The sequence below is a fragment of the Bufo gargarizans genome, chromosome 6, assembly GCF_014858855.1.
Source record: "Bufo gargarizans isolate SCDJY-AF-19 chromosome 6, ASM1485885v1, whole genome shotgun sequence".
In the NCBI taxonomy this organism is placed as follows: domain Eukaryota; kingdom Metazoa; phylum Chordata; class Amphibia; order Anura; family Bufonidae; genus Bufo; species Bufo gargarizans.
In genome coordinates, this window is record NC_058085.1 from 233,603,901 (window position 1) to 233,724,018 (window position 120,118).

At 43.4% G+C, this 120,118-nt stretch overlaps 3 protein-coding genes across 6 annotated transcripts; 2 read left to right on the forward strand and 1 right to left on the reverse strand.

Moving 5' to 3' along the window:
- Positions 1-7,717: 7,717 nt before the first annotated feature.
- On the reverse strand, positions 7,718-15,876 carry LOC122941633 (zinc finger protein 3-like). Its single transcript, XM_044299029.1, has 5 exons — positions 15,794-15,876; positions 14,337-14,452; positions 13,300-13,458; positions 13,095-13,218; positions 7,718-8,829 (listed from the first exon to the last, which is right to left on the reverse strand). The coding sequence occupies exons 2-5, from the start codon at positions 14,412-14,414 to the stop codon at positions 8,015-8,017; spliced, it is 1,176 nt and encodes a 391-aa protein (XP_044154964.1). The 5' UTR covers positions 14,415-14,452; positions 15,794-15,876; the 3' UTR covers positions 7,718-8,014.
- Positions 15,877-30,494: 14,618 nt separating this feature from the next.
- Positions 30,495-56,585, forward strand: LOC122940900 (oocyte zinc finger protein XlCOF7.1-like). Of its 3 annotated transcripts, XM_044297798.1 has the most exons (6): positions 30,495-30,553; positions 31,815-31,941; positions 33,428-33,535; positions 50,349-50,540; positions 50,625-50,748; positions 54,934-56,584. In XM_044297798.1, exons 3-6 carry the CDS (start codon positions 33,458-33,460, stop codon positions 56,352-56,354), a joined length of 1,815 nt encoding a protein of 604 aa, XP_044153733.1. In that variant the 5' UTR covers positions 30,495-30,553; positions 31,815-31,941; positions 33,428-33,457; the 3' UTR covers positions 56,355-56,584. The 3 variants fall into 3 exon arrangements, with proteins under 3 accessions (XP_044153733.1, XP_044153732.1, XP_044153734.1); XM_044297797.1 differs by lacking the exon at positions 30,495-30,553 and having other exon boundaries at positions 31,288-31,941; positions 54,934-56,585; XM_044297799.1 differs by lacking the exons at positions 30,495-30,553; positions 31,815-31,941 and adding an exon at positions 32,389-32,438.
- Positions 56,586-70,180: 13,595 nt separating this feature from the next.
- LOC122941101 (zinc finger protein OZF-like) lies at positions 70,181-109,784 on the forward strand. Of its 2 annotated transcripts, XR_006390415.1 has the most exons (4): positions 70,181-70,307; positions 86,961-87,283; positions 88,657-88,717; positions 109,507-109,784. XR_006390415.1 is itself a non-coding variant. In XM_044298103.1 (2 exons), exon 2 carries the CDS (start codon positions 87,112-87,114, stop codon positions 88,336-88,338), a length of 1,227 nt encoding a protein of 408 aa, XP_044154038.1. In that variant the 5' UTR covers positions 70,181-70,307; positions 86,961-87,111; the 3' UTR covers positions 88,339-88,552. The 2 variants fall into 2 exon arrangements, 1 of the variants encoding a protein (XP_044154038.1); XM_044298103.1 differs by lacking the exons at positions 88,657-88,717; positions 109,507-109,784 and having other exon boundaries at positions 86,961-88,552.
- Positions 109,785-120,118: the final 10,334 nt, after the last annotated feature.

The window sequence follows — 120,118 nt, forward strand, 5'->3', positions numbered from 1 at the left end:
TATGGCGTTCACTGTGCGGGGAAAGTAACATGACCATTTTATAGATCAGGTCGTTACGGACGCGGCGATACCTAATATGTGTAGTGTATTTTATTTTTTTAATTTTTATTCAGTGATAAATGTTTTTTTTTTTTATCTTAACTTTTTTCACTTTTTATTTGATTTTTTTGACCCAGACCCACTTGGTTCTTGAAGATCCAGTGGGTCTGATGTCTGTAAAATACAGAACAGAACCTATATAGGGTTCTGCACTGTATTTTACTTACACTGAACAGATCTATGCTTTCAGCACAGATCTGTTCAGCACCATGGACAGCAGGACGCCTGAGCAGGCGTCCTGTTGCCATGGGAACCTTCCCCGTCTGCTCAGTTATGGTCAGAACTGCGCAGACGGGGAAGGGTAAGGACAGGGTTCTGGGGGGGCTGTCTGGGGGCTCTCTCCTTCTCCCATCGGGGGGCTGCAAAGGCACAGCAGCCCCCCGATCGGAGAGGGAGGGAGCTCCCTCTTACTGTTAACCTTTTCCATACAGCGGTCCGTACGGACCGCTGTATGGAAAGGGTTAAACGGCTGACATCGCATCAACGATGTCAGCCGTTTATACCAGGGTGCCAGCAATGTGCTGGCACCCTGGTATACCCACTGTACACCAACGATTATGCAATGGGAGGCGGGCGGGGGATCGCGATCCCGCCTGCCGCACCGCCCGCCTCCCGCAACGCCCCCACTGCATGCGACACCCCCCCTGCACCTCCCGCCGCCATCAAATCATACAGGGGTGCAGGGGGGGGTTAACAATATTGATTTCGGGCACTCTGAAGTTTCTGATCCCCGCGGTCAGGGACCGCGGGGATCAGAAACGGCAAAAAGCGCAGCAAACCGCAGGTCTGAATTGACCTGCGGTTTTCTGCGATCGCCGATACGGGGGGGTCAAATGACCCCCCCCTGCGTTGTTACGGGATGCCGGCTGAATGATTTCAGCCGAAATCCCGTTCCGATTAACCCCCGCGGCGCCGGAGTTACGGTTTTAAGTCAGGACGTACCGGTACGTCCTCGGTCCTTAAGGACTCGGGAAATAGGGCGTACCGGTACGTCCTCGGTCCTTAAGGGGTTAAGGGGTTAAATAGCCGCGGCCTTTTCACTGTTTACCGCTGGCCGAGTGACGTCACGACTTGTATCAACTGGCCTGGGTGGGGCTAAGCTCCATTCAACGGAACAGAGCTTAGCCGCGTCTAGGCCAGTGATACTAGTCGTGACGTCACTGGGCCAGCAGTAAACGGTTAGAAGGCCGCGGCGCTGCCTTCTCAAACAGCTGATCGGCGGGGGTCCCGGGTGTCGGATCCCCGCCGATCAGAAGCTGATGATCTATCCAGAGGATAGATGTCACGGAAGGTGTATAGAAAACTAGAAGACACAAAATGAAGATCCGACTGACTGGATCCAAAACTAAGGAACAAAAGGGAGAGCCCTGCAACAGACCTGGCTCTCTCCCTAACTGCTCAGCCTATGCAAAAATCTCAATGGTAGATGATCGCATATCCTCGTACTTTGACTGTATAACACCTGAACACCCTATAATTGTGAGGGGACACGACCACCGGCTCCCTACACTTGATACGGAGGGAGTCAGTTTCACCTGGGATCCAGCAAACAGGAAAACACAAATGAATAAACAAAACTTATCTGTAGAAGACTCAGTAGTAGCATCCAGCATGCATACACTCCAGGAAGTTGTATAAACCGCAAAGTGATGCAGTATGGGAAGGGATTTAAAGGGATGCAATCAGTGCAACTACATGACAGCTGAGAAAGGCTAACGAGATGAGAAAATGAAAGCAAAACAAAAGGAACCTCAAGGAGGAGGTTCTGAAGGACGTCTGTCAGAGCTTCTCAGATGTCTGGTGGTGACAATAGATCATCAGTTTAACCCCTTAAGGACCAGGCTCATTTTCACCTTAAGGACCAGGCCATTTTTTGCAAATCTGACCAGTGTCACTTTAAGTGCTGATAACTTTAAAACGCTTTTACTTATACAGGCCATTCTGAGATTGTTTTTTCGTCACATATTGTACTTCATGACACTGGTAAAATAAAGTCAAAAAAAATAATTTTTTTACATAATAAAATACCTAATTTACCAAAAATTTGGAAAAATTTGCAAATTTCAAAGTTTCAGTTTCTCTACTTCTGTAATACATAGTAATACCCCCAAAAATTGTGATGACTTAACATTCCCCATATGTCTACTTCATGTTTGAATTATTTTGGGAATGATATTTTATTTTTTGGGGATGTTACAAGGCTTAGAAGTTTAGAAGCAAATCTTGACATTTTTCAGAAATTTACAAAAACCCAATTTTTAGGGACCACTACAGCTCTGAAGTCACTTTGCGAGGCTTACATAATAGAAACCGCCCAAAAATGACCCCATTCTATAAACTACACCCCTCAAGGTATTCAAAACTGATTTTACAAACTCCGTTAACCCTTTAGGTGTTGCACAAGAGTTATTGGCAAATGGGGATGAAATTTGAGAATTTCATTTTTTTTGCCTAATTTTCCATTTTAACCCATTTTTTCCACTAACAAAGCAAGGGTTAACAGCCAAACAAGACTGTATCTTTATTGCCCTGACTCTGCCGTTTACAGAAACACCCCATATGTGGCCGTAAACTACTGTACGGCCACACAGCGGGGCGTAGAGTGAAAGGTGCGCCGTATGGTTTTTGGAAGCCAGATTTTGCTGGACAGTTTTTTTGACACCATGTCCCATTTGAAGCCCCCTGATGCACCCCTAGAGTAGAAACTCCATAAAAGTGACCCCATCTAAGAAACTACACCCCTCAAGGTATTCAAAACTGATTTTACAAACTTCGTTAACCCTTTAGGTGTTGCACAAGAGTTATTGGCAAATGGGGATGAAATTTGAGAATTTCATTTTTTTGCCTAATTTTCCATTTTAACCCATTTTTTCCACTAACAAAGCAAGGGTTAACAGCCAAACAAGACTGTATCTTTATTGCCCTGACTCTGCCGTTTACAGAAACACCCCATATGTGGCCGTAAACTACTGTACGGCCACACAGCGGGGAGTAGAGTGAAAGGTGCGCCGTATGGTTTTTGGAAGCCAGATTTTGCTGGACAGTTTTTTTGACACCATGTCCCATTTGAAGCCCCCTGATGCACCCCTAGAGTAGAAACTCCATAAAAGTGACCCCATCTAAGAAACTACACCCCTCAAGGTATTCAAAACTGATTTTACAAACTTTGTTAACCCTTTAGGTGTTGCACAAGATTTAATGGAAAATAGAGATACAATTTCAAAATTTCACTTTTTTGGCAGATTTTCCATTTTAATATTTTTTTTCCAGTTACAAAGCAAGGGTTAACAGCCAAACAAAACTCATTATTTATGGCCCTGATTCTGTAGTTTACAGAAACACCCCATATGTGGTCGTAAACCACTGTACGGGCACACGGCAGGGCGCAGAAGGAAAGGAATGCCATACGGTTTTTGGAAGGCAGATTTTGCTGGACTGGTTTTTTGACACCATGTCCCATTTGAAGCCCCCCTGATGTACCCCTAGAGTAGAAACTCCCAAAAATTGACCCCATTTTAGAAAGTAAGGAATAGGGTGGCAGTATTGTTGGTACTAGTTCAGGGTAGATATGATTTTTGGTTGCTCTATATTACACTTTTTGTGCGGCAAGGTAACAAGAAATAGCTTTTTTGGCACGTTTTTTTTTTGTTATTTACAACATTCATCTGACAGGTTAGATCACAAGGTAATTTTATAGAGCAGGTTGTCACGGACGCAGCGATACCTAATATGTATACATATTTATGTAAGTTTTATACAATAACTTCATTTTTAAAACCAAAAAATTGTTTAGTGTCTCCATAGTCTGAGAGCCATAGTTTTTTCAGTTTTTGGGCGATTATCTTGAGTAGGGTCTCATTTTTTGCGGGATGAGATGACGGTTTGATTGGTACTATTTTGGCGTACATGCAACTTTTTTGATCACTTTTATTACCTTTTTTGGGAAGTAAGGTGGGCAAAATTTTAATTTTCTCATAGTTTTTATTTTTTTATTTTAATGGCGTTCACTGTGCGGGGAAAGTAACATGGCCGTTTTATAGATCAGGTCGTTACGGACGCGGCGATACCCAATATGTGTAGTTTATTTTATTTTTTTAATTTTTATTCAGTGATAAATGTTTTTTTTTTATCTTAACTTTTTTCACTTATTCTTTTTATTTTTTGACCCAGACCCACTTGGTTCTTGAAGATCCAGTGGGTCTGATGTCTGTAAAATACAGTACAGAACCTATATAGGTTTCTGTACTGTATTTTACTTACACTGAACAGATCTATGCTTTCAGCACAGATCTGTTCAGCACCATGGACAGCAGGACGCCTGAGCAGGCGTCCTGTTGCCATGGGAACCTTCCCCGTCTGCTCAGTTATGGTCAGAACTTCGCAGACGGGGAAGGGTGAGGACGGGGCTTCGGGGGGCTCTCTCCCTCTCCATCGGGGGGCTGCAAAGGCACAGCAGCCCCCCGATCGGAGAGGGAGGGAGCTCCCTCTTACTGTTAACCTTTTCCATACAGCGGTCCGTACGGACCGCTGTATGGAAAGGGTTAAACGGCTGACATCGCATCAACGATGTCAGCCGTTTATACCAGGGTGCCAGCAATGTGCTGGCACCCTGGTATACCCACTGTACACCAACGATTACGCAATAGGAGGCGGGCGGGGGATCGCGATCCTGCCTGCCGCACCGCCCGCCTCCCGCAACGCCCCCACCGCCTGCGACACCCCCCCTGCACCACCCGCCGCCATAAAATCATGCAGGGGTGCAGGGGGGGGTGTACTATATTGATTTTAGGCACTCTAAAGTTTCTGATCCCCGCGGTCAGAGACCGCGGGAATCAGAAACTGCAAAAAGCGCAGCAAACCGCAGGTCTGAATTGACCTGCGGTTTTCTGCGATCGTCGATGCGGGGGGGTCAAATGACCCCCCCTGCATTGTTACAGGATGCCGGCTGAATGATTTCAGCCGGCATCCCGTTCCGATTAACCCCCGCGGCGCCGGCATCGCTATTTAAAGCCATGACGTACCGGTACGTCATGTGTCCTTAAGGACTCGGGAAACATGCCGTACCGGTACGTCATGTGTCCTTAAGGGGGTTAAACAAAGTGCAGAACCCCTTTAAAGCTTTACATATTAGCAGGTGAAAATGTATGTGCATGCAGACGGTATGACAAAGATTCATGGGTGCAGTGGGAGGCATTCAGGGTTTATAATGCTGGAGGCGTTGCTCTCTGGGTTAAGTACTGGGAGATATGCACTGGATCATTCCCATTTATGTTATCATCAAAGGAGAGGCACCTTCATTCCTGAGACAACATACAGACATGAATGGACTTGCAACGGCATGCTGGAATTTCTCCCCACTGAATATTGCACTGGAATACAATAGCCTTGCATCAAGCCTTTGCAATAGCATTGTCACTGTTATGATATCATTAACCCACTGGCACCATTATTTCAGGAGCTGGAGGCATTCTCCACTCAATTAGAACTCTGAGACACTAACCTCCCACCAGGCTGTTGTGATCACATCATCACTATTATTACATTGTTGACTGAGTGATGCCATCACTGCTGACATGGAATCCTGGAGGATGGTACATGAGTATGCTGGAGGAATTCCCTACTGGATGTAGTCCTGGGAAGCACTATCCCAGCACCTGACCTTTGTCATGGTATTATCACCTTTATGGTATGATCGACCAAGTGGCACCATTATTGCAGGAGCTCTGTCCGGTTCCTCCTGACAAAATGCTGGAAGTGAGCTCCAGAGGATTTATGGGGAGATTCATCAAAACTGATGCCAAGGAATAATGTCTCTTTGTTGCCCACAACAACCAATCAGATTGATCCTTTTGTGTTCCAAAGTAGCAAAGAAAAATGAAAGTTGGAATGATTGGTTGCTATGGGAAACCAAGTCAGTTTTGCTAGACCCTAACACTGAGCTGTATGAAGCATGAAGGACAGATACAACTACTCCTCTTTATGAATCTACTCCCGGTTTTGGCTTCCAGAAAACTGATCACGTGGAAGAAGCCGTTCCAAAGCAAAAAAAGGATTCCGTGAAGTATCCTTTTTAAAGGCAGCAAGGTGAACTTCACATAGAATACTACTGAGCCAGAAAGAGTTAGATTTTGAAGAGCTACTGTACTAACAGGAGTGTGATATTTTGCCCACTAGCTTTTGCTAGGTGGCTGTCACTTGCTGAACAAAGGCTATCAATATCAGAATGATGGCGGTCAACTCTTGGCACCTCTACCAATCAGCAACATGAAGAGCTCACGGTACTACTGTGAGTACTATCAATAACCCGTATATATTATAGCTGCACAGGAGGCAGATTCTAAAAAATCAAGAAGGTGGCAGCATCAGCGGTGGTACCCCTCAAGGACAGGTATATATCTCCCTTAATAAAATCGCAAGAAAGGTCCTCTTTAAGGTTTGTAGGAAAACAGTCACTCTCCTATCACTTCAATGGGAACATGTCCCAGCAGCAACAAAGGGTTGGGGAGCTCCAAATGCAGAGCTGTACAAGTCCAGATATGTTAACATTTTTGGCAAATTCAAGATGTTTCTGATCAAGAAAGTAGCTTTGGTAGACCATTATCTTTCAGTTTTTGCTCTACTTCATCTTATCTATGTGATTACTAGACTGTGAGATACAAGGTAACAACTATATAAGCTAAAGTCAAGTTGGGTAGACCTAACCTATCATGCTTCAACAGTGCAATAATAAACCCAAATCCACTGAACTACAAAAACTTCCAACTGGTATTGAGTCCCTGATTGTGTGGAAACAGTGCTGCCCTAAAACCCTGGGGGGCATTTATCAAGACTGCCTTTCCCATACGCCAGTTTTGGGATCCTGTGTGTTTGAGTAAGATTATTATTATTAAGATAAATAATACATTAGGCGCACCTCTGGCCCTAGACTTGAGCTATAACTTAGGCCAGTGATTGGTGGTGTGCGCCGGCAGGAACTACTGCTGCTCCCTGCCTCCACCAATCAGCTTACTCCCTCGCATTGCCGTACCATGAGCGCCGCTGTTACAGAGCTCCGCAGCTCCTGCTGTGAGAGAGAAAGCAACAGAGTTTTACTGGCACTCTGTCACCTTGTGCTACTCCTGGGCCTGTCACCTAAAGTCTCGGATGAGTGACAGTTCAGGGGCTGGTCTAAAAATGAAATGTGTGTTAAATATGACTATAACTCCCCTCATCTATAGGAATGCACCAATGTACTGCAGTACATTCCTATGGATGAGGGAGGTTATCATCAGATTTAAAATAAACACAGGCCAATAATGGTACAGTCCCTGGATATTTAATGTGACTATAATCCCCCTCATCCTTAACACCACATCAATGTACTGCAGTACATGGGTGAATTATTTAGGATGATGGGGGGTTATAGTCACATAACAGTGCATCATCCACAGATTCCCCCATAACAGTACATCATTCACAGATGCCCCATAACAGTGTGTCATCCACAGATCCCCCATAACAGTGTGTCATCCACACCCCCCCCCCATAACAGTGCATCGTCTACAGACCCCCATTAGTTCAAAACCCACCAAAAGCACACCATTTGGTTCAAACTATTTTTTTTTATTATCCTTCTCCTCAAAAACCTAGGTGCGTTTTATTATCAGGTGAGTCTTATAAAGTGAACAAATACAGTAAGTATCTATCAACTTCAACATTCCTTGCTTCACAGCATGAAGCCTTTCTCTTTAAAGACTTCAATGATGGACTAGGGTGCGGGGTTATAGAAAATGTCTTTGACAATCCCGGTATTGTAGAACAACGTATAAATTATAAGGCAGTCAAATTAGAGACTGGAAGAAAATGGTCCAGATTCAGAAAAAGGAAACAGTACCGTCACTGGTTCTTGTCCTGTATTCCATAAGCATGAAGTATCCTATTGCCTGTGAATCCTTTGATGTCTAAAAAGGTTTGTTTTGTATATGAAGCATTTACCGCATACTTGACATGACAAAGACCTCTCATTACGGTGACCCCTCTGATGGTCAAGAAGGCTACTTTTATACCCAAAACTTCTACCACACTCTGAACATGTGTATGGTCTCTCTCCAGTGTGGCTCCTCAGGTGTATGATCATGCTAGAATTCACTGAAAAACATTTACCACATTCAGGACAAGAATACGGTTTCTCCCCAGTATGAATCCGCAAATGATTAGTAAGAGCTGTTGGCTGCTTAAAAGATTTGCCACACTCTGGACAAATGAAGGGCTTCTCATCTGTATGAATCCTTCGATGCATCAAAAGACCAGAGCGTCGAGCAAAACATTTACCACACTCTGGGCACTGGAATGGTTTCTCCCCTGTGTGTGTTCTCTGGTGGACACAAAGTCTGTATTGGTTACTAAAGACCTTTCCACAATAAGAACAAATTACTGGTGGCCTTTCTTGGACCACCTGATTTTCCACTTGTTCTCCAAAGCCATTTTCCATGGGCAAGTGTGGATTTCCATTAAGAAGACTTAGCTGAGCAGCAACATCTAAAGAGTGAGAAGGAAACATGAAGAGGTCTTCAGGAATTCCATGTTCATCTAAAATGGATTCCTCTTTGATATGGTACTCAGGCATGCCCCAAGATTCTCCGATTTTGTTCATACTGACACACATTTCAATAGTATCACAAGGGACACTAATATCTTTTGAGTCGAAGCAGCTAGATAGCTCACTGGCATGCAGTTCATTAGGTGATCCACCTGCTCAGAGAAAATAATCCTTAGTTAAAGTGACAAGATGTAGAGGCATAGCAAATATGTTTCATAGCACATGTGCACCTTATAGAGGAGTTTTATTAGAGGAGGCAACTGCTGGAGGATGCAGCTCAACCACTTTTTACATGGTCATCCACTCATTTGTACATCAGCCAAGCAATACCACAATAATAACCAGTATAACACCAGTAAACTCGCACTGCTGTTGCCTACAGGCCCGTTTACAAGGCATCATTTGACAGCAGATTCTGGTTGGGGGCTGTGTGGAATTCACCTCCCACTTTTTTAAATTGAAGGACGTGTTACCATTCCCATGCCCACGATTTATAGCTGTGACTGCGAGTATTACTTCCTTCATCTGTTGGTTAGTTGTATGTTATCCAAAAGAGGAGGTCCCATACAGTGACCATCACCCCAAAGTATGAATAATATTGAACTTTACTGGTTCTGTGTGACATCATATTCTTTCCACATTCCTACAATTGGAAGTCCTGCAGAAATTTGCAGTAAGGTGGTAAATCCCTAAAACTATAGGACAACACCAGGCTAGCCTTTAGTGTCCAGGATTGACTACTAGTCAGTAGCCTGGCTATGAGCTGTGCGCTGCGATTGGCCAGCAGTGCAGCAAGGGACACGCCTCCTACAAGAAATCAGTCAGAGGGAGCGCAGACACCGGAGCCTATACCGGGCGAACGGAGCGGCGCCCAGGCATACTAGTAAGTGCAGGGGGACTCCTGGGCGCCGCTCTGCCCACTGATCTAGTTAGTTTTTAGTTTATACAGTAGTGAAAGGTCCTCTTTAAATACTGCTGGGGGCTGAAATGAATCTACTGGGGGCTGATATGAGGCATGGGGCTCTTATCTGAGTTCTAAATGGGGGTCATTCATATTGGGGTCTGAGCTGAGGTCTGATTGGGGGTCCTATCTGAGGTCTTATTAACATTTGGGGTCTTATTGGGGCTGTCAGCTGAGGTCTGATTAACATTAGGGGTCTGACCTGAAGTGTAATGAAATATATATTTTTTATTATTGTTCCCCTCTAAAACCTAGTTGCGTCTTATGGGTCAGTGTGTCCTATAGGGCGAAAAAATATCGTATTTATGGGTTCGATGTTTTTGGGTTCATGAAGCCAACTGTGATTTAGATCAGGTTTAGGGTTATATCATATCAATCTGATGCTGGCAGAATTAGGCCACATTCACTCATACTTGATAATGAGACAGTGAAAACAGAATGTTAGAAAAAAAACTATTGCAATGACATAAGTATTCAGACCGTTTACTCAGTAGTTAGTTGAAGCACCTTTGGCGGTGATTACATCCATTCAGTCTTCTTTGCTATGATGCCACAAGGTTTGTACACCTGGATTTGGGTGGTTTTCTGCCATTCTTATCCGCAGATCCTCTCAATCTCTGTAACAATTGGGTTCAAGTTTGTGCTGTGGCTGGACAACTCAAGTACATATACAGAGTTGTGAGTCACTGTGCTATCATGGCTGTGTACTCAGGGTCATGTCTTGCTGGATGGTGAACCTTCAGCCCAGTCTGAGGTCCAGGGCGCTCAAGATGAGGTTTTCATTAAGAATATCTCTGTACTTTGCTCCATTCAGCTTTCCTTCATCTCTGATCAGTCTTACTGTTCCAGCTGCTGGTAAAAACCTCACGGAAAGATGATGCCACCATCATGCTTTACTGTGGGGATGCTATTGGGCAGGTGATGAGCAATGTCTGTTTCTTCCAGACATGACACTCAGAATTGAGGCCAGAAAGTTAAATTATTATCTTGGTTTCATCAGACCAATGAATCTTAAGTCTCACAGTCTGAGAGTCCTTTAGTTGCTTTTTTGCTAACTTTCATGTGTCTTTTACTGAGGTTTCTTTTTGGTCATAAAGCTAAGGCCTCTTTCACACGGGCGTCATGTTTTTTTGCCCGGATAAGAGGCGGGTGCGTTGCGGGAAAATGCGCGATTTTTCCGCGCGAGTGCAAAACATTGTCATGCGTTTTGCACTCGCGTGAGAAAAATCGCGCATGTTTGGTACCCAGACCCGAACTTCTTCACAGAAGTTCGGGCTTGGGATTGATGTTCTGAAGATTGTATTATTTTCCCTTATAACATGGTTATAAGGGAAAATAATAGCATTCTGAATACAGAATGCTTAGTATAATAGTGCTGGAGGGGTTAAAAATAATAAAAAAGTTAACTCACCTTCTCCTCTTGTTCGCGTAGATGCCGGTCTGTTCTTTATCTGTGGGCTGAATGACCTGTGGTGATGTCAGATCACATGCTCCAATCACATGGTCCATCACCATGGTGATGGAGCATGTGATCTGACATCACCACAGGTCCTTTAGCCCACAGCTAGCAAAGAACAGACTGGGAACTACGCGATCAAGAATATAAGGTGAGTTAACTTTTTTATTATTTTTAACCCTTCCAGCGCTATTATACTAAGCATTCTGTATTCAGAATGCTATTATTTTCCCTTATAACCATGTTATAAGGGAAAATAATACAGTGAATAGACTGTCACCTAGAACCCATGCGTGAAAATCGCACCGCATCCGCACTTGCTTGCGGATGCATGCGATTTTCACGCAACCCCATTCATTTCTATAGGGCCTGCGTTACGTGAAAAACGCACAAAGAGGAGCATGCTGCGATTTTCACGCAACGCACAAGTGATGCGTGAAAATCACCGCTCGTGTGCACAGTCCCATATAAATGAACGGGTCAGGATTCAGTGCGGGTGCAGTGCGTTCACCGCACGCATTGCACCCGCACGGAAAACTCGCCCGTGTGAAAGTTGTGAAAGGGGCCTAAGGCTACTTTCACACGTGCGTTTAGGTGTGGATCTGTCTGGTATCTGCACGGTCGGATCCGCACCTTTAATGCAAACGCTTAGATCCGTTCAGAACGGATCCGTTTGCATTACCATGAACAAAAAAAAAAAAAAAAACATGTTTTTGTTCATAATAGTGCAAACGGATCCATTTTGACTTTACATTGAAAGTCAATGGGGGACGGATCCGTTTAAAAATTGAGCCATAGTGAGTCAACTTCAAACGGCTCCGTCCCCATTGACTTACATTGTAAGTCTGGACGGATCCGTTTGCCTCCGCACGGCCAGGCGGATACCAAAACGCTGCAAGCAGCATTCGGGTGTCCGCCTGCTGAGCGGAGTGGAGGACAAACGGTGCCAGACTGATGCATTCTGAGCGGATCCGTCCAGCCCCAATGCATTCTGAGTGGATGCGGATCCGCTCAGAATGCATCAGTCTGGCACCGTTTGTCTTCCGCTCCGCTCAGCAGGCAGACACCCGAATGCTGCTTGCAGCGTTTTGGTATCCGCCTGGCCGTGCGGAGGCAAACGGATCCGTCCAGACTTACAATGTAAGTCAATGGGGACGGATCCGTTTGAAGTTGACACACTATGGCTCAATTTTCAAACGGATCCATCCCCCGCTTGTGAGAGCCTTCAAACGGAACTCACAAGCGGAGCCCCGAACGCAAGTGTGAAAGTAGCCTAAGCTTGGTGGATGACTGCAATGATAACTGACCTGGAAGTTTCTCCCATCTGCACCAGGCTCTTTGGAGCTCAGCGAGAGTGACCATTGGGTCATCTCTTTTACCAAGCCCTTTCTTCCCGATTACTTCGTTTGGTGAAGCAGCCAGCTCTAGGAAAAGTCCAGGTTGTTCCAAAGTTCTTCTATTTCAGAATTATATAGGTCACTGGTAACTTTCAGTGCAGCAGAAATTTTTTGTACTCCTCTGCAGATCTGTGCCTCCTCCACCCAATACTATCTCTGAGTTCTACAAGCAGTTCTTTACTCCTCGTGGCTTTGTTTTTCTCTGATATGCATTGCCAGCTGTGAGACCTTATATAGACAGGGCTGTATCTTTCCAAATCATGTCCAATCATCTGAATTACCACAGGCAGACTCTAATCAAGTGTCATAGAAAAGGGTGTGAATACTTATGTCCATGAGAAATATCTTCTTAATAAACTTTCAAAAAAAAAATTATTCAGTTTTTAAAGTTGTCATTATTGGGTATTGAGTACAGATTGATGGGGAAAACTAGATTTTTTTCATTTTATGACAAGGCCGCATCATAAAAATTTTTTGAAAAAAGTGAAAGGGTCTAAAGACACTGTATGCACTGTACTTATGTTTTCAAGATAGCTTTGAAGATTAGCTCTAGGCTTAAAGAAAAGAATAAGGTAAAAAAAGAGTAATAAAAGGGCAACTTACTTTGTGAGCTCATGATCTGATGATCCTCCATCAAGACGTGTTTGTATAGATCCTTGTACTTTTCTACATACCCCCACTCCTCCATGGAGAAACAGACAATAACATCCTCGTATCTTATAGGAACCTGACAATACAATGATACATCATCATTCAGACACCTGCCTTGCGTTACTGTCCAGACTCCCAGCATTCCCACCGCCCTCACCTCTCCGGTCAGCAGCTCAATGATTTTGTTGGTGAGGTCTAGGATCTTCTCATCATTCTTTCTCTCATACACCACTGATGGAGGATCCATGATAGGACTCTGATTTCTTCTCATGCCAGGCTGGACTATCTCCTTGGATTTCTTAACCATAATATACTCCTGCATAATGAGTTCATTTGACCCTATTACGTTCTTGGCTTAGTACTACAATATACAAAATGAGGGCTCAAAACGTAAAGTATTTCTAGTCATATGAAAATTTAGAGATCTGACAACAGTAAAAAAAAATGGTCACATTCTAATTTCCCCTTGGTTGGAAAGACATTATTGCATTACAGCAAGAGTAAGCTGCACCACAAGAGCCTCCCAGGGAATACAACAGCATCCGTCCTGTATAGCAGTCCTTGGATGGACATTGGATCATCTCAGGATCCTGTCACAGATCTTAGGATCTGCAAACCAAAATGGAACGTCTACAGCTATTATCAGGGTGCTGTACATTACATATTACCAATTTTGGTGTACATATTTACAATAAATTTAAAGGTTTTTTCAACTGATGACCTATCCACCGCAGCCTTCTCACAGCTTTTCCTAGGCCACGTGGCATCACATTCATCAGTCACATGGCCTAGGCGCAGCTCAGCCCCCTGAAGTGAATAGGGCTAGACTGTGACACCAAGCACAGCCGCTATACAATGTATTGTGCTTGGTAAGCACGGAGAAGGCCATGGCCCTACTGCGACTGCCAGTACCTTCACAAACAGCTGATTAGCAGGGGTCTCAGGTGTCGGACCCCTACCGATCAGATACTGATGACCTATGCAGAGGAAAGGTCATCAGTTAAAAATCCTGGAAAACCATTTAACCTAGGAATCAGAACATGACTTGTACCCTGTATGATGTGGTGGAACCTCTCCAGGCATATGTCTGATTACTACAGATATAAGTCAAGAGACTAACATGTCAGACCCCCTCACCTCTCCATCAACGTTCATGCACTAGTAATATAGATATATATTCCCAGAGTCCCTCACCTCTCCAGTCAGGAGATCGATAATTTCCAAGGTGAACTGCAATATACTGGCATGTACGTGGCTCTTTTCATTGTCCATGCTCTAATTCTGCCAGATCTTAGTTCAGATCAGTACACCTGTAATGAAATATAGGGTACAGAATATATATATATATATATATATATATATATATATATATACACACATATACACACACACAGATCATGGGAGAATATATTAGTAAAGAGGGTATAGATTACATAGTGGTGAAGATGATGGGAGTACATATTATGTATTGTGGGGATGAAAGGAACATATATTATGTATGGTTGAGATGATAGGAGTATATACTAGTAATGAGGGTATAGATTATATAGTATTGGAGATGATGGGAGTACATATTAGTAATCAGGGTATAAATAGATATAGTGGCAGATATGAGGAAAACATATTAGGCATAGGGCATAGATTATATCATGTGGAACATGGTGAGCTGATATTATGCATATACACACATATATATAGATAGATATATATTCCACAGAGCAAGGAATGTTGTATAATATGGTAGGGATGAACTATCATTATATAAAGTGTAGCATATATTAGGGATGGGGAAACAGTTTTTACATTGTGAAATATAGTACAGACTGTACATTATAGGAGGATATATTAGTGATGAGGTATAGATATATTATAAATTATTAGGGATGAGGAAGAAGGTTATATAGTGAAGCATATTAGTGAATATATATATATATATATATATATATATATGATGATGATGATGATGATGATGATGTACACTGTATATTAGGCATAGAGTACCTAGGTTATACAGGGATTAGAAATCTGAGATAGTGTATATGGGAGTATATATTTGGGATGGGTTATATATTATTTATTGAGGATGATGGAAGTATAGAAATACATTGTACAGTGAAAGGTAATGTAAATTAGAATATATAGTAGGAGAGATAATGGGATTATATAATAGGGATGAAGTACAGATTATGTAGCAGAATAAATGATGAAGTATCATACTGACAATGGAGTATATATTAGTGACGGGATATATTATACAGCAGTAGAGATGAAGGGAGTATATTTTAGGCAAGGGTGATAGATAGATAGATAGATAGATAGATAGATAGATAGATAGATAGATAGATAGATAGATAGATCTATCCTAGGTCTGTCTATCGATCTATCTCTCACATCATTTATCTATCTATCTGAGATAGATAGATAGACAGACAGATAAAATGATGTGATAGACAGATAAATAATAGGCATGGGGTATAGAGTATATAGTGAGGCGTGGCTAGAATTAGGTGTGGGATGATTTGGGCATTCTAGTTCAGGCACTAAAATCTTAGCAAGACATGCTGGGTTCAGTAGTTCTACAGCAGGATGAGAAACGATGGATGGGAGAGCGCAGTCTTCTATAGAGACACGGAGAAGAGAGGGGCACTCACATCCGGTCAGCTATCCCTCGAGTCCCCGCAAATAGTCCCGCGACGCCCTGTACCCCACAAATACCGAGTTTTCCCTAAAAGCGATGGAAAGAATTAGCAGTAGTGTGCGCATGCGCCGACCGGAAGTCTGGGAGGGCCTCACGGGAGTTGTAGTTCTGGTGCTTCCCTGAGCGGTGTGGAGGCTGTTCGGGTAGTCACCGACTCTGTGTGGGATAGTACCGCAGTGTAACTGTTGTCTTGTCTTCGGGATTGTAAGAAAACTGTTTATAAACTTTTTTCTTCTAGAAATAGATCACTGAAGAAATACATATCCGATCACTATGCTGATCTGTGGATGGCACTCTTATGGGGGGGGGGGGGGGGGGGGATCTCTGGTTGGCCCTGTTATGGGGGAGATCTGTGGATGACACATATAGCATAAGATGCTATATAGTGTCATCCATAGATCCCCCCCATAGCATGGTCATTCACAGGTCCCCCTCCCCATCACAGTGTCATCCAAAGATCCCCCTCCCCATAACAGTGCCATCCACAGATCCCCCACATAACAGTGTGCCATCCGCAGATCCCCTATAACAGTGTGTCATCCACAGATTCCCCCATAACAGTGTGTCATCCACAAATCCCCCATAACAGTGTGTCATCCACAGATCCCCCATAACAGTGTGTCATCCACAGATCCCCCATAACAGTGTGTCATCCACAGGTCCCCATAATACTGTGTCATCCACAGATTCCCCCATAACAGGCCGTCATCCACAGATCCCCATAACAGTGTGTCATCCACAGATCCCCATAACAGTGTGTCATCCACAGATCCCCCATAACAGTGTGTCATCCACAGATCCCCATAACAGTGTGTCATCCACAGATCTCCCATAACAGTGTGTCATCCACAGATCTCCCATAACAGTGTGTCATCCACAGATCCCCCATAACAGTGTGTCATCCACAGATCCCCCATAACAGTGTGTCATCCACAGATCCCCCATAACAGTGTGTCATCCACAGAGCCCCCATAACAGTGTGTCATCCACAGAGCCCCCATAACAGGCCGTCATCCACAGATCCCCATAACAGTGTGTCATCCACAGATCCCCCATAACAGTGTGTCATCCACAGGTCCCCATAATACTGTGTCATCCACAGATTCCCCCATAACAGGCCGTCATCCACAGATCCCCATAACAGTGTGTCATCCACAGATCCCCCATAACAGTGTGTCATCCACAGATCCCCCATAACAGTGTGTCATCCACAGATCCCCCATAACAGTGTGTCATCCACAGATCCCCCATAACAGTGTGTCATCCACAGGTCCCCATAATACTGTGTCATCCACAGATTCCCCCATAACAGGCCGTCATCCACAGATCCCCATAACAGTGTGTCATCCACAGATCCCCATAACAGTGTGTCATCCACAGATCCCCCATAACAGTGTGTCATCCACAGATCCCCATAACAGTGTGTCATCCACAGATCTCCCATAACAGTGTGTCATCCACAGATCCCCCATAACAGTGTGTCATCCACAGATCCCCCATAACAGTGTGTCATCCACAGATCCCCCATAACAGTGTGTCATCCACAGAGCCCCCATAACAGTGTGTCATCCACAGAGCCCCCATAACAGTGTGTCATCCACAGAGCCCCCATAACAGGCCGTCATCCACAGATCCCCATAACAGTGTGTCATCCACAGATCCCCCATAACAGTGTGTCATCCACAGGTCCCCATAATACTGTGTCATCCACAGATTCCCCCATAACAGGCCGTCATCCACAGATCCCCATAACAGTGTGTCATCCACAGATCCCCCATAACAGTGTGTCATCCACAGATCCCCCATAACAGTGTGTCATCCACAGGTCCCCCATAATACTGTGTCATCCACAGATTCCCCCATAACAGGCCGTCATCCACAGATCCCCATAACAGTGTGTCATCCACAGATCCCCCATAACAGTGTGTCATCCACAGATCCCCCATAACAGTGTGTCATCCACAAATCCCCCATAACAGTGTGTCATCCACAAATCCCCCATAATACTGTGTCATCCACAGATTCCCCCATAACAGGCCGTCATCCACAGATCCCCATAACAGGCCGTCATCCACAGATCCCCCATAACAGTGTGTCATCCACAGATCCCCCATAACAGTGTGTCATCCACAGATCCCCCATAACAGTGTGTCATCCACAGATCCCCCATAACAGTGTGTCATCCACAGATTCCCCATAAGGCTGTCATCCACAATTTGTTTTAATATGGCCTTTGAACATACATTTTCAAATAAAATCATATAAACCCCTTTTTTTTGTCATTTTGGTGTTTTTTCCCGATTAATAGATGAAATTATCGACAACGAATCGATTATTCAAATAATAGCTGCAGCCCTAGTATATTGTTCTGCACTGTGGCATCTGGTTCTGCTGGGGCAGTATATTGTTCTGCACTGTGGCATCTGGTTCTGCTGGGGCAGTATATTGTTCTGCACTGTGGCATCTGGTTCAGCTGGGGCAGTATATTGTTCTGCACTGTGGCATCTGGTTCTGCTGGGGCAGTATATTGTGCTGCACTGTGGCATCTGGTTCAGCTGGGGCAGTATATTGTTCTGCACTGTGGCATCTGGTTCAGCTGGGGCAGTATATTGTTCTGCACTGTGGCATCTGGTTCAGCTGGGGCAGTATATTGTTCTGCACTGTGGTATCTGTTTCAGCTGGGGCAGTATATTGTTCTACACTGTGGCATCTGGTTCAGCTGGGGCAGTATATTGTTCTACACTGTGGCATCTGGTTCAGCTGGGGCAGTATATTGTGCTGCACTGTGGCATCTGGTTCTGCTGGGGCAGTATATTGTTCTGCACTGTGGCATCTGGTTCAGCTGGGGCAGTATATTGTGCTGCACTGTGGCATCTGGTTCTGCTGGGGCAGTATATTGTTCTGCACTGTGGCATCTGGTTCTGCTGGGGCAGTATATTGAACGCCCATAGAAATAATTGGGGAACAGATGCGCGATGCACTCCCCTTCATTTTGTGGATCCCGTTCTACCGATTGGTGCAGGTCCCAAAGGTGGGATTACACTATACGACTTTGGTGGCATATCCTAGCAATATGCCACCAATGTGTAAGATAGACCAACCCCTTTAAGGGTGCGGATTTGCTAATAAAAATGCGGCAGATTTCAATAGTGTGACTTAGCAGAGAAGAGATGTGGCTTAAGTTGCGACACTGTAATTTTACGCCAATTCCGGCACAAAGTAAAGCGGATTAAGACGGGCCGACTGAGCAGCCTTTTATCGGAAGGGAAGACCACGCGATCCGCTGCCCAGAAAATATGATCAGTGGTGCCTGCATGAACAACAGGATCAGCATGCATAAAAATCAGCGCTTGCCGGCGGAAGATTGTGCTGTCTAACAGCGAACTGCCGCCGGCAAACCACTAGACAGTATGGGGACGAGCAATAGTGATCGCTGCTCCCCATGCATGTAATAGCAGCGGTCTCCTTTGCTAGCTAGCAAGCGATTGTCGGGAGGGAATTCTTCAGTCGGCCTATGTAATAAGGCTTTAGGCTTTCTAGTCTACCGCTACACTGTGTAACTAGAAGACAGTATTAAGCCGGGTTCACATCTGCACTTGGGAACTCGGACATTGAATCAGTCCGTGGGGCACATTTACTAAAGTGCGCCTGTAAAGTCTCATTTACCAACTGATTTTGAGCCTGTTTTGGGGGCATTTTCACCTATTGCACATATTTTGAGTTTTTAAGACTAATTCAGAAGTTATTAAACTTTTGCGCTTATTTGCCAACCTTTTTTTTGGGCCTGATTTACTCGTCTCATTTCTACTCCACCCCAGGGCTGGCATACTTTTATGCCTCCGTTTTGAGTAGCGAGTTGCGTCACATTTTGCCTACTTTCTTTGAGCTGTGTGCCTAATTTCAGCTCACTTGCACCACATTTAATGCACATCCTAATTAAACCAGTCTTAGTGAATATGAACCTGTCTTACAAGAAAACTACCACTAGAGGTCAGACTTAAAAAAATAAAAACCTGATTTATTACTCACTAAACACAGGAGTTACCAATGCGTTGAACTCCCCCCCCAGCCAAAAAAAGGTGAACTTGATAAATGCTCCTCGCTGTTTGCGGCGTACATACCAGCTTTCAGCAGGACAAAAAATACCACACAAACCATTTGTCTGGCCATCAGCCGGCATATATGCTGTAAAGCGGACGGACCCCGATACAGTAAACTCTGACAGTCTGTTCCTCCGCCAGTACTAATGTGAATCCAGCCATAATTTGCTCCCTGTGTTCATACACCTTCAGTACCTCTTGGCAAACAGCTATTCCTAGTGTGCGTATGCTGTCAATGGGATGAAGTTACTAAGGCGCTGCCAGGAACCTCTAGCAGTGGATTGCCTCTCTTGAGAAGTCATCATCAGGTGTGGAGATTTACACAGTCCCTCCTTCCCCTGACGTCATTATTCGAGGCGAAGCTGACTGTTTTCCTATATGTATAGGGGCCCCAAGAAGATTATGGCAACAGCCATATGTCATCTACTAGAAACTGCGGGCATTTATGCTGGAACAGGTCACCAGGACAGAAACTAGCGTAGCCAAGAAGAGGATGCAGGGTCATTCAACACTGTGGAGATCAGTAGTTGCCATCTGATGCTTGCCTGCTAAGAAGAAACAGCACTGACGTGATAGATGATCCAGGTACTAATTAGCACATTTTCTTCTTAAGTGGCAGTCCATCACATGGAGCAGAACACTCCGAGGCCTTGAAAAGATCTGAGATGAAGGTTTCCATAAATCCATGCCATAGTATATATAGCAGTCGTGAATCAAAATCAATTGGACTTTTTAGCAATCCTCAAGATGTTCCACTCATCCAGGTGGCATCCTCAGTTCATTGGAGTGGAAGGAATATGGACAAATGGCTCCCTCAATTACATCACGGTGGAGTCAATTGTTCACCGAGAGCACAGTGCTCCCAGTAATTAACCACTCATGGCATCTGAGAGGTTAAAAAACAATGCCAATTACACACCCTGCCAATGGTTGTCTGCTGTGTAAACCAGCAGGCACTTGGTGACTATGGGGCCTGCTAAGCTCCTGATGGGGCGTCATCTTTAAAGACATCTTCTGTACAAGTACATCCGTATGTGTTTTGCGGATCTGCAATACACGGATGCCGGCAACGTGCGTTCCGCATTTTGCGGACCGCACATTGCCGGCACTATAATAGAAAATGCCTAATCTTGTTCGCAATTGCGGACAAGAATAGGACATGTTCTATTTTTTCGGGAACAGAATTGTGGACCCGGAAGTGCGGGTCCGCAATTCCGGATCCGGACAGCATATAGCATGCCTCCATAGAAATGAATGGGTCTGCAATTCTGTTCCGCAAAATGCGGAACAGAATTGTGGACGTGTGAATGGAGCCTTAAAGGGATTTTCCGAGATTTTTATACTGATGACCTATCCTCTGGATAGGTCATCAGTATCTGATCTGTGGGGGTCCGACACCCGGGACCTCCGCCGATCAGCTGTTTGAGAAGACAGCGAAACTGCTGTGAATGTGGCTGCTTTCTCCCAGCTTCTCCCAGTGATGACACGTTCATTGATCACGTGGCCTAGGAGCAGCTCAGACCCATAGAAGTGAATGGGGCTGAGCACAATACCAAGCGCAGCCGCTATACAATGCCAGTGCCTTCTGAAACAGCTCATCAGTGGGGGTCCCAGACCCCCACAAATCATATAAAAAGCTCGGAAAACACTTTTAAGGGGGAAAGCTTTTCCTCTGTCCCGTTTAGAAGAGGTAAGTTGAGAACCATTGTTTGTATGTGGTGAAGTCTTGATTGGAGTGCGTTTTCTTCCATTGTGCAACTCTGCAAGCTTGTCTCCGTTTTTTGTCTGGTTAGTGTGCCAAGGTTGTCTGCTAACATGACGACTTCTGCCCTGTATGAGAGGGGCGAGTAGGTACAAGCTGTAACTGTGATGCTATAGGAAACAGTGGCCGCATCTGCTTCATGAAGGGAAGGACGGTCAGCAGTACATAGCTGTTGGCTGAATGATCGTTTAGGCTACTTTCACACTCGCGTTTGGTGCGGATCCGTCATGGATCTGCACAGACGGATCGGCTTAGATAATACAACCGTCTGCATCCGTTCAGAATGGATCCGTTTGTATTATCTATAACACAGCCAAGACGGATCCATCTTGAACACCACTGAAAGTCAATGGAGGACAGATCCGTTTTCTATTGTGTCAGTGAAAACTGCTCTGTCCTCATTGACTTACATTGTGTGTCAGAACAGATGTGTTTGGCTTAGTTTCGTCAGACGGACACCAAAATGCTACAAGCAGCGTTTTGGTGTCCGCCTCCAAAGCAGAATGGAGGCAAACTGATGCGTTCTGAGCGGATCCTTTTCCATTTAGAATGCAAACTGATCCGTTTTGGACCGCCTGTGAAAGCCCTGAATGGATCTCGCAAACGCAAAGCCAAAACGGCAGTATGAAAGTAGACTAAGCCAACAGCTATCTATTCTGACTCCCCCATACACGTTTGGTATATTCATTCGAGGAGAGAGGAGAAAACCGCTGCCACACGTGTCTTGTGACAGCTTATCTCCCAGGAGAACAAAGGGATTCGGTAAAAAATATTAATTCGCTGATATTTCGCTCCCCTATATCCTCTGTCATAGGAGAGTCAGGAGCTCCCCACACACATTAGACTGTTGGCGGAACCTGCTGTTCTCTGTGGGTTTGGGGGGTCTTAAGAGAGAGTCGGAGAGTGGGAGAAAGGAAAGATATTTGTGGTCCCTACAAGGATGTCGTGTCTTATGGACTGGATGGGTAGTTGAAGAGAGAATGGTGGAGAATGTAAATAGATTGTGGTCAGAGAAGAGTTTGAGAGATTAGTTAGAGAGCAGAGGTGGATGGAGAAAACATCTAGTGTGTGTCCAACTCTGCAGGTGGCTGTGGAGGACCTTTGTGAAAGGCCAGAGGAGGAAGTGAGAGACGCCGAATGTCGTATGTCAACAGGAATGTTGAAGCCCCCAGTAAGGGGCGTCGCTAACGGCTCATTGGCCCTGGTGCAAGAGTTCAGCTTGGGGCCCCCCTTCCCTCAGTGCGTTGTGTGTCTTCTTATGTGGCACAAGGGTCTTTGGGCCCCCTCAGGCTCCTGGGCCCGGTAGCGACTGCTACCTCTGCACCCCCTATAGCTACGCCCATGCCCCCAGTGATGATGGCAGGGAGGCCAGTTTTGAGGAAGTGCAGGAGCCAGATATTGAAGTGGTCAAAAAGGCTTTAGCATGGCCTGGTGTATGGTAGATGATTGCAACTTGAAAGTTGGAGGAAGAGAAGATTCTAAGGGCTCATGCAAACGGCAGTAGCCATTTTTGTGGTCCACAAATTGCGGATCTGCAAAACGCGGATATCGCCCATGTGCATGCCGCATTTTGCAGAATGGCATGCCCCTAATAGAACTGTCCTATTCTTGTCTGTATAATTTGAGTGCTGTCCACATCTTTTGCGGCCCCATTGAAGTAATTGGGTCCGCATCCGACCAGCAAAATGGGTGGCTCGGATGCGGACCCAAATCATGGTCGTGTGCATGACCCCTAACAGAGTTAACTTTAAAAGAAGGGAGGTTAAAGAAGGGTGGGGATTAGTTGAAGGAGCTGTTACCTTGTAGGAGGAGGCCAACACCTACACCAGGGATCAGCAACCTTCGGCACTCCAGCTGTGGTGAAACTACAACTCCCAGCATGCACACCTCCTTGGCTGTTCTCGGGACTCCCAGAGAAGTGAATGGAGCATGCTGGGAGTCGTAGTTTGACAACAGCTGGAGTGCCGGAGATTGCTGATCCCTGACCTACACCATATCTCTCTGGACAGGGAGTGCGGGTAAGTTGGTGTTTTCCACAGGAAAGTGCAGCAGGGGAGGCTGTGTTAGAGAATGCCAGCCATGTTTCTGGTATGTTTGTGGTAAATGAAGAGGTCATGGATGAAGGAATGCTTATTGCAAACAGAACATGAGTTCCCTAGTGCTCCAGATAGAGTAACTGCGGGAGCAGGAGGCAAGGTATTATGTATGGTATACATAAGATAAATGTATGATGCACGGCCGCCGCATCTTTGTCGCGCAGATCAACACCCACGTCACTTCTGATGGCCTCTGCTGCATCTCCTCGTCGCACGGATCAAAACATCTGGTGAGAGGGGGGTTTGGGTCAGCCAATAGCAGGCCAAGATGGGGACAAGGCTTCCAATCATCACCTACGATGCTAGGGAGGCTCATTCCCGTCGTGGCTTGCTATTGGCTGCCCCCCCTCGGGCATCGGAAGCAACGTGGGTGCCGGGGAGCAAGGTAAGTACAGCCTGTGTGAGGGGCCTGGGCATTAGAGGGGGCATTATAGGGGATTACTATTGGATAACCCCTTTAATGCTTAGAAGGAAGTCAGCGTAGGTAGCCAGATAAGAGGATAGCATCTTCTGACCCCCAGAAAAAACTTGGGCTTGAAACATACATCAGGGTCTCTAGTGCTCCATTTTGGTCAGTATAGTTTGTCTTTTATTATCTATGTTGCATGCTGTTACCTATTTGTTGCTGGCCTCAAGATTAGTCCAGTGACCTTATTCAGGGTGCAACATGTGCTAAATTACTATGTATTACCTTTGTGCCACCTTGTTATCATAGGTATGTCCTTCTTATATGTTGTTTTCAGTGTATTTTTATCAATTTATCTAATAACGTAATCATTTTAGTAATTGGTAGTCTAGTGCATTATTTGTGGGTTTTCTGTTAATAGACGCAGCACTAGGGGGGTCATTTATTAACCAGATATATTAGGCGTATTTCTGTCGCAGATTACGGCACGAAAATCCTTTGTGCCGCAATCTGCAACTTCACCCTGCTCACAGCAGGGAAAGGGTCTCATTTACTATTTTCTACGCCTGGTTTACATTTAGAAGCGGTGGTGGATCCGCAGAAGTTATGAAGAGGCCGGAGCCTCTTCATAACTTCAGTAGATCCACCGCCAGCACACGGCCTTGTTAAGACCGGCATCTAAAATCCCGTCTAGGACGCCCCCTCACTACCCATGATGGGGGCACAATCATGGCCGCATTTGCGGCCATTCAGTCTCATAGGCTTCAGGCTGCTAGGGAGGGCTCAAGAGGTCGCGAATATGTTATCATGAGCGACCTGGTACAGGTTGTCCACATGACATCCCCATTCCTGTGCCGGGTCGCGTGTGATGACATGATCGCGACCTCTCAAGCCACTCTACACCCTCATAGGCTTCAGGCGGCTAGGCTGAACGGCCGCTACGAGCCCATGATTGTGCCCCCCATCATGGGTAGCGAGGGGGCATCCTAGGTGTGCTACCTACAGAGGTACCAGCTGGTACTGAAGCTGACTTCGGATTCCTGTTTTTAAAGTTGTAGAATCGAAGGCAGAAGTTATTCTCCAAAGTCTCACGCTTTGGACGAATTTTGCCTCCGCAAAGCACATACATTTTAATATTGTATTGTATGGAGGTCTGCGTACAGCATTAAAACAAAGTTGGGGAATGAGTCCGACGCTTGATTCGCTCACCTCTAGTTGTAATCATACTGACCCGGAGAATTAAAGTAACTGGTCGGTATTACTGCATAGGAAATGCTGTAAAAACAAAACTCATAAAACTGTGGTGAAATTGTGTTTTTGTTTTGTTTTGTTTTTATAATTCCACCTCATTTAAAAAAAAATTCCCACTACATTGTATGCAACCGGAAATGGTGCCATTAGAAAATACAACTCTTCCCACGAAAAACAAACCCTTATACACCTATGTGAATGGAAAAATAAAAAAGTTATGGCTAAACAATAGAACAGCAGCCCACCTATGCAACTGCATGGTCTTGGATTGATGGGACAGCCAATGAAGAAGCTAAAGGGAGTACACGTGCATTAGCAAAGTGTGGCAGGTTACATGTTGTGTAGCAGGTAGGAGGGTACTAGGAGGAACATCACCATTACCTGTGGTTATGTGGAGGGCAGACACAGGGATACCAGAGTATTTTTCAGGTCGGGACTAGTATGCTATATAGTAGGGGTATTTTTTAAATAATAATTTCAGAATATAAGTTACATTTTAGATTTCGGATCCGTTTCTTCTGTGGTGTGTATAAATTGTTCTACATTTTTACAAGGAGGCTTACTTAACCTTCTTTTCCTACAACATGGATCCCTTGTTACTTTCTATAGCTTATAGTCGTACCAGGCTGTTGCACAAGGGATGGCTTTTGAGGAGGACTCAAATGAAGACATCTGACCAATGGCACCCGTTGTCCAAACAGCCATCCACCAACTGGAGGACACAGCTTTATGGGTAGCTGCCAGTAGATTAGGAGGTTTCAGCAGAAACGCAAACAATTGCTAGTAAAACTGTACAATAATGTCCTTGTAGTAGTGACTCCAGCCTTGTATATTAGGGAATCCCAGGTAATGGGCGAGAGCAGCATCAAGGAATTAATCCTGCTCTCCTGTGTCATCAGCACTTGTGTAAGGACTACGATCCACCTTTCCCCTAGGAACTGAATATAAATTCTTGACAACAACAATTGTTGTAACATGTAACCTTTTATTAAAAGTGTTGTTCCACAAAACATATTCTACAGTTTTCAAACCAGCCCCTGGATCTGAATACTTTTGTAACTGCCTGTAATTAAACATTTAGAATAGCCACTGAGTTATTCAATGAAATGTATCTGTATAGCGCCACCTGCTGTTTGTTCTTTTTCTAAATTTTCTGACCACCTCACTGAGGCGGATGCACATGTTCTGTTCCATCCTTCAACTGCCACCAGCTGCAGAAGAAAGGGCATGCCCACTGAGCTCCCAGCTCGACATAAATCTTGCAGAGCAATGAATGGGGAGATCTCTGGATCCATGTGAAGTACAGGTTCTAGCTTTGTTAGAAAGAGGTTGTCATGTAATATATGAGTTTCATGTGTTATATTAATCAAGTGATACCCCCTTTAAGGTAAAACTGACTTGTCATGACACCAAACATCTGTGAAGCCTTCTAGGAAGCTAGTGGACCTTCTTCTGAGCTTAGTCACTGCCCAGAGTAGCCATGCTAGTCACTGATCCTGGAAAGGGAACAACAAAAGTCGTCTTCTTTGCGGCCATCACAATTGCATCTATCCACTACTTTTCACAGAAAGATACCAAGTTGGACTCATGACGCAGAGGACAACCACATCCATCAATGTTCTGACTGGTACATATCCAGCCTTCTGCATTCTATTCTACAGCACAGTCCAGGAGTCTATTCTGTAACATAGAAGGCCAGATACAGTATGTACTAGTTCACACTTCAGTGATTTCCATCCGTGATTTTTAGCCAAAACCAGGTGCAGCTAAAAACACAGAACAGGTGCAGATCTGTCCCTTATACCTTATCTCTGTGTATTTTCTACTCCTGGTTTTGACTCTCAATCACTGATGGAAATTACTATCCAAAAACACTGAAGTGTGAACTATGCCTAAATGAGCTATCCCTTGAAACATAATGTTTATAGTCAAAAGGGTTTTCCGAGATTTTAATACTGATGACCTGTCCTCTGGATACCCCTGTCAATGGGCTTTTTGAGAAGGCACTGGTGCTCCTGTGAGCGCTGCGGTCTTCTCAGTGCTCACCAAGAAGAGCGCCGTACGTGTATAGCAGTTGTGCTTGGTATTGCACTCAGCCTCATTCACTTCTATGGGGCTGAGCTGCTCTTAGGCCATGTGACTGATTCACGTGTTGTCAGTGGCCTAGAGAAAGCTATGAGAAGGCCGTGGCACTCGCAGGAGCACCAGTACCTCCTCAAACAGCTGATCAGCGGGGGTCTTGGGGGTCGGACCCTCATCTATTAGATACAGATGACCAATCCAGAGGCTAGGTCATTAGTTTTAAAATCTCGGAAAACCCCTTTAATCCAGCCAATAATTATAATTTTTTGTGCTCACACTTATTAATTAATGCTTGTATCCCCAGAGATTCCAGAGCCTCATGCTGTTCCTATTGCACAGGTCTTCACTCCCAGATGAATATACCAAGGTGGACACATATGATCAGCTTTTCTTCTCTCACTGTTCTTTTAGCTATGATGTAGCATTTGAGTAGTTGTGACGGTTGAAGCCTGTGACTGGCCACAGGAATCATGGGACCAAGCTGGTTTCTGGTCCTGCAAGGACCAGAAGTGGCCAGGAACAGAGCAGCAGCATTACTGTGGACAGGTTCTTTATGTTCAGAAGCATATGTAAGGAACCCAACGTTGTCAGCATCAAGGCAAGAAAACCCCTTTAAGCTTTTCCAAACCTCCATCATACATGTATGGCGGAGGTCTGGTCTTTAAATATTTTACGCAGCAGAGGCCTGGGGCTAATGTCTGCGATTGGCAGTAATGCCAGTCGCAGACATCTAACTCCTCATGCCGTGGTCAAATGTGGGAGCACAAAAACCGGGAGCCGCTCGCTTGCTGAGATTGTGGAAGATGGCCGTACTAGTATAAGGCCTCAGTCTGTACAAGGCTTACAGGCCGATTTCTAGTAAGTTTTAAAAATATTAAAAAATTAAACAAATATAAAAATTCAAACAAATTACGCTGAGAAGCTATGTTTATTATGCTGAGAATCAGTTAGATAAAAGCATAGTATTGAGGATGTGCGATCCAGTTCTTTTTCTTGTATATACATAAAAATGCAAACCACAACACTATTCTTAGAAACAAAATATGGTGTTTGGAGGGAAGATTTTGCTGGAATGATTTTTGGGCACAATGTCACATTTGAAGGGACACTAAGGTAACCCATACAATATAAACTCCTTATAAGTGACCCCATTTTGGAAACTACACCCCTCAAAGAATTTATTAAGGGTTGTACTGACCTCTTTGACCCCACAGGCATTTCATTGAATTTAGAAAAACCTGGCTGTGAAATTTGAAGATTTAATTTCTTCCAAAGAAATGTTGCATAAGCTCTGCATTTTTCATTTTCACAAGGGGAAACAGGAGAAAAAGCAAAAAAAAAAACGAATTTTCTCCTGAACATGTGTGGTTGTAAACTGCTGTTCGGGCACATGGCAGGGATCATAAGGGAAGGAGCGCCATATGGTTTTTGGAGGGTAGATTTTGGTGGAATGGTTTTCGGGGGCGGTGTCACATTCAAAGAGACCCTGAGACACCTATAGAATGGACCCTACAGGTGTTTTGAAAAAATGTATTCACAGCAGATGGTGCAAAGTAAAAATGTCAATTTTTCCACAGATATGGCATTGTATAAACATCCTACTTGTGGCCCTAATCTTTTCCCTGGACATACATCATGGGCATTTGAGGGCTGCTGCGGTAATATGTCAAGATGACAACTGTAGAGGCTCCCCCGAGAAGTTACCCCATTTTGTAAACTACACCTCTCAAGGTATTTAGTCTGGGATATAGTGAGCATTGTGATGCCCCAGATATTTTGCAGAAATTAATGTGCAGCAGATGGTGCAAAGTAAAAATGTCAATTTTTTCACAGATGGCATTTCAGTGCCCAATATGCCATCTAAGACTCACCCACACCCTTTAATTGTTAGGTGGGTACTGCTGGGCATTGAAATGCCCTAAATGTGATTGTAAACTGCTGTCTGGGTCTGCTGCAGGGTTCAGAAGGGAAAGACCACCTTTTGGGTTTTGCACCCCCCAATTTTGGACTACAGACGCCATGTTGCTATTGAACGGCCTCTGGAGTACCAGTACAGCCATTTTCTGAGAACCATTAGTTTTTGGTTTCTTTCTCTCGATGGAGCTGTGTGAGGACTTGTTTTGTGAGATGAGTTGCCATCATCATGGGTTCTATTTTGCCATATATACTTTCGATCACTTATTTAGCTTTTTGTTATTGTGGTGTGGGGGAAATGATGTTATCTTTATTCTGCTGGTTAGAATGATTACAGATATATGATTCCTTTTTCTGGCAATCGCCTTGTGTGTGGGCTCGTTTTTTGCATTCACTTCTATGGGACGGCTCTGTAGTATACACTTGAATAGGAACGAGCCGTCCCATTGAAGTGAATGGGGCACATTGTTGACGGCGAGCAGGTAAACAAACAAGGGAAGGCTGCGCTCTCTTCAACCAGCTGATTGGTGGTTGTGCTGTATGCCAGACCCCCAACAATCAGTTATTGATTACATATCCTGAGGATAGGTCATCAATATTAAAATCCCAGCAATCCCCTTTAACGTCTCCTATACATCTATGGGTGCTGCACCTGGGAGTTTGGGTACAATCCCTTACTGCCTCTGGGTGCTTCATGGCTCTATGGGGGCCCCTGCCTAGCCTACAGGCCATCATAGAGCAAATGTGTGGCTATAAGAGGAATTCTGGCAGGCCTCTGTTGATATGGGGCGCACTAGCTGTCGCTCTCTGAGTGGGAAACCATGTTGTTTGGCTAGGCCTGACTATGGGGCACCTATCCGTGCCTGTGGAGTGATGGGCATTATATTGACACTGAGATGCCACATTAGACCTGTATGATGGAGGCATGCTCTGTACAGTCCGGAGGATACTGCAGGCGTTATCACTGCATCTGTCCTTACAGCAGCCCACTGACAAACTACCGAGAAACTACAGCCCCCAGAATGCAGTTCGTGGTGTCCTTCCGGGCAGTGACGTAGCGGGGAGGCGGAGCCTGTAGCTGAGCCGCAGCAGCAGGAGAACGGTGAGGAGAGCGGCTTGCGATGCTGCTGGTCATTGGCATGTGTGATATGTGTCATGTGTGATGCTGTGCTCTCTACGTCACCTTCTATGGCTGCCTGCCTGCCTTCCACCACAGAGTGTGCGGGATACTCCCTACTGCTGCCGGATCCCCACCCCAGGGGTCTCCCCAATTATTGTACTCCCCAATGTAGCCCCCACATCACTTCCTGTGCCTATTGGTTATTAAAGGGTGTTCTAGGGCGTTTAAAACAATGTAGCTGGGGCTGGAAGCAGACCCTGTTCTCCAGCTAGGCCTATCTAGACTAGGAATTTCTGGACCGTCCGAAAAAATAGGCCACTATTTTCCCGTGTCCATGAAAAGAAATAGACGGTTCTGTGATATATTTTTTTAGGCTGATGGTACTTGATTAGATTAATTTGGTGGTAATTCTCATCATTTTACAGCTCACCGTTTATCGGTATATTGAGCTACAGACATGTCTCATACTCATCATTTATTATGGTTTTCCTATTTGTCCTAGTTTAAGATGATTCATCCAAAGTGGCTTCCTTCAAAGCTTAGGAATAATATTGTACAGAGATTCGCCTCCGTACTGTATTAGAATGTATGGGCTCCGAGTAGCCGAAGTTGGTTATTCATGAAGTCACGCTTTACTTCGTAGAATAAATTCGGTAGTTGGTTTTAAAAGTGGAAAACCCCTTTAAAACTTGAAACCGAACTCAGCTTCGCCCCCCCCCAGGTACTAGTCGGAACTGAAGCCGAGTTTGGTTTCAAGTTTTAAAGGGGTTTTCCATTTTAAAAGTCAACTAGCAAAGTTATTCAATGAAGCCCTGAGCCACTGTGTCATCGCTGGTCACCAAGCTTCCTCTTATAGTGGGCTCCCCAGTGTATTGGTCCAGAAGATGCTGTGTACTTATTGTGGTTTCCCCAATCATGGGGCGAGGTCTGGCTGTTGGGAGCTCATCAGTATTTTGCACCCTCCTTTGTTTTTATCGGGCACCGTAAACCCTTTCTAGATGTGGTTTTCAATCTGGAGCCTTCACATTGCGCCTATTGTCTCCGACTACTCAGCACCGATAACCTAGTCCTAGAGCATTTCTATTTCCTTGACCCGGCCGGACCTCATCTCAGTAGGCTTGCAGTCTCTGTCGGGCCAGGCTGTGTACTCTGAAGCTCTCGTGAACATTGGGTTGGCAGCTAAAACTCCCAGGTCAGACTGGTGGTGAAGCATGTTTGCTAATATACTGTTTTGTGTATACAGCTCCTATGCAGACTTCTGCAGTTGCTGGTCCATTATTACAGACTACAGCCATAACATTGCAAGTAGTAGATCCTGCGGATGTGTAACCTACATCAGGACGCTGGAGAATTGCGCGTGGTCACAACAGGTCAGTATTATTCACACACTGGGCCAGATTTATTAATGAAGGCTCTGGCGCATGTGCTGTGTGCTGCATTTATGCCTCACTCAACAAGTAGGCACGGCTTAGAGGGAAAGGGTGCGACACTTGGCACTCCAGTATCCTGAAGCAAAGGAAGCCAATGCGCCAAATGTATTCAGCCCCTGTGCTATATCTGGCGCATCTTTAGACCGTCTGGTCTGTTTACTCTTTCTAAATCTTAGCATTAAAAAATCCACTCCATCATTGTTCTTAAAGTATAACTGTCATCTTTTTTGAAGTATTGGATTGTGGTGATTAAACTTGGTGGCCCTATTTCAACTTTACACTGTGTATTCAATTACCCCTTAATTCCACAGTTTTGTTCCCTGTACTGCCTACTTTTACCTCTGCTTAAAATCAGGTTGCTAGGCATGGTCCGTCTATGTGTTGGAGGACGCAGAAGCTCGCAGCGTGCAGGGTCACATTACTGACAGCCAGGGACTGTAAGTAAATGATTAAAGCCAGGTCCTCCCCAGCAGCTGATAACAGTGCCTGGGCTGTGTGCACTTCTCCCTGTCCCTGCGCTTGGCAGACGCTCCCTCACTCAGCAGAGCTGGAGAATGCAGTGTTGGAGCAGCGCAGACCAGGGAAGGGAGATCTGCCATCCACTCAGTATATAGCAACATGTGGTAAGAGGACCCCTTTGTGCTGCAGGAGATTAACCCTTTAGGGGGAGGGCTCTGGTTACTGACACTTTTGGAAGGCTATTGTTACTGGCTAGTGAGGGCAGGTGGGATTAGCCTCAGGGTGAGGGCAGTGGCGGCCTTCTTAACTGAATAGTGAAATTGCAGTTTTATGCAGACTGGTTGCTAAGGGCTGAATCTTATTAAATATGGGGTAAGTCAGTCTAATAGTAACTGATTCTAGAATATCATGTTATTAGTAACTACATATATGAAAATTGAAGTTAGGGTCTAAGTGTGACAGTTATCCTTTAAAGGGGTTTTCCAGTACTTAGATGGTGATTATCCTTAGAATAGATATTCAGATCGGTGAGGGGCCTGACACCCCGCACCCCAACTGACGAGCTGTTTTGGACAGGCACCAGGAATGATACAGTGGACAGAAGGCTTTTCTCCGCTGGCTCCCAATCCCTTGTATTAGAGCTGAACTGCAGTACCCTGGAGCGACCACCACGCAGTGGACAGAACCGTGGCTGCCTGAAACGGTTGACTGGTGAGGGTGCGGGTGTCAGATTCCCAACCATGTGATATAAAATCCCCCTTAATTCCTGCAGAAATATGTAAGGTGCATGTTCTCACAGACCATGTCAGTGTGAGAGAGGGGCAGCTTACTAAGCCCTGAACCACCAGGCATTTGATTGATGTTATGCTTCAGGCTCTGGAGACCATATGGTGGACCCCCACTAATGGCTGGTATGGTGTAAAGTGGTCTCGTGTAGAGGAAATCATTATTCTTTAAACTGTTTCAGTCACAAGGAAGAAATGCTAAGTCTCTGAATATGGACAAGGAACGGAGTTACATGACTGAGCGAATACTGAACCTCACCTTGGAGATCATCTACCTGCTGACTGGAGAGGTACATTTTTGGGGGAATTCCTACTCAAATCCTAAACTTATTTAAGAATAAAAGAAGGGCTATGTTGTAACTGTATAGTGTGACAAGACAGACACTGCTGATATTACACCATGGATGCAAGCTGCATGCTCAACACAAACTTGTCTAATACAAAAAAGAATAAATGCAATGAAAGGGCGCACACCAGAAAAGATCAAGAATAAGATATGGCTTTATTGGACAAAAGACCTTAAAAGCACATATAAAGAATAAAGGGTCTCAATAAACTAAATGTACCCAAGAACCTTCTGCCATAGCACTGCCCCCAGTAAGGCAAAATAATACAATATACAGTACAGAACAAAAATTTGGACACACCTCATTCAAAGAGTTTTCTTTATTTTCATGACTATGAAAATTGTAGATTCACACTGAAGGCATCAAAACTATGAATTAACACATGTGGAATTATATACATAACAAAAAAGTGTGAAACAACTGAAAATATGTCATATTCTAGGTTCTTCAAAGTAGCCACCTTTTGCTTTGATTACTGCTTTGCACACTCTTGGCATTCTCTTGATGAGCTTCAAGAGGTAGTCACCTGAAATGGTTTTCACTTCACAGGTGTGCCCTGTCATGTTTAATAAGTGTGATTTCTTGCCTTATAAATGGGGTTGGGACCATCAGTTGCGTTGTGGAGAAGTCAGGTGGATACACAGCTGATAGTCCTACTGAATAGACTGTTAGAATTTGTATTATGGCAAGAAAAAAGCAGCTAAGTTAAGAAAAACGAGTGGCCATTATTACTTTAAGAAATTAAGGTCAGTCCGAAAAATTGGGAAAACTTTGAAAGTATCCCCAAGTGCAGTCACAAAAACTATCAAGCGCTACAAAGAAACTGGCTCACATGCGGACCGCCCCAGGAAAGGAAGACCAAGAGTCACCTCTGCTGCGGAGGATAAGTTCATCCGAGTCACCAGCCTTAGAAATCGCAGGTTAACAGCAGCTCAGATTAGAGACCAGGTCAATGCCACACAGAGTTCTAGCAGCAGACAAATCTCTAGAACAACTGTTAAGAGGAGACTGTGTGAATCAGGCCTTCGTGGTAGAATATCTGCTAGGAAACCACTGCTAAGGACAGGCAACAAGCAGAAGAGACTTGTTTGGGCTAAAGAACACAAGGAATGGACATTAGACCAGTGGAAATCTGTGCTTTGGTCCAAATTTGAGATCTTTGGTTCCAACCACCGTGTCTTTGTGCGACGCAGAAAAGGTGAACGGATGGACTCTACGTGACTGGTTCCCACCGTGAAGCATGGAGGAGGAGGTGTGATGGTGTGGGGGTGCTTTGCTGGTGACACTGTTGGGGATTTATTCAAAATTGAAGGCATACTGAACCAGCATAGGCTACCACAGCATCTTGCAGCGGCATGCTATTCCATCCGGTTTGCGTTTAGTTGGACCATCATTTATTTTTCAACAGGACAATGACCCCAAACACACCTCCAGGCTGTGTAAGGGCTAATTGACCATGAAGGAGAGTGATGGGGTGCTGCGCCAGATGACCTGGCCTCCAGTCACCAGACCTGAACCCAATCAAAATGGTTTGGGGTGAGCTGGACTGCAGAGTGAAGGCAAAAGGGCCAACAAGTGCTAAGCATCTCTGGGAACTCCTTCAAGACTGTTGGAAGACCATTTCAGATGACTACCTCTTGAAGCTCATCAAGAGAATGCCAAGAGTGTGCAAAGCAGTAATCAAAGCAAAAGGTGGCTACTTTGAAGAACCTAGAATATGACATATTTTCAGTTGTTTCGCACTTTTTTGTTATGTATATAATTCCACATGTGTTAATTCATAGTTTTGATGCCTTCAGTGTGAATCTACAATTTTCATAGTCATGAAAATAAAGAAAACTCTTTGAATGAGAAGGTGTGTCCAAACTTTTGGTCTGTACTGTGTGTGTGTGTGTGTATATATTTGTGACCGTGGCCACGGTCTGTGAAGTGGTGGGAAGGGGCCCTAACAGTGGCTGGTGTGTGCCTGGAGCCACGGGACGTGGGGCGGCCTAAAAGAGGGCCAAAAAGACACTGAGTAGGGAAAACAATGTCGTTTAATATACATTACAAAGCCAAGGAACGGAACACTTCACGGGTTTCAGATTGCGGATCCGGAATGTATCGGGAAAAACAGGCAGATCTCCACCTACCCATGTGACGTATGACGTGCGGAGGTGTCCCGTGTTTGGAAGCTGCCGAAGCCGCTCCGATGCGGAAGGAATGTCCAGTTATTTTTGCGACCAGGGACCTGATGTGGGAAATTAACTGCAGCGTGGCTAGGGGTTTCCCTTGGAATGGAAGCAAAGGAGATTCAGGGTCTGGAGATGGTGTGGTGTTTAAGAGACGTCGGAGCACAAGAACCGGACACCAGGCGTTTTTGGATTCAAAGAAGCGAATCTGTATAGGAGGACCGGTTTGGGACGTCTTGGTGGAAGGAAGGCTTAACACAAGGTGATCCTGGCTCCAGGATAGTTGTTTCCTCTTCAGGAAGGTCGCCCTTTGGGAAGAAACGGAGAACTCTCCTGGGCGTAGGAAGCCGTAGAAGCTCAAATACATTGCGGCCTTGATAACCAGACTAAAGGAAGGGCCAAAAGGGTTTCCATCTAGGGTTGCTGACAGCTGCCTAAAAAGTTCGCTGGAGACCGGCCGTCGGGAAGGAGTTGTGTCCTTACTGCTCTTCTCAATGCCCCTGAGAGTGGCCTTGACGGCTTGAGATGTGAACACCGAGCGATGTTCTGGATTCTGCAGAACTAAGAAATGTTGCGCCCCGGCGAGGTACAAGCGGATGGTGTTGGGTGCCAGCTTGAGGTTGACATGGCAATGGGCCATGAAAGCCATAATATAGGATATGAAAGCTGTATCCCGTTGGGGATGATCTATGGTAAATTTTAAAAACAGATTCCATCCGGTGCGGTAATTGCGGGCCGTGTTGATGGAGAGGGATCGGTGCATGAAGTCCTTGGCGGTTGCCAGTAGTGACCTTAATCCAACATTAGGTTGCTGAATCCGGGAATCCGTGCCCCGGTCTGGTCCGCTTCTGGACATGCCTGAAAAAACGTGTGAAAGTTGAATCGGGATAGTGCATCGGCCGCCGTGTTACTAACACCTGGAATATGGGAACATGAAAGATGGTAGTTGTTAATCATGGACAGCCAGACCAGTTTGCGCAGAAGGGACATGATTTTGGCAGACTTGGCATGGCCCTTGGTAATGATATCCACCAAGTCTTGACTGTCTGAAATGAACATGACACTGGAATTGGCCCAGAGGTGACCCCAGACCGTGGCAGCTGCCACGATGGGATAAAATTCCAGAAATGGAGACGAACTGAGGGTCAGAACTGACCTGAGGCGGCCATGGACCAGCTAACCAGTAGGACCCGAAGATAGCAGCAAACCCCCGGGAAGCCGCGGCATCGGAAAACACCCTAGAAGAGGATTGGGTCCAGGATGGGACGAACAGGCTAACCCCGTTCCATGCAGAAAGAAAGTTGTCCCACATGCGTAAATCCGCCATGGCTGCCCTGTCTAGGTGGACAACGCTGTTGGGTTCTGGGGCTGCAGGGAGCAGCGAGAGCAGATGTGAAATGAAGGCCCTACCCTGGGGCATCACCCTTAAAGCGAAGTTTAACCTACCCAGAATGGACTGTAACTCGATAGCCCCTGAGACGACTTCTCGGATTTGGGACAACTTGACTACCGGAAGCCTGGCTTCCATTCTGTCGGAATCCAGGACAATGCCCAGGAAGGTGATGGAGGTGGCCAGACCAGAGGTCTTGCCCTGCGATATTGGAAGGCGTAGGGAGGAAAAGAGCTCCAGGAGGGAGTGAAGCCCTGACTGGTGGCATAGTGGTGGTTCTATGAGGAGAAAGTCGTCCAGGTAGTGGATGACGGCTGGAGTGCTGCCGTGTTGGATCAGAATCCAGTGTAGAGCCTGAGCCAGTTGGTCGAACAACCAAGGGCTGCTTTTAGAAGCGAATGTCAACCGGTTGGCAAAATAGAACCTGCTCTCCCATTGTATGCCATAGAATTGCCATAGATGTGGGGCGATTGGAAGTAGCTTGAACGTGTCTGCTATGTCAGTTTTGGACAACCAGGCGCCTTTCCCAGCCCTAAGCATGAGAGCAATGGCCTCGTCAATGGACGCATATCTCATGGCAAACTCTTCAGAAGGAATTAAAGAATTGATGCTGGGGATGACGGAATCATGAGGGGCTAAGAGGTCATAGATCAAGCGTTTTTTATTGGAATCCTTTTTTGACACAACTCCTATGGGGCTGATCCGCCAACGAGAGAATGGAATCAGGTTGAAAGGGCCCAGGAGGAACCCCTTCTCAACCTCCGAGTTCAGGAGCTCCTGAACAGCAGCAGGATCCAACCTGGCTGACTGAAGATTGTCGCACCCCCAGTTAGAGTGGGAGAGTGCCACCATCGCAGTGTCAAAGCCAAAGCAGAGGCCGGAAATCAAGGAATCCACAAATCCCGGAACCGGATGTTCCCGTAACAAGAAGGCCAGGAGAGCAATGTTACAATCGGCTAGTCATGGTTGCTTGGAAAACCTCTTTGGACACGTGGACCTGGGGTGAGCCCTGAAGCAGATTGTGCAGATAAGGAGCCCTGCAGCCACTGAAGAGACAAGTGCCAAAGTTAAAGTTATTACAGACTTGGCTGTTGCCAAGATAGACGATGGGTCTGCCTAACTTGTCTGTGGAGGAGGGGCTGCGGGAAACCCCGGAGGGGCCTGGGGTGACCCTGTCTGGTTGAGCCGTGGCCGCTTGAGGACACCACTCTGTCGAATGGAAGATCGACTGACAAGTCGAACAGGAGGGGGCCCGGAGACCGGCGAAATGCCGGCAGAATAACTCCATATCCAGAGTGGCCCAGTTAACGGAGAACTGAAACTGAGTCAGCGCGGCGGCGGCCTTGGCTGAGAAGGAGCGGTGGTAATCATAAAAGGCCGTACCGCCGTACTTGTGCCCAAGATCAGTGACTCTGTATAGATACGTATCCAGCTCCTCCCTGCGAGATGGGTAGGTGGAGCAGATTACGTCTCTATACAGGCTAAAGGCCAAAACGAACTCTGGGACGGAGAGCTTGCGGTTGAGACGGGCATCCTTGGCCCGAAGGACCACCGAGATTTCCCCGTAGTCGAAGGTCTTGTTGTCGGCGGCATCATGGGATGCTATCAGAATGGAAGCGAGATTCACATCCTTTCCTGCCAAGATGTCTTTCCTGATGTTGTCCGGCACGAAGTGTGCTGGTGCCACCACGGGAGCTGCTGGAGCCGTACCTGGAGCCGGGAGCTGATACAGAGAGGGGTCAGTGAGTGGGACCACCGCCTGGGATGACGACGGTGTTCCAAGTCCACCACCCTGGCCCTGATGTCGGCCACGGAAGAGGCGAGAGAATCCATGGTGGCCTGCAACTGCACCAGAGACTGCTGAATGGATGGGGATGGATCTTCCCCTTCTGGAGGACCGGGTTCCGACATCAACAGCCTGTATAGTTCGGCTTTCCTTGCTGACGCTGGGTGCCTGATGCCCCTTCTGTTTAATTCCGCGACGAGCCTTGGTACGGTCCATCTCCTGAGGGATTCTGGGCCCCCTTGGCCAGAGACCGAAGTACCCGGGAGGGACAATGCGTCGTCGACGTCCGATACTTGTGACATGGCTCCGAGGACTTGAAGAGATCTTACGTAAGACCTGGAATTAAAGACAAAATATGGCAGCTGGAGAGGTCACGAGGACCGTGTTCCGTATTTACTAAGCCCTTGAGTAATCGTAATTGAGAACGTACCTGTGAGAGCGAATTCAATGCCCTTGTCTTACCGCTTGAGGATTGACGGAAGCGACCCAACTGGCCCTGAGGACTGGAAAAGTTAGGAGCGACGCGAGTGAGTTGCGGGGCAAGATCTAAAAACCAATGGTGATGAGGATGGACGCACCGCTGTGCTGGTTGACAAGGGAAACAGGGTGACGTGGATGAGTAGGAAACAAAGGAACGGAGGGGTAGCTAGAGTGCCAGAAGGAGGAGTCATGGGCTGCGGCGAGAAGGAGGCCTGGACGTTCCAGGCCGAGTAGCGAGGAGTGACATGAACGCTTCAGGTTGGGGATGTGAGTAGAGTTACCTGAACGCTTCAGGCTAAGGACAGGGAAGACACCTGAACGTTTCAGGCTAAAGATAGCAATATCGGCTGAACGCTGCGGGCTAAGGAGGACAGGGACGAGACCTGAATGTTTCAGGCAAAGGTAGACAGGGAAGACGCTGAACGCTTCAGGCTAAGGTGGACAGGGAAGACACCTGAACGCTTCAGGCTGAGATGGACAAGGAAGACCCTGAACGCTTCAGGTTAAGGTGGACAGGGAAGACACCTGAACGCTTCAGGCTAAGATGGACAGAGAAGACACCTGAATGCTTCAGGCTAAGATGGACAGAGAAGACACCTGAATGCTTCAGGCTAAGATGGACAGAGAAGACACCTGAATGCTTCAGGCTAAGATGGACAGAGAAGACACCTGAATGCTTCAGGCTAAGATGGACAGAGAAGACACCTGAATGCTTCAGGCTAAGATGGACAGAGAAGACACCTGAACGCTTCAGGCTAAGATGGACAGAGAAGACACCTGAACGCTTCAGGCTAAGATGGACAGAGAAGACACCTGAACGCTTCAGGCTAAGATGGACAGAGAAGACACCTGAACGCTTCAGGCTAAGACGGACAGAGAGGACACCTGAACGCTTCAGGCTAAGACGGACAGAGAGGACACATGAACGCTTCAGGCTAAGATGGACAGAGAAGACCCTGAACGCTTCAGGCTAAGATGGACAGAAACATCACCTGAACGCCCCAGGTGAGGTAGTACAGAATGCTGGCGAGTGGAACTGCGGGGTGCAGCACTGAAATACCTACCTGAAAAACCCTCAAGCCTAAAAATTCCCTCGGGTGGCTGGCAGGGACCTTCAGAAGAGCCTGTGGAAATGTATTTTATTTATTTTTTTTATTATTAGAAAAGAATGTATGAACCCAGCCCAATACCTAAACCTGACGTCAGGAGGTCAAGAACACGGTACGGCGGAGACCACGAACGCTACGGGAACCTGAGAAAAGGAAACAAATGTAAGGATTTGACTTGAGTGAGACCAGGGGCTAGCTGGGTTCGGAGAAATGTGGAGCCCTGCAGCCAGGTATGGGCGCTGGGGACCAGCCGGAGGGTGTGAGGGGTGGAAGCAGCATGGGCCGGAACCACCCGCGATGGCCAGGATTGACAGAGCGCAGGACTGCGTCATGGTGTGCGACTGGCAGGAGCATAAACGGGCCCCAGGACCCGCTGGTCAGAACCTGAGTGGGAGCAGAGCCGTGGATGCCTGCGCCAAGGACATGAGGGCCTGTCAACATGCTGGGTGGCACTCGTGATGTGGGGTGGCTGCAGTATGTGCTGACAGTGTGGACAAATGACCTGGAGACCAGGGAGTCAGTGCTGCCCCACACTCAGACACAGAGTGGGGCATGGAGATGCGATGCCGGGGAAGGAACAGTATGGACGGAGCAGCGGATGCTATACTTTATTTTTGATATTTTCTGGTGTGCACCCTTTCATGGCATGTATTCTTTTTTTGTATTAGGCATGCGCTATGTTGTAAGGCGTGGAGAGAGAGGAGACCCCTATAGGATATACAAGTGCATCTCGATAAATTAGAATATCATTGGAAAATGTATTTCAGTAATTCAACAAGTGGGACTCCTATATTCTATAGATTCATTACACACAGAATGGTCTATTTCAAGCTTTTATTTCTTTTAATGTTGATGGTTACGGCTTACAGCTAATAAAAACTCACAGTATCTCTAGAATATAATATAAGACCATGGAGGCGATCAGCCTGTGCCACTGCTGAGGTGTTATGGAAGCCCAGGTTGTTTTGATAGCGGCCTTCAGCTAGTCCTCATTTTTATGTCTGGTGTCTTATATCTTCCTCTTCATAATATCTCATAGATTCTCTATGGGGCTTAGGTCAGATGAGTTTGCTAGCCAGCCAAGCACGAGATATTGTGGTTATTAAACCAGGTACTGGTATCTTTGGCAGTGTGGACAGGTGCCAAGTCCTGCTGGAAAATGAAATCGGCATCTCCATAAAGCTTGTTACTAGATGGAAGCATGAAGTGCTTGAAAATTTCCTGGTAGACGGCTGCGCTGACTTTGGCCTTGTTATAACAGTGGACTGACCCAAGCAGATGACAGGGCTCCCCAAACCATCACTGACTTTGGAAACTTCACACTGGACCTCAAGTAACTTAGATTGTGTGCCTCTCCACTCTTCCTCCAGACTCCGGGAGCTTGATTTCCAAATGAAATGCAAAGTTTACTTTTATCTGGAAACAAGACTTTGGACCACTGAGTCTAGTCATTGTTCTCCATATCCCAGGTAAGACGCTTCTGAGTGGCTTGACACAAGGAATGCGTACAGTAGTAGCCCATGTTCTGGACACATCTGTGTGTAGTGGCTGTTGAAGCACTGATTCCAGCCGCAGTCCACTCCTTGTGAAGCGCCGCAAGATGTGATGGCTTCTGTAGAAGTGTACAAGTGCTGCTCATAATTGGCAGACCACCGGATGTACACAGCGCTCCACAAACATCGCGAGTCGTGGTGTGCTCTGAGAAGACACATCACTTCTCACAATGTAAAGCTCTTCCCTGAGTCTGGCGCCAAAACCCTGAAGTAACGGACAAGTGCAGAGCTGAAAGTGACTGATCTGTCAGCATCTTGTCACCTGCTGTGAAAGGGAGCGAGAAAGGGAGAGTTGAAGCTGGGGGAATCTTTCAGAGTTTATCTTGGCAGCTATGAATTGCCAAAAAACAGATAATTATATATAAATATATATATATATATATATATATATATATATATACTGCAGGCGCTATTTTGTGCTAAACTCATTTTTTTTTTTGGGGTACTTATAATCCCTATACTGAGATATAGCTATACATTATGTTATTAATCATTTTCGTTCTGTAGATAAGGCAAAAAACGTACTTTTATAATATGCTAATTACCTGTCTACCAGCAAGTAGGGCGCCGATGACGTCTTCTCTTTCGGTGACGTCATCGGCGCAGGTGCACTGAGGGAGTGCTGAGGAGGCGAGCCTCCTTCTCTCAGAGTGCCTGTGCCGAATCAAGACAGGCGCACGATTTTTGAAATGCAGACAGGGCCAGCCGGAGGAGGAGATCGCGGCTGGCCCTGTCAATCAACAGGAGGAGGGGGTGTTTTTTTTTTTTTGCGGCTGCTACCACAGATAATTAGCATATTATAAAAGTACGTTTTTTGCCTTATCTACAGAACGAAAATTATTAATAACATAATGTATAGATATATCGCAGTATAGGGATTATAAGTACCCAAAAAATATATTAAACCAGTCAATGCCAAACCAGTTTATTTTTAAAAGTGTTTTTTATCCTGCAAGTAGCCAGCATCACACATTTATTCTCTGGAGTGTAAAAGCGCATTAACCCACTGTTGAGGCATTCCTGTTATCCCTGACAATATAGCGCTCGTTTTATTTTTTATTTTTATTAAGGCGCAATTTCTTTTAGCACAGAACCATTTTGTTTTAATAAACATATAAAAGCGCATTTTGTCCTGCAAGTAATAGCATCACTTTTAAGGGAAATATTAATTATTGAAATTTAGGGTAATCTCAATAGTTAATATTCATAAATAGGCGTAAGTCGTCTAGAGTTGAGTCCGCCTATTTATACCTAAAATAGAAACTAACTCTATATGTTAGCTAGCTAATTGTCTAGCTAACTACCTCTCTGTTGCCTATACACTCCACTGAACTAAACTATGTGCGATTTACTATCACTATACTACGGCAGCTACAACAAACACTATACACGGTATTATGAACAATAACGAATATTTATTACACAATACAATTATACAAGTCTAATAATACGCTATATCTATATATAGATATATAGATCAATGGTTATAAATATATATACATATAAACACAATACAAACCTAACTACACTACACAATACACAATTCCACCCCACACACTATACATTACACTCACACACATATAAAAACCAACCCACTCGCCTGGCTACTCACTGTCCCTACGGGGTACAAAGGGTAAATGGTGGCACTGCAGGCCAGGGATGTAGCCATAGGTACAGATTCAGGGAATACAGGGTTAATACAGCCCAGCAATGCAAGGGTTAAAGCGGGGCTGTAAACCACACAATCACTGCAATGTAGGGGTAATTACAGTGCAGGGGATGAACGACATAAAGGGGTTAACCCAGGGTTGGACATCAGGGGTATTGGGGCTATTGCAGGGGACCAGGATATCAAGGATTAATACAGCCCAGCAAGGGTATGCTGGGGCTACAAACAGGGAATGCAGGAGAACTGGGGTGCAGGGATTGCAGGGGTTAATGCTCTGCATGGCAGGGAATGCTCTGCAGGGACAGGGAACTGAGCAGTGGTAATCAGTGAAAGGGTTAACAATGCAAGGGTTTCTGTATGGAGCAGCAGTGAAGGGGTTAACACACTGCTGTAGGGGTACAAGGCAGCAGCAGTGAAGGGGTTACTGCTATAGGGGTAAATACAGACCAGCAAGGCTTCAGGGGTTAATGCTGGGCTGAATGCAGGGGTTCAAGGCAGACTCTGCTGGGCAGGATCAGTCCAGCAAGGGGTTAAATATCAGATGGGACACAGGGGGTTGCAGAGCAGGGGTTTTACCAATATTATTTAGGAATTTCAAAGTTATTGGCATCTAACCTTGCCGATAACAAATCGCAAACATGGATCTTGCTGCTGAGTGTTCCCTCAGCAGCACAGGGGAGAAGGAAGCAGTGTCTCCCTCCCCCCTGTGCCACTGCTGCCGCTGCCACCAATGAGAGGAGAGAGGAGGGGCTGTGGCCACTGCGCCACCAATGATGTTAACTCATTCGTTCAAATTCAACAGGGGGCGGGAGCTGGCTGCAGAATCATATGGCTGCACCTGAGGGGTTAACTGCCGCGGATCGCAGCTACCACTCATAGAGGTCGGGTGTGGCTATATGATTCTGAAGCCAGCTCCCGCCTCCTGTATTTGAATTAATGGGCGAGTTATCTTCATTAGTGGCGCAGTGCCCCCAACCCCAGTATTAAAAACATTGGTGGCGCAGTGCACCCCCCCCCACCCAAGCCCCCAGTATTGGTCATTGGTGGCAGTGACCACAGGGTATCCTCTCCCCTCCTCATTGGTGCAGTGGCAGCTTCTGATCGGAGCCCCAGCAGTGTAATGGCGGGGCTCCGATTGGTTACCATGGCAGCGAGGATGCTTCTGAAGCCCTGGCTGCCATAGTCAGCTCCCTGCTGCTGTGTGTACAAAGCACAGGGCAGCAGGGAGAGTGTGAAGTCCTATTCACCCTATTAGAGCTCTATTAGGGTCAATAGGACAAGGGTTCTAGCCCCTAAAGGGGGCTAATAGTAAAAAAAAAATACCACAAACACCAAAGTATAAATGAAAAAGAAAGATTTACAAAAAAAAGCTAAACGTTAACAATAAACAAGTTCATTTTCGGCAGATTTGTGTAGGAAAAAAAAATGAAAATGCACAGATAATATAAATTATCAGCCTGAAAGTTCAGATTATCGGTATCGGCTCTAAAAAATCAATATTGGTCGACCCCTAGTTTCTATCTTTACAAATGCAAGTGTAAAATATAGCTACTAATCCAACAATCCTAAAATGCAAAGAAAAGAAAAGTTGATTCAGAGTGTCGCTCTTACCAAGAGAAATGGACAAATGATTATTTTTTTGTTGAAGTTAAAGGCAAACCTGTGTGTCTAGTTCGCGGTGAATCGTTAGCAATAATTATAAAAGCCCATCCGGATCATCATTACAGCACAAAACATGCTGAACTCAATGAATTGGGAGGCCAAATGTGTTGCGATAAAATAAATGCTTTACAGCGGAGATTGGAATGACAACAAGCCGCTTTTACTAGGCCTCGATGTGACAGATAACGTTATTCAGACAAGTTATGTAGTGAGCGAGCTAATCGCAAAGAAGTGCATGGTGGCACCTGACAAAGTAAAATTATTTCAGTATGTTAGTTGTAGAACCGTCTCAGATCGGCTTACTGACTTAGCATAAGATATTGAAAAAATACTGAAGAATTCTGCAGGAGATTTTTTATTTTTTTCTCTTGCTTGTGATGAGACATAAGAAATACTGCCCAACTGCAGAGTTTAACACACGTGAGGAACTATTGTCACTGGAGGCCATGCATGGCACTACAAGAGGTGAAGGCTTGTTTGAGAGACTTGTTTTATCAATGACAAAATTTGTGCTCACATTTGAAAAATTAAGTGGCCTTACTACAGATGGAGCTCCAGCCATGGTTGGCTCCAAAAAAGGATTACTTGCATTTGTCAAGAAAGAACTGATTAGTCTCGGTCTTGATCCAAGTGATTTAATTATATGCCACTGCATCATACACCAAGAAAGTCTCTGTGCACAGTCGTTGCACCTCAACAATGTGATGTCAACGGTAGTGTCGTGCATGACATTTATCAAAAGCAGAGGGTTTAACAACCGCCAGTTTAAGGAGTTACTGAAGGATCTTGACTCCGAGTACGGTGATCTTGTTTATTACTGTGAAGTGAGATGGTTGAGTCGCTGGAACAAGCTCATGAGGAAGCAGTTCATGGACATGTCAGAGAGCTCAGTGATAGCAAGTGGCTGTGTGATTTAGCGATCATGGTGGACATTACCAAGTACCTCTCAGAGCTGAACGTCAAGCTGCAGGGTCTCAGCCAGCTTCCCAGCTCATTGCTTTCAAACGTGAAATCATTTGAAGCTAAATTAAGGCTGTGGAAAGTGCACCTTGAAAAGAATAACCTGGTGCATTTCCCTACTCTGGAGGAACAAAAACCTTCTACGACGCTTAAAGGGAACCTGTCACCCAAAAATCGCCTATTAAGCTGTTTACAGTACCTTATAGTGCTGTATACTCGGTTCTTGATGCACTTTTTGTTCGTTTTCCCGCATGTCTGCTCATTCAGAAATCGTAGTTATATTCAGCTGCTGCCCCGTGCTGCAAGTCAGGCTTGAAGTCACGGGGGCAGCGGCCTCGGCGTCTTACATGGCCCTCTCCCCGCCCCCTGCCTCTGTTACTGACAGCCGAACTCCGAATCCGGGACCGCGCTCAACGGCCGCATGCGCAGTAAAGGGCGGCAGGAGCGCGGTCCCGGCTGCCGCGCGTACTACGCGCCGTCTTACTTTCGCCGCACTGCGCATGCGCCCGACATCCTGTATCAAACGCGCCCGCGCCCGGCATCTGGGCGCGGGCGCGTTTGATACAGGATGTCGGGCGCATGCGCAGTGCGGCGAAAGTAAGACGGCGCGTAGTACGCGCGGCAGCCGGGACCGCGCTCCTGCCGCCCTTTACTGCGCATGCGGCCGTTGAGCGCGGTCCCGGATTCGGAGTTCGGCTGTCAGTAACAGAGGCAGGGGGCGGGGAGAGGGCCATGTAAGACGCCGAGGCCGCTGCCCCCGTGACTTCAAGCCTGACTTGCAGCACGGGGCAGCAGCTGAATATAACTACGATTTCTGAATGAGCAGACATGCGGGAAAACGAACAAAAAGTGCATCAAGAACCGAGTATACAGCACTATAAGGTACTGTAAACAGCTTAATAGGCGATTTTTGGGTGACAGGTTCCCTTTAAGTATGCTGGTGAATGATGCATTTGTGAAAGATTCAAGGATGTCAAAAGTAAACAAATGGAACTGAACATCTTTGCTACACCTTTCAATGTAGAACCATTAGATGTGATAACCTACAACATGAAATAATTGAGCTGCAAAGCAATGATGAGCTGGAAGCCAGGTACAGCATCCTTCCACTTCTTCAGTTCTATAATTGCATAAGTAATGATGAATTTCCCACTTTGAGGAGACATGCACTGAAATATGCATCTTTGTTTGTCACAACTTACTACGCTACTACTACAATATTGAACCTTTTCACAGTATACTAGTTTTCTGAGATCCTGACTTTTGGGTTTTCATTAGCTGTAAGCCATAATCATCATGAAAAGAAATAAACAATTGAAGTAGATCACTCTGTGTGTAAGTGTTTGAGTTTCACTTTTTGAATAGAATTACTGAAATAACTTTTCGATGATATTCTAATTTATTGAGATGCAGCTGTAAAAGGGGGATGGAGCAAGTATTATCTAGGTATTATGCTAGGCTTTTGTGATCAATGGGGACCCAGACAGAGGGTAGATGGTTGGAACCATGGATGAAAACAATAGTTGGTTAGCAGAGTGAAGTGTGTGGCTAGGCATATAAGGAGCAAATGGAAAAAGGTCAGATAGGTACAGCATTACTGATCTCCTTGATAGAGTAATTTGTGTTGATATCTGCATTATTTTCAGTTTTCTGTTCCTATATAGGAGCATAAAACTGTAAATTATGGCGCTCAGGATATGAAAAACACCAGTGGTGCTTAACTGACTCCATTAACTTATAATGAGGTCTATTGAGTTGCGCCTTGGTGTCCATCATTTTACCAGAATCTGCAAGACTGATTATTGTAATGCATTATAAAAGTGATCATAAAATTACAAGTACAAACAAATTTTAAAAAAATGGGGTGGAATTTATAAACAGCTTGTAAAAAAAGTTAGCAAATTATCTGTCCAAAGTATCCCAAACACTACATATTTTTGCCCCATATACCTGTTTTCATTTCAGCACTTTCCTTCCCCTGTTCTTGGCATCACTGCATGCTGGCAGGCTGTTTACATGGCTTACTTCCTGTTTTATCAGCTTTCTCTTGGATTTGCTAACCAAACCCAGCATGCTTTGCTCTGTAATGTTTTACAGGGCTTGCTCCACCTAGATAACATGGAAAGAGAAGGTGTAGGGGGTGTGACTACTGCAGGTGGAGGAAGAAACATTACAGCGCAAGCTTGGTTCATTTGGAAAGTGCAGGCCTGAAGAAAAGTAATATGGGGTACAATACACAGTGTTTGGGGTATTCTGGGCAGATAATAAAATTCATTATGGGACCGGAGAACCCCTTTTAAGTAATTTTTAACCCTTTCAAGCCATTAAAAAAATCTCTCCCTGAGAAAACTCCTTTATGGGGTAAAAGAGGACCTGTCACCATAGAATGCAGTGCAAACTACAGGCAGCATTTTACAGAGCAGGAGGAGCTGAGCAGATGGATATATAGTTTTGTGGGGAAATGCTTAGCATTCATGGTAGGGAGCAGTGGACCCTGAGCTACCCGTCCCACTGTGCCTACCTACGTACTTGCATGATACACTTAGGCAGTGTCCCACAACTGATCGACAGTCAGTCCCTTCCTAGATAAGTGAGGGGGCCTGTAAGGAAGAAAGAACCTAGAAACAGATAGATGCCCAAGCCCCACACTAAGATACAAGTGGAACAAACTAGCTGTGTCAAACCAGGAGAGACCAGTATAAGGCTGCTTTCACACCTGCGTTTAGGTGCGGATCCGTCTGGTATCTGCACAGACGGATCCGTTTGCATTACCATGAACAATCGGATCCGTTTTGACTTACATTGAAAGTCAATGAGAGGCGGATCCGTTTTCAATTGCACCATATTGTGTCAGTAAAAACGGATCCGTCCCCATTGACTTACATTGTAAGTCAGGACGGATCCGTTTGGCTCAGTTTCGTCAGACGGACATCAAAACGCTGCAAGCAGCGTTTTGGTGTCCGCCTCCAGAGCGGAATGGAGGCCAAACGGAGGCAAACTGATGCATTCTGAACTGATCCTTACCCATTCAGAATGCATTGGGGCTGAACTGATCCTTTTTTAAGCTGCTTGTGAGAGCCCTGAAACGGATCTCACAGGCGGACCCAGAAACGTCAGTGTGAAAGTAGCCTAAACCAAATCAGAACCAATAAGACAAACCAGAAGAGCAATCAGAGCAAAAAAAAAAACGATACCAAGCCAGAAGTCATAAGTAGGGTCCAAATCGTCAGCCAAGTATCTGAGGTCAAGGTCCAAGCAGGGTCAGAATACTGGGAGAGTCAAGATAAGTTGAAGAACGCTAGTGCGGAATCCCAGGAGAAGACACTAATCACAGGCAACCTGTGGCCAGCACTAATAGGTTGCACTTCTTGGTAATCTGACATGTCTGGGATCACATGACTACTGATGTCAGTGCCACCTCAGATTGGCTGGCGCTCCTGCACCAGGAAGCCTGGCCCCTTCGTCCTGGCAACCGGACACCAGCGGCGCTGCCTGCTGGGGAGCATCCCTGCAAGCCAGACACCACAACTTAATTATACACAGACTTCAGTTGTACACGGGGGATGGGTTATCACTAATTGATAGCATTCTGTGTAGAACTGTGTATACAGAGATAACTGTCAGTCTCTGATAGTTCTACACAGAGGCAGTCTTACGTTCAGAAAGAGCAGAGGTTTAAATGTTTTTTATATTGATGATCCATCCAAAGGAAAGGTGACAAATGTAAGAGAAAGTTTGAGAACTCTTGTAAGAAGTTAGTCTTTTCTAAGACTGTACTGGGACAGATGAGTAGGATGTCAGACTAGGAGAGGCAGATAACAAACTTCCTTCTTGCTCTTCAAGGCAAAAAAAACGTATATAGGTAGAGATGAGAGGGTCTAGAAGAAGCAAGTGAGATGCTTTGTCAAATTTTGCATGAACATCAGAAAGTAATGCTTGAGGAAATTAATTTAGTTTGGAATATTCCATTATTTAGGATTACGCTCCTGTAAGAAAGACTTGTAATGATGTCAAGGACAGCCTTCAGCCCTGTATTCTAGGGAAGTTAAGCAAAACCAAGAGCACCATCAATGAGCTTCCTAATCCCTCTCTTATAAGGGATGAGTTAAAGAATGATGAGAAGATCCTAGATCTCACCAACAAGATCATTGAGCTGCTGACTGGAGAGGTGAGGGTGGTGGGAAATTTTGGGACTATATACAGTAATATTAACAGGGGGTCTGGATAATGACTGTATCATTGTATTTGTCAGGTTCCTATAAGATATGAAGATATCACTGTCTGTTTCACTATTGATGAGTGGGAGTATGTAGAAAGACACGCAGGATGCTATAAGGACATTTTAAAAGAGAATCAAGAGCCGTTGGTACCAGCAGGTAAGTGATTATAGGTGATAGGAGTGCCGCTCTTTCCATTTACTTCTATGGGAGTTCTGAAAATATAACTGTTCAACTATATTCAGAAGTCTCATAGAAGGGAATGCAGAGAGCCCACGTGTGCAGCGGAGCGAGATGGAGCCTGTTCTAGAGATAGGGAAGTGGGATATGTGGATATGCCATAAATGTCCAGATGGGAATACCACTTTGACCCCTTTGGCCACCATAATGTACCTGTACATCATAGTGGTTAAAGGATTGTATGAAGTGGGCTGTTGTGCTGAGCCCGCTCCATTCATGGCAAGTGCCAGCTGTATAATACTGCAGGCACCAAGCTGCAATGATGCTGGACCTGGTCATTTAACCTGTCATTTGCCACGGTATTGATCATGTCATCTGTGAAGTCAGGCAGAGGGAGGGGGGTCAGTGAAATTTCAGGTCTCTGATCTGTTCCAGGACAGGCTGAAGGTTGCTGAAGTATGTGGCCAAGTGATGCCAGGTTCTAGCCTCATAAGGTGGCTAAAAATTCTTATGTTAAAAGTAAAATTAAAATAAAATAAAAAAAAGATAAAAATAAATACAAATATTAAACATTCAAATTTCCCCCTTTCCCAATTTTACATGTGAAAATAAATGAGCAATACAAAAAAAACATAACAGGTATTGCCGCATCCTTTTGAGCTATTAAAATACAAAAATATTTTTCCAGTGGGGTGAACGGGAAAAAAATTATAAAAACATGCCATTCGCCATTTTTTGGTCACCTTGTCTTCCCCCCAAAAAATGAATAACCGTAATGAAAAAGCCGTATTTACCCCCCAAAATGGTACCAATAAAAACGAAATTTTGCACAAAAAAAAATCCCTTATACAGCTCTATGGATGGAAATATTAAAAAGTTTAGATTCATTTTCCAATGGAGCTGTGAAAAATGAAAGGTGGAATCTGATTGGTTGCCATGGGCAAGTCAGTCAGTTCTACTTTACACCAGTTTGATAAATCTCCCTCATAATCTTTTGTTTGAGAAACCTACATGTAAGAACCTTGATGTTAGTCTCGTAAGAATTAATATGGAAACGAACTGCCTCCCTAAGTTTATTCAGCTTTCTAATAGTTGGGCCACATATGAAAACTACTGGTGTTGCCCATAGTAACACCTCAGTTTATTTTTCACCCAAGGTTTCATATATGAGGCTCATGGTGTTTCATTTCATCTTCCTTTCCAAGATCACTTTTGTTTCACAAGTCCATTGTGAACAGATCTTGTTAACATATCTGTTGTAGTTATTACAATTTATCATTGCAGGTAAGAGCTAGGCCCAGGCGATATGGCCTAAAATTATAGTCACATTTATTTTCTTCTCAGTTTATGGACTATTCTTGATTTTAATCTCGATTTCCTAAGATTCCCATAGAGAATGTAGGAGTGGTAGGGCACATGCTCAACCCATGTTTACTGGATCGGTGGGTGGTTTTGTGCCATCCATTGTTACTTTTATTCTATGGGTCAGTACAATTATAACAATAACCAAATACGTATATTTTTTATTTGCACTGTCTTTGTTTACTTGCAGAACAAATTTTATTTTTAGAGACACCATTTTGGGTACATATAATGTATTTATTAACCTAAATTTTTTTGGGGGTAGCAGTGGAAAAAACAAAAACAAATTCCTCATACTTTAAATTTAAGGCATTCACCATATGGCTTCACTAGCATGTTACTTTTATTTTTTCAGTCAGTACATTTTCGGAACAAGATATAATTTTGATTTGTACCATTTTTGGGGAACTTGAGACTTGAATTAAAATACATTTTTTTGGGGGGAAGAATGTGAAACAAAACAAATACATTGTTGTTTTTGTTACATTGATCACTGGGCGATTTAAATAGCATGTTAAGGTTATTATACATTTGGTGACGAACGTGGCAGTACCATAAATGTGTGCCGTGGGATCACGTTGGCACTATGAGGGGTTATGGGAGCCCTCCCCTCTTCAGTCTGGAGGGGGTCAGCTGACACCTGCAAGCATGGCCACCGCTACTGGTTTACAGGGTGGTTTCAGGTATCGAAATTTCGATACTCAATCGATACCTTTGTCCCGGTATCGATACAATACCGGCATTTTCATTTTTTCGATACTGGGCTGCGCTGCTGCACAATTTAGTATCTCTGAACATGAGCGCGTTGCTGTCAGCTCGCTCATGTTCTCTCAGCAGCACAGAGGAGAAGGAAGTTGTCCTCCCTCCCCCTGTGCTGCCGCTGCCACCAATGAACGGAAAGAGGGGCGGGCGCACTGCGCCACCAATGATACGACTTTTCCTACACAGAGCGGCGCCCGCCTCCTGTATTAAGGGGTAATTATAATTGGTGGCACAGTGTGCCCTCCTCCCCCCCTCATCCCACCACCCCATTAAAATCATTGGTGGCACAGTGCTCTGGTCCTCTCAACCCGCCCAGTATGGCAGCCTCTGATCGGAGCCCAAGCTGTGTAATGCTGGGGCTACGATTGGTTACCATGGCAGCCAGGATTCTGCTGAAGCCCTGGCTGCCATGGTAACATCCCTGATGCTGTGTGCACAAAGCACAGAGCAGCAGGGACAATGTGAAGTCCTATTCACCCTGATAGAGCTCTATCAGGGTGAATAGGACAAGGGATGAAAAAAATCCCAGGTTCTAGCCCCTAAGGGGGGAAATAGTTATTAAATAAAAAGTGTAAAAAAAAAAAACCACCAAAATATTAAGTATGAATCACCCCCTTTCCCAATTTCACATATAAAATGTATAAATAATAAATATATTACATATCGCCACATCAGAAAAGTCCAAACTATTAAAAAAATCTATGCGGTGAACGCCGGAACAGAAAAAATAAATAAAAACTGCGTGATTCGCCATTTTTTTAAATGCGGAATGCACGTGGCTTTTTTGGTTTATTTTTTTCGAATGGTATCGAGTATCGCAATACTTTTTCATGGTATCGAAACCGAATCAAAAATTTGGTATCGCAACAACTCTAGTTGTAACCATTAAAACGAGCAGTGTATAATGTGATGAAAAATGAGTCTAGTCAGTAAGCAATATGGACAATCAAAGTACATTAGTAAGTGCCTTCTATTAACTTTCTCTAGATTATAAATGTCATTTGCTGGAGTGAGACAACCAAGAGGACCTGTCACCACTCCTGACATGTCTGTTGTCGTAACTACTTGCATTCCCTGTGTAATAACAATTCTGGAGCATCTATTCCTATGGCTCTGTTCTTCTACTAGAAGTTATGGATGAACTGCCAGCAGCTTGCAGTAAAGGTACAGATGGGCGGACTGCTGGCAATTTGTAATCTTCTAACAGGAATTATACAGGAATGGCACAACATAGAGTCATAAGAATAGATGCTCCACAATTTGTATTACAAGTAGTTACTAAAACTGACATGTCAGGAGAGGTGACAGGTCCTCTTTAAGGCTAAATGCAATTTAAAGTGGTTGTCCAACCATTAATATTGATGACCTATCTTCAGAATAGGTCATCAGTATCTGATTGGCAGGGGTCCAACTCATGGCACCCCTGCCAATCAGCTGTTTGAAGAAGAGAAAGCACTTCTTGTCAGCGCCGCTTCCTCCTCATTACACTGCACTTCGTCTCAGAAGTGCAGTGTAATACAAGTACCCGCTCCATTCAAGCTTCTCCTCATCAAACAGACGATATTGATGACCTATCCTGACTTAACGGCTGGACAACCCCTTTAAGCCTGCTAATGTGTTTTCCCTTGCCTTTTTTACTATTGGCCTGTACTTTGCAGTACAGCATCTAAAGAAAGAAATCCACTCACCTGCTCCCCACCACTCAGTTCCAGCTCATTCTCCTCTCAGCAATGCTTCCGGCCCCAGGCATGAACATGTATGAACAGGGTCACAGGCATGTGGTCAATCTCTGGCCTCAGCAGTGACATGTCCCCGAGTGGCACAATGCCAGTGATTGTCTGCAGCAGCACACACCACCTACAGACTTCAGAAAAAGCCTCAGCTCTTGAACGGAGCGGGTGAGTGGATTTATTTCTTTAGGTTCAGTGCATTACTGGCCAAAGTTGTCAAAAGCTGGAATAACCCTCTAAGGCTTTTTTCATGTTTTGAATACTGGAAGACCCCTTTAACTCACTGTGATATATCTGTTTTGTATTACAGATAATTATAGCGATGGTGATCGTAATGAAAAAAATAATGGCAAATGTGATGGACAAAATCAAAGTATCAAGCCAAACACATACAAGCCTGTTGCAAGCCTGGCATTGGACTTCTCATCTCACATTAAAGGGACTACAGTCGATCCTGTGTCTGAAACTAGCCCTCAACAGACAAAATGTGAATCTAGTCATATAGAGGAGGAAACAACCATAGATGACCCGAGACATCTGGAGTCAGAAACGTATGCATCTTCTCAACCTACGGTGTCGGAATGTTCTCAGATGGGAGAAGAGTCCATTTTTAATGAAGATGTTAATTATCAAGTCTCTTGTTTTTTCACTACAGCAGAACAGAAGGCTTGTGAATATTTATATATAACGGAAGATGGAAACACGCATGTCAGCAGCAATAAACTGGCTATAATGACTTGTAGTGATTGTAGTGACCGTTTTACTGTTGAGTCAGATGATGCACGTTTTCCGAGACTACACCCCTACAGGTGTCGTAAATGTTCCAAATGTATTTCAGGGACCGATGCAAGGGAAGTGCCAAAAGTGGCTATCGCAGAGCTACCAAGAACATCTAACCTTGTGTATGAAGACTACGTGAAAAGAAACCTTGATCATAAGAAATGCTTTGCTAGCAGAAAACATTTTGACAATAAAAAGATTAATAGGAAAAAGAAAGCCTGTTCTTACTCCAAATGGGGAGGTTATTCTGAAGATACTGCATCCCTCGAGTCCTATAATCTACTTCCAGAAGAAGAAAAAATGTTTATCTGCTCTCATTGTGGGAAATGCTTTAACCATGGAGCAAGTTTGGAGCTCCATCTGAAGACTCACACGGTGGAGAAAGCGTCCTTCATGTCTCAGAGTGGCAAGTATCTCCGAAACAAAGCTCTTAAGGTACACCAGGCACACCAACTAATTCACACAGGTGGTAAACAGTATAATTGTTCTGAATGTGGTAAAAGTTTTAAACGTAGTCTAAGCCTGGTGGAACACATGCAGTTACACACTGGAGAAAAAACATTTACGTGCCTTGATTGTGGACAGAGTTTTACCCAACGGTCAGCCTATGTCACCCATTATAAGGTCCACCAAGCTGGCAAACTTCACTTTTGCTTTGAATGTGGAAAAAGCTTCCGAACAAAGGCCGATCTCACCACCCATCAACGTATTCACATGGGAGAGACACCTTTTCCTTGTCCAGAATGTGGGGAGAATTTCACAAGACGTGCAAACCTAGTGAGACACCAGCGGATTCATACAGGAGAAAAGCCATTTTCATGCCCAGACTGTGGAAAATGCTTCACACGAAAGTTAGGTCTCATGAAACATCAAAAGATCCATTCAGGAGAAAAAGTATATAAAAAGGGATATAGGAAAAATGCCTTCTCCATGTATCGTGTGGTTGTGTAACTCCCTCCACTAGATGGAAATTTACACCTTAACCTCTTAAGGACACAGGGCGTACTCCCTGATGTCCTGGTACGAGCAGTGATCGGAACTGGGTGCCTGCTGAAATCAATCAGCAGACACTCTGGGTCAATGCCGGGCAGTGCTACGGGGGTGGGCAGTCGCGGGATCATACGCCCGCCCCCTCTCTCAGGATGGCTGAGTGGTTTAGCACATTGCTGACACTCTGCTTGAAACGGCTGACATCTGTGCTGGCACAGATGTCAGCCGTTTAACCCCTTCCATGCCGCGGTCAGTAGGGACCGCTGTATGGAAGAGGTTAACGGGGAGGGAGCTCCCTCCCTCTCCCATCGGGGGCTGCTGTGCCTTTTTAGCCCCCGATTTTTGACGGGATCACAGAGGGAGGGGGCCCCCCTCCCTCCCCATCACCCGCTGCTCTGTTGTGGCAGCGAGCGATGGTTACCATGGCAACCGGACGCCTTCACTGGCTTCCAGCTGTCCACGGTGCTGATCAGACTTCTGCTAAAGGCAGAAGTTTGATCAGACTTTGTAAAGTGAAAATACAGTACAGTACACTATATAGAGTACTGTACTGTATTATACAGACGTCAGACACTGGATCTTCAAGAACCAAGTGGGTCTTGGTATAAAAAATAAAACACATTTACCACTGATTTAAAAAAAAAAAAAATTCCCTACACATGTTTGATATCACCACATCCATAACGACCTGATCTATACAACGGTCATGTTACTTTCCCTGCATGGTAAACGCCCTAAAAAAACTATTATGAAATAGAAATTTTGACCACCTTCTCAAAAAAGGTAATAAAAGTGATCAAAAAAGTCATATGTATGCCAAAATAGTACCAATCAAACAGTCACCTCACCCCGCAAAAAATTAGCCCCTACATGAGACAATGGCCCAAAAAAAAAATATATGACTCAGACTAAAACATGATTTTTCTTTGTTTCAAAAATGCTTTATTATATTAAACGTAAAGAAAAAGTAGACATATTAGGTATCGCCGCGTCCGTAAGAACCTGCTCTATAAAAATTACCACATTACCTAAACCCTGAGGTGAACACCGTAAAAAATAAAAACAGTTTAAAAAAAGCCATTTTTTTGTCACCTTACATCACAAAAAGTGTAATGGCAAGCGATCAAAAATCGTATGCCCCCCCAAAATAGTGCCAATCTAACCGTGATCTCATCCCACAAAAATGATACCCTACCAGACAATCGCCCGAAAACTGAAAAAACTATGACTCTCAGACTATGGAGACATTAAAACATTTTTTTTTGTTTCAAAAATGATATTATTGTGTAAAACTTAAAAAAATAAAAGAAAGTATACATATTAGGTATCGCCATGTCCATAGCGACCGGCTCTATAAAAAATATCATATCACATAACCCCTCAGGTGACCACTGTCAAAAAAATTTCAATAAAAACTGCTAAAAAAAAACCATTTGTTTGTCACCTTACGTCACTAAAAGTGCAACACCAAGCGATCAAAAAGGCGTATGCCCCCCACAATGGTGCCAATCTAACAGTCACCTCATCCCGCAAAAAGTGATACCCTACATAAATCGCCCAAAAAATAAAAAACCTATGGCTCTCAGACTATGGAGACACTAAAACATTATTATTTTTTGTTTCAAAAATGATATTATTGTGTAAAACCTAAATAAAATAAAAAAAAGGTATACATATTAGGTATTGCCACGTCCATAAGAACCTGCTCTATAAAAATTCTTACCTTACATCACAAAAAATGTAATAGAAAGCGATCAAAAAGTCATATGCACCCCAAAATAGTGCCAATCTAACCGTCATCTCATTCCAAAAAAATGATACCCAACCTGAGACAATCGCCTAAAAACTGAAAAAACTATGGCTGTCAGACTATGGAGACACTAAAACATGATTTTTTTTTATTTCAAAAATGATATTATTGTGCAAAACCTAAATAAAAAAATTAAAAGTTATACATATTAGGTATCGCCGCTTCCGTAAGAACCTGCTCTATAAAAATAGCACATAATCTAACCTGTCAGATGAACGTTGTAAATAATAAAAAAATAAAAGCAGTGCCAAAACAGCTATTTTTTTGGCAAATTTTCAATTTTAATAATTTTTTTCCCGTAACAAAGCAAGGGTTAACAGCCAAACAAAACTCAATATTTATTGCCCTGATTCTATAGTTTACAGAAATGCCCCATATGTGGTCGTAAACTGCTGTATGGCCACACGGCAGGGCGCAGAAGGAAAGGAACACCATATGGCAGGCAAGTCCAAACTGTGGCCCTCCAGCTGCTGCAAAAACTACAACTCCCAGCATGCCCTAATAGCTGTAAGCTATACAGGCATGCTGGGAGTTGTAGTTTTGCTGCAGCTGGAGGGCCGCAGTTTGGACATGCCTGCCATATGGTTTTTGGAAGGCAGTTTTTGCTGGACTGTTTTTTTTGACACCATGTCCCATTTGAAGCCCCCCCTGATTTTCCCCTAGAGTAGAAACTCTAAAAAGTGACCCCATTTAAGAAACTACACCCCTTACGGTATTTAAAACTGATTTTACAAACTTTGTTAACCCTTTAAGTGTTCCACAAGAGTTAATCGCAAATGGAGATGAAATTTCAGAATTTCTATTTTTTGTTACTTTGCCTCACAAAAAGTGTAATATAGAGCAACCAAAAATCATATGTACCCTAAAATATTACCAATATGCCACGTTATCCCGTAGTTTCAAAAATGACGTCACTTTTTGGGAGTTTCTACTATGGTGGTGCATCAGGGGTTCTTCGAATGGGACATTGTGTCAAAAAAAAAAAAAAGGCCATCAAAATCTGCCTTCCAGAAACCATATGGCGTTCATTTCCTTGTGCGCCCTGCCGTTTGGTCATACAGCAGTTTACGACCACATATGGGGCATTTCTGTAAACTACAGAATCAGGGCAATAAATATAGAGTTTTGTTTGGCTTGGCTGTTAACCCTTGCTTTGTAACTGGAAAAAAATTATTAAAATGGAAAAATCTGCCCATTAATTCTTGTGGAACATCTAAAGAGTTAACAAAGTTTGTAAAATCCGTTTTGAATACCTTGAGAGGTGTAGTTTCTTAGATGGGGTCACTTTTATGGAGTTTCTACTCTTGGGGTGCAACAGGGGGGCTTCAAATGGGACATGGTGTAAATAAACCAGTGCAGCAAAATCTGCCTTCCAAAAACCACACGGCGCTCCTTTCGCTCTACGCCCTACTGTGTGCCCGTACAGTAATTTACGAGCACAAATGGAGTGTTTCTGCAAACTACAGAATCAGGGCAATAAATATTGAGTTTTGTTTGGCTGTTAACCCTTGCTTTGTTGTTTGTTCTGGAAAAAAAATGGATAAAATATTTGCCAAAAAAACGAAATTCTGAAATTTTGTCTCCATTTGCCATTAACTCTTGTGGAACACCTAAAGGATTACCAATGTTTGTAAAAATCAGTTTTGAATACCTTCAGGGGTGTAGTTTCTAGAATGGGGTCATTTTTGGGTGGTTTCTATTATGCAAGCCTCACAAAGTGACTTCAGACCTGAACTGGTCCTTAAAATGTGGGTTTCTGAAAATTTCTGAAAAATTTCAAGATTTGCTTCTAAACTTCTAAGCCTTGTAATGTCCCGAAAAAATTAAATGTCATTCCCAAAATGATCCAAACATGAAGTAGACATATGGGGAATGTAAAGTAATAACTATTTTTGTAGGCATTGCTATGTATTATAGAAGTAGAGAAATTGAAATTTGGAAATTTTTCCAAATTTTGGGTAAATTTTGTATTTTTTTATAAATAAAAATAATATTTGTTTTTTACTCCATTTTACCAGTGTCATGAAGTACAATATGTGACGAAAAAACTGTCTCAGAATGGCCTGGATAAGGCAAAGCGTTTTAAAGTTATCACCACATAAATTGACACTGGTCAGATTTGCAAAAAATTGCCTGGTCCTTAAGGTGTAAATGAGCCCGGTCCTTAAGGGTTTAATGGTGTTTGCTAATAATAAAGAAGAAGCAACTTGCAGGTTGGGTTGAGCTTCCCACAAGAACACCTTTTATTGGACATTCAGGAATTTTATGCATGTTTGACACTTTTTTTTTTTATGTTGTCTTCGGTGAAGGACTCTGGCACACTTGTAAATAATTGTAATATTTATAATTTGTTGTGCTGTGTCACAACTTTGGCCTTTATTTTATTAAAATAATTTTTTAAAATTTTCTTGGCCATTGTATTATTTTTAGATTATTATACCATGTTTAGTAGCATAAACTTATGAAACATTGATAACTTGCAACAAAGACCTTTTTTTTTTCAGCATATGCACCTACAAGGACATAAACATGCTCATGCTCTCTTAAAGTAAACCTCAAGTTTTCAGCCCCTAAACCACTCGCCTAGCATTTTACAGATACTATACAACTGTCACAGAATAGCAAACCTCTCTCACCCCACCCTGACCCAACCCTATGACCTTCTTTTAGAGGTCCACACCGAATAGGGGGACACCAACCTCAAGCTACTCCTGTTAAGGTTCTGATAAAGCCCTACCAAGATAAAGGAGATGGGGATATATATATATATATATATATATATATATATATATATATGTATGCCAGTTGCGTCACACAGTTGAACCCTAGGGTAGTTCACATCTCTTCACTATTCATGCATCCGATATTACCGGTGCTGGCTTGTAATGCCGCACACCAGGAGCATAGGACTGGATTACTCCTTTAGAACATACTCTTACATACTCTTCACGAATAGCACACATTAATTTATCAGTTCCAGTGATCTTAAAGTGAGGATCATCAATATTGGAACACCGGACCACCCCTATAAATGGAGATGAGCTACAACATCCTTTACCACCAATGGACAAATGTGCTGCTGTTTTTCAAATAAAGCAACAAAGTCATTCTAATATTGTATTCAGTACAAATCCTTTAACCAGTTAAAAAGTGGGCCGAATACTCCCCTGCCTGACTATACCCGTTTTTCTTTTTTTTTTTTTTTAGTTCGTGTGTCTTCAAATGCCATAGCTTTTTTCAATTTGGTTATTTAAGTAATTTGTCTGTACGGATACCTGGGCCTTTAGTTTTATGCCACTTTTTAGTTTTCTGTTTTCTTATACTGGGGAAAGGTTTTTTAAAAAAAAATTAATAGTACAAAGTGCAACTAAAATACATTGTTAAATTGTCTACCCTTTCCGTTACGGTCGTTTTGATATAGGGGATATACAGATCATAGTCACCAGGGGTGGGGTAGATGGAGTCTGCTGGCACTCACAACCAGCTCCCACAACTGAATGATAATTATGCAGATGCTAATGCTGCAAGGAGGTTCAATGGGTACTATCCCTAACAGGCTACCCTATGAATTCCTGCAAGGGTCCTGCTGATGCCCCTTTTTTCATGTCAGGCTACTTAGTGCTTCCCCCACTAAAGTCTGCTTAGTATTTCCCCTTGTTTCACTCTGCAGGCTGTTCCATAAATGGTGGGCGCTAGCTATGTTATACAGTTGACACCTGCCTACAGCGTCTTAATGCTACTCCAGAACAGCCATTTTTTTGGGTCTCCTTGCACCCAATTTTTTTTTCAAGAGATCAGGAAATCTTATGTATCCCAAAAAAACAAGCCCCCACACAAGACCATTCCCAGAAAAAATAAAAACAAATATTTCTCTAAGAAAATGGCAACACAAAAACATGTTATTATTTTTATTTTCAAAATGCTTTCATTGTGTAAAAGTAGTAAAACTTAAACTTCACTGTACAGTCGTGGCCAAAAGTTTTGAGATTTACATAAATATTGGAAAAGTTGCTGCTTAAGTTTTTATAATAGCAATTTGCATATACTCCAGAATGTTATGAAGAGTGATCAGATGAATTGCATAGTCCTTCTTTGCCATGAAAATTAACTTAATCCCCAAAAAACCTTTCCACTGCATTTCATTGCTGTCATTAAAGGACCTGCTGAGATCATTTCAGTAATCGTCTTGTTAACTCAGGTGAGAATGTTGACGAGCACAAGGCTGGAGATCATTATGTCAGGCTGATTGGGTTAAAATGGCAGACTTGACCTTTTAAAAGGAGGGTGATGCTTGAAATCATTGCTCTTCCATTGTTAACAATGGTGACCTGCAAAGAAACGCGTGCAGCCATCATTGCGTTGCATAAAAATGGCTTCACAGGCAAGGATATTGTGGCTACTAAGATTGCACCTCAATCAACAATTTATAGGATCATCAAGAACTTCAAGGAAAGAGGTTCAATTCTTGTTAAGAAGGCTTCAGGGCGTCCAAGAAAGTCCAGCAAGCGCCAGGATCATCTCCTAAAGAGCATTCAGCTGCGGGATCGGAGTGCCACCAGTGCAGAGCTTGCTCAGGAATGGCGGCAGGCAGGTGTGAGAGCATCTGCACGCACAGTGAGGCGAAGACTTTTGGAAGATGGCCTGGTGTCAAGAAGGGCAGCAAAGAAGCCACTTCTCCAAAAAAAGCATCAGAGACAGATTGATCTTCTGCAGAAAATATGGTGAATGGACTGCTGAGGACTGGGGCAAAGTCATATTCTCCGATGAAGCCTCTTTCCGATTCGTTGGGGCATCAGGAAAAAGGCTTGTCCGGAGAAGAAAAGGTGAGCGCTACCATCAGTCCTGTGTCATGCCAACAGTAAAGCATCCTGAGACCATTCATGTGTGGGGTTGCTTCTCATCCAAGGGAGTGGGCTCACTCACAATTTTGCCCAAAAACACAGCCATGAATAAAGAATGGTACCAAAACACCCTCCAACAGCAACTTCTTGCAACAATCCAACAACAGTTTGGTGAAGAACAATGCATTTTCCAGCACGATGGAGCACCGTGCCATAAGGCAAAAGTGATAACTAAGTGGCTCAGGGACCAAAACGTTGAAATTTCGGGTCCATGGCATGGAAACTCCCCAGATCTTAATCCCATTGAGAACTTGTTGTCAATCCTCAAGAGGCGGGTGGACAAACAAAAACCTACTAATTCTGCCAAACTATCAGTCAGGAATTGGCCCAGAAGTTGATTGAGAGCATGCCTAGTCGAATTGCAGAGGTCCTGAAAAAGAAGGGCCAACACTGCAAATACTGACTCTTTGCATAAATGTCATGTAATTGTCGATAAAAGCCTTTGAAACGTATGAAGTGCATGTAATTATATTTCACTACATCACAGAAACAACTGAAACAAAGATCTAAAAGCAGTTTAGCAGCAAACTTTGTGAAAACTAATATTTGTGTCATTCTATAAACTTTTGGCCACGACTGTACAATTGGTATTGCTGTAATCTTGCTAAACTGCAGAATAACATGTCATTTTTCATGCAGGGTGTACGTTGCAAAACCAAAACTCAAAAAACAAGGGTAGAATTGCTGTAATTTCTTTAGGCCTCATCCACAAGACAGTTGTTTTTCTCGGCCTCCGTTCCGTTTATTTTGCGTATAGGATGGGGACCCATTCATTTCAATGGGTCAGCAAAAACATGCTGATAGTTCATCCATTTGTGTTCCGTGTCCGTTGTCCGTGTTTCCCTTCAGCAAAAAAAATAGTGCATGTCCTACTTTTTTCACATTTGCGGACAAGTATAGGCATTTATTACAAGGGATTTGTGGGAAAAAAAACTGATCCTCCAAAAAAGCATCAGTTTTTTTTTAGCGGACGCACAATTTGCGGATGCAAAAAAACAACTGTCGTGTGCATGAGGCCTTATCCTGCTTCTCAAAGCAAAATAAAAAAAACTAACAAAAAGGTTGTATCTACCCCAAAATGGAGCCAATGAGAATGGCAACTTATCCCTTATTGTCAGAAATTGCTGTACTGGTACCCAGAGGCTGTGTGAGAGCAACATGGCGCCTGTAGACCAATCCGATAAAATCTAAGCTCCAAAGGTCAAAAGGTGGTCCTTCCCTTCTGAACCCTGCATCGTACCCAAACAGCAGTTTACCTCCACATTTATGGTATTTCCTCTGGAGAGAGCTATCGGGCAACAGCCTGCAAGCAGAAATGGAGCATGTGGGAACACAGGACCTGTCCAAATAGTCCTATTCACACTAAAAACAAAGCTTTGTGAATAGCACCATGATGTGATTTTTGCTACGCTTTTAGATTTTTTTCTTTTCTGAGTATGGAGAAAAAAGGGACTTGCTTTTAACCTATCGGTACAGTCTGTACTTTCCTTGTCCTCCCCTTATACATCTAGCAGTTTTCGCAGCGTGGATGAGGTTTGGCTTTACCCACGTGGATCTGAAAGCTTTGTTTCCTCTGAGCTGCTCTCAGCCTACATGGAAGGAATGACTTGGGACGGCAGGACTGTAAAGGAGACCTATTTTCCCCAAATCATCCTATGGTCAGGTAGTGGTGAGTGGACTTGGCTTTATGCTCCTACTAAGCTTTAATGTGATTGCTGTGGGATAGTGTTAATTTCCTCTGTAGAACTCGCCTAACAGTTGAAATGCCATATCTGTGGAAAACTTGCAATTTTAAGTTTGCATGGCCATCTGCTGATTATGGGTTAGACCATGTGACCTATCCTAGCGCCCCCTTCCAAGATGCCTGAGTGCCAAGGTCCTTGTGTCCTGCAAAGGTTGCTGATTTCTCTGCTTGTGTTTCTGGACTCCTCTACCTGTTTGATACCTTCCTGCTTGCCTTGACGCTCCTGTTGCTGATCTGGACTGCCTGACCTGTACCTCCTACCCTGTTGTTTGACTTCGCCTCTGCCTCATCCTTCGGTCCTGCACTGTTGCTCCTGATTACGACTCGCCTTACCTTGCTCAAGTACCTCCTGCTCCGCTTGGACCAGCTGCCTCGTGTGCTAATCCTCCACAAGAGGTAGTGACCTGGTGTTCCTCTTAGGAAAGCCTATCCCCACCATTAGGGGGTACTGTGAAGAACAAGGGGTTTTCTTAGACAACGCCCTTAGAGGAGGTAGGACGCGTAGCACAGTGGGTTCACACCCGCTGGTTCGTGACAGTACTTTCCATAGTGAAGGTGTACATGTACAGTACATAACAAAGTTTTGGAACTTGGAACAGTTTGGGAAGGATTACATGGCTGGAGGTGAGATTTGGAGGAGGCTGTAATGAAGCTTTGGTTGTCAATCACTGGGCGATCACAGAATGTTATCCGCAATATAGCATTTAGCAATATTTCAGATGATGGATGGGAGGCCTAACCTGTCACTTTTTGCAATGATGCTAATCGGAATACAGTGGGAGCAGAAAGATTGTTTTGCTTACATGATAATTTCCAAAAAAAGTTGGCATCCCACACACCCAAATCACACATATTTCTCTTGGTTCCATGTGAATACAAATTATTTCCACCACTTGTGAGGACAAACCTTAAATTATGCCTACACTTCAGGTTTGTTCCTCATATCACATTAGCCAATTCGTTACATTAAAGCAAACCTTACTGTAAGAATCTCGTGTTGGAACCTCATCTGATCTTGAGAACAGGCTGTGCAGGTGCAGTTACCTGTGCAACAACTGAAATGAACTTCCATAAACTTTTAATCCAGAGTGACAACTTAGACTACTTTCACACTCGCGTTTTGTGCGGATCCTTCTTGTATCTGCACAGACTGATCTGCACGAATAATGCAAACGCTTGTATCCGTTAATAACGGATTTGTTTGCATTATCCGTCAATGGGGGACGGATCCCTTTTCAATTGCACCATATTGTGTCAGTGAAAATGGATCTGTCCCCATTGACTTACATTGTAAGTCTAGACGGATCTGTTTGGCTCCGCATAGTCAGACTGTTGCCAAAACACTGCAAGCTGCGTTTTAGTGACCGTCTAAAAAACGTAACGGAGACCAAACGCAGCCAAACTGATGCATTCTGAACGGATCCTTATCCATTCAGAATGCATTGGGGCTGAATTTATCTGTTTTGGGCCGATTGTGAGAGCCCTGAAGCGGATCTCACAAGCGGACCCAGAAACGCCAGTGTGAAAGTAGCCTTATTAACGGTTGGCACTGAATGTGGCCCCACACATCTGACTTGTCATGCTGCACTGGTAAAGTCTAATTTTGAGGGAAAGGTGCTTCATCTACCCATCTTAGACTAGGATTCAGAATGACTTTAAGATTAGGGGAACAATAGGGATAAGAAAGGAAACAAGTTCTGGTCATCATTTTATTCATCTCAATTTTTAGCTGCAGTTCCTAAACAGATTTCTTAGATGTCCATGTCTACACTGGGGAATGGTCATTTGCTTTGACACTTTTGATCTTACAGGACCACCTGTTGTAACAATTTTCTAACACAAGAAAAATGTTTTGCTCAGTCGAGTCATGTTGATTCAAATTGGTAAAATTACCCAGCTCCCAGTAATCTTACGAAAAAATATCTTCATGCAAGGTCAGGTATTGTGTTCAGTCAGATATAGCTATGCATAAATGTTTGGTGAGGTGGGAAAAAGTCCTTGTTTGATGATGGTGACCCTTTCTTTCCTGTAGGCAGAGGGGACGTTCCTTATTGTGTCCAGGATCTGATTTACAACAATTTCAGTGTTACCTCTGACAAAACCTAAAATGTCCTTTCTCCAGACTAAAGAACCTACATTTTCCTTCTTGCTTATGTAACTAAACCATGAATGTGGTCAATGGGGCCACCTGGCTAGTCCCATATATTTCATTTTGTTTCTCAGTGGGCGAGTGGAAAATCTTAAAAGATAAAGAATGCCAGCTCACTAGACCTGAACAAGTAGACATCCGTTCACCATGTGCACGACTCCCACTCTGACCATGAGGCAAACGGGACAGTTTTCAAAAGAAAAGTTTAGTATCTGGGGAAAAGACTGATGGCTTCACTTTATTACTGCAAAGCTTAAAGGGATTCTGTCACCAGGTTTCACCCCCTCCAGATAAAAATATGGTTATGTTCAGGGAGCTTTAACCATTCCTAATGTGGTCTTATAAATGTAATCCGTAAGCTCATTTTGCTAAAAATACGCTATTACTAACCTGTCATTCATAAAAATAAGGTGCCCAAGGGGATGTAAATGGCTCCAAGCTGCCGTTCGTGCCCAGTGCCGCCTCATAATCTTCTGTGACACCTCCCGCTCTCCCCCCTCCTCCTGCTGCTGTAAGATTGCTGTGACGCCTCCCTCCTCCTCCTGCTATTACATCGCTGTGACGCCTCCCGCTCTCCCTCCCTCCCTCATGAAGGGTTAAACAGAATTAGCTGTATAATCTGTATAAAGGACAAGAGGTTGGATGACATCATATTGAAGGGTGACTATGTATACATTTACCTCCTGTCTTTATAAGGAAAAGTTTCTAGTCAGCATTATTGTAATGAGAGCTGCAGCTATTCTTGTATGTATGCTTGAAAGTATATAAGGCCCTGTACGACAAACAATAAATAGAACTGTTACTGACATCATACTGCTTTGTAACTGACACGTTCTCCGGGCCTGTCTTCGGGGACAAAGGAAGGAATCAAGGTGCATGGAGAAGGATAATACTCTTTCACCTCCCTCCCCCCTCCTCCTGCTGTAACATTGCGATGTTACAGCAGGAGGAGGGGGGAGGGAGGGAGAGCGGGAGGCGTCACAGCAATCTTACAGCAGGAGGAGGGGGAGGGAGGGGAGGAGGGAGGCGTCACAGCGATGTAATAGCAGGAGGAGGGGGGAGGCGTCACAGAAATCTTACAGCAGGAGGAGGGGGAGGGAGAGCGGGAGGCGTCACAGAAGATTATGAGGCGGCACTGGGCACGAATGGCGGCGGGTGCGGGCGGCAGCTTGTAGCCATTTACATCCCCTTGGGCACCTTATTTTTATGAATGACAGGTTAGTAATAGCGTATTTTTAGGAAAAGGAGCCTACAGATTACATTTATAAGACCACATTAGGAATGGTTAAAGCTCCCTGAACATAACCATATTTTTATCTGGAGGGGGTGAAACCTGGTGACAGAATCCCTTTAAAACATCTGGCCCATACAATCAGTGATAGAAGAACTCCAGTCTAGCAGTCACAGATCACCAATTAATGCGTTGTATGATCAAGGGGAGAAATATAATTAAATTGACGCCAAGTTAACTCTTTAAAGGGGTTTTCTTCGACTTTTATACTGATGACCTTTCCTGTGGATAAGTGATGTATATCTGATTGGTGGTGGTCTTACACCTGGGACCCCCCGACCACCTGTTAGAGAAGGCACCAGCACTTGCAGTAGCACAGCGGCCTTCTCCCTGCTCACCAGGCACAGCGCAGTATATAGCGGCTGTGCTTGGTATCGTAGCTCAGCCCCATTCACTTCAATAGGGCTGAGCTGCGCCTACGCCACGTAACTGATGAACATACTGTAAGGTCACATGGATTAGGCTAAGGGTACTTTCACATTTGCATTGTGAGGATCCGGCAGGCAGTTCCGTCGCCGGAACTGCCTGCCGCATCCGGAAATCCGTGTGCAAATGGATAGCATTTGTAGACAGATCCGGATGCGGATCCTTCTAACAAATGCATTGAAACACCGGATCCGTCTCTCCGGTGTCATCCGGAAAAAACGGATCCGGTATATATATTTTTTGCATTTTTAAAGGTCTGCGCATGCGCAGACAGGAACACCGGATCTGTTTTGCCTGGACACTTGATGCCAGATCCGGCATTAATGCATTTCAATGGAAAATAATGCCGGATCCGGCAAGTGTTCCGGAATTTTTGACAGAGAAAATAATGCAGCATGCTGCGATATTTTCTCCGGCCAAATACCATAAGAGTGACTGAACTGAAGACATCCTGATGCATACTGAACGGATTTTTCTCCATTCAGAATGCATTAGGATAAAACTGCTTGGTAAGCTGAGAGAAGGCCACGGCACTCACAGGAGCACCGATGCCTTCTCAAAACAGCTGATCAGCAGGGGTCCCAGGTGTTGGACCCCCACCAATCATACACTGATGACCTATACTGAGGATAGGGCATCAGTAAAAAAATTTAATCTCAGAAAACCCTTTTTAAAGAGGTTTTCAAAACCTTAATACTAATGACCTAGTATACAATGTACAGCGCTGTGCTTGGTAAGCTGTGAGAAGGCCACAGCACTCCCAGGAGCGCAGTGTCTTTTCAAACAGCTGATCGGTGGGGGTCTGACCCCCAGGACCCCACCAATCAGATACTGATGACTAGGGATGAGCGAACTTGTGTTTCAGGTTCGGCTTACAAGGTTCAGGTTATCTAAGAATTCCGCTATCACGGACCATAACGGAATTCTTCTATAACCCGAATACGAACCTTGTAAACTGACCTAGCCAGTGGATCGGTCATCAGTATTAAAGTCTTGGAAAACCCTTTTAAGAGGTGACACCCACAATGGGGCTCCCGACACTACCAGGGGGTGTTCATAAGAGCAGTACTACCCTTCCTGCACATACCCCATGTTGGGAACGATCTACAGCAACATGACTATTTCTTAAAAACATATACAGTTCTATATCACCAGCTTCTATAGGAAACTGCTTTCTTTTCGTTATCTCAGAAATATAACGCAACAAAAACAAGACCTCAACATATTATGATTACCACGCCCTAGGAAATGCATGGTTTTCAAGTTCAAGAAAGTCGCAGCAAAACGCATTGTGAACACTGCACAGAGCCTGGTAAGTACGTGCACGGTCGCAAATTTTTTTTAATAATAATTAATATTAATAATAATAATCAAGCAATAGCGCCCCCTGTCTATCAGCTCGCGCTCTATGGTGGCCGCGGAGAGTCACGTGATAACGCTTTCTGAAGTGGCGTTCAGCTGCGTTGCCTGAACTACGCGCGCGTAAACTGTGACGTCACCACAGGTCGCCGTGAGTCCAGTGTGGCGGAGAAGTACAGCTGTAAACATGTCGGGCTCGCGGAGAGTGAAGCTGCCACAAGTTGGTGGTAAAAGGTGAGCGCGAGACGTTTGTCCCCTCCACAGTGTTTCCTTCTCGGAGTGTATAATGGTGCATTCCACAACCCCCTCCCATAGTCTGTGTAATGGCTTCTTCCTTGTCGCCCTTCATTCTGTGTAAGGTCTAGTGTCCCTCAGGTGCCAAGTAGCACCCCCCCCAGCCTGTGTAATGGTGCTGTCCCAGTCACTCTCCTGTTTATAGCGCCCTCTTCACCTAATGGCTCCCACATTGCTGGAGGTCACCTTTAAGGGCCTGTATAGTTTTAAGAATTCATTATCGATCTCCCATTGATGGCTCTGTCCCAATCAAGTGATGGTTCTTCTGATAAGTGGGGTCTCTGTGATCAGCCCCCAGCAAGTATATCCCAGGATAATACTATATAGTGGGGGTCCGACCTCTGGGACCCCTGCCAATCATGCTGAGAACTTGCCAGTGTCCAGCCAAATGCCTTGTGGGTGAACAGGCTGCAGATGCTATGCAATTACCTTAATGACTCCTTGATTGATTTTGCCATTTACTTCTGTTTTCCATTTTTCCTCTGTGAACTCTCTTTTTCCCCCAGCTAAGACTCCCAAATTGTCTGCTCGTTTCTATCAGCGGTGGCCGCGCAGGCGCATGGAAAGAGCAGTGGCCGGGATTTGCAGGAACGAGCGCGCACATATTCATGCGCAGTGACTCCCAGCCACCTCGCGTGTGCTCTGTCACATTCTCCCGCAGCTTGTAGGATCTATAACACGGAAGCGTGCACGCACAGGCAGGGGGTGGGATTGCATTACCCCCGCCCTGCTTGTCTGTGGCTTCAATCAAACCTATCAGCACCGGCCCTAAGAGGCGTTGGGAAGCCAGGAAAGACCGAGATGAGATAACCCCTTTAGGCCTCTTTCACACGAGCCTGGTGTGTGAGGGCCCGATAAAATGTGGGTGCGTTGCGGTAAAATGCGCTATTTTTCTGCACGAGTGCAAAGCGTTTTAATGCGTTTTGCACGTGCGTGAGAAAAATCGCCATGTTTGGTACCCAGACCCAAACCCGGACTTCATCACAGAAGTTCAGGTTTGGGTTAGGTGTTGTGTAGATTTTATTATTTTCCCTTATAACATGGTTATAAAGGAAAATAATAGCATTCTTAAAGGGGTTCTGTCACCCCACTAAACTCATATTTGTTTTTTTTTGTGTACTTATAATCCCTATACTGTGATATTGCCATACATTACGTTATTAATAATTTTCGTTCAGTAGATTTAGCAAAAAACGTACTTTTAAGATATGCTAATTACCTGTCTACCAGCAAGTAGGGCGTCTACTTGCTGGTAGCAGCCGCAGAAAACCGCCCCCTCCTTCTGTTGATTGACAGGGCCAGCCGCGCATCCTCAGCACTCCTTCAGTGCGCCTGCGCCGATGAGGTCACCGAAAGAGAAGACGTCATCGGCGCAGGCGCACTGAGGGAGTGCTGAGGAGGCGAGCCTCCTTATCTCAGAGCGCCTGCGCCGAATCAACACAGGCGCTCGATTTTTGAAATGCTGACAGGGCCGGCCGGAGGAGGAGATCGCGGCTGGCCCTGTCAATCAACAGAAGGAGGGGGCGGTTTTCTGCGGCTGCTACCAGCAAGTAGACGCCCTACTTGCTGGTAGACAGGTAATTAGCATATCTTAAAAGTAAGTTTTTTGCTAAATCTACTGAATGAAAATTATTAATAACATAATGTATGGCAATATCGCAGTATAGGGATTATAAGTACACAAAAAAAAAAAATGAGTTTAGTGGGGTGACAGAAGCCCTTTAATACAGAATGCAAAGTAAATTAGGGATGGAGGGGTTAACTTTTTTTTTTTTTTTTTTTTTTTTTTTTTTAACTTACCTGCTCCATAGCTGCCGGTCTCTGTTCTATCTTCAGGACCTGGCAAAAGACCTGTGGTGACGTCACTGTGCTCATCACATGGTTCATCACCATGGTGAGGGACCATGTGATGTGATGTCACCACAGGTCCTTAGCCGGCTGCTCAACATTACAAAAGAAGACAGAGATCCGCAACTACGCGATCAAGTGGACTCGGTGAGTTCATTTATTTTTTATTTTTAACCCCTCCAGCCCTATTGTACTATGCATTCTGTATTCAGAATGCTATTATTTTCCCTTATAACCATGTTATAAGGGAAAATAATAATGATCGGGTCCCCAGGCCGATCGTCTCCTAGCAACCATGCGGGAAAATCGCACCGCATCCGCACTTGCTTGCAGATGCTTGCTATTTTCACGCGGCCCCATTCACTTCTATGGTGCCTGCATTGCGTGAAAAACGCAGAATATAGAGCATGCTGCGATTTTCATGCAACGCACAAGTGATGCGTGAAAATCACAGCTCATGTGCGCAGCCCTATAGAAATGATCACATTTGCACCCACGCGGAATACTCGCCTGTCTGAAAGGGGCCTTGGGGTCTATTCACACGTCCGCAAATGGGTCTGCATCTGTTCTGCAATTTTGTGGAACGGGTGCGGACCCATTCTAGAACATGTCCTATTCTTGTCTGCAGCTGCGGACAAGAATAGGCATTTCTATAGGGGTGCCGGGCGGGTGTGTTGCGGATCCGCAACACACCACAGACGTGTGAATGGAGCCTTAATCATTAATTAATCTCAAGCTTTAAAACAAGACCAGGATCAAAGCACTATCTCCTCAACATCGGGAGTTGCAGCCTTTGGAAATCGGGTTTGGAGTGAGCGGGTTTCAGCTGCTTTTACTCCCTACCGTAATTCTAAAGGATATAGGGAAGATTTATCAAAACTGATGTAAAGGAAAACTGGCTTAGTTTCCCTTAGCAACCAATCAGATTCCACCTTTCAGAGCTTCTTTGGAAAATGAAAGTTGGAATTAGGTTGCTATGGGCAACTAAACCAGTTTTTCTTTACACCAGTTTGATAAATCACTCCCCTTATCGCTCTACCTATAGAAACTAATGCTGCAATCCTGGTCTTGTTTTAAAATTTAGATTGTCAACATTCATCTCTAGCTCTTACAGAGCCTGATATATGAAGGGTTAAAGCAACCCTACAGCTGCCTGTGATCTCAGCCAGCCTGGAAGACAAGATCATTGGGGGAGCCGACATGTTGCAGGGAGGAGAGAAAAACATCCTCTCTCATGACCCTAGGGGAGGATAACATGTATTTCTGGCCATGTTACCTATCCCCCTATCTTCCATCAATCAGATAGCATCATTTCTCTCTGATTGTCACATATATTTTTTTTTCCAGGAAAGTAGTGAGAAGATGAGTGCTTGCCCATCTTATCACCCTCTGTCCCTAATTAGGTCATTTCTTGAGGCCACGACTCAGATGTTCACCCATGTCGGATGACAGCGTCAAATAAATCACACAAAACTCTTGTACGCCGCACACACACAAACATCAATAAAGTTTCCATTGATGGAGCTGTTCACATCTCGTTTTTGCTGTACTTCAAGCGGATATGTTTGTATACAGAAAAAACATATGGAAACGTATTACTTGACATACCCATAGACTACCATTGGGCAAATGTAGTTTGTCACTGTTCACGTTTCTATACTTTCTTATGCAGCACATAATAGCTGACCATACCACACTTTTCTATCCTGTAAAAAAACTGAAATGTGTGTTGTTTTTTAAATGACAGTGAATGAGAGACGCAGGGGAACATAAAAGAATACGTTTCCATCTGTTAAATGTATCCATTTTCTTCAGATGATGCCTTCAGATCTTTAGTTAAAAAAAAAAAAGTTATACAAAAACTAGTATGTTTTTTTGTTTAACAAAGGACAACAATGTATTGAAACGTATGCATTAAAAAGGATGACTAACCTCAAAATTGCATACGTTTGTATACTTTTTCACTGTACACACATGGACAAAATTGTAGGTACCCTTCTGTTAAATAACAAGGAAAAAGAGAAAGAGCTCAGAGTACCAAAGAAGTAATAATGAATAAATATTTTTATTGTATCAAAAACATGATTAAAAACACACATACAAATGATACCATGAACAGGGTAGAGGGAGCGGGGGAAAGGAAAAAGCTCCACCCTGGATGAACACACAGGTCACACTGTATATAGTACAAAATTAGTAAGGTCATGAGAAAGATATACGAGGTACAATGACCAACTCATGGACCAGATGTAACAAAAGATATATGAAAATAGATGTAAGGCAAGTGAAAGGTCAGTGAGACAACCGGCTACAGCTGTAGTGCATAATATGCTGACCAAAGAAGTAGTACAGGAATTGTATAGGAACAGCAAAGCAGTAAGATGAGCCCAGTGAGAAATCTCAGCATCGGCAGCACATAGCCGCAGGAGGAAGACTATGACCTAAAACTTACCTAAGGTGGACCAAGTGTGGACAAAGAAACCAGGATGGCGCTACCCCAACGCGCGTTTCGGCAGGCCTTCGTCAGGATCCGTTTTGGGTCCGTGTGTCATCCGTGTTTCACTGACACTGAACAGCTGACTTTTTTTTTTTTTTTTTAAAGCATCTCTTCCTAATGATCCGTGAAACACAGATGCCATCCATGTTACATCCGTGGTTTTCACGGACCCATAGAGCATGCATCCGTGCTAAAGAAAAAAGGACCCATGGACCGTGCTAAAACATTGACGTGTTAATACACACATTAAAATGAATGGGCATGTGTGCTGTCCGCGAAGAACATGTTCAGCACATGTCCATGGAACAGTGACGTGTGAATGGAGCCTAACTCTAAACGAGACTTCTGCACCTTTCCACAGGTATGTTGGCCCATTCCTCGTGAGCAAACTGCTCCAGCTGTCTCAGGATTGAAGGGTGCCTTCTCCATGTTTCAGCAGATTTAGATCAGGGCTCATAGAAGGCCACTTCAGAACAGTCCAATGCTTTGCTCTTAGCCATTCTTGGATATTTTTATCTGTATGTTTTGGGTCATAATCCTATTGGAGGACCCATGATCTGCAACTGAGACCAAGCTTTCTGATAGTCTTGAGATTTCATTGTACCCTGCACAGATTCAAGACGCCCTGTGCCAGATGCAGCAAATCAGCCCCAAAACATAACCGAGCATCCATGTCGCACATTTTTGCATCTGTAAACATAGAGCTAATATGATTTTCCAAAAAGCTCCAGTTTTGTCTCATCTGTCCAAAAGACATTCACTCAGAAGCTATGTGGCTTGTCAATAATTTTGGCAAATTCCAATCTTGCTTTTTTATAATTTGCTTTCAACAGTGTCCACTTTTGCAAAGACAGCGACCGATCTGACACTGATGTACCTTGACCTTAGAATTCTTCTCTAATCTCTTTAGAAGTTGTTCTGGGCTCTTCTTAAGGACCCATGGGTACGTCATGTGCGGCTTTACCTGCGGTTTGCGGCGTCATGTGACGGTGCCATCGGGTCCCCATGCGGCTGTAGGGGGGACCCGATGGCATGGAAGGCAGCGCGATGCCTAAGGAAGTCATTGCGCTGCCTTCCGGTGACGTGTCTGTGAGATCCAGCCCCCTGGATCTCACAGGCCGGAAGCTGTATGAGTAATACACACAGTGTTACTCATACAGCCAATGCATTCCAATACAGAAACAGTGGAATGCATTGTAAAGGATTAGACCTCCAAAAGTTCAAGTCCCAAAGTGGGACAAAAAATAAAGTGAAAAATAAAGCCCCCCCCCCAAAAATTAAAAGTTTCAAGTAAAAATAAACAAAAACATAATTTTCCCCAAATAAAGTAAGTAAAAAAAAAAAATTGGTAAAAAATTGGGGGGAAAAAAAGTATACATATTGGGTATCGCCGCGTCCGTATCGACTGGCTCTATAATCATATCACATGAACTAAACTGCTAAATCATTTGTCACCTTGCATCACAAAAAGTGTAATAGCAAGCGATCAAAAAGTCACACGCATCCCAAAATAGTGCCAATAAAACAGTCATCTCATCCCGCAAAAATCATACCCTACCCAAGGTAATCGCCCAAAAACTTTTTTTGCTTCAAAAATGAAATTATTGTGTAAAACTTACATAAATAAAAAAAAAGTATACATATTAGGTATTGCCGCATTCGTGACAACCTGGTCTATAAAAATATCACATGATCTACTGTCACTGTCAGATGAATGTTGTAAATAACAAAAAATAAAAACTGTGCCAAAACAGCTATTTCTTGTTATCTTGCCTCACAAAAAGTGTAATATAGAGCAACCAAAAATCATATGTACCCTACACTATTACCAACAATACTGCCACCCTATCCCGTAGTTTCTAAAATGGGGCCACTTTTTGGGAGTTTCTACTGTAGGAGTGCATCAGGGGGGCTTCAAATGGGACATGATGTAAAAAAAAAAATAGTCCAGCAAAATCTGCCTTCAAAAAACCGTATGGCATTCCTTTCCTTCTGCGCCCTGCCGTGTGCCCGTACAGCTGTTTACGACCACACATGGGGTGTTTCTGTAAACTACGGCATCAGGGCCATAACATGAATCTACTTCTCACTCAGTGTCTAAATCTCATCACTGACCATCCACAGGCTCTTCCCTCACCATCTCCAGAGTGTAATAAACAGCTGGAATCAGCAAGTACATCCAAACACATCTGTATCTAATCCTATTCTGTGTGATACAGCCTGCTGAGCTGTGTATCTAATCTCATCACTGACCGTCCACAGGCTCTTCCCTCACAATCTCCAGTGTGTAATAAACAGTTTGTGTATCCAAAGACATCTGTATCTAATCCTAATATGTATGTGTGCCTGATACACAGCCTGTTGTGTGCGATACTGCCTGCTGAAGTGTGTATCTAATCCCATCTTCTATGATGCAGCCTGCTGAGCTATGTATCTAATCCCATTTTGTATTATACAACCTTCTGAGCTGTGTATCTAAACCCTTATGCACACGACCGTATCCATTTTGCGGTCTGCGAGACCCAGATCTGCTAAATAAGGATACTGTCCATGTGCGACCCGCATTTTTTTTTTTTTTTTTTTTTTGTAGTCCCATTGAATTCTATGGATGTCAGGTCTGCATTATGAGGACCAGAATAGGACATGTTGTTGTTTGTTTTGTTTTTTTGTTTGCAGAACTGACATACAGATGTGGAAAACACATGGACTTCATCGGTGTGCTTTCCACATCCGTATATCAGTACAGCAAGTACAGTGTAGGGTGGTAGGAAGAATGTGGCAATGATCTGAGTCCACAGTAGGCAGAAAGTGCCAGTCCCTCAGGCGAGGAGGACCACACCATCGTGGTGAGTGTGGCCAGAAGGCCCCAGTACAGAGAGCAGACCAGCCAGGACGCCACCGGATGCAGACCCGGTGTGATGGCGTCATACAGGAAGTACTTGCGCTCCATGCGTTCCACGGGCGTGCGCTTCCGGTTTAGGTATGGCAGCGTCCCGGTTGTTCGGATCCCCTGCTACTGAATTTGTGGTGTCGGAAGGAGGTGATTATGCAAGTACTGTCCTAAGTGGTGTCCGTGGCGTGGTGGGTCTGCAGGATACGGTGTATTTCTTAGGTGAGAGGGGCACTCGGTGGCACATGGTAATGCAATGTTTAATCACATGCAATCCAAACCTACTATTATGGATGAAGAAAGGAGGTCTGAAGGCGCAGACATTGAGATCCTGCCGCCGGTATTGTGAGTTCTGATGTTTGGTCCTTAAAGGGTTAAGGCGGTTTCCTTAGATATGGGTATGTTCCCTTTTCTTAGACTGTGCCTAAGAAAGTGGTGGCCAAGAAAAAGAACAAGGAATGCAAATGCTCGCTGTCATCTTCATACACTAAGAAGCTCTGTCAGCAGTGCATTGAGAAAACGGTGGCTGAAGAGTCTCCGAGTTTTCTGAAATATTTGAAATCTCTTATGTCCGAAGTTAAAGTGTCCCTGAAAGCCGGAAGGAAGAGAAGAGCGGTGAGGCAAGAGTCTGATGTGGAATCAGAAGATGGTGAGTCTCGCTCTGTGGATGAGGACTCTGATTCCTCCTCTTCAGAGGATGATGCAAGAGAAAGGAAGATCCTATTTCCAGCGGAAGATACGGACAAATTATTAAGTTATTCGATCTACCCTGGAGTTAGAGGACACTAGGGAGGATAGATCAGTGGAAGATGCCTTATTTGAGGGACTTAGGAAAAGGAAGCATAGATGTTTTCCTGTTCATAGATCTATTTTAGCAGTGATGGAGAAAGAATGGAAGAAGCCAGATAAGAAGCCGTTCATTTCAAAAATCTTTAAACGGAAGTACCCCTTTGAGGAAGAGGCTTCTACAACCTGGGATAAGGCCCTAAGACTTGATGTAGCTATTTCAAAAATTTCTAAGAGATCCTCCTTGCCTTTTGAGGATATGGGGTTTTTAAGGGACCCTTTAGATAAGAGGATAGATTCTTCTCTTAAAAATTCTTGGGAGTCTTCTGCGGCTGCTTTCAGGCCTAATATAGCTGCCACAGTAGTTGCGAGGTCTATGTCACTATGGTTAGATAGACTGGAGGGGCAGATCAGGGACAAATGTCCTAGAGAGCAGTTGTTAGCATCCATACCCACTTTCCAAAAGGCCGCGGACTTTATTTTGGACGCAGTGAGACTGGAGGCCAGAGCCACATCCCTTTCCAATTCTGCACGCCTGGCTTTGTGGCTTAAAAATTGGAAAGGGGGGATATGCCCTCCAAACTGAGGCTATGTAGCCTTCCCTGTGCCAATTTCTTTTCGGGTCTGAACTAGACTCTTTGCTTGAAAAGTACTCAGTTCAAGCTGTATAAACGGCCCTTTCGGAACCTGTCAAGATTTCAGAATGAAAAGCAGACTGGATATAGACAGCAAGGAGCAAGGCTTAGATCTGGGAATAGTTTTTTGTTTAGATCAGCCTCAGCCCGTACAACAGAAAAATGGGGAAAGCAATGACGCCATGATCCCAGTAGGTGGAAGATTAAAATTCTTCCTTCCTGCTTGGGAGAAGATGACAGGAAAATGGCTGGTAGGACTTCTGCGGGAGGGTCTAAAATTGGAATTCTTGAGATATCCCACGGAAAGATTTGTGATCTCAAGATCTTCTCTCAATTCTGCAAGAAATAAACTTTAAAAGTTAACAAACAAAAAGGTGTTAATTCCTATCCCAGAGTTAGAGCTAGGGAAAGGTTTCTATTCTACCCTGTTCCTAGTGAAGAAACCGGGTGAGTCATACCGGACGATAATAAATCTCAAATACCTGAACAAATTCCTGAGAGCCAGAAAATTCTAAATGGAAACTATCAGGTCAGCAATATATCTTTTATCTCCAGGCTGCCATATGGCGGTTCTGGATTTAAGATTCCTACCATCATATTCCGATACATCCAGACCACCAGAGATTCCTCCGGGTGGTTGTAAGAACCGATTTCCGGTGTTCTTCAGTTCCAGGCACTTCCCTTTAGCCTCTCTATGGCGCCTCGGATCTTTACCAAGGGAGTGGCGGAGATGGCTTCCTTCATCAGAAAGGAGAACATCACATTCATGCCTTACCTGGACGATTTTCTGGTGGTGGCCCAGTCTCGGGAGGCGTGTGTCAGGGTGCTGAATCGGGTGATGGATGTACTTCAGTCCCCCTAGGGTGGCTATTAAACTTCCAGAAGTCCAGGATGCAGCTATCAACAAGTCAGGTTTTCTTGGGTCTGGTATTGGATTCCAGACAGGAGAGAACTTTCCTCACAGAGGAGAAAGTGGCTGGGGTTCAGGAAGTAGTTCAGAGGGTTCAGTCAGGAGAAGCCCTATCCATAAGGAAAGCTATGTCCCTTTTGGGAGTTCTGACATCCTGTATGCCAGCAGTCCAGTGGGCTCCACGACACTCTCGACAACTGCAAGGAGAGATCCTGGCTGACACAAAACGGGCAGGGACGTCCCTGGTGTCTATTATAAAATTATCAGACTTAATGCTTTCATCCCTGAACTGGTGGAAGGAAGTAGAGAATTTGACTCTGAGTTCCCTGGTCCTTTCCGGAACCAGTAGTAGTAACTACAGACGCCAGCCCCTGGGGATGGGGGGCTCACGTGGAGGATCAGATTTTTCAGGGATAATGGTCCCAGGGTCAGAGAATTTTTTTTCTACAAATCGGAAAGGGCTACGAGCGGTCTTACTAGCCTTGAGAGCAGCTCTTCCAATGATCCAGAACAGGCTTGTGAGAGTAATGTCCGACAATCGAGCGGTCGTCTCATATCTGAATCATCAGGGAGGAACCAGGTCAGATTCCTGATTTTCAAAGGAAGATCAGGTACAAGGAAGCAAGCGTGATCCTCCTAATAGCAGCACCCTTCTGGCCGAAGAGGGCATGGTTTTCCCTTTTGAGAGCCATGTCGGTTTCGGACCCATGGATCCTGCCAGAGATTCCGAACCTGTTGTCGCAGGGTCCAGTGTTCCACCCGAAAGTAGAGTCTCTACACCTTTCGGCATGGAATTTGGAAGGTCATTTTTAGCCAGTCAAGGTTTCTCAAAGGAGGTAATTTCCACTCTAATGAAAAGTAGGAAAGAGGTAAGGAACGTTATCTATGCGAGAGTCTGGAGAAAGTTCCGGTCCTTTATAGGCATAGAAAGAGTTTCTTGGTGGTTCAGGTGGAATTCCTCCAGAGAGGGTTGTCCCTTGGGTTTGCAAAGAGTACACTGAAAGTGCAGGTGTCAGCATTATCGGTCTTAGGGAGAAGGAGTTTAGCCATGGACCCATGGGTCGTTAGGTTTTTTAAGGCAGTCGACAGAATTACGCCGGTGAAGGGCTCTAGATTTCCTCCCTGGGATCTTAACTTAGTGTTAAATGCCCTAACCAAACATCCTTTTGAGCCGCTAGATTCCTACTCAGTTAAATTGCTTACCATATAAGCTAATTTTGTTGGTAGCCTTAACGTTGGCCAGGAGGGTTGGGGAGATTCAGCCCCTCTCCGTTAACCCCCCTTTTATGTCTGTCAGAGGAGGACAGGGTAGTTCTCAGACCAGATCCCGGTTTTATGCCGAAAGTCCCTTCTAGGTCAAATAGGGCTCAGGAGGTAGTTCTTCTAGCTTTCTTTTCAGAACCAAAAGATGATTGCGAGAAGGAGCTGCATTCCCTTGATGTCAAGAGGTGTATTTTGCAGTATCTGGAAGTAATTAAAGATTGGATAAAATCTTCCACCTTATTTGTACTGTTCGGTAGGGCTAGGAAAGGTAATACAGCCTCTAAGGTGTCTATTGCCCGCTGGATCAGAGAAGCTATATCCTTGGCGTATTCAGTGTCCGGTGTTTCTCCTCCTGTTTCTGTGAGGGCACACTCCACAAGGGCGGTGTCCACTTCCTGGGCAGAGAGGGCCAGCGTATCCATTGAACAGATTTGTCGGGCAGCCATCTGGTCTTCTCCGTCCACTTTCTATAGGCGTCCGCTTGATTCGATTTCTGACCTTCTCTTTGGCACAAAGGTCTTGAGTACTGTCACCCACCCTCAGGATGATCTCTGAAATGTCTCTCTAAGGTGCTGTCGTGGGGGAGCGGAAAAATTATTACACTTATCGGTAATCGGATTTTCCTGACCCCACGACAGCACCTTTTTTTTTTTTTTTTTTTTTTTTTTTTTTTTTTTTTTTCAGCTCCCTCCCTCTTGGTGTAGGGCTGTGTGTTCACGGGTGTCGCATAAAAAAAAAAAATGTATAAGAATTAAACTAACGTAAAGGCGAGTCCCTCTCCTGCTCTGGAAACTCACTGAGGTGGGAGGGTGGCTCCACCTTTTTATGCTGCAGGTTTCCTGTCCTGCGGGCGGAGCCATCTCTCTAAGGTGCTGTCGTGGGGTCAGGAAAATCTGATTACCGGTAAGTGTAATCATCATTTTCTGCTCTCTGGTATTGTGACTGGGCATGGAGGTGGTGCTGCGTATTGCAGACTGCCATATGCATTCATATAGCTGCTTTGGATGGCCCTTCAAAATAATTGAATGCTGAATTCTTGAAAATAAAATAAAATTGGGATCAAAGTAGAACTTTAAAATGTAGGCATCCAATGTATTATACACCTCAGAATTTCCTACTGGAACCCCGGCCAGATGCTTATGTTTTTTGTTATCTACAGTACAGACCAAAAGTTTGGACACACCTTCTCATTCAAAGAGTTTTCTTTATTTTCATGACTATGAAAATTGTAGATTCACACTGAAGGCATCAAAACTATGAATTAACACATGTGGAATTATATACATAACAAAAAAGTGTGAAACAACTGAAAATATGTCATATTCTAGGTTCTTCAAAGTAGCCACCTTTTGCTTTGATTACTGCTTTGCACACTCTTGGCATTCTCTTGATGAGCTTCAAGAAGTAGTCACCTGAAATGGTTTTCACTTCACAGGTGTGCCCTGTCAGGTTTAATAAGTGGGATTTCTTGCCTTATAAATAGGGTTGGGACCATCAGTTGCGTTGTGGAGAAGTCAGGTGGATACACAGCTGATAGTCCTACTGAATAGACTGTTAGCTGCTTTTTTCTTGCCATAATACAAATTCTAAGTAAAGAAAAACGAGTGGCCATCATTACTTTAAGAAATGAAGGTCAGTCAGTCCGAAAAATTGGGAAAACTTTGAAAGTGTCCCCAAGTGCAGTCACAAAAACCATCAAGCGCTACAAAGAAACTGGCTCACATGTGGACCGCCCCAGGAAAGGAAGACCAAGAGTCACCTCTGCTGCGGAGGATAAGTTCATCCGAGTCACCAGCCTCAGAAATCGCAGGTTAACAGCAGCTCAGATTAGAGACCAGCAGACACATCTCTAGAACAACTGTTAAGAGGAGACTGTGTGAATCAGGCCTTCATGGTAGAATATCTGCTAGGAAACCACTGCTAAGGACACGCAACAAGCAGAAGAAAGGTGAACGGATGGACTCTACATGACTGGTTACCACAGTGAAGCATGGAGGAGGAGGTGTGATGGTGTGGGGGTGCTTTGCTGGTGACACTGTTGGGTGATTTATTCAAAATTGAAGGCATACTGAACCAGCATGGCTACCACAGAATCTTGCAGCGGCATGTTATTCCATCCGGTTTGCGTTTAGTTGGACCATCATTTATTTTTCAACAGGACAATGACCCCAAACACACCTCCAGGCTGTGTAAGGCCTATTTGACCATGAAGGAGAGTGATGGGGTGCTGCGCCAGATGACCTGGCCTCCACAGTCACCGGACCTGAACCCAATCAAGATGGTTTGGGGTGAGCTGGACCGCAGAGTGAAGGCAAAAGGGCCAATAAGTGCTAAGCATCTCTGGGAACTCCTTCAATTCTGTTGGAAGACCATTTCAGGTGACAACCTCTTGAAGCTCATCAAGAGAATGCCAAGAGTGTGCAAAGCAGTAATCAAAGCAAAAGGTGGCTACTTTGAAGAACCTAGAATATGACATATTTTTAGTTGTTTCACACTTTTTTGTTATGTATATAATTCCACATGTGTTAATTCATAGTTTTAATGCCTTCAGTGTGAATCTACAATTTTCATAGTCATGAAAATAAAGAAAACTCTTTGAGAAGGTGTGTCCAAACTTTTGGTCTGTACTGTATATTGCTTAACACAGATGCTTGATACATTTTGATATATTCCGGACTGTTGGCCATCCAGTGTTTAATATTCCAGGAGATTGGAAATTCTGATATTAGGCAGTCATACATAGCGTTTTTATTAATCCTGGAAGTAGCATGTGTGAGTGGAAGGAACAACCAGTATACCATATTCTTTTTTTTCGTCTAGTTAAAAAATTGGGCCAAACTACAGGTGCATCTCAATAAGGGCTCCTTCACACTTGCGGCAGGACGGATCCGGCAGGCTGGTCTTCCTGTCGGATCCGTCCTTCCGCTGTTTCGCCGTATCGCCGGACCGCCGCTCCGTCCCTACAGGGGCTGAGCTCTGGCGCAGCACGGCGATGCACGGCGAAAGCCGCCGGACTAAAAAGTCGAACAGGCAGGACTTTTTAGTCCGGCGACTTTCGCCATGCACCGCCGTGCTGCGCCGGAGCTCAGCCCCCGTCCCCATTATAGTCAATGGGGACGGAGCGGCGGCTCGGCGAAACAGCGGAAGGACGGATCAGACAGGCAGACCAGCCTGCCGGATCCGTCCTGCCGCAAGTGTGAAGGAGCCCTTAACTAGAATATAATGGAAACGTTTAATTTATTTCAGTAATTCAGTTCAAAAAGTGAAACTCATATATTCTATAGATTTATTACACACAGATTGATCTATTTTAAGCATTTATTTTAATATTGATGATTATGGCTTATAGCTAATGAAAACCCAAAAGTCAGTATCTCAGAAAATTTTGAAAATTATGACAGACAAAAAAATGATTTTAATACAGAAAAGTCTTATTGAAAAGTATGTACAGTACGGTTTATGCACTCAATACTTTGTCGGGGCTCCTTTTCCATGAATTGCTGCATTAATGCGGCATGGAATTGATCAGATGGTGGCACTGCTGAAGTTTTTTGGAAGCCCAGGTTTCTTTGATGGTGCCCTTCAGCTTCAGAGTCTGGTGTCTCATCTTCCTCTTGACAATACCCCATAGATTTTCTGTGGGGGTTTAGGTCAGATGAGTTTGCTGGCCAGTCACACAGGGATACCGTGGTTATCAGACCAGGTATTGGTACTTTTGGCAGTGTGGACAGGTGCCAAGTCCTGCTGAAAAATGAAATCTGCATCTCCATAAAGCTTGTCAGCTGAGGGAAGCATGAAGGACGCGGGGCGGTGCTGGGCTCCTTTCCGCTTGACTCATCTCCGGCTACAGGACTCATATCAGGTAATTTGCATATCACTCAAAACTGTTTTTTAACACAATAAAAGCGCAGAAAGCTATGGGACCTGGGTACTGCAGATGTGCTAGTGGCCATCTAGCAGCCCATGTACCCAGCTCTATGCGCAAAATCATGGCGACAGGTTTCCTTTAATCTGAAAACAGGACTTTGACAACTGAGCAACAGTCCAGTCCTTTTTATCCTTTGCACAGGCAAGACTCTTCTGATGTGGGTTCTGAGTAGCTGAACACAAAGAATGCGACAGTTGTAGCCCATGTCCTGGATACGTCTGTCTGTCTGTGGTGGCTCTTAAACACTTATTCCAGCCACAGTTCACTCCTTGTGAATCTCCCCCAAATTATTGAATGGCCCTTTCCTGACTAACCTTTCAAGGCTGTGGCTATCCTTGTTCCTTGTGCATCTTTTACTACCACACTTTTTCCTTCTACTCAACTTTCCATTAGTATGCTTGGATACAGGGCTATAGGAATAGCCAGCTTCTTTAACAATGACCATTTGTGGCTTACCCTCCTTGTGGGGGGTGTCAATGACTTCTGGACAACTTAGGAAACCATAGCAGGTTTTTATGTTGATTATCTGGTTAGAGTATAAACCTACAATATAGAACTTTTTTTTTTTTACAATATTCTTATTTTCGGAGATGCTGACTTTTGGTTTTTCATTAGCTGAAATTAATCATGAATCTATATAATGAGTTTCCACTTTTTGAATAGAATTACTGAAATAAATAAACTTTTCGATGATATTGTAATTTGAGATGCACTAGTATATATCTATGTGCTAAGCTTTCCCTGCTCTTTAACATGCTGCCTGCAGATTGCACTGTATTTTGTGGTGACAGGTTCTTTTCTAATGTGTAGTCATAATAAAGGCCCACTGTTCCCTGTATCTACGCATGTGTACAAAATCACGTATGCTTATGTGGAGCATACATGACTGGCATTTTGAGAAATGTAATTTTATATTGGCCAACCCTTTTGATCTCTGCACATATAGAAGATGTGACATGGCACATATAGAAGGAGACATGAGGGATCTCGGGGAAGATGCTGACTTAATCACCCAAACGGGAAACCTGGACCGCAGCTGCATGACTTTTATATATTGTCTTGAATATACATTAATGTAGGTTAACAGACCTAATGCAACTTTTCCTTGCTCCAAACACTTTTTTGAAGTGGCGAGAAAAGGGGATGGGAAAGCGGGTGATACGGCTGGCCCGGCACATTTATCATTTTCCACGCTGATCTTTTGGCTTTGAAAATGCCTTAAATGTATGCCAGCAAAGGAAGTGCAGATGGACTTAATACCAGATGGAAAACAATGATCTTAATAAATGTCACCCAATGTTTTTAGGAAAAATTGTGGCATGGTTTTTCTCAGATGTTTGGTGAAAGCCAATGAAGTAATAAGACGCACTACAAACAGTAGCCGAATTTACTAATCTTACAGATGGCATACACTTAGGCAGGCTGTCTAGACCTGTGCCAGATTTATCGCAGTGTCTCAGGCTGAATAATAAATGTGGTGCAGGGATATACACTTTTTTTTTTTTTTGTTTAATTGTAAATCATCTCTAGGTTGGCTTTCTTTGAGACAGAATTTTACACCAGAATTGTGGCACGATTTTACTGCCAAAGAGACATCTTAAGCTATGACCTCTTTCCTACAAATCTTCTTGCTACGTCCTGTCCCTTTTTCAAGCAAGTTGGGGAAAAACTGTATAAATCCTGGTTGTGCCACTATTTAGACAGATTCTAGGGGCAGACACATACTATATGAATAGTTTTGAAGAGTAGATAGATCACCTATTACATATTCTAATGTATTTGTACTTACATTTTGACAGTTGTATATAATTTAACACTTTTTTTTTTTCCTTACAGAAAGCTCAATTTCTCACAACAAACCTGAAATCGTATCTTGTATTCCAACTCCACTTGAAGATACAGTTAATGTAAAAAAACATATGCTAAACAATCGTCTCAAGATGTAGACTCTTGCACATCAAAATGGTACAAGCCTTCTGATATTAGAATGTATCTAAAAAACTCCACTGCTCGGAAACCAAGTGAAATCCCCTCACCAACTAAAGGCAGCCATCAAGATATAAACTCTGGAGATTATAAAACATTGGGCAAATGCTTGATTTGTGCTGAACATCTAACAGGTGAATTGGAGATCAAGAACCTTGACGGCACCATCTGTGGTAAGTGTTTCAGGAAGACTTCTAGCAAACATGGCAAGAAAGTGGAGGACAAGTCTTATCCATGTTCTTTTTGTGAAAAAACCTTTACATGTAAGCCAACTGTAGTTAGACATGAAAAAGTTCACACAGGAGATAGACCATTCTCCTGCTGTCAGTGTAGGAAAAGCTTTAAGCAAAAGAATCATCTTGCCCATGTCAAAAAAAGCCATATACTGGACGAGCCAGTCCGCTGTACTACATCTGCAGTCAAGAGGAAAGTTATGACCATTCATAACCATACAGTTCACCAGCATCTTCATAAATGCATAGAATGTGGAAAAACATTTCCAGATATGTCTCAATTCATTAATCATCAAAATGTCCATAAAATACAAAAACTGTTCCCTTGCGTGGAATGTGGGAAGACCTTTAAGCTCAAAGGCAATCGTGATGCACACATTAGAACCCACACTGGGCAAAGGCCATTTCCTTGCAAGGAGTGTGGAAAACAGTTTAGATATAAGTCCCATCTGCTGGCACATGAGAAAAGCCACACAGGAGAAAATGTGCTGGTTTGCAGTGAATGTGGCAGATGGTTTTACAACAAAAGTAGCCTTGAAACCCATCTGAGAGTCCACACAGGACTGAGGCCATTTTCTTGCTCTGAATGTGGAAAGTGCTATAGGAGGCGTCACCATCTTGTTTGCCATCAAATGACTCACACAGGGGAGGAACCATATTGCTGCAGAGTATGTGGTAAAACGTTTAAGGATAAGACACCGTTAATCAGACATGAGATCAGTCACACTGGAGAGAAACCACATTTTTGTGCTGAATGTGGACGAGCATTTACCAACCATGGTGACCTGGTGGTTCATAAAAGGATGCACACTGGAGAGAAACCTTACACCTGCTCAGAATGTCCCAGAGGGTTTGCAAAACAGTCTCAACTTGTGATACATCAAAGGAGTCACACAGGAGAGAAGCCGTTTCCTTTTTCAAGTTGTGCGAAGTGTTTTACCAGTAGCTCACAGCTTAGTAAGCATGTAAAGCATTGTTACACGGGTCAGAACTGAGTCGGAGAGTTATCTCAGTTTGTGCTGTTATTACTGCATCAGCAAATCTCAAAATCCTTTAACAATAACCATTTCCTTTATTTCTCATATTTTATGTGGAATTGTTAAGAACCATATGTTATATAAAGTTTATTTTTATTGATTCTGAATAGATTGCTGTGATATATCATGTCCTGTGTGCATTTAGGTTCTCAAGCAGCAAATGAATGTCCTTTAGGGTTTGTATTATGGAAGTTTCTTAAAAACTGAGATCTTCCATAATGCACAATGATTTGGTTGCCATTCTTTGTTCACTGATATTTTTTTATTTTTTTAAAGACTAGTGCCCAAACCTGGACCACATACACAAGATGCCGTCACACCAGCGCTTTATGAAGGGGTAAAATAGCACTTTGTTCTCTATATGCCACATTCTTAACCGAATTTCTGTTACAATTAAGGTGCATATTGGTACATCTTAAAGGGGTTATCAGTGTGTGTGTGTGTGTGTGTGTATTTGTTTTATTTTAATTTTTTTTAATCATGTTTTCTTTTTCCTGTTTAACTGCATTTACTATTATACAGTTCAATAAGCGCACCCAGGAAGAAAAGCCCACAGCCTGTGTGAGTGCAGTAGACATAGTGGCATCAATGGAGCAAGGATGGGGGAGAACTAACTAATCTAACTTTCACAGATTTGAAAAGGGATATATTTAAAAAAAGATCTGGAGAACCCCCATTAAACCTGTTTTTGGTACAAATTAAGACCGCATTCTACATTTAGCACTGGTATAGTAAGTTTTTTTTATTTTTGGCAATGGCACTCATATCCTTTTTCAGCCCCAAATCATATAACCTTATGCTTCTCAATATCATTTAGCTGCTAATATGCTCACTTTATCAAAGTCATCTTGTAAGGATATGGTATCTACAACACTACAGAGCTTTGTGTGTACTGCAAATACAGAGAGCGCAAGTTCTTCATCATTTATAGACTGGTTAAACCATAATAGTCCTACGGGGATGCAACACTCGTCCAGTATAAATAAACCAATTACAAATTTAAACTAATGGATCATAACGTGTACAACAGCTGCATGTTACGGATAGTATAAAATGCCTAAAGGGAATGTGTACTATGGTTTACCCCCACAAACTACTGTAATAGCTGGATGTGCTCAATCCAAATATATAATTTTTTAATCTTGGTGCTCATTAGTCTTCCCTGTGGTCAGCTAGAAAGGGTCTGTGTATGGCTGTATTTACACTTCATGGTGTCCTAGACACTTTAGTCCTACCCACTCACTGTAGATGTCCATACAATCTATACGACTGCCAAATGCTCCCTAGGCATAAGCCACAACTATCCCTCTAAACTCCCCCATATGCATACACTCTTAACTGAAAGCCCCCAAAAATATACAAAACACCACAAAGCAGATTATGCTAAAGTTATGTGCACCTAATATATTAAGAGGCGTACACCTCTTAATAAATTAGGCACCTATTTCGGCAGTCCATACAACTAAGGCATCATGCACACAACTGTATTTTTGGTCCGCATCTAACCACATTTTTTGGCAGTTCGTACATGGATCCATTCATTTCTATGGTGCTGCAAAAAAATTCAGAGAGCACATGGAAGTTGTGTGCAGTTGGCATCAGTTTGGCTGTTCTGCAAATTATTACTTAGTTTGGTCTGTTTTGTGTACAAGAATAGGCATTTCTATAATAGGGACAGAGGAATACACACAGCCAGTATCCATATTTTGGGTTTACGCATCACAAAATATGTTTGTGTGTGAGGCCTAATTGCAAAACAGTGCCAGCTATGAGTTATGCCAAACTGTATTCTGCTAACAAGGCTAAAATGGACTCTGAAAACTCTGATAACACATCTCACAGTGCTATCTCATGCAATCTTATGACAAAGCCATTGAAATACATTGAAAGAATTAGTTAACCTTTTTGTGCCATTTTTTTATTTAACGGGTTAGCCATCAAGTTTAGCTCGGCGGCATCTGTAACAAATTAGATCAGAAATTCTCTCTCCTACTCACGCCAGAACCATACAAGTCACAGTGAAGATTTGTAAGTAGAGAAAGCACAATATAAAACACCCCACGATTTGTTATTCACTTCTCTCATTAATACCCCATATGTGGTCGTAAACTGCTGTATGGGAACATCACAGGATTCAGAAGGGAAGGAGTGCCATATGGATTTTGGAGGGCGGATTTTGCTGAAATGGTTTTTAAAGGGAACCTGTCACCGGGATTTTGTGTATAGAGCTGAGGACATTGTTTGCTAGATAGCTCTGTGTGCTTTTATTGTGTCAAAAAAACGATTTGCTACATATGCAAATTAACCTGAGACGAGTCCTGCATGTGAGACGAGTCAGGGACAGGACTAGTCTCGGGTTAATTTGCATGTGTATCAAATCGTTTTTTTGACACAATAAAAGCACACAGAGCAATGGGGACTGGGTATTGCGGATGTGCTAGCGGTCATCTAGCAACCCATGTCCTCAGCTCTATACACAAAATCCCTGTGACAGGTTCCCTTTAAGTGCCATGTCCCATTTGAAGAGATTGTAAGGTATTCCTGCAGTGGAAACCCCTGAAAGTGACCCAATTCAGAAACTACATCTCTCAAGTCATTTTTAAAGGGATATAGTAGTGAACAATTTGACCCCACAGTTTTACAGGAGTTAGAAACACTTGGCATTGAAAATAAAATAAAAAATTACACTTTTTCCAATAAAATGTTGCTTTGGTCCTAAATTATGCGTTCAACAATTTATCCATTTTTTACTGAATGTCAACACTCCATATGTGATCCTTTGCAGAACCCCTGATATACCAGTACAGAGAAAACCATGAGAAGTGACACCATTTTAGAAACCACATCTCTCAAGGAATTAATCTATGGGGGAAGTGAGAATTTTCTTAACACTTTTTTGGTTTTCTGGATGTAATGCAGTGTGAAAGTAGCAGATTTTTTTCACAACTATGCAATTTCATTGGCCAATATATTATACCCAGCGGTTATCAGAGACATTCACCCCCTAAATTGATGTTCTCGTGGGTAGGGTAGTACTTTACGTATGACCATTATCTGTTGCCTGGGTACATGGTAGGTCTCTGAAGAGAAGTAACAACATGCAACACTTGAGGCCTACTTTGATAATCATTGCATTGTGTTGCAATTACAGTGAAATATCTATGGTGTAGTGAGTTTTTTGGGCAAAATTTGTAATTCAGGTATAAACATTGTGTTTAAATTAGCTCTTAACATTTTTGGCAAATAGTCATGAAATATTTTGGTAAAATTAGTTAAGAAAATTTTACATAGATACTTTATAAGGCTGAAAAAAGACACCTGTCCATGCAGTTCAGCCTGTTATCCTGCAAATTGATCCAGAGGAAGGGAAAAAAGACCTGTGAGGTAGAAGACCATTTTCCTTACTTTAGGGGGGACAAAAATTCCTTCCCAACTCCAATCAGAATAACTCCCTACATCAACGACCTCTCCAGAAATCTAATAACTATAACTTATATTATTACGCTCCAGAAATACATCCAAGCCCCACTTGAACTCTTTTAGTGAATTTACAATCGCCACCTCCTCAGGCAGAGAGTTCCATATTCTCACTGCTCTTACCGTAAAAGAATCCTCTTCTATGTTTGTGTTCAAACCTTCTTTCCTCTAGACACAGATGATGTCACCTTGGCACAGTGACAGCCCTGCGAATAAATGGGGGAGATCTCTGTACTGACCCCTGATATATTTATACATAGTTATTAGATTCCCCCCCCCCCCCAGTCGTATTTTTCTAAACTGAATATCCCTAATTTTTATAATATTTCTGGGTACTGTAGTCCACCCATTCCAGTTATTACTTTAGTTGCCCCCCTCTGAACCCTCTCCAGCTCTATGTCTGTGCCCCTTTTGATGCAACTCATTATCTTTTTGGCCTTGGCAGCAGCTGCCTGACACTGGTTTCTACAGTTAGTTTGCTGTTCACTAAAAGTCCTTTTTCATGTCAGTGTTTTACCATTTAGTATGTTTGGGTAACTTGCATTATTCCTTCCCATGTGCATAATTAAAGATGAGCAAATTATTCAAGAATTCGAATCGGATGGTTCGCCGAATTTCCCCCAAAAATTTGATTCGATTTTATTTGTGACAAATTGCATTAATAATCAGCTGCAGGGAGCCTGTATATTGGTGTAGAGCACTGTGCATTGCAGAAACATGCATAAGTAGTCCTCTGTGGTAGTGAAACAATCTGTATGACAGGCGTCAGAATCGCTTCACACTTCCCTTATTTAGTCAGTTACAGGGCCCAAACTGACCAAATGACTCAAGTGTGAACTTATCCTTATAGATCAATGTTAGCGTCAGGTTTAACAAACCCTGCAGGGGCCCAAGATTGTACTATAGAGTGAACGAGCACACTCCGTTTACACCGTCAGCTGATTCCACATAGATTTCTACAGAACCTGTTTGGTTACACAATGATACAAGTAGTACCCTCATGACAGAGTGGAGAGGGTGTCAGCAGTAAGTTTGTGTTGATGTCAATTGTTTATTTTGCCCTTCTTCTGATCAGTCATAAGAACCCCTAAAAAATGGATCCTGTCTTTTGAGCATTCGCCTCCACATGGTCAGAATTTGGTCAATAATCCATCAGTAGTGCTAAGGCCCCAAAAAATAGGAGTGGATCCAAAACAGAGATGACACGTGATTGGAATACTTGCATGTCTTCTGTGTTTTGTATCCACTCCTGTCTTTGGCTTCCAAATCATGAGCATATCCTGATGCCAAAAGAGGGGCCGTGTGATAGAGGCCTCACGGCTGCTCTAAAGACAGGATCTGTTGTGTCTATAATTTTTCCATCCTTCTGACAGATCAGAAGAAGGGTAAAATAAATCAACAAGGCAAAACAGGTAATCTAGTGGCCCCGTCAGAGTGGTGAGTGTGGCAACTGCATGAGGAGTCAACACAGTAGTTCAGTCACAGAATGGTGAGGTTAGAAACCACATGATGAGTCAACAGTGGCCCATTTACAGTATGGGGAGGGAGGCAAACGCATGAGGGGTCAACATAGTGGTCAGTCACAGAGTGGAGAAGTGGGTGCAACAGCAGTGGCCGTAACAGCACAAGATGGTTGGTGGCAGTAGGAGAACATGGCAGCAGGTGTGTGGCATTAGGCGGGTGGCATTAGGCGGGTGGCTGCCCCAGAATAGTGACTAGTCTTTTTTGATAAAGTTTGGGTGTGGCACCCAGAATGATCTAGTCTGATGCATCATGCACTGGCGTGTGGAAATCCTGGCTGATCCATGCCTTATTCATCTTCACAAAGGTTAGTCGCTGTCCATTTTGGGCGGAAAGGCGCTCTGATGCCATACCACTGGCTGGACAGGAAAGCTTGTCCAGGGCCCTGTCCGCAGAGCCCCCCACTCCCCCGGTCACAGCTTCGTGAGGATAGTCAGCGGCCAACTGAATACATAGGATGTCTTAATAGTAGTGGAGTTAATCCTCCCTCTCAGCAGGTGGAAAAAAAGCCCCCATTTTGGAGCAGTAGCGAGGGTCTAACATGGTGGAGTGTGGCAGGCACAGCACTATAAAGTGCCTTTTGCGCTGTGGCATTAGAAGAATTCTGATATCTTTTTTGCTTTTTAGTCTAACCAGACTGTCTATTAAGCTGTAATTCCTCTAGTGCCGTTCTATGGAAACGGGTTTAAAGAGCACACCAAATGATTGAAATAACTACTTTATTAACTTCAAATTTTCTTCATATATAACACTGCCGCCTCCGCAGCAGATAGCCTATGTACATAACACGTGTTGAAAAGATATACAGTTCTAATCACTATAGTAACAGTAGGAGCATTATATAACTGTTTTAAATACATATTTTGGCCTCTCTGCTTCCATAAAACGCAGCTCTTAGTGGAGTGAATGTCTGTTTAGCTTTTCTTCTCTGGTGTAATGATTCTAGCCGCTCCTGCTGGGGGAATTTCCCACACAGGCTGTGTGTGAGGCTGGCTGTGATTGGTCAAAACTCCTTCCCAGCAAAAACAGCTGCTTCTGTGGTCATTGAGCTTACATTACATTATATAATGAATCTTAAAGGCATATTATCTTTTTATGCTTCTGTGAACACAATATAGAACAGTTTTATGACCTCCAAACATTAAGTCACTGTAAATAACTCTGCTTTTGTCTTTAACACGCAAAGATAGGAATTGTATTAAGGTTATTGGCAGGTTTAGCTGTATACACATATAAGCTGTATTAGCAACGAAGGACAGGTCTTAGCTGGCCAGCTACATGGAGAGCCAGTAGTCCTCCCTCTGCCAAATGGTGATAATACGGCTGTCACTATGCAAGCAACTCTGCATGCACCTGGCCCTTTGCGCAAGGGACTCGGAGGGACTCCCTGCCTCCATATCCACTGCATACTGCCACTGTGTCGGGGTCATCTGCCTGGTCGTCCTTATCGCCCTCTAGCTCCTCCTACACCTGTCTTCTCACTTGTGCAGAAAAACAACCAATTTCTGTATACATTGCTTGTGCATAAATGTCCTACTCCTCCTGCAGGTGTCACGCGTGAACTGCCACTGGCTAACGTCAAAGTTACACAGTGGAGTGCTCCTGTCAGCCTGCATCATCAAGAAATCCTTTATGGCCTTCCTCTGCTCATATAGTCGGTTCAACATGTGGAGTTCCAACGGGAAATGTCCCATATCAGGTGATGTTGGGGAACACTATTCTGCCTATGCAGCTCGAGGAGGGCGTGTTTTGCAATGTAAGAGTGACTGAAGTACATGCACAGTTTCCTATCCATGTTCAGTTGCAGTTTGGTGGAAGACTTCAGGAACCACTTTACAACCAGATTAAAGACATGCGCAATGCAGGGCGAATGGGTCAGCCCTCCTTGATGCAGCGCCTACACAATGTTCTTCCCATTGTCAGTGACCACCGTTCTGATTTTAAGTTGGCAAGGAGACAGCCAGGATTTGATTTCCTCTTGAGGACGGGAGCGGTTCCTCTCCGATGTGACTCGCCCAGGCAAACCACGTGCAGTACAGGGTGACACTACCATGCTCTGGACAGGTGTTATGCTGGAGTAGCACTTCGAATTGTGCCTGCAGTGGAAGCAGAGGAGGAGATTGGCGCAGGACTCTCAGCTTGAAACCGTGGAGGCGGCAGTACGGTCACCTGGCTAAGTTGCAGGTGTGGATGGGCATAAACCACATTTTACCCAGTAGGCCTTAAAGGAAATATATTGTCCTTGACCGAAGTTGCAGCTCCACACATTGGCACTGCCGTGAACTTTAGCAGACACCGACTGGCACAAGGACTGACCCACCGTCTATTCAACATATATGTGTGCAGGGCTGGTTCAGCATTTTCGGAGAAGTAATGACTGCTTGGGACTCTAAACCTTGGCTTGGCACAAGCTATCAGTTCTCTGAAAGATGCAGAGTCCACCACATGGAAAGGGAGGGACTGTAGTGCTATCAACTTGCCCAGGAGCACGTTCAGCTTCTGTGCTATTGGATGAGTGCATGCATACTGTTATCTTTTTGTAATAGCCTTGGTGATCAATTGCTGACAAAATGAGTGACGAGGAGTATCAGAACCAGTAAATGATGGGAAGGAAACGCTGCTCCGCTACCACCTTGCTGGCTCAGCCGCTGCCACCCTCTTCCCCTGACAATGATGATGCAGCCCCCTCTGCACCCGACTCCCATGTGCGATCGGCTACATAATCATCCACTACTGTCTGCATGTCACTTATGTCACCCTCACCTGTCTCAAGCCTAACTGCTCGCAACATCAGCTCCCATGTGAATCTCATTGTCACTACTTGCCCACCTACTAGAGGAAGCAGTGGATCTCTTCTTCGCATCTTGGATGGGCAGTAGCTACTGACTGTCTTCTAGAAGCTTGTCCCCGCGGAAAAGTGAAGCTGAGCAGAAGGCATAAAATACTTGTTGAGCAAAAAGAACAGAAAATGAAAGAAGCAGGTTCAGGACAGAGCTTGTTCCCCGGCCATGCCAACTAAGCGTGGTATCAGAGGAACCCACCGACTTCTTACTGTGGGTCTCTGATGTCCCTTGAGATGAAGTTGAAGACAAAGTCAACCATTCAAGGACATCTGGGTTGCTGGTCAAAACACGACTGCTGGAAGCTCTGGCCTTTCGATGCGACTGCTGCTATCACCGCCCCTTCTGCTGCTACTTCTGTCAGCTCCAGAAACATTTTGCCCACTGCCCATTCCCCTAGAAGGGCCTGTCACCCAATATTGTAGTATCAGGCTGCAATTTCACCCCAATTCCACAATTAGTGATTAACGGATATATTTATGTAATAGAATGTAGGCACCCAAAAATCTGTATTATCAGGTCGCAATTTCACACCAATTAGACAATCGAGGATTAACAGATTGCATTATATAAAAGAATGTCGAAAAATTTGATTCATTACCACGAAGCGCAAGGAAATTAGACTTCAGGACGAATCAAATTTTCCTGAAATTCGGATTGAATTCCACTTAGTCAACTTCAATTTGCTCATCTCTCTGCATAGCCTTAAAATTGTCAGTGTTAAACCTCATCTGCTACTTCTCTGCCCAAGCCTCCAATCTATCTAGATCCATCTGTAGCAGTATACTGTCCTCTTCTGTGTTAATTACTTTTGCACAGTTTAGCGTTGACTACAAAAATCAAGAGCTGTTTTGGTTATTCCACGTAATCTTTGTTTTTTGGGGGCGCTGAATCTGAAAATGACCTCCATTTTGTCATAGGACATCACATTTCCTGACAATTTAGGTAACTGTTAAATAAGGCAATACCTCAAAATAAATAGAAAGACTTATAAAATTTAAAGTTTTATTACAATTTTTTCATGAAAATCCTTTTTTGAACTGAAATGAGCTCACCTACGCACACTAAACTCGATTTTTCTTCCCTGTGAGGCTCCTCTTGTCTCTCTGAAGCATCCAACAGTAGTCTGCCATCAGTGTAATGCTCCATTTTTCCTGGTATCTCCTTTTCATCTCTTTAATGTCTTGGTGGGATCGTTCACCTTGTTCTTCACTCACAGCTCCCAAATTTTCAGGAAAGTAGTCAAGGTGGGACTGGAGGAAAAGCACTTTCAAACGCATCAGGCAACCTAAAGCTTGAAATGCTTTCAGCATTCGTCCGACAATCGTTTTGTAGTGAGGATGTTGTCTAAAAATTTCTGTACGACTTCTTTAAATGCAATCCACCCTTCTTTTTGAGGATCCGTCATGGTATTGACAAACTCTTGATCAACTATAAGCCTTCTAATGTTAAATCGCCTTCCTTCAATTTTGCCTCTGACAGGCCTGGAAACTTGGTGACCAAGTATTTGAAGCATTTTCCATCTCTTGGAAGTGATTTTACAAATTGCTTCATCAATCCTAATTTTATGTGGAGAGGTGGTAGAATAACTTCATGGGAAGATACCAAAGTACCATTTTTATTTTATTTTTTTCACCGACTTGGCACCCTCGGCTGCCAACTCTTCTTGGTCCAGTGATTTTGTTGGTCTCGACTGTCCCATAGACACAGAAAACAATGGTATTTGGTATACCCAGCTTGTTGCCCGAGCAGCATGCATAAGACCTCAAAGTCCCCACACACTTGTCAACCATGGTCTTTATATTTAAGTTTACGAAGAACCAATTCCAAGATCTCGTAGGTTTCCTTCAAGTGTACAGGATGACCTACAGATATGGAAGCGTAAAAACCACCATTGTGGAGTAAGACTGCTTTGAGACTTACATGGAATGTGTCGGCAGATAAGAACCATTTGGTCCATCTAGACTTCTTTTTCAAGAATCTATAAAAAGACGCTGTGGCAAAAATAACCTCGCCACTGGGTTTTGGAGGGGCCTGTTTGCCAGCCTCTTGCCTCAGGATTATGGCCCATATACTAACTTTGAAGGAGAAGACAGACCGGCCGCACAGCCTAAATCTGTGGAACTGTTTTGGGCAGGAAAGCGATGCTTGGGGTCGGCCAAATGTGACTTGTATGGAATTCGGGGACCCCTGCTTGGATCTAGGTGATTTTTGGATATGTTGTTGTTCAACCAGATCAGAGCTATCCATGTATGTATAAATTATGGGGATATGTGGGGTTTTGAGGTGGTTTCTGTGTGTTGGGGGGAAAAATGCATTGTTGCAAATTGATGATCAATGAGATTGACAGCTGCTCCACTATCTACAAAAATCTCACAAACAATGTTGCTGTCTAGCGCCACCCTGGCAGGTAGGAGAAAACGGAAACTACAAGTAAACGGCAAACCTTCAATTTCTGCATCAACCTTGCCAATAGTAGCAAATGGAAAGTTTTTAGAGGTGTTTTTTTATTTTTTTTTATTACCCTCCGAAAACTCCATGAATCTCCTAGAGGGGCAGACATTAGCAAAATGATTTATACTCCCACAACAGAAACAAACCCTCCTCTGAGAGCTGAATCACCTACTATCAAAGGCAAGCAAACCCAGCTGCATGGCCTCTTCCTCAGAGGGGATTGAGACAGATTGAGATACCTGCGCACTGAGACAGCCCCATTGTCCTTGGGCTGAATATGACAGGAAAGAGTAGTCTCCTCTCTCTCTAAGACGCCTGTCAATACAAACAGCTAGAGACATGGCAGACTCTAACGACTCTGGTCTCTCATGAAAAGCAAATGCATCTTTCAATCTTTCCGAAAGACCACTGCAAAATTGACTTCGGAGTGCAGCATCATTCCAACCAGTATCGGCTGCCCATCTCCGAAATTCAGAACAATATATCTCTGCAGACTGTTTACCCTGGCATAAAAGACGCAGTTTAGATTCAGCCAGAGCAATATGATCCGGGTCATCATATATCTGCCCCAGGGCTACAAAAAATTCCTCCACTGATCAGAGGGGCCGGGCCCCCACCGGCAGCGAGATGATGAGAAGGCCAAAGACTGAGCGTTATCCCTGAGCAGCGAGATGATGATCCCCACCCTCTGCTCCTCATCACCAGAGGAATGGGGAAGTAGGCGAAAATGGAGTTTGCAAGCCTCTCTAAAGCAAACAAAATTCTCACTACAGAAAAGTATAGGACGGCTCACCCCTGTGTTGGTGATGTATAGGTGCTCCAAACTAGTGCGACACCCTACTCACCAGGTTTAGACAAATGTATATAAAGTGAATGGGCACTCTGATAGATGGAGTCACATACAGAATTAATACCAGATTTATCCAATTTAATAATACAATAGAACACTATAAGTATAAAATCCTAACATAGATTACCATATAAAATATAAAATATAAAACTTAAATTATTAGCATTGTATGGTACTGTAATATACTGAATGATGTTGGCTGATGTTAATCCGACAATTAATATCCTCACAATTGTTCAATGGACTTATACAATGTTCATGTGGAAAAAAGGAAGAAAAAAGAAAAAAGAAAGTCCGGAGTTCCTCAATATGATTATGAATGGAGATTATTATACAGACTCATAGTGATCTTTGCAGAAAAATGATGATGGTAGCAATTGATATTGTTATTTTCAATATACGATGGTATATGTTAGTGATACCGCACTCAGACGGTTTCTATATAGATCTTTCCCAAAGAAAAAACGATGACAGCAAGCAGTGCTTGCACAAATTTTGCTCAGCTCTCGGTATGAGCAGCTATTACTCACAGTTAGCAGCTTCGGTTCGTGGCGTCCCACGAGCTGTCCTTATGTGGTGAGGTTGCTTCTTTCTTGGGAATTTTTCATACGATTGGTATACCGAATCTTTGTTCTTTCTATTGGAACACGGCTGTGTGGAACTGTAACACACGCGGTCTCAATATTTGAGCTGACTTCCTTTGGCGTTCCACGTGTCTCCGAATGTATGGAGCTTCAGTGTTTGCTGAAATACCTGCTGTGGACCGGTAGTTTGCAGGCTGTGGATACCGCCGGTGGATTTCTTTAGTGAAGCGCTTCACTTGTGGGCCATCTAGTCGATGTTATCCAACATATGTCCGGCTATTTGAGTCTGATGACCGAAGGTTACCGCCAGACGCGTTTCGGGGACTGTACTCTTCTCCTTCCTCAGTGGCTATGTTCGGTCTCTGTATGTGGCCGGATTTTATACGTTTCCTCTCTGGATTGTCTGGAAAAAGTGGACTGAAAATCCATGGTGAGTCAATGTTAGAATGTCTTTGTAATTGGCTCACCCTGTCAGTGCGGTATATGTGCGTCTTTCTATGATTTCAGAGGGGTCTGCGTCTCTTATTTCTCCAATTTCTATGCGTTATATACAATTAGTTTGTGACATTTCTATAGCTCATTGTATCTAAAATAATAGATTGTTCGAACATTTATTCGGCATTATAAAAAGTTGCCAATTCACGTAAAATACAGTCTAGGATAGGTATCAATGTAAGATCAATATAAAAAATACGATCAATGTCTAAAATCATTGCAATATATATTTATAAAATGTTTATACACAGTCATTCTCAAAGTTTTTAGACAATAATTTAAAAAATATTTTTAAAAAAAATATATATATGCATCATATATGGTTTTGAGTTGTATATTAATTGTCTACCATATTCTATTGTTCTATTTGTTCTTTTTTCATTGCGGGCAAACTCCATAGACATTGAGGACATGTCATTTTCCCATATATTCCAAACTATTTATCTGGTGATCTCCTATTTCGTCCTAGATTCCTACCGCTGCGGTTGTCTTGCGGTATATATGCGTTTTGAATATATAGACCTTTATCTAAAATCTTTCTTTATTTCTCCGAACTGGAATTGCTAGCTATTATCTAGCGCTATATATATCATATAGGATATCTATTTAATCTGGATACTTTTCAATGATTTCATGCAAAATTAAGTGCAAGTTTAATGATGCTCTAACAATTCTCGGCAATATATGTCTATTTCTAATGGATATTTCTAGTGTATCAATTATGTGACAACTCGTAGTGTGGTCGTGATACTATATATTAATGATACTATATATTGATGCATGCTATAATTATATTGTGTTTTTATATTTTTATAAATTTATTTTTGTTTTAATTTTATTATTTTTTATTAGGTGAATACCTGTGAATTATCTATTACCAAAGTGTCCCAAAAATTATGTGAGTCTCTATAGGTGACTATATTCCTATAAAGTTGTTAAATATAGATCTATATATTTATAAAATCCTAAATAAATGTATTTTTATTCTTTTACAATTAGTCTTACATTTGTGATAGTTATAATAATGATGATAATTGAGTGATGGGGGTCACAGTGCTAGGCTAAAAACAGCCTGACTGTGGTCCCCCATTCCACCAGGGCATCCATCTCTTCATAGGAAGCCGAATATCTCTAGTTCGGCATTTAAACCGTCTGGCACCAGGCTGCCAAAGTCAAAAATCCTTCTGGACTCTGCTCTCGACATTCTTGCTACATGGTCTCCTCCTCTCCAATCGCATGTTATTTGTTCCAATGCTACAAAACTCAGGTGTTTGGGGTCTTTATTGTGTACCAATTTAAAGTGCTTAGATAGTGTATGTTTCTCATAGCCTTTTTTTATGTTGTTGATGTGTTCGGCTATTCTGACTTTCAATGATCTTTTTGTTCTTCCAATATATTGTTTGGAGCAGGTGCATTGTATTAAATAAATCACATTGGAAGTGCTACATGTCATGAAGTTTTTTATTTCCCATACAAATGAGTTTTGTGTTGATTGCACTTTGGTGGTTTTCTGGGAAACGATGTATTTTTGCAGTTGATGCAGCTTCCACATCTATGGAAGCCACTCATGTTCAGCCATGTATTGATCGATTGATTTTCTTTTTATGATGTTTGATTGAGGGAGCTATTTTGAGTCCTAAATTTGGAGCTTTGGTATACACTATCTCAGGAATTAAAAGGAATTGCACTGACAGGGATAAATTTGAAGAAGAAGCCATTAAGATGAGGTCAGAATTTCAACTTAAAATTATCCTGAAAAACTGTTAGATGACGCATTAAACAAAGCAAGAAATTTAGACAGGACTACATTCTTTTCTTCGGACTTAGGGAAAACAAAAATAAACGAGATGAAGATACACTTCGCATAATACTCCCTTATAATGCACAGCATAAATCCATTGAGAGAATTATAAGGAAACATTGGCATCATATTAAGAAAGATAAAGTCATAGCTATCAGTGCAATTCCTTTTAATTCCTGAGATAGTGTATACCAAAGCTCCAAATTTAGGACTCAAAATAGCTCCCTCAATCAAACATCATAAAAAAGAAAATCAATCGATCAATACATGGCTGAACATGAGTGGCTTCCATAGATGTGGAAGCTGCATCAACTGCAAAAATACATCGTTTCCCAGAAAAACCACCAAAGTGCAATCAACACAAAACTCATTTGTATGGGAAATAAAAAACTTCATGACATGTAGCACTTCCAATGTGATTTATTTAATACAATGCACCTGCTCCAAACAATATATTGGAAGAACAAAAAGATCATTGAAAGTCAGAATAGCCGAACACATCAACAACATAAAAAAAGGCTATGAGAAACATACACTATCTAAGCACTTTAAATTGGTACACAATAAAGACCCCAAACACCTGAGTTTTGTAGCATTGGAACAAATAACATGCGATTGGAGAGGAGGAGACCATGTAGCAAGAATGTCGAGAGCAGAGTCCAGAAGGATTTTTGACTTTGGCAGCCTGGTGCCAGACGGTTTAAATGCCGAACTAGAGATATTCGGCTTCCTATGAAGAGATGGATGCCCTGGTGGAATGGGGGACCACAGTCAGGCTGTTTTTAGCCTAGCACTGTGACCCCCATCACTCAATTATCATCATTATTATAACTATCACAAATGTAAGACTAATTGTAAAAGAATAAAAATACATTTATTTAGGATTTTATAAATATATAGATCTATATTTAACAACTTTATAGGAATATAGTCACCTATAGAGACTCGCATAATTTTTGGGACACTTTGGTAATAGATAATTCACAGGTATTCACCTAATAAAAAATAATAAAATTAAAACAAAAATAAATTTATAAAAATATAAAAACACAATATAATTATAGCATGCATCAATATATAGTATCATTAATATATAGTATCACGACCACACTACGAGTTGTCACATAATTGATACACTAGAAATATCCATTAGAAATAGACATATATTGCCGAGAATTGTTAGAGCATCATTAAACTTGCACTTAATTTTGCATGAAATCATTGAAAAGTATCCAGATTAAATAGATATCCTATATGATATATATAGCGCTAGATAATAGCTAGCAATTCCAGTTCGGAGAAATAAAGAAAGATTTTAGATAAAGGTCTATATATTCAAAACGCATATATACCGCAAGACAACCGCAGCGGTAGGAATCTAGGACGAAATAGGAGATCACCAGATAAATAGTTTGGAATATATGGGAAAATGACATGTCCTCAATGTCTATGGAGTTTGCCCGCAATGAAAAAAGAACAAATAGAACAATAGAATATGGTAGACAATTAATATACAACTCAAAACCATATATGATGCATATATATATTTTTTAAAAAATATTTTTTAAATTATTGTCTAAAAACTTTGAGAATGACTGTGTATAAACATTTTATAAATATATATTGCAATGATTTTAGACATTGATCGTATTTTTTATATTGATCTTACATTGATACCTATCCTAGACTGTATTTTACGTGAATTGGCAACTTTTTATAATGCCGAATAAATGTTCGAACAATCTATTATTTTAGATACAATGAGCTATAGAAATGTCACAAACTAATTGTATATAACGCATAGAAATTGGAGAAATAAGAGACACAGACCCCTCTGAAATCATAGAAAGACGCACATATACCGCACTGACAGGGTGAGCCAATTACAAAGACATTCTAACATTGACTCACCATGGATTTTCAGTCCACTTTTTCCAGACAATCCAGAGAGGAAACGTATAAAATCCGGCCACATACAGAGACCGAACATAGCCACTGAGGAAGGAGACGAGTACAGTCCCCGAAACGCGTCTGGCGGTAACCTTCGGTCATCAGACTCAAATAGCCGGACATATGTTGGATAACATCGACTAGATGGCCCACAAGTGAAGCGCTTCACTAAAGAAATCCACCGGCGGTATCCACAGCCTGCAAACTACCGGTCCACAGCAGGTATTTCAGCAAACACTGAAGCTCCATACATTCGGAGACACGTGGAACGCCAAAGGAAGTCAGCTCAAATATTGAGACCGCGTGTGTTACAGTTCCACACAGCCGTGTTCCAATAGAAAGAACAAAGATTCGGTATACCAATCGTATGAAAAATTCCCAAGAAAGAAGCAACCTCACCACATAAGGACAGCTCGTGGGACGCCACGAACCGAAGCTGCTAACTGTGAGTAATAGCTGCTCATACCGAGAGCTGAGCAAAATTTGTGCAAGCACTGCTTGCTGTCATCGTTTTTTCTTTGGGAAAGATCTATATAGAAACCGTCTGAGTGCGGTATCACTAACATATACCATCGTATATTGAAAATAACAATATCAATTGCTACCATCATCATTTTTCTGCAAAGATCACTATGAGTCTGTATAATAATCTCCATTCATAATCATATTGAGGAACTCCGGACTTTCTTTTTTCTTTTTTCTTCCTTTTTTCCACATGAACATTGTATAAGTCCATTGAACAATTGTGAGGATATTAATTGTCGGATTAACATCAGCCAACATCATTCAGTATATTACAGTACCATACAATGCTAATAATTTAAGTTTTATATTTTATATTTTATATGGTAATCTATGTTAGGATTTTATACTTATAGTGTTCTATTGTATTATTAAATTGGATAAATCTGGTATTAATTCTGTATGTGACTCCATCTATCAGAGTGCCCATTCACTTTATATACAAAATTCTCACTACCCCTGTAGAACGTATCCGGAAGCGAGATCTTGGGCTCGGAACAAACTCCATGAACTCCAGCAGAACCGGTCACCTGAAACTGAGACACAGTTTGACGGAGATCTGCTACCTCCAGCGAAAGACCTTGCATGTGGTCAATCAAGGCTGAAACCGGATCCATGCTTAAGACGGTTTAGGCAGTTTATAATGTTACGGGTGAAGTTGCAGATAGCTGGAACTTATAAGTAAACGACCGACCGACTTGATCCCAAACTAAGGAGCATATAGGTGAGCCCTTTAAAATCCTAAGAGCTCTCCCTGACTGCTATGCACATGCAAGGGTCTCAATGGTAGACTATTGCATGCCCACATACCTAAGACTCTGTGACACCTGAAAACCCTATAATAGTGAGGGGACACGACCACTGGCTCCCTGCACTTAATACGGACGGAGTCAGGGTCACCTAGAATAAAGCCAGCAAGGAAACACAATAAAGGAAAAGACTCATCTGAGCAAACAGCAGCAGCAGCCTCCAGCAGTGAACACTTCATCCAGAAAGTAGTATAAACCGCAAAGTGAGGCAGTATGGGAGGGAATATAAAGGAAGACAGTCAGTCTAAATAAGTGACACCTGGCAGAAGGAAAGGAGATGACAAAGTGGAACTATAACAAAGAACGTCATACAAGAGTTAGAGAAGAACGTCTGTCAGACCTTCTCACAGAACTGGCGGTGACACCATTGCTCTAAATAATATTGGATTTTAAATTGACCCATCGGATCTTTGACATCGATGCAATAAACCAACTTGTCTTCCTGGGCAAAGTAAGGAACAAACTCCTTTTCACAATGTCTGAACCATGAAGATTACACTCCTGGCAACTATTATTTCCTGCTTTTCAGCCTTGATCCGAGTAACTGAGCGGCATCTTTGGGAGAGATTCAAGTCTTTTGCCAAATCTTTCATCTCCTCCTGAGAAAACTTTTTTGGTCTTGTATCATCTTCAAAGTCAGATTCTTCAGGAAAGATCAACCCCTTCTACCATTAGAAGCACAGACTCAGGCTTACACATACAGCATACATTTTTTTTCCACCTAAAACTTGCTTAGCTTATGTTTATATTGCTGACATCAGATTTACAGTGCTATATTTTTATTTTTTACATAAGTCTGACAACCAGGGCCCGGGCGGGTGCACCCTTGGGTCTGGGCCGGTGCACCCATGTGTCCGTGCGGGTGCACCCAAGGGTCTGGGCGGGTTCACCTATGGGTCCGGGCAGGTGCACCTAAGGGCCAGGGTGGGTGCACCTAAGTGCCAGGGTGGGTGCACCTAATGCCCTTACATTCACCCAGTGACCAACTGTGTCAAGCTTGAAGACCCAGCCATTAACAGTGTAAGAATGGCAGCAATTTGAATATTCCCTTTGATTAGCAATAGCTAATATTTGGCTGTTTTAAGCCCCGCCCACTTTTCCAAACTTTAAGCCAAATCACTAAGTAATGGTCTGGGCCAGGTTTAGGCCTTAAAACTATGAGAATGGCAGTACAGTATATGAAAGTTTTACATTGAAGGTGAAATACTGTGGCCTGTGAGGTAAAGGCATTTACCCAATCAGATGGCTGTTACCAGGATAGAGACACATCAGACTGGTTTTCTGTTACTCTGCCCACTTTTTTAAATCCAATTAATCAGTCAGCTGTGTCTCTTCTCTATCCCAGCATTGTCATTGCTGGCACGCCCCCCCCCCCCCCCCCCACCTAAGTCACTGATTCATTATCCAGGTAACAGATTCCCTTTATACACAGAAAATAGATGGTGGCATCCTCACCATTGCCGATGGATGATGGCTCCCAAGGCTTACATACAGCAACGGACAGCCAAGAGATGCTGGACTATAAACGCCTCGCAATTGAAGTGGCCCTTCGTATTTCCCCTGACATACAGAGGACTCTGGAGACTACCATCATGTCGACCTTACACACGCTTCAGGAAGAGGTAGGCCACACTACCCAGGAAGTAAAAGCGCTTGAGCAGGAGGTACACAATCTCCACACAAATACGCGGGAGCTGACAAACACCCTGCAGGCTCAACAGCGGGACATGGATCACATACATAACAAGCTGGAAGACCTTGTAAATAGGTCCCGTCAAAATAATCTAAGGCTTGTGGGCCTACCGGAATCCATCAGACCCTCTGAGCTCCTGGATATTTGCGAAAAAGAGCTGCCAGAGGCACTGGGCCTATCCCACTATTGTAAAGTGGAACATGCGCACAGGGTTGGGCCAAATCCTATGGCACCACAAGATCAGAGCATACTCGCAGCATCTCATGCTTCACAAGGGAGACTGCGCCAGGTCATTTTACGTCTCCTGGACTTTAATGATAACGTTGAAATGATGCGCAGTTTCACACAGAGACGTCGCCCGATTACTATCATGCTGTTCAAGGACTTTTCGGTGGAAGTGATAAAACGACGTAAGGCCTTTTAGTCCCATATGCACCAGGCTATTTAAAAGCAATGTCCGGTTCCATCTTTTGTATCCGGCCACTCTAAAGGTATTTCACACCGAGGAAGGAACACTTACCTTTGATTCCTCTGCAGAAGCTGAAGCAGCCATTGATCGCATCCTTTCTGGAAAGACCTTCAAGCCTGCTTTTTCACCTCAGGACTCCGTCACTGGCTCTCAAGGCAGACCATTTAGTCGGCAGCACAGGGGCCGCTCAGAGAGCCGTTCAGCAGGAAAATCGCGAATCGCCCGAAGATCAGCCTCTGATTCACCGAATTGGCCCTCTGGTCGCGGACTGCTGTCACAGCGAGTTGATACGATCCATTGTGCCCACAGAGGCTCTAGGCCTATACTTTCCGGACCCTTTACAGTACATGATTGTATAGTTTCTCAGGTTTAATATGTTTCTCACTGATATGTCATACAAGGGTCTTATATGATCCGAGGATGTGGCAACATGGTTTTGAGCGATGTTTAGTTAATAAAAAGGATTAGTGTTAATGGTCTCAAGCTTGAGAAAGGTTCTAGTATTGAACCAAAACATTACCCTTGCCAAATGGTTGAATAAAGGTATTTATTTCATGTTATATGGGAGTGCTGCCTGTTTTTTTGCAAAGATATATATATATATATATATATATATATATATATATATATTATAGGAAAAAAACTGACAGCACTACAGTCTTGCATCAACATCAGGTGGGTTTATTGCATGTAAGACAGCAACGTTTCAGCTCTAATCATGTTTGAAAAAGGCTCATGATTAGAGCTGAAACGTTGCTATCTTACATGCAATAAACCCACCTGATGTTGATGCAAGACTGTAGTGCTGTCCGTTTTTTTCCCCACATATTGCTATGGGTAAGAAGCAGTTACCTAGGACTTAGCACCCAGCACATACTATCTTAGTCGGTGCTGCCATTTTTTCTATATATATTGTGGGGGGATAAGCTCGGGATCGCCTTTGCTGGGGTCAAAGGACACTTGTCTGTTTCACACAATTCCAACCAGCCACCAAGGTAGCAGTTTTAAGCTGGCCTGGAGCCAGGTTTATTGAGCAGGTTGCACAAATAAAATAAAACAACAAAAGAAAAGTCTTGCCTGTCCGGCACTTACTAAACATTAGAGGTTCCTATCTATCCGCTGGTGGGCTTCTCCCAGCCAGCTCATAAAACTAGTCATCAGCAACCTAGTACTCACAGTTTGCTCACTCATACAGACATGCTTTCTGTGTCCCCAGGCAGAGAGACTGACTGACCTCCTGCTCTGTTATATCCCCACCCTCAGTGCTGCTTCATTAATTACCTCACAGGTGAGATTCTTTCACCTGCTACTTACATAGGAGGGGAATCTAGGGGAAATATACCTCCCTTCCACTACCAATTCAGCATTGGTATCACTATCTATATATAATCACCTTCACATTGCACATATGAGCATAAACACTGCTCTTCCTAGAGCAACACAGTGGCTAATTGTATAGTTCATACATTCTGTTATGCATAAACTCACACTGTTCACATTAAAACAAGTAAATCATTTTCATAGAATGAAAAAAAAAAAAGGTATATAGCACACAAATAATGTCAATACCTACAAAACACATAATTCTTTTGTATGCCCACTTTCTCTTCATTCTTGAAACATACATCTATAACTTTTTTTTTGTTTTTTTATTATTGCAGAGGTTACCAAAGTCTCAGATGGCAAAGGAACGTGAGAAAATGAAAAAAGCTTTAAAGGAAGATAAAAGTTCTCTACAGATTGAATATACACTGTAATGAGTGAGTCAACACTGGCATCACATTGGCAAGGTGATGTCAGGTATAGCAGTTTTTCACGAGGGTTCCAGTGTACCTGTAATGCTTTGACTTTCCTTGCTGAACACCATGAAAAAAACGACCTACAGGACCTGGACCTAGATCAAATTTAACAAAAAGGCGATTCCCTGTATACTAGTGTCAAACTTGCATTGCAAGCAGAAGGCAAATTTATATCAAACTTGCTAAATTTTGATGAGATACCATCCACAGTTAGCACAGACAAACACTGCTACAGTGTTATAAAATATAAGCAAAAATTTGGGTTACTAAAATCTACCCATCCTGAAATGCAGGAATATACCGATCTACCGACTGCATTATGTTGGCTAAAGCATGAAATAACTGATGCATTGCTTTTAATTGGTAGCACATGCATAGCTTTATTCAGAGATTTAGCAGGAAGATTTGGCTTCTTTGATTCTCATTGTAGAACACCGTTAGAATTAGTGACTGATGATAGCAATGGCACTGCTGTAATGCTAACTTTCTGCACAGTAGAGGATATGACTGAAAGATTACTTCTTTTATATCTTAAAGGAAACCTGTCACCAGGATTTTGCGCATAGAGCTGGGGACATGGGCTGCTAGATGGCTGCTAGCACATCTGCAGTACCCAGGTCCCATAGCTCTCTCTGCGCTTTTATTGTGTTAAAAAACAGTTTTGATTGATATGCAAATTACCTGATATGAGTCCTGTAGCCGGAGATGAGTCAAGCGGAAAGGAGCCCAGCACCGCCCCGCGTCCTCCGAATCTCCTCCTTGCTAGCTGATGTCACAGAGCTGGAGCGCCGAAATCTCGCGATGCGCGAGCTAGCGCATGCGTAGTTCGTTCCCTGTGCTGATGCCAGTACAGGGAATGAACATGATGCTGACACTGCGCATGCGCTAGCTCGCACAGGTTTCCTTTAAGGGTCTGGTACTCAGTGATGAAACACAATACGAACTTCAGCCTGTTTAATTTTCAACCATAAATTTTATCTCAAATACCAATATAGGCCAAATTTATCAAGGAAATCTCTCCTTGAACAAAAATCTAACTGAATTTACTGAAAATAATTCTTTAAAAATTAACAACAAAAGCAAGTTCCAACGTTTTTTACCTTCAATCGCAAATAAGATGAGATTTGACCAATATTCTCATTTAACCCCTTAGGGACGCATGGCGTACCGGTACTGCATGTTTCCAGAGTCCTTAAGGACCCATGACATACCGGTACGTCATGGCTTTAAATCGTGATTCAATTAATTCAGCCGGCATCCTGTAACAATGTGGGGGGGGGGGGGGGTTCAATCCACGGTAACAGCACCACCCCCGTCTCTCTGCGAGGTACCGTGGCAACGGTCCTCAAGCCCGATTGTGCCATCGACTACAATCTGTATGTGGGAGGAGTTGATCTCTCTGATCAAGTCCTCAAGCCATATAATGCCATGCACAAAACCCGGGCATGGTACAAAAAAAGTTGCGGTCTACTTGGTGCAGGTTGCCATGTACAACTCTTCTGTACTATCCCGAAGCGTTGGCAGCGCAGGGACATTCCTCCAGTTCTATGAGGCAGTCCTCAAGGCCCTGATCTTTTCGGACCAGGAAAGAGCAGGCCGGAGTACCTCGGGAATTGGAGGCGCCCGGATCGTCCCTGGCCAACACTTTACCAGGTGTGGTCCCCCATACTGGAAAGAAGGGACGAACCCCCCAAAAAAGCAGTGTGTCATAAGAGGGGGATACGGAAGGACACCACCACTCAGTGTGACACTTGCCCCGATCATCCGGGCCTCTGCGTTATCGATTGCTTCAGGGAGTATCACACTTCCATGGAGTACTACATTTTTATAATCCCCAACAGTCCACTAGAGAACAAAAAACTATGGCTCTCAGACTTTGGAGACACGGAAACAATTTTTTTCCCCAAAAAAATATATTATTTTTAGTGCAGGCATCCTCAAACTGCGGCCCTCCAGATGTTGTAAAACTATAACTCCCAGCATGCCCAGACAACCTACAGCCATAAGCAGGGCATGGTGGGAATTGTAGTTTTATAACATCTGGAGGGCCGCAGTTTGAGGATGCCTGCACTAAAACTAATATTTTTTTGGGGCAGTTTTAGGATGCCTGCTTAGTATCTCCAAAGTCTGAGAGCCATACATATTGGGCATTGTCGCGTTCGTAAAAGTCATCGCTATAAAAATAACATTTGACCAAACGCCTCGGATGAACGGTGTTAAAAATATAAAATAAAAACGGTAATAAAGCAAGGGTTAACAGCCAAACAAAACTAAATATTTATTGCCCTGATTCTATAGTTTGCAGAAACACCCCATATGTGGTCGTAAATGGCTATATAGCCACATGGCAGGGCATAGAACGAAGGAAACTCTATATGGTTTCTGGAAGGCAGATTTTGATGGACTGTTTTTTTATTTATTTTTGACACCATGTTTCATTAGAAGCCCCCCCTGATGTAGCCTAGACTAGAAACTCCAAAAAAGTGACCCCATCTAAGAAACTACACCCCTCAAGGTATTCAAAAGTTACTTTACAAACTATGTTAACCCTTTAGGTGTTCCACAAAACTAAATGGCAAATGTAGAAACAATTTTAGAATTTACATTTTTTGTTACCTTGCCTCAAAGTGTAATATAGAGCAACCAAAAATCATATTTACCCCTAAAATGGTCCCAAAACAACAACCACCTTATCCCGTAGTTTCCTAGATGAGGTCACTTTTATGGAGTTTCTACTCTAGGGGTGCATCAGGGGGCTTGAAAGGGTACATGGTGTAAATAAACCAGTCCAGCAAAATCTGCTTTCCAAAAACCATATGACGTTCCCCTTCTTCTATGTCCTGCCGTTTAGCCAAATAGTAGTTTACAACCACATATGGGGTGTTTCTGCAAACTACAGAATCAGGGCAACCCATTTTGAGTTTTGTTTGGCTGTTAACCCATTTTTTCCAGTAATAAAGTAAGGGTTAAAGTGGACAATTTTCCCAAAAATAGAAATTTCTAAATTGTTTCTCCTTCTGCCATTAACTCTTGTTGAACACCTAAAGGGTTAACAAAGTTTGTAAACCCAGTTTTGATTACCTTGAGAGGTGTACTTTCTTAGATGGAGTCACTTTTTTGAAATTTCTATTCTAGGGGTGCAACGGGGGGCTTCAAATGGGACACTGTATAAACAAAACCAGTCCTGCAAAATCTGCCTTGCAAAACCGATATGGTGTTCCCCTCCTTCTATGTCCTCCCGTTTGGCCAAACAGTAGTTTACGACCACATATGGGGTGTTTCTGCAAAGTACAGAATCAGGGCAACCCATATTAAGTTTGTTTGGCAGTTAACCCTTGTTTTATTCCTGGAAAAAATTGATTTTATTTCAAGACACGGAGGCTCATATTGCATAATCTCTCTTTACTGACAACCACAGCAGCAAAGAAAAAATAAAACCAAATTAACATATTGCCATAGCAACCCGTTTATTCCCACCTTAGTCCCCTATATAATGTCCACTAGTCCATAGTACTTCCTCTTTCTTTGCTGCTGCCACAAAGATAAGTACCTGTTGTTTTAAGCATCATATATCTTATTGTATCTTCTGTGGGTGTGTGTGTGTGTGTGTGTGTGTGTGTGTATGTGTATATATATGTATATATATATATATCTCTATATATCTATATCTATCTTTTGTTGACCTTATTGCTTGGTCTAGGGTTTCTTCCCTTTTATTTCTAGGGTATTTAGGTTTATTTTATTTTTTTCCCTGTTTCAGGTGTCTTTTTTTGTTCCCCTCTCCCTGCTGGGGAGGGGGAGGGAGGTATTTTGTTGCCCTGCTTCGGCTTCTGGAGTCCATTGGATTTGATTTATCTCCCATTCCCTGAGGACTCTCTCCTTCCTCCCTTCACTCTACTTACTTCCTTCATCGGGGGAGGGAGATTCTGAACGCTCGATCCTCGGAGCGGCTCCGCTCTCCTCTCCCCATCTCCCGCAGCTTGCTGCTGCGCCCGTAGTCTCGCAGGATTACGGCCGGCCACGCGATTTCGGCAGCCATTTTGTTGTGCATTTCCCCCCCCCCCCTTACCTGCGTCTTTCCCTCTGGCCTTCCTTCCGGTTTGTGGCCACACCTCCTGCCCTGCGTCTCCGTTCGGCTTCCTCTCTCTCCCTGCGCCGGCTCACTGCTGGGTGACTACCCACTGTGGGTTTTTATTTTCCTCCCTCAGGTTAGCTCTGCTTTTAGGTCTACTCCCCTGGGATTTACCAACTTGTACCCTTATTAGCCACCCATCTATTGTTTAATAGGAGCCTGATTGTGATCGGCTTATACTTACTGCAGTGATGTCTCACCCATCTGGCCATACCCCATCACAGAGCTTGGAAGCAGGCAGAGATTCTGTCTCTTCTCCGACGCCTGCACATGGTGGCCCTGTTTTTTCCGCGGATGCATTCCAACGCTCCGTTTCTGAGGCCATTATGGCCACTATGGGCTCCGTAACCTCCTCCCTCACCAAATCCATCTCAGATGCCCTCTCAGCTCGCCCTCCTGTCCTAACTGACACGGCGCAGCCTGAGTTACCTGTACCTCACGCCCCCAGAACACCTTTGATTGGTGAGTCCAATGCCACCCCAGAGAGTGTGATCTCGCACAAAAGAGCCTCATCCCGCCAGGCAGAACGGGCGAGGAATTGGAAGTGCGCTAGAGCACATACTGAATTAGAGATCGACTCTGAGGAGGAGGCTGGATTTGAGGATGTTGATTTCTCCGAGGGAGATCTGTCCGATTCTGCACATGCGGATCCTATTCCGACGCCCATCCCAGTGCCTCCTGGCCCAATAGAGCCCAAGTTGATGAATCTAGCCCTCACTGAGGCCGGGAGAGAGGCACAGGGTCTCCTGTTTGGAGAATCCTTTATTAAGGACATGGGCAAGTTCGTGGGTGCCTTTACTGCCCTGGACAAGGCACAGTCGTCCATGAAGAGAGTGTTCCAGGGCCGTTTTTCCTCGAGGGGTGGCGGTTACAGCCGGTCGCTCTGCATTTCACGCCTGTGGTTCGGGCAGAGGCTCCTACAGTCAGAGACTTTTCGCTCAACGATCCTCATTCCAGGACTCCAGGCAACCGCAGGGTTTCTTCCCGTCCCGAGGCGCGCCTAGCCGCGGACCTTTCAGAGGAGGTTCCGGATTCCGTCGTCCCCTTGGTAAGTGTTCCTCGTTTTCCTTTTTCTCCAGTTTGTGTAGGGGGCAGACTCCATCGAGCTGGTCTCGTGTCCCTAGGAGGGCCTTCTCAGCAGTATCTTCTTTGTGCGGAAGAAAGGAGGGCAGATGCGCCCCGGTCATAAATCTCAAACCCCTAAACAGATTTGTACGCTACAGGCACTTCAAGATGGAGGGTATTCACATCCTCAGGGACCTTCTCCTCCAGGGAGATTGGATGGTGAAGTTGGATCTGAAAGATGCCTATCTCACCGTACCGGTCGCTGTTTATTCCAGGGACCTTCTCCGTTTCCTTTGGAGGGACCAAATGTGGCGTCTCTCTTGCCTTCCCTTTGGCCTGTCGTCGGCCCCTTGGTGCTTCACCAAGCTCATGCTTGGCTCCGCAGCCGCGGGATCAGGTTAAATTTAAATTTATTTTTGTTTTAATTTTATTATTTTTTATTAGGTGAATACCTGTGAATTATCTATTACCAAAGTGTCCCAAAAATTATGTGAGTCTCTATAGGTGACTATATTCCTATAAAGTTGTTAAATATAGATCTATATATTTATAAAATCCTAAATAAATGTATTTTTATTCTTTTACAATTAGTCTTACATTTGTGATAGTTATAATAATGATGATAATTGAGTGATGGGGGTCACAGTGCTAGGCTAAAAACAGCCTGACTGTGGTCCCCCATTCCACCAGGGCATCCATCTCTTCATAGGAAGCCGAATATCTCTAGTTCGGCATTTAAACCGTCTGGCACCAGGCTGCCAAAGTCAAAAATCCTTCTGGACTCTGCTCTCGACATTCTTGCTACATGGTCTCCTCCTCTCCAATCGCATGTTATTTGTTCCAATGCTACAAAACTCAGGTGTTTGGGGTCTTTATTGTGTACCAATTTAAAGTGCTTAGATAGTGTATGTTTCTCATAGCCTTTTTTTATGTTGTTGATGTGTTCGGCTATTCTGACTTTCAATGATCTTTTTGTTCTTCCAATATATTGTTTGGAGCAGGTGCATTGTATTAAATAAATCACATTGGAAGTGCTACATGTCATGAAGTTTTTTATTTCCCATACAAATGAGTTTTGTGTTGATTGCACTTTGGTGGTTTTTCTGGGAAACGATGTATTTTTGCAGTTGATGCAGCTTCCACATCTATGGAAGCCACTCATGTTCAGCCATGTATTGATCGATTGATTTTCTTTTTTATGATGTTTGATTGAGGGAGCTATTTTGAGTCCTAAATTTGGAGCTTTGGTATACACTATCTCAGGAATTAAAAGGAATTGCACTGATAGGGATAAATTTGAAGAAGAAGCCATTAAGATGAGGTCAGAATTTCAACTTAAAAATTATCCTGAAAAACTGTTAGATGACGCATTAAACAAAGCAAGAAATTTAGACAGGACTACATTCTTTTCTTCGGACTTAGGGAAAACAAAAAATAAACGAGATGAAGATACACTTCGCATAATACTCCCTTATAATGCACAGCATAAATCCATTGAGAGAATTATAAGGAAACATTGGCATCATATTAAGAAAGATAAAGTCATAGGTTCTCTCATCCCTATGGCCCCTGAGATAGTGTATACCAAAGCTCCAAATTTAGGACTCAAAATAGCTCCCTCAATCAAACATCATAAAAAAGAAAATCAATCGATCAATACATGGCTGAACATGAGTGGCTTCCATAGATGTGGAAGCTGCATCAACTGCAAAAATACATCGTTTCCCAGAAAAACCACCAAAGTGCAATCAACACAAAACTCATTTGTATGGGAAATAAAAAACTTCATGACATGTAGCACTTCCAATGTGATTTATTTAATACAATGCACCTGCTCCAAACAATATATTGGAAGAACAAAAAGATCATTGAAAGTCAGAATAGCCGAACACATCAACAACATAAAAAAAGGCTATGAGAAACATACACTATCTAAGCACTTTAAATTGGTACACAATAAAGACCCCAAACACCTGAGTTTTGTAGCATTGGAACAAATAACATGCGATTGGAGAGGAGGAGACCATGTAGCAAGAATGTCGAGAGCAGAGTCCAGAAGGATTTTTGACTTTGGCAGCCTGGTGCCAGACGGTTTAAATGCCGAACTAGAGATATTCGGCTTCCTATGAAGAGATGGATGCCCTGGTGGAATGGGGGACCACAGTCAGGCTGTTTTTAGCCTAGCACTGTGACCCCCATCACTCAATTATCATCATTATTATAACTATCACAAATGTAAGACTAATTGTAAAAGAATAAAAATACATTTATTTAGGATTTTATAAATATATAGATCTATATTTAACAACTTTATAGGAATATAGTCACCTATAGAGACTCACATAATTTTTGGGACACTTTGGTAATAGATAATTCACAGGTATTCACCTAATAAAAAATAATAAAATTAAAACAAAAATAAATTTATAAAAATATAAAAACACAATATAATTATAGCATGCATCAATATATAGTATCATTAATATATAGTATCACGACCACACTACGAGTTGTCACATAATTGATACACTAGAAATATCCATTAGAAATAGACATATATTGCCGAGAATTGTTAGAGCATCATTAAACTTGCACTTAATTTTGCATGAAATCATTGAAAAGTATCCAGATTAAATAGATATCCTATATGATATATATAGCGCTAGATAATAGCTAGCAATTCCAGTTCGGAGAAATAAAGAAAGATTTTAGATAAAGGTCTATATATTCAAAACGCATATATACCGCAAGACAACCGCAGCGGTAGGAATCTAGGACGAAATAGGAGATCACCAGATAAATAGTTTGGAATATATGGGAAAATGACATGTCCTCAATGTCTATGGAGTTTGCCCGCAATGAAAAAAGAACAAATAGAACAATAGAATATGGTAGACAATTAATATACAACTCAAAACCATATATGATGCATATATATATTTTTTAAAAAAATATTTTTTAAATTATTGTCTAAAAACTTTGAGAATGACTGTGTATAAACATTTTATAAATATATATTGCAATGATTTTAGACATTGATCGTATTTTTTATATTGATCTTACATTGATACCTATCCTAGACTGTATTTTACGTGAATTGGCAACTTTTTATAATGCCGAATAAATGTTCGAACAATCTATTATTTTAGATACAATGAGCTATAGAAATGTCACAAACTAATTGTATATAACGCATAGAAATTGGAGAAATAAGAGACACAGACCCCTCTGAAATCATAGAAAGACGCACATATACCGCACTGACAGGGTGAGCCAATTACAAAGACATTCTAACATTGACTCACCATGGATTTTCAGTCCACTTTTTCCAGACAATCCAGAGAGGAAACGTATAAAATCCGGCCACATACAGAGACCGAACATAGCCACTGAGGAAGGAGACGAGTACAGTCCCCGAAACGCGTCTGGCGGTAACCTTCGGTCATCAGACTCAAATAGCCGGACATATGTTGGATAACATCGACTAGATGGCCCACAAGTGAAGCGCTTCACTAAAGAAATCCACCGGCGGTATCCACAGCCTGCAAACTACCGGTCCACAGCAGGTATTTCAGCAAACACTGAAGCTCCATACATTCGGAGACACGTGGAACGCCAAAGGAAGTCAGCTCAAATATTGAGACCGCGTGTGTTACAGTTCCACACAGCCGTGTTCCAATAGAAAGAACAAAGATTCGGTATACCAATCGTATGAAAAATTCCCAAGAAAGAAGCAACCTCACCACATAAGGACAGCTCGTGGGACGCCACGAACCGAAGCTGCTAACTGTGAGTAATAGCTGCTCATACCGAGAGCTGAGCAAAATTTGTGCAAGCACTGCTTGCTGTCATCGTTTTTTCTTTGGGAAAGATCTATATAGAAACCGTCTGAGTGCGGTATCACTAACATATACCATCGTATATTGAAAATAACAATATCAATTGCTACCATCATCATTTTTCTGCAAAGATCACTATGAGTCTGTATAATAATCTCCATTCATAATCATATTGAGGAACTCCGGACTTTCTTTTTTCTTTTTTCTTCCTTTTTTCCACATGAACATTGTATAAGTCCATTGAACAATTGTGAGGATATTAATTGTCGGATTAACATCAGCCAACATCATTCAGTATATTACAGTACCATACAATGCTAATAATTTAAGTTTTATATTTTATATTTTATATGGTAATCTATGTTAGGATTTTATACTTATAGTGTTCTATTGTATTATTAAATTGGATAAATCTGGTATTAATTCTGTATGTGACTCCATCTATCAGAGTGCCCATTCACTTTATATACAAAATTCTCACTACCCCTGTAGAACGTATCCGGAAGCGAGATCTTGGGCTCGGAACAAACTCCATGAACTCCAGCAGAACCGGTCACCTGAAACTGAGACACAGTTTGACGGAGATCTGCTACCTCCAGCGAAAGACCTTGCATGTGGTCAATCAAGGCTGAAACCGGATCCATGCTTAAGACGGTTTAGGCAGTTTATAATGTTACGGGTGAAGTTGCAGATAGCTGGAACTTATAAGTAAACGACCGACCGACTTGATCCCAAACTAAGGAGCATATAGGTGAGCCCTTTAAAATCCTAAGAGCTCTCCCTGACTGCTATGCACATGCAAGGGTCTCAATGGTAGACTATTGCATGCCCACATACCTAAGACTCTGTGACACCTGAAAACCCTATAATAGTGAGGGGACACGACCACTGGCTCCCTGCACTTAATACGGACGGAGTCAGGGTCACCTAGAATAAAGCCAGCAAGGAAACACAATAAAGGAAAAGACTCATCTGAGCAAACAGCAGCAGCAGCCTCCAGCAGTGAACACTTCATCCAGAAAGTAGTATAAACCGCAAAGTGAGGCAGTATGGGAGGGAATATAAAGGAAGACAGTCAGTCTAAATAAGTGACACCTGGCAGAAGGAAAGGAGATGACAAAGTGGAACTATAACAAAGAACGTCATACAAGAGTTAGAGAAGAACGTCTGTCAGACCTTCTCACAGAACTGGCGGTGACACCATTGCTCTAAATAATATTGGATTTTAAATTGACCCATCGGATCTTTGACATCGATGCAATAAACCAACTTGTCTTCCTGGGCAAAGTAAGGAACAAACTCCTTTTCACAATGTCTGAACCATGAAGATTACACTCCTGGCAACTATTATTTCCTGCTTTTCAGCCTTGATCCGAGTAACTGAGCGGCATCTTTGGGAGAGATTCAAGTCTTTTGCCAAATCTTTCATCTCCTCCTG

Excerpts from the sequence above, each read along its gene's own strand:
- LOC122940900 (XM_044297797.1), top strand. The coding sequence starts at position 31,783 with ATGTTTGCTAATATACTGTTTTGTGTATACAGCTCCTATGCAGACTTC. Across the intron at positions 33,536-50,348 it reads TCTACCTGCTGACTGGAGAG|GATTACGCTCCTGTAAGAAA; the intron begins GTACATTTTTGG and ends TCCATTATTTAG. Across the intron at positions 50,749-54,933 it reads AGAGCCGTTGGTACCAGCAG|ATAATTATAGCGATGGTGAT; the intron begins GTAAGTGATTAT and ends TTTGTATTACAG.
- LOC122941101 (XM_044298103.1), top strand. The coding sequence starts at position 87,112 with ATGTATCTAAAAAACTCCACTGCTCGGAAACCAAGTGAAATCCCCTCA.
- LOC122941633 (XM_044299029.1), bottom strand. The coding sequence starts at position 14,414 with ATGGACAATGAAAAGAGCCACGTACATGCCAGTATATTGCAGTTCACC. Across the intron at positions 13,459-14,336 it reads TCGATCTCCTGACTGGAGAG|GAGTATATTATGGTTAAGAA; the intron begins GTGAGGGACTCT and ends CTCATTATGCAG. Across the intron at positions 13,219-13,299 it reads TTGAGCTGCTGACCGGAGAG|GTTCCTATAAGATACGAGGA; the intron begins GTGAGGGCGGTG and ends TTGTATTGTCAG.